Source organism: Crotalus tigris, unplaced genomic scaffold (assembly GCF_016545835.1).
Source record: "Crotalus tigris isolate CLP2741 ecotype Arizona unplaced genomic scaffold, ASM1654583v1 scf7180000017952.28453644438:3035480, whole genome shotgun sequence".
NCBI classification, from domain to species: Eukaryota; Metazoa; Chordata; class Lepidosauria; order Squamata; family Viperidae; genus Crotalus; species Crotalus tigris.
The window spans coordinates 2,308,428-2,452,606 of record NW_024096741.1 but is presented as its reverse complement, the minus strand read 5'-3'; the positions used below and the strand labels follow the sequence as shown (position 1 = coordinate 2,452,606).

Sequence of the window (144,179 nt, the reverse complement as noted above, 5' to 3'; positions counted from 1 at the left end):
CAAGAGAGTCTATTCTATTGGCTTTCAAAAGCCAATAGAATAAAAGGGAGTAGCACAGCTAAGGAAAAGGGGAAAAAGATGGCGGACTGCATTATTTGGCGACCCCCGTGAAATGGTTGTTCGACCCCAAATGGGGTCCCGACCCACAGGTTGAGAACCACTGGTCTAGAAGCAAGTACCATGCCCTGGAGAATAATAGGAAAGTTTGGATAATATTTTCTTTCTAGTTCCATTTATTTCATATTTTCTAATTGTAATGCATTGGGATCTTTAGAAAAAGTGTTGTCACATGGAGCTTTCTTAGTCCTGCCCAGAGTACTTACATCTCTACAAGCACAGCACTGCCATTGCAGTGGTTCAAAAGGGGGGGGGGGAAGCAAACTTATCTAATTCTAATCACTAAACAATGATTAGGTGGGTCAGCTAATGACAAATCATTGTATGTTGTTTCTTGCCAGGAGCTGGACACCTCCTCTTCCTGTTTCCTGTATTTATTTAGACAAGCAATATATTTTATTGATACATGGATACATATTAGGCCATTGTACAGAGGCTGGACTAAAATATGGATTGATAAGAAAGCTCAAACATCTCAAACAAGGTGTCAATAATCTTATATAGTAATAATGCAGTTTCCCACCTTTTTTTGATACATAACTATATTTTTGTTTCCTGCGCCCTGTTTGATTGAAAAAGAATTCTGGTGGGTAAAGGCTGCAGGAACATTTCCAGTGACACAACTGAAATTCTCAATTGGGGGGGGGAGGCGTTTAAATGACCTTTTTTACTGTTTGTTTCATCCCCCAAATCATTCTACAATCCTATAGATTATTCTGCTATTGGATGAAGACAAAAAACTTTGTTTGGGTTAATACCTCATGTTGAATCATAATAGAATTTATTTTGGGCTTGGTGGAATGCCTGAAGTGAGCCATTATAAACTATAGCTTAGCAAGATACATGATTGACATAATAGCTTGTTCAACAATAGCTTAAGGCAAAAAGAGCCTTTTTTGACAATAAAAGGGCTTTGAATTTTACATTCTGCTCAGTGACTGCTAAAGGGCAAACAAAGAAAAAAAAAACTTTTTATGTGAGATTGGAAGAGAGAAGTTTTTGACCTTTGTGCTATTGTCTCTATTCAAGAGAGATTTACCACTCCATATTTGTATTAACCAGAACATGTTTTTCCATAGTTAACTGTGGTAAACTGAGTTTACATGATTATACTGTGGCTATCAGATTTGTAGTCTGGGGTCATGCAGAAATACAAACCCACTCTCATATTTTTACTGGAATATTTTCTTTCTTGTTTGCTCAGCTAAAGCTCTCTATCTATTACTAACTCATTAGTTGCCTATCAAACAATCATGCATGGCTTAAGACTAGTTGAAAGACAAAAAAGTCTGAAATGTTACAATGTCTTATGTTGTCAGGCAACAGAAGAAGTGCATATGTTCCCTGGCCAAACAGCTTTTTGGCAATAATGAGATGCACTGTATTTCTACTTAAATAATAAAATCCATATTATGGCCCTGGGTACACTGTCTTAGAAGCCTAGAAGCAAGCAAGAAAAATAAAGGAGGCTAGGGAAGGCACAGTCTGATGATGATCTTGGCATCAAGGGCAAATTAAATGGAAAGATTCACTTTGTAGTTTCCATATTTAAAATACTTGCATAAGAGAGTGATAGGCTGCAGTGAAAACCTAATGGGAGCAGGAGGGAAGGCAAACTGCTCTATTTATCACATTCTAATCATTTCAAGGCTTAGCAAAACTAGCTGCCATCCAAATGAATGCCTAGTAACTTGTCAAAAGGATGAAGAATTTGAAGTAGTGCGGCATTATCCTATCTGTATTGAAATGTGGTTAGTTTTATCATGTCAAGTTCTTTGACATTCTGCTTTGTGTCTGTGTGCTGCCTGTCACTCAGAAAACCACCACATCAGGCGGGATCTTCATGATTCAGTGCATCAAAATGAGCGAACGTGAAAAAGATACAGACCAAAAAAAGCCTCTTCAAATGGACTGGATTTCATTACTGCACAGCCCTGTTTAAATGCAGATTGTGACAAGGGATATTTCTTTGTTGCAACCTCATCTGGAGAACATGTTCTTTGCATTTTCAGGCATGTAGTATTGAATAGGGAGGGGAATTATTAGAATCATCTTCATATATGTGCAGAAAACATGTCTTCTGCAGCCACTGATTTGGTCGTAACATAACCATGTTCAATCACAGCCTTCCTTGGGTCAAAGTGGGAATTTGAAATCTGATCCAGAATGATTTCTTGTTGACTTATGTTATAAATACTAATTTTATAACACAGCTTTGTCTTTTATTTTGCTGGTGTATTTGCAATGGCTGTATTCACAAAGGTGTGGCATATACTCAGGTTGCAAGTGTATTTTAGATGCATTTCAGGGACTGTATTTTACAAGTGAGTGAATACAAGTGGGTGGAGCCATTGTTTCTTATCACAGGGTAGATATTACCTCAGACACAGGATGCTGGAGGGATCCTCTCTTTCTAGTGCAAGACTTTTGGTGCAAGATTTTATGTTACCTCTCCTGCTAGCATTGCTCCATAAGTTTAATGATTTATAATACATTATTTATTTTTTCTGCATAGAGAAAACACAAACTGAGATTTATTCTTTACATAACATTCCTTTCAAGCTAGGTCAGTGGTGGCGAACCTATGGCACGGGTGCCAGAGGCGGCACTCAGAGCCCTCTCTGTGGGCATGCGCACTGTCACCACAGTCCTAGGCCTTCAGCTGGGTTTTAGGCTTTAGGCCTCCACCGCCTCATGCAAAAAAAAAAAAAAAGGTTCAATCAGTCAATTTCAACTTCTCACAGGGAAAAAAAAAGATCTTGCAAAGTTGGAATTGATTGATTGAACTTTTTAGTCCCACCCAGTCTGCTGATACCACTGCAGCCACACCCACCCAATGGGCCACGCCAACCCAATGGGCCATACCCACCCGGCTCCCGACGATGCATAAGTGGGTTTTGGGTTGCAGTTTGGGTACTCGGTCTCTAAAAGGTTCGCCATCACTGAACTAGATCCTTGAACCTCCAAAGGTTGCCATTCAATTCTTTTTGTTTCATATTGTGAAAATCCTTGATCTTCTGAATACCTGAATGTCTTCTGAATAATGTCTTCTTGATCATCCTATTCATCTTTCTAAGTTAAAAAAAATAATGAATGTTGGATGAAATGTAGTAGCATTCACCTTCCTCTTATTCTTCATCTTTTGGCATCTGTGAAATTGCAGTTTTGGAATATTTATTACTTGCAAATAATAAACAGAATGTTGCAATTGTATGAAAATGTGTTATTCAAAAGGATTATGGGTTACTGAATGGTTGTGGTAACTTATGGCACCTTGATACTAGTTGCAAATCAAGTTGAAGAACTATAATTGTAACTGCACATTTACTATTTCTGAAAGTTGTCCAGAATTTCTTTTCTTAGATATGTATCCATCATAGACTGTTCTGCTTGCTCATAGACACAAAATCAATATGTCTTTTACACCAGAATAAAAAAGTTACTCTCATTTCATTCTACAATCAAAAAGTAGCTGCCATATCAACTTTCATAACCAGTTACAGTGCATGCTTTATGGATAGAAAATAAAAAAAATTTGGCAGCTGATCACATCTGGAAGAGCAAAGGGACTTCCTGGAATAATCATCCTTAGAAAAATGACCAATTGCCTCCAAAATAGCTAAATTGCCACATTCCTTGAGAAAAAGTATGACAGAATATTAAGAATGTTTCATTTCTGGGCACATACATACTTTGTAGGTAACGTCTCATCAGATGTTAGTGCATATTCATTCTTGGTGATCTAGAAAGCTAAACAAGTTTATCTGGGGTTAGTACTAGGACAGGAAACTGTCTAGGAAAGGCAGATAAATACATAATGTACCCTGGGAAATGAAAAAAAACCCCATCATCATGAAAAAAGACAAAGGCAAAACACTTCCACATCACACTAAAAAAAACTTCATGAATTTGTTCATATAAGTCACCAAGAATCAAAGTTGATTTTTAGTGGCTTTAGTGACTAACTCAATGTGGACTGTGTAGAGTAGAGTAGAGCTCAGCTATAGTGTTTTATACAATGTTCTTTAAAGATTTTTGAGAAAAAAGTTACTAGAGCTGGTACTACTACTATTTCCAAGAATGCTTTCAACCTAGTCCTGTGTTGATATCCTACAAATATTTGTAACCCATGTATATGGAACTTTCAGTTTGCTGGAATGCAAAGTTACATTACATTCCTTAAAAAAACTTGTGTTGCTTTTTTATTAGATCATTGATGGGCCTTCCATTATTTCCCCAAACTAATTAGGTTTATGGGAAATTGGAATTTACAATATGGAAAGTAATGATAATTATTTTCTTGGCCATCTATGAAAAGTAAAAAAAAAAACAAATTGTCTGAATTTTGTACCAATGGCTTCTTATTTCAAGTAGGAGACAACATTATATATATATATATATATATATATATATATATATATATATATATATATATATATATATATATATATATATATAGTTAATAACACTAAAAATATGAACCCTGGGAATATTCATATCTAAAATAAAATGAACACCAAGGTATTGATTAAAACTATAAGAGTTTAATTTAAAAACGCCAAGCTTTCGCCGTCATCTGCCGGCATCATCAGGGCTGGACCGTCAGGGTGTGAGAGAGTCATTTTATAGGCAGGCCGGAGTCTGCACTCGGCTCCTCGATCTTGTCACCGGACCCAATTGGTTAAATTGTGCTCCGGTGGTTCGTTTCTTTCTGTCCTTCCTAGCTGCGTGTGTATCTCATAGAGAAAGTGACTGGGTGAAGCGTGATTGGAGAAAGGAAAAGGACAAATACAAACTACCACTCGAACCCGAAAGGGGGAATGGATTGAGGGATAGAGGCAATCGAAGAGACAAGGGGTTTACATAACCTGCCTCAGAATCCAAAGAAAAGAAGGTAGATGAAGATACACACGCAGCTAGGAAGGACAGAAAGAAACGAACCACCGGAGCACAATTTAACCAATTGGGTCCAGTGACAAGATTGAGGAGCCGAGTGCAGACTCCGGCCTGCCTATAAAATGACTCTCTCACACCCTGACAGTCCAGCCCTGATGATGCCGGCAGATGACGGCGAAAGCTTGGCGTTTTTAAATTAAACTCTTATAGTTTTAATCAATACCTTGGTGTTCATTTTATTATATATATATATATATATATATATATATATATATATATATATATATATATATATATATATATATATATGTTTTCTGAGGTTTTCGCGGGTATTTGTATATAGGTCTTTGGTTGTTCGGGTTTTCTCCCGCGTAAAATTGGAAGTGTCTTGGCAACGTTTCGACGAAGTCACATTCGTCATCTTCAGGCTGGTGTTTTTAGCTTCTGCTTTGAGCAGCAATGTGTGGTTTTAGCTGTTTCTTCCTTTTAACTGCCAGTGAGGGTATGAACTGATTGGATGGGAGCTTGGCTGTGTTCTGATTGGGTGGAGGTGTGTTCTGAATGGTTAGGGGCTTGGCTGTGCTCTGATTGGCTGGGGGAGTGTTCTGTTTGGTTGTGCTCAGGTTAGTCTGAGTTGCAGAGGGGTTTAAGATTTTGGGGTTAGGGAGTCGTTTGTCAATAAGGGCAGGTTTCCAAATGGCTGGTAGGCGGGAGGTATCATCTCGCTTGTTCATGCTGTGTGGGCGTTTTTCTATCTCGATGGCTTCTCTGATTATTCTGTTATTAAAATGTTCACTTTTGGCAATGGTTCTGGTATTTTTAAAGTCAATTTCATGTCCTGTGGCTTTAAGGTGTTGGACCAGGGAAGATGTTGGTTCCTCTTTTTTGACTGAGTTCTTATGTTCTTCAATGCGTGCACTTATTCTTCTGTTGGTTTGTCCGATGTATGTGGTGGGACAAGTGGTGCATGGGATTTCGTATACTCCTTGATTTTCTAATTCAATTTTATCTTTGGGGTTTCTAAGGATGGTGGATATTTTTCTGTTTGTGCAGAATGCTGTTTTGATGTTGTGTTTATGAAGGATCTTACTGATTCTGTCTGTGGTGCCTTTTATGTATGGGAGGAGGGCTTTGCCGTTTTCTTGTTCTTTGTCTTGGATTTTGGTGGGGGTTTCTTTTTGGATTAGGTTTGTAATCTTATTTCTATGGAATCCATTGGATGTTAGTACATTGGTGAGAGTGTGTAGTTCGGGTTTTAGGTGTTGTTCGTCAGCTAAGCGTTTTGTTCTGGAGATGAGTGTCTTGGCTACAGAGTTGATCTGTGCTGGGTGGTGGTGTGAGAGAGCGTGCAGATAGCGGTTTGTGTGTGTTTTCTTCTGGTAGATGGTGTGTCCTAGGGAGCCATTGGATTTCTTGTAGACTAAGACATCCAGGAAGGGAAGTTGGTTGTTAGCTTCTGTTTCCATGGTGAACTGTATTTTGGGGTGTAGGCTGTTGAGGTGTGTGAGGAAGTTGTCCAGTTTTTCTTTCCCATGTGGCCAGATTATGAAGGTGTCGTCTACGTATCTGAGCCAGAGTTTGGGTTTGTGATCCGATTTTTCTAGAGCTTGGGTTTCAAAGTGTTCCATGTAGAGGTTGGCAATGACAGGTGAGAGGGGTGATCCCATGGGTGCTCCTTCTGTTTGTTTGTATTTTTGTCCGTTATAGATGAAGTATGTGTTGGATAGGCAGTGGTTGGTCAGATCTAAGATGTGTTTGGGGGGGTTATATTTGTTTTGAATAGCTGTCAAGGCTTCTTTGATAGGCACTTGGGTGAAGAGGGATATGACATCGAAGCTCACTAGTAGGTCGCTGGGCTGTAAGCTTTGTTTCTTTATGATCTCTATAAACTGGAATGAGTTTTTTACGTGTGAGGTGATGGATTCTGCATAGGGCTGTAGTTGTTTGGCGAGAAATTTGGCTAGGTTTTGTAGAGGTGAGCCTATGGAGCTGACTATAGGTCTGAGTGGGGTTCCTTCTTTGTGTATCTTGGGGAGACCATAGAGTTTGGGGCATCTGGATGATTTCTCTCTGGGAATGATTCTTTGCTGGATCTCTTCGCTAATGGGGGAGGCTTTTATTTTGGATCTGGTGGTTTTTTCCAGGTAGGTGGTGGGATCTGTATTTAGGGGTTTGTATGTGGAGTCTTGGAGTAGGTTGGTTAATTTGGTTTGGTAGTCAGATGTGTTCATAACCACCGTGGCGTTGCCCTTGTCTGCTGGTAGGATTATTATGCTGGTGTCTTCTTTCAGGTTACGTAGTGCTGTCTGTTCCTCTTTGGGTAAGTTGCTTTTGGGTGGCTTGCTGGTGCAGAGGATGTTGGTGATTTCGAGTCTGATTTTGTTAGCGTCATCGGGGTTGATTTTGGTCAGGCTGGTTTCAACTCCACATATAATGGTTTCAGTGGGGATGTGTTTGGGAGCGACTGCAAAGTTGAATCCTTTGGAAAGGACATTGGTTTCGGCTTTGGTGAGGATCCTATCTGAGATGTTATGCACTGTTTGTTTCATGTGTGGCTGTGAGGGAGGAGGGGTTTGTTTCTGGCGTTCTTGTAGTCTTCGGAGTTTGTTGGTGTGTGTATCTGTCTTGAGGGTGGTCTGTGTTTCGGCTCTCCAGACGGCGAGTTGTTTGGATTTGTCCCAAAGTGCGGGGTGGATCTTGTTGCTGAGTTTGAGGTGGAGTGTGAGGAGATCTTTGTTAATTCGGTCTAGGAGGAATCTTTTTGTGTGAAGTTCATTTCTGATTAGGGCCAATTCTGTTCTTTTCAGGATCCGTTTGGTGGCTGCAGAGTTGGAGTGGAATTTAGAAAAACGCCCACACAGCATGAACAAGCGAGATGATACCTCCCGCCTACCAGCCATTTGGAAACCTGCCCTTATTGACAAACAACTCCCTAACCCCAAAATCTTAAACCCCTCTGCAACTCAGACTAACCTGAGCACAACCAAACAGAACACTCCCCCAGCCAATCAGAGCACAGCCAAACCCCTAACCATTCAGAACACACCTCCACCCAATCAGAACACAGCCAAGCTCCCATCCAATCAGTTCATACCCTCACTGGCAGTTAAAAGGAAGAAACAGCTAAAGCCACACATTGCTGCTCAAAGCAAGAAGCTAAAAACACCAGCCTGAAGATGACGAATGTGACTTCGTCGAAACGTTGCCAAGACACTTCCAATTTTACGCGGGAGAAAACCCGAACAACCAAAGACCTATATATATATATATATATATATATATATATATCCTGATTTTATGTATGTAGCCTGATTTTATGTTTACAAATTGCTTTGACTACTTGATTCTATGCATATTGTTTATTCTTAATTTAATTAATTTAATGGGAGATTTGATTTGATGGATTCATAGATTTGCAATTTATGAGGAAAAAACACTTGATATTTTTAGGAAATAGGAACATTTCAGGTGCTCTCATGTTCTGAAAGCAAAAATAGCTGCATGCTATTTACAAAAATTAAGAATTTGTTTTCCCCCCAGTTAGTATCCTTTCTTCTAAAATTTAGGCATATTATGTAATTGCGTTATAATTGAGCACAATTCACCAAATAGAATTAAAGATAAAGCTGGTAATCAGGGATCCTTCTCTCATCAGAGAAAAGTTAGTTGAGGTGCATTTTATAATTAGTTTACTGATATGCACTCAAGAACAAGTGAAACAAAATTAAAATGATATTTCCCTTTCATCACTTGGCAGGAGAACATTTGGAATTTATTTGCATCATGTAACAATAGTGATCATTACCATGATCATAGGGCAACTCTTGGAAAATTGAATGTTTATAAGGACATAAAAGAGAGGCGGATGAAAGAAAATGAAATAAATGTGACCCAATTTCAAGGTCAGCTTTGAAGCAAGCCGAAACCTATTGATTTTTGTTGTTGTTGTTGTTTATATACAGTGGATATAATTGAACTGTCAACAGCTACCATACAAGCTTGTTAAATTGGTTGCACTATTTTTAATTTGCAGACAAGGAGCAGAAATGTAAAATCAAATGACATGCAGTAAGCACTGGAAATTATTGAAGTGAAACCAAGGATATGTAGAAGTACTGATAGAGGCAATCCTGCTTTTTATTTTTCTAAAAACATACAGTTGTTATGATACGATTGATTAATATCATACTTATATAGTACTTTCTGAAATTATAAATTGGAAGGGGGCATATATTTATTTGTTAACCTTTTAGTGCCATGGATAAAAGACTATCTGGTGATACTTAATAGAACCCTTGTCTGTTAGAGGTTAATCCAAATTCACAGACCCCCCTGGAACCCACTGAGAGATCTATGGAACCCAACTCTAAGAGCTGTAGTAAGGGCTTTCCTTTGTGGACTAACTCCTGCTCTAAGGGCTAAGAGAATTATGACGATAATATATTAGCATTGGAAAAGTAAATGATACTGACATAAGTGTCTTTAGTCTAATGCCTATCTTGGATTATTTTATCAAGCTACCATGACTTAACACTACCAAAATGAGTTTCTATTGATTTTGAAAGTGTAACCTTGACAGCAGTAGTCCGAGGTCCACATGCACCATGTGAGAAGGTTGCCTGTTTCCTAAGCTACCTTTACCCAGCACAAGGCTGAGGCACTAATGTTTTCCTAAGATCACTTAAGCAAGATAATTTGAGCATGATATGAAGTGATGTAGGTAGGTTCACATGTAGGTAATCCTTGACTTACAATCACAATTAAACTCCAAATTTCAATTGCAAAGCAAGTCAGTTGTTAAATGAGTTTTGCCCCATTTTATGAATTTTTGCCACAGTTTTGTTAAGTGAATCACAGCAGTTGTTAAGTGAATCATGCAGTTCTTAGGGTTAAGATTAGGTTCACCCATTGACTTTGTTTGTTGGACACAGGCTGGGAAAGGTACAAATAGGGATCACATGAGCCAAGAACAATGCAGCTATTATAAATACATGCCAGTTGTCAAGCACCCAAATTTTGATCACGTGATCGTGGGGATGCTGCAACAGTTATAAGAGTGAAAACCGGTCATAAGTTACTTTTTTCAGTGCTTGTAACTTTGAATGATGATTCTATATGGACGGAAGTGTGTAGTGGGGTCCCCAAGGGCTCTGTTCTGGGCTCAGCACTCTTCAACATCTTCATCAACGATTTGGATGAAGGGATAGATGGGGAACTCATCAAATTTGCAGACGACACCAAGCTGGCAGGAATAGCCAACACTCCAGAAGACAGGCTTAAGATACAGAAGGATCTGGACAGACTTGAACACTGGGCACTAACTAACAAAATGAAATTCAATGGTGAAAAAAGCAAGGTTCTACATTTAGGCAAGAAAAACCAAATGCACAAGTATAGCATAGGTAGCACCATGCTCAATAGTAGTAACTGTGAGAGGGACCTCGGAGTCCTAGTAGACAATCACCTAAATATGAGCCAGCAGTGTGCTGCAGCTGCCAAAAGGCCAACACAGTGCTAGGCTGCATTAACAGAGGGATAGAATCAAGATCACGTGAAGTATTAATACCACTCTTCAATGCCTTGGTAAGGCCACACTTGGAATACTGCCTCCAGTTTTGGTCACCACGATGTAAAAAAGATGTTGAGACTCTAGAAAGAGTACAGAGAAGAGCAACAAAGATGATTAGGGGACTGGAGGCTAAAACATATAAGGAACGGTTGCGAGAATTGGGTATGTCTAGTTTAACGAAGAGAAGGACAAGGGGGGACATGATAGCAGTATTCCAATATCTCAGGTGCTGCCATAAAGAAGAGGGACTTAAGCTATTTTCCAAAGCACCTGAAGGCAGGACAAGAAGCAACGGGTGGAAACTAATCAAGGAGAGAAGCAACCTAGAACTAAGGAGAAACTTCCTGACAGTGAGAACAATTAATCAGTGGAACAGCTTGCCTCCAGAAGCAGTAAATGCTCCAACACTGGAAGTTTTTAAGAAGATACTGGACAGCCACTTGTCCGAAATGGTGTAGGGTTTCCTGCCCGAGCAGGGGGTTGGACTAGATGACCTCCAAGGTCCCTTCCAACTTTACTACTATTATTATTATTAAACAAAGTAGTGGTGGGATTCAGCCGGTTCACACCACTTCGGCAGAACTGGTAGCTAATTTTTTGTTGCCCAGGCCCAGAATGGTTTAGTGTGTTGTGTGAACACCAATACTCAATGAGCAATAAGCAGGAGAAGGATCACTGAGCAAGTAAACAGAGAAAACATATGTGAGTTTTGTGTATGACTTCAGCTGAGGGAAGAAGAAAATATAGAATGTAAAAGGGAGTAGAGGAATTACCACGGGAGACTGCTGAGTAATTGTTACTGCTGACTGCTTTCTGAGTACCATTGATTTTCAAATGTGCTGCTGATTTCTGCTGTTTATCCATTGTGAGTGATTGCAGCATTGTCAAGGGACATATAAGGAAGCCAGTTTGGAATAAATATGGAAAGATACAGACACTCTCAATTTGAACTTGATCCTTGGTACCCAGCTTATGATTGCTTCATTTCCTGATATTCTCCTGTCCAGGTATGACTTTTCTTAGCTTACATAAACTTCACAAGAATTTGATTTGCTTAAGAAAATAAAATAAAATCTCAATATGTAACAATTGAACAAGCATAACATTAAAAATATACATCTAAATTATTGCAAACAGTTGAGACTGACAATCCTTTGTGCAAAGATCTTGCTTTCAACATTCTAGTCTAGTCTATATAGTCTTTTAACATTATAGTCAAGTACTCCAATTCCTTAGAACACAGATAAGTTCCAGACAATAGGATGGCATGACATGATTAGTACCTTGATGTTTGAGCTCTGCAGACACGTTGGCTGAGGAATTCTGGGAGTTGAAGTTCACAAGTCACAAAAGGGCCAAGTTTGAAGACCCCTGGTGTATGGGGTTCTTGGTGGTCTCTCAGGTTGGTTGTTTTCTTGTAGACATTTCATTATCCAACAAGGTAATCATTATCAGTAATAGAAGGGAGTAGGCTTTGTTTATATATAAGTGGTAAGCCCTGTCATTGTTGTTGGGAATGTTCTTGGTGCTCCCTTGATTAGGCTGTCATTTACTGCTTGATGTTAGTAGAAACCAACAGAAAGTGATGGACTTTTAAGGTGGAATGGGTGCCTTATGCCTCTTGTTTCCTCTTTTAAACATTCTAATATTTCCTTTGCCTGAAAACCCACCACCACCACTCTGGAAGTCTCATAGAACTGTTCAGCTGGCCACAAAAATGCTGGGAGTTGCATAGTCTCAGTCTACCATAACTAGAAAATTTGGCAGGATTTATAGTACTATCATAGATGTCCATGTGTCCCTTTTTTTCTCCTATCTGGCATATTGGGAATTTTCAGCCAGAATGATAAAGGTCAGGCTTTGAGAACAAAGACAGAGAAACAGGGAATAATGGCATTGAGCACATAGTCACTTCAAGGAGGTTCAGACAGTAATTCTAAAAACTCAAGTGGTCCATCTATACATTGGCAACCTTGACTGAGAATGCTTAGTGAGTTGGCATTTAAATGCTGCTCCAGAAACGTGTTACTTGTAAACCAGAAAAGGAAAAAAATCAGATTCACACTGAATATGTGTCTATTCCCTAATTTATACGACAAACTCTAGATTCTTCTTCTGGAAGCTCCTACCCTATCCATGTGCTAGATTGGCTTGGAATAATGGAGTTGGTGTCCAAATCATTGGACAACATCAGATTAGGGAAGGCTGTTATAAAAAGCCTAAGCAACCCATTATCCAGGCACCTCTCAGAATTCTGGAGATGTCTAAATGCGTGCTATGATAAATTCCATTGAAAGTAGTTAATTATGTTTTCCTGAGTTTTCTTTTTATATATTGAAATGGATTTCTGATGCAGGGGAAAAATGCACTAAAATTTGGATTTTTCTATAATGCTGTCCTTACTTGATTTGCTGCCTATCAAGATTCTTGCTCATGCATGCAATCTTGTATCAGATGAAGTCAGTTAGAGCCTCCAAAGTTTTGGGAATATAAATTTGAGAGAATATGTTTATTCATTATACTTTCCTCTTTGTATCCTTCTGCCTTTTGTTCTTTATTTAAAGGACATTTTAAAAGACTGGAAAACTTGGAACATTCAGATTGTGATAAGATTAGTTCTAAGACTATTAGGTTTTTAAAATTCCTTGGCAGGTGGGAAATAAGGAAGTAAGTAATTTTCCTCTTGTTTATAATTTCACTTTCAATAAACACTAATGGATGTGTCAAAACTAGGCATGTTAAGAATAGGGAATTGGTGCTTATATTTTCACAAATAGATTCAGTTGTTTCTGAAAAAAGAAAATGCACAAATCCATTGAGTTTTCAGATGAATAATGTCAGATAGGAATGAAACACAGCACAAACATGATTATGCTTCTCAGGCTGGGAAATTCTTTTTATAAGAGCAGTGGGCAGATTTAGCAGAATCTTACCCTTCAGTGCTACTTTTGTGATCATTTTCTATAAGCATATCAAACTGGTAAAAGTAACAGTTTGATTTCCCCATTCAGTTTGTGCTTTGATTTACTGAATAGTAATTTTTTGAATTAAAAAATTACTGATTGAATTGTTTGAATTACTGATTGAATTGTTGCTAAATTTACAGAGTTGTCCCATGGCAAGTTGCCTGTGGCCAGTTGGAAACAGTCTGAACAGTTCATACTATAACTGCTATGACTATCTCTCAATTTGTGAATTTATCACTATGTATCTGTCAAACCTGAGAGCTAGCATGAGTAGATTACATATGTATTTATCCTCCGATTTTATATTGAAAAGAGGGTTAATGGTGACCATTAAATCCTATGAAAATGAACCCAGAGTGGAAAGCTTAATAAAGACTTTTTTGCTAGCTTTTCCAATCTAGTGGCCTCCACAGGTGTTGGGATATCTTGTCCAAAAATTCAGACTGGCAAAGACTGATGACATGCAATTACTGGACACCCCAAATAATGTATTTGAAAGGAGGGATATCTGATTTTCAGAGATGTAAACAAATTGAAGGTTTATTGATTGTATGATTTGGTCTTGTGAAACTGCCATCCTTTTGGAATAATATTTTAATGTAGATTATTTTGAGAAATTGGAGAAATTGTAATATTCCTCATACTAAAGCCTAATTCCAGAAATGTGTAACTCACATTTTTTAAAAATATAATTGTACTAATCAAAGATGACTTAATAAGCTTACATATGGCACTGAATTTAATAAATTTCATAATGTTAGACAATCATTTATTTTTATTTTTTTCTAAAATAGATTTAGAAATCTGTTGGACATTTGGTTAATGTGATAACTGATAATTGATAATTTCACCCTTATATATTTTAGCTTGTTTATTTTGTTTTTGTAGGTTTCTATGTATTTTCCCCCCTGTATTTTTATATATCTACACAATTTTGCCATTCCTTTCTGTAAAACATGTTAAGGAATAAATATTTTTTAAAAATAAATATAATTTATGAATATAAATTGTTTACCCAAAAATAGATCAGAGTTTGAAAACAAGATCAACTCATTATTGACTGATACCTTTTCCCTATGCTTTTTCCCTACAACAACAAATCCATGAGGCAGATAGGTCTGAGAGGGAATTTATTTAATTATTTATTCTTTACATTTACAATATGTCTGTCCCCCATCTTGGCAGTTTAATAGGTGTGCTACAATGTCCACACTCTAGGACCTAGAACAAAATAAGCCCAGAAATCCAAAGAACCAATGGATGACCCAAAGTTACCGAATAAACTTTCCTGACTGAAAGTGGATTCAAATCTTCGTCTTCTCAGTTAAAGACCAACATTTTAACCAACATCCCACACTAGCCTTTCACTAACTTTACTGCTGTCTTTAAAAGTTCTACTATGCTGTGTAGCTTATAAGGTATATAGTAAACAATTAACCCAGATCCTGAAGTTGAAACTCAAGTACTTTGGCCACCAAATGAGAAGGAAGGATTCACTGGAGAAGGGCCTAATGCTGGGAAAGATTGAGGGCAATAGAAGAAAGGGACGACAGAGAATGAGATGGCTGGATGGAGTCACTGAAGCAGTAGGTATGAATTTAAATGGACTCCAGAAGATGGTAGAGGACAGGAAGACCTGGAGGAATGTTGTCCATGGGGTCGCGATGGGTCGGACACGACTTCGCAATTAACAAAAAAACAATTAACCATACTGACCCAACCTAATTAGTGCCTACCTCTGATCAGTAAACCTCAGAGATTTAAATTTAATACACACAAAGATTCCACAAAAAATCTGAAATCTGCCAAGTTCTGGCTTAAATGTTAAAAATTTAAATATATCAGGATGGAATATTAAGTGGTGCAAAATATCATTGATGAAGCATGTCAAACTCTTTGAGGGGAGAAAAGAAGAAATTTTAGGTGTTAGATCTTAAGATTGGCTTGCTAAAAACTAACTGATGTCAGCAGGAAGCATTCTGTGTACTTCAATAAATGGCACAGATGGTCTTTAGTCTTTCTGGAGGCAAAATGCCTATGGAGCTTTGATGACAGCTCCAGCCTCACTTTGAAGGGTGATACTAGTGCTACAGGGGGAAAAAATCCGACTGAAGATTTTTGAAGATTGAAGTTATAATTAATTCCAGTATCCACAGAATATAGCAGTAAAGAAACTTTTTCCCTTCTCCCTTCAATTCCAGCTAAGCCTAACAGAATTTAGGAGACTGTTACAAACCTGGAGTATTTTCAAAAGCATTCTTTTAACCAAATATCCATGAATGGACTTTCTGTAATAATAACTTGAGCACATTCAGATATGTGGAAAGTTACATAAATTGGCCTTAGGGATCTCTTCTGATCTTATTTTTCTATGTTTCTGTAAGAATACTGCTTAGGTGTTGAATAAAACAAAATACTGGATATTTTGACTAGGACACAAAATATCTGATTTCTGGAGTTCCCTCTGTTTGAGACTTGCTGTTGTTTGGCCCATTTCAGTACTACCTGTAATCTAGAAAAATGTTTAAATGTCCTTAAAATAAGAGATTTTTAATGCCTAACAATTACAGTGGTACAGTTCAATGTTTTTCAGTTCAATTATATCAACCATTTTTCGAGTGTAAGAACTATACAAGACAAACTGTATCCCACAAACACAGTAGATGGTCATTTTCAGTTCACTGTCTGTCATCTGAATATTACTTCATAGGATTGTTTTAGGAATTACAAGTTTGTAACACATGTAATATGCAATTTGGGTATCTTTGTAGACTCACAGCTCCTGCTTTATGAGCCAATGACAATTATGACCAGGAAGGCCTTTGCACAGCTTTATCTAGTGTGCTAGTTGCACCTCCTAGATCTGGAGTCCTTCAAACCATCATCCTGCTCTGGTCACCTCATAGCTTGACTAGTACAACATATTTACACAAAGAAGACCACCTACAATTTCAACTGGTCCAGAATGCAGCAACCTGGCAATGTTGGACATGCCTCAGTATGCCTATATAATACCTGTGCTTTATGATCTGCCCTGGATTCTTTCTAATTTGCTTCCAGGTGTAATTCAAGATTACCTACAAAGCATGAGGTCTAATTATTTAAGGAACTACTTGTATTCTACAATTTGATTTGGCAAGGTTGGTGCACTTTGGTTTACTTTGATGAAATACTTCCGTCCATTGGGACTTTAGAAACACGCCCTCTCTGCCATTGCACCTGCCTTTAGAATGAGGTTTCCTGTGAGATCAGGATGCCCCCTCTCCCCTGCTGCTACTTTGGAGAGCCTTGAAGACCTGGCTGTTCGCCCAGTCCTTGGGTAAGGTTGATTGAAGCCCACTTCTGGGTAAAGTAGGTTTGCCTTGGCTGTTGTCTGGTTTTGTGCTGTCTATTGTTCTTTGTTTTTATCATTGTTTTATTTTAATTTGTATCTTTATCTGTGAACGGCCCAGAGTTGCTGGGAATTGGACCAGCATAAAAATAAAGTTTTTGTGTAATTTTAATTACATTATAATTAAGTGCTTTGATTAAGGCATTTGTGTATCATTTATAATGAAACTGTAATCCAGATTTGCCACTGGATTGTCTTCTTCGAGCTAATTTAAGTATGTGCCGACATTGTTTTAAGAGTTGTATTAAAGGGGATTTTGTTTTAAGCACTTTTTTCCTGTCTCATGCAGAAGTCTGAAAAAAAAAAAGCCAGCTGTGTTAATGAATAGCAGAGAAGTGCTTGCCTATGAGTGGTCCAAAGCACTTATTCCAAATCATTTTCAAAGAATACATGCACAGCACTATTATTTATAATTCATTTATGTGGTTATACTTTCAATGGTTATACAAAGTCACATGACAATTCCAAGAAGCTAAGAAACAACAATTTCTGCAAAGAGCCCCACACTGCTATGAATTAACAAAGAATTTTTTCTGTGAAAAGAAAGAAAAATGAACCAGTGAATTTATAGTCAGAATGTTTAATAAAAAAATGGACATAAAACTGACAGAAAAGAATCTGTCTTGGAAACAGATTTGTACTATCCTTATATCTGTAACTACCATCAACTTAATTAAGGGTCATATAATAGTGAAAAAAATCAAGGGGTACTGTCACCATGGAACTTGGAACTCAGGTCTTTATTTAAGAAATTATTTTATAGTTTCAGCAGGTTCTCCAGATCTTTTTGATGCCCAGAAATGGAGCTAGTATTAAAGTTTGTGTCTGATCAAAGAATAAAGTAAAACAATTAGTTCCTGTTTGAAAACTAAGCAGCTATTGATACACCCTAAAATTATATTTTGCCATTCCTCTGCTGACTCATACTCAGTTTGCAATCAACTCTATTCTAGGAACTTTTTCATAATTACTACTACTCATAACATCCATACCTGGATTTTATTTTTCCACTGTAATATATAAAGAACTTTGCCCTAGTCTTTGTTAATTTTTTCACATTAAATTTAAATCCATTTTTCTAACCTATCAATACTAGTTTGAATTTTATTGCTATCAGCAGGGTTATAAACTATTCTGTTCACTTTTGTCTCATCTGCTAATATGATAAGCATTCTCTTGATCACTTCATACAGATAATTTTGTATTGAAGTGTAGAGGACTAAGGATTCATCTTTATAGTACACTTTTTCCAATTTCCCAGTAACCATTGAGGAATACAATTTCAGACACAGCTATGTAGTCGTTAAATATGCTATCCAGACCACACTTAACTAACTTGCTAATCAGTATTTCAACTAGCATTTTGTCAAACACTTTGCAGAAGTACATTTTTCCTATTTCTAGGTCCACGTAGGAAGAATTAGAAAGACTGGCAAGTTGCAGGTTTAAGTCTTGCCATGGATCTACCGATTCAACCATGACAATGTTGTTATTATGTAGTGCTCAATACTCTTCATGATTTGAACAGCACTCTCTCCAGCTAACTAGTGGAGAGGCATTATATCTAGTTTTCGCCCAACTTCCCCATGTCTGCTCACATTGATTATTTTTGCAGAGAAGACTACTCCCGTCACTCAGATAAAAAAAACATAATGAAATCATGGCTAATTGCCATAGTATTCAGGTGTCAGCATGGAAAAGGGAGCCAGGAGATGAGATGAGATGAGTTTAGGGTTCTTGCCATTGGAAAACTGCCTAGTTCACAGCTTCAGCATTATGCTGCAGAGCTGTTCTTACAGCTCTTAGAGTCACAGCTGAGCTGGAAATCAATTGGTTCAGCTGCAGTAGAGCTCAGAAGGCCAGTAACATCATGGAAACAGAGAAAATGTAGTGTCAATCGTGGATCAATGCAAATGTTATTCTCAGTAATCTTAGAGAGAAGATTCAGAAATATTCCTGATGTCAGGAGTGGGTAATTTGAATAATCTGGTTTATTATATACCATAAAGTGATTTTTATAGAGAATTTCATAATAGGTTGATATTATCCCTGTTACATATTTTTCTATGTAAATGTTATACTTTGATTATTAAATATCATTTAAATGATTGATTAGTACATTTTCTTTGTTTAAAGCTACGCAATTCATGATTTACTTTCAGTGGCATAAAAATCAAAATTGTCAAAAATCAACAAAAATAATGTAACATCTGGAACATGTAGAATGCTGAAGTGGGACAGAACAGACATTCACTGTCCCAACAGAATGGTCTCAATTACCATCCTGACCCAGTGTCTGAGAGGAAAGCTGATAGGGTTGAAGACCAGTCAAAACACAGGGAGAAGTTTGTTCCCAAAGATCAAGGAGGATGTGGGAGCCAAGGTGGGGAAACATAGGGTTTGAGTCATGAATGCATGAATTTGGAGAACTCCAAATTGTGTACAGTCCTGATCCAGAACCAAATATATACATTTTTCATATAAGATTTTAAGCCCCCCCCCCCCGATACTATAGTCTTGCTAGAGTTAAATCAAAACTTTTAGGCATTGAAAAAGCAGTAAATCATTATATTTGATCAGGGGCAGGCTTACACGATTGAGTATCATCAACATACTGATGGTACTTAATTCTTTTTTATATAATTTATTAGTTTTCTATCTTTACAATTCATAAGGAGGCTAAAACATACAAGCAACGGTTGCTGGAATTGGGTGTGTCTAGTTTAATGAAGAGAAGGATGAGGGAGACAGGATAACAGTGTTCCAACATCTCAGGGGTTGCCACAAAGAAGAGGGAATCAAGCTATTCTCCAAAGCACCTGAAGGTAGGACAAGAAGCAACTGATGGAAACTAACCAAAGAGAGAAGCAACCTAGAACTAAGGAGAAATTTCATGACAGTTAGAACCTGCCTCCAGAAGCTGTGAATGCTCCAACACTAGAAGTTTTTAAGAAGAAACTGGACAGCCATTTGTCTGAAATGGTATATGGTTTCCTGCATGAGTAGGGGGTTGGACTAGATAACCTCCAAGGTCCCTTCCAACTTTATTATTATTATTATTATTATTATTATTATTATTATTATTATTATTATTATTATTATTATTATACAACTGTAACCCAACCCCTTTCTTAATACTTTTGTCTAAAAATAATGGCAATCAGACAAAAATGCTCAATTCTGCTGGATCCAGATTTCTTGAGGAAGGACCAGACCATGCTTTCAGAACTGGAGAATGATCTCTCTCAAGAATACCTTCACTATCATATGGACTCAACATTATGTTACCTCTTGAAGGCCATGATTACCCTGAAAGAATAGGAATCTAAAATGAAAATGACTGAGCTAATAGCCCCAAGGACACTTTCCACTTCCTGAAAAATAACAAACTCAAAGACATTCCAAAAAACAAAGCTAGCCTGTGCCTCAGTACTTCCATTAGACTTGTCTAGTTAAGAGCAAATCCAATGTTGTTTGCAAGTCCTCAGTGGCCTTGTGGGTACCACCCTGCTCCCTTCCTAACTAGGAGCAATTAGGTCACCTTAAATGAAACCATTGTTTAACAATATGTGAATGCATATTTCACCAGAGAAATCATCAAGCTCTTAGCCATGCTTGGTTAGATTTGCTATTCATTTTCTGTCAAAAGAAGGTGCTCTAGGTATGTTTTCTACTGTCTCAGAGCTTCTCTGAACATCAGAGGGATCTTTTGAATCTATCAACAGCAAGGATCTATGCAAGATGATCAGATCCAAGACCTGTGTTACCCATTCATTTCAAGCAGCAACTATTTGTACGGTTATTAAAAGTCCATACTGACTTAATGGCACAGTCTACCATATGCTAATACAGTACAGTTGGTACAATGATCCTCACCTTTTCTATTCTGTTACCTTCTGACACAAAATTCTGTGGCATTTCTTTGAAGATATCAGAGATCTACAGCCAAGACTATATCTGGTGCTTCTGAACCATGATATATTCCTAATGTGGTTCTAGTTTCTATCATATTATAAATCCTTCAATGAAAGCTTTACTGCAATTTTGACTACAATTAACCAGTAGCCTCAGTAATTTGTATGTAAGATAAGCATTGCTAGAAAGTATGGATAGAACAAAATGTAAAATCATGAAAGTATTGTTTGTAAGTTGTCTGTAACTAGTTGTAACTTATTTGCAACAATGACAGCAGTGAATTTAGTTCCTCATGAGCGGGAACCACAATTCAGTTTAATTTGATAAGGAAGTGATATATATGTGCCAAATTAAAAGAGAACATTGTTGCTGTTGATTTTAAAGCTCTGAAAATGGGCTTTCCATTCTTTAAAGGCGAAGTTAATTGCTTTTAGATTAACTATCACTTGTGCTTTCTTCTCTGATTATATCTCTCCTTTATATAGTTTCATGTTGTAAATGTATGATAATTTGCTGTGATTGTATCTGTAGTTCATGTTTTTAGTTGTAATCGTATGGTAATTTCTGATTGTACATTTAGCTGATAATGAAGTGCGATACCTGCTTTTTCCTGAATTTTTCTGCATAAATAATTTAACTTAAAGAGCTCACACCCTGTTTGAAAGAAGATTGTTCTTAAAGCCTTTGATTTGCATTAGTGGAAAACAGAATGTAGGATTAACCAATTTGGTATCCGCTAGATCAGAGGTGTCACACTGCTGGCCCGGAAGCCGGTTGCATCATATGGAGGCCACGCCCACCCCAGCTCCGGCAATGCAAAAAAAAAAAGTCATGATATATTGTGACACGTCACGTGATGTGGCGAGTTTGACACCCATGCGCTAGATTTTTGAGACTTGCCGGAATTGCCCCAATAAATAGAGGGATTGGAATACATTTTGCTTTTATTTTTATATTTCTACAAATGCTTGCATAATCATTTTCAGGGCAACATTCTAGTTAGAATGCAGTGGATTGTTGATTTCCTAATCCCATAACAAGTTGTGCAACAGATGGAAAATTGAATAAGGGAAAGGTTTTGGAGTCATTTGAATGCCAGATCAATACCTTTGGAAAAAACCTTCAGTTAAAAAGAGAAACAAAATGAAATCTGTAAAGAAATAGGTATGTTAACATCCACAGAAATGTATATTTGAGAACAAAAGCTATATTTTAATGCAAATTGTTGTTACAATGTTGAATAATGCATCATTCAATATATGGAATTTTTTAAAAAACTGCATATTGATACAGAAATAAAAGGTTACAGCTTAAGGCTTCTGGTTTGGGGTCATGATGAGGCGGGCAAAAGAAACCAGAGCTTCGGCTTCCTAGCCCGATTTTGTTCTGTCTGGAGACCTCAAGGGGTCGGAAGGTTTCCCTGGAGAGGTAAAGAAGAAGAAGGGAAGCCTTGGGAGCTTGGAGCCAATGGTGGTCGGCCCAAACAAACCAAGGAATCTCTTCAAACGTACGGAAGAAAGGCTGCCTGTAAATGCACAGGCAGCTCAAGTCATAGACAACCGGCCAAATAGCTGATTGTCAACAATTTGCTGAGAACTGGGTGAGATTGTTTCTTTTTATTCCTCTTCCTTGTGGACTTGGAAATAGAAATCCCCTCATTGGATAAAATTTCTAAAGCAAAGACCCCAGGAAGATTTGGGAAGAAGGGAGTTAAAAGTGGTGAAAAATTTTAAATGGGGAACAAAATTAAGGAATACAAAAGATATACAAAAATGGAATTGGGACTGATTTAAAGAAAATTTTGCTAATTCTTATGCCATGGAAAATTTTTTTTTATCTAATTTCTATGAGAAAGCAATTTAAAAAGAGCTTTTTAAAACCTGGATATAGACAATACAGTAAATAAAGAGGGAAAGGGAAAGTATCAAGGGGAAAAGCATACCACCAATAAAGGTGGCAGAACAAGTTCCATATAAACATGGAACAAACTCCACATTCACTTGCCTTGAGGTTGTCACCTACAGTAGTTGAGTAATGAATTATTTGAAACAACCTGGCTCAGAAAACATGATGATTCCACAATTCCAGCTGAATGCCAAGTAACTGATAAAAAATGGTTTCTGGTATTGACCATGGAAATTCATTATCTGGAATTTTATTTCCGAGAAAATAACAATTAAAACAACAACAGCTATCCATCAGATTTACTTTAGCCCCTTGCTTTTGATGTTTTGATATAATATTATAAAGCTTTGTAAATATCAACTTTAATATATTATTTATTCAAAGAATATTAGAAATGTCAGACACAAGTTATAGATATAACTTGTTTTCTTTTCTTTTTATAAATTTCAACTATCTATTGTGGTGATGGAGACAGAGGGGTTCCATTTGAATATAGTTAGACTGTGTTGCTTGTAATCTTTATGAAAATACCAGCACAATAAAATGCCCCAGTGATTTTAAATGAGTTGAGAAAATACAATATATTTTGAAATATAGAAAAGGACTTTCAGTTTAATAAAACATGGAGAGTACAATAATAAGAAGAATGCAAACTGTTAACAAATCCATTGTAACTTGCTTTATTCTGTAATCAGATTGTAGAAAGTAATTGTAGTAACCTTGACTTTATATTGAGTAGAATGAATGTTTAACAAACCTGTGTTTGGGTACAAGGCCATGAAAATATTAAACTTACAATAAAGCCTTCAAATGTTTAATGTAAAAATGTAATTATTCAAAGAGTATTTAATATTATGATGTCTAACAAATATTTATTTGCAATTCATAGAGTTTTAAAGCAGTTAAAATACACGAGAGAGCCAATTTGGTATATTTGGTACATCAGGAAACAGGAAATCCTTGAATTCTAGTCCCATCTTGGACACAAAGCCAATTGGATGACCTTGGGCCAGCTACTCTCTCTCAGCCCTAGGAAGGAGGAAATGGCAAACCACTTATGTAATATTTCTGAGAAAATTAAAGAGACTTTTCCAGGCAGTTGCTTGGAGTCAATGTTTACTTGAAGGCAAACATTAAAATAAAACTAAATAAAATAAAATGCATAAACCATGAACCATGATAACGTTCATTTAATTCTTTTAGGTTGTAAAATTTTAAAGGGAGATAAAGATTTGATAACTTCAGTAGTAACTTCAGCCAATCCAGGGCAGTAATTTCCATAAGGAACATGATCCTAATTGATGGTCTTAAGGTGTTATAGAAGGGGACAGTGATAAAAGGCTATGTTCTTCATGGGTTAGTCAGTGACAGAATGGAACATCAGATCTGGGCAGAATCAGATTGAATAACATCCCAAATGAGGTAAAACAGACTGTTTCCATTATTCTAGAATGAGTCCCTATATTAAACTAACAGGCAACTGGCTCTAACAGGATTATTCATTATTTCAAGGACTCACTGGAAACCAAACAAGGCCTTCCCATTCTGCATCAGGAGACTGAAGTCTCATTCAGAAAGGTTAACTCACATTTGATAATAACCTCTCAAATGTTGTTATGAGCAGAAAAGGAGGAGCAAGATTAAGTCCAGAAGATATATAACATGCCAAGGAATTGAGAGTAATATATAATGAGCCGAGGTGGCGCAGCAGTTAGAGTGCAGTACTGCAGGCCACTATAGCTGACTGTGTTCAGCAGGTCAGCAGTTCAAATCCACCGGCTCAAGGTTGACTCAGCCTTCCATCCTTCCGGGGTAGGTAAAATGAGGACCCAGATTGTTGGGGGCAATGTAAATATATATATATATATATATATATATATATATATATATATATATATATACATTGCTTACTGGTGTACACCGCTTAGAGAGTGCTTGCACTTAAAGCGGTATATAAGTCTCATAAATAAATAAAAGTTTAATAAATAAATATACAAAATACTCTCTGAAGATAATTAAGGAGAAATAATGATTGACTATGATTTGAAACTTAGAATGTCTAGACCAGTGTTTCTCAAAATTAGCAACTTTAAAATGACTTCATGGCTGACTGAGATTTCTGGGAATTGAAGTCTACACATCTAAAAGTTGCCAAGTTTGAAAAACATTAGTTAGACTGCAATATATTCAGTACTAGGCAAACTATTAAACAGGAATTCTAAATTCTAAAACTCAGAATGTTTAAACTTCCTTCTGATTTCCATGACTGAATGAAACATGTTGAAAATTATTCATGTCGTTTTGATTTGGGATAGGGAGTTAAAATACTAGCCATATCTTCTGCATATTAATATATCTACCTACAGAAGGAATTTGTATTGTGAAAATGAAAGTGGAAAACAAGCACAGGAAAACCAAGCCAACATACAAGGAAAAATATGCTATAATCTCTAATTGCTAAAATTGGTGTTCTTTTTACTAGCCATAGTAAATAATTTATCAAATTTATTTGCTTCCCGTCTCACGGTTTGGGGTACAATGTCATCAGCATAATTTTTCTTAGAGAGTAGTAATATATGTGGCATACTTGTGAAAACCATTAATCATGGAGATACTTGTAATACAAAAGGGCTTGCTTTAATTGGTTGTGGTGCACAGAACACATTCTGCTATCTGACCAGAAAAAAGAAAGGGAGGGGAGGGGGTAAGGAATTGTCCCAGTCAATCACAAATGTATATAAAAGAAAAGAACCCTTTTTTTTGTACATGTGTGCATGTTACTATTTATAAATTAGGGTTAATATATAACAGTGGCTGGGTTTTATTTATTTATTTATTTATTTATTTATTAATTACTAAAGCAGAGGATTGGGGAGGGGCAGGGGTTGACTATGTAAGTTGAGCTATTGTAGAGTTTGACCTGGTATCAATCCCACTGATACCTCTTTTCTTAATTTTGGCATACGGTGCTATATATACTGTCATGATTTGTAAACCACATTTTATTATTTAATGCATTGTTTTTAGTAAATCAAAGTTAACCATGCCTTGGATTAATGTGATGGTGCATGAATTCACTAATTATGTTTTGTAAATTAATATTATATTAGAACTGGGCTATGTCTGAAGAGTTCAACGTCACCATTAGTGATCTTTTTTGTCTATTTTGGATGGTATTAAGGGTGGGCAGAACGAGGTCCAGGCAGAAGAAGAAGATCGTGGCTTCAAAATCTAAGGGATTGGTTTGGACAAAACTCAACATCACTTTTTCGTGAGGCTGCTGATAAAAACAGGATCGCCAACATGATCGCCAACGTCCGATAACAGATATGGCACAAGAAAAAGAAGAAGAGTGGGCAAATCCATCCTATTTAAAACAGCTGAAATCTTGCCATATTGGTATTGGTGTTGTGATCCCAGGATGCCCACCCCTGCAAACCCTGGGATAAGAATAATGTATATTCCCAGGTAGATTAGCTAGATTAGCTTGATGTGTGCAGAACTGGAACTGCTGAGGCTGTAAAGTTTGAATCTGGTGAGACAGGAATATTTGATCCTCCTCCCAGAAAAAGCTCTTTGAAAAGATGGCACAGGCAGCAGAACCTTCAAGGCTGGGAAATAAGCCACCACCCAACTATAGACTTGAACAGTTGAGAGGAAGAACCCAACAATGTAAACCTGGGGATTAATATCATAGATGACAGGAAATCAGAAGGCAGTTAGAGTGAGAATGCTTTGTATATATGATTTCTTAATGCTCTGCAATAAATCTATTTAATATAAATCTTGAGAATGCAGAACAGGATAAGAACTTAATTGCAATATAAAACCTCAACATTAGTCAATTTTTTGGCCTCTTGCCATATTTGGTTTCTACAAAGCTTTATCCATAAGAAGAAAAAAGGAGAAAAAGTCCTGTTTCCTGGCTTGTAAATTTATGGGTGAAAAAGAGCATTGTCCTGGTCCTGGTTGGTTGTGACTGAGGGGAGGATAACACAGATTTTTTTGGAAGTGGGGGCGATATGTAATTTCTTTCCCTTTATTTGAACGTAGCCTGCTCAGGCAACCCTCACTGGCAAATAAATGTTACACTGACACTCTGAAAAAAAGACATACATCATCATTTTGTTCTGTAATATGCACATTGCTTTTGTTTAAATCCACACCAGCTAATTTATTAATTAATTACATAATCTTGTACAAAGCAGTCAGATCCTACGGATACATAGTTTCATAAGAAAAATATAAGGAATAAAAACTAAGGTGGTTGACAAACAGTTGTTAGGATTTGAAAATATAAATAGAACCCAATCATTTAAATCTTATTAATCAAGCCAAATTTATTAGAAAGACATCAGAATAATTTGCAAATCCATTTCCTACAGACTGAGCAGACTTAGCTTCTTAGTAGTCAATATAATACCTTATTTATTACAGGGAAAGCTTGTGCAAATGTTTATTTATTACAAATATTTTCTGACAGATATTTTTAAATCATTCTCGTGAAATATAAATACTGTATATTAGCATATATTTTAATCATTTTATTATGATTGCTATGCATCTATTCTTTATTTTTTCATTTTTTTCATTTTTTTCAGTTCAAAGGATTTTAGCGTTTTCTTATTTCCTTTCTGGTATTAAAGCTTGTTTTCTTTGATTTAAGTGCCAGTGTAATTTAACTTGCAGAATGCCTCAGAATATCAATAAGTAAATGACGTAGCCACTTGTTTATACCAGACAGAGAGGACAGCATTTGAAAGCTGATGGACTCTTAAAAGAAAATCTGCCAGACGTATCTAAAGTTGTGAAATATTTTGACTCTCATCTTCCCATCATACCCACAGATGTATTCATGCCCACACACCCATCTCTATCATTTACCTATCTAACAAAAGAAAGAGCAACACACTGATTAAGGAGTTGAGATTCATTTCTTTTCTTGTCCAGATCAAACTATGAACTGCCAAAATGAGGCCACCTTTTTGGCTTTATAATTGGCTAGAAATAAATCACTTTCAGTGCATTCTATTGATAGTAATTGACAGACCAAGAATGGGCCAAACTCTGCATCTCTCCACATTTGCACAGTGTCTTGTTTTTCACCATCAACCCCCACTTGAGCATATTGGTCTTACACTTAGGCGTTCCCACCCTCAACCTATTCAATGTCCTCCAAGTAACACAGGGAAGATCAGATCCCTCAGCCATATTCTCTTCTGGGATTATTCCTTATTCCATTAGTTCTCTCCTCATCTTCTAATTCAGGTTTGCTCCTGAAGCAAAAGGAGCATCCTAGAAGACTGTGAGCTTCTTGAACTTAATTTGTTCAATCACAATTGTGTGTGCTCTGGGCAATGGCAAGTTTCTTGCTGGCCAATTCTAGATCAAGAAACTGAGAGTGAGGTGCCAAGGAAGGAAAGGAGGGAGAGCCACTAAACCTACTACACTACCTCCTCATCTGCCGCATCAGCTATTCTCTTGCTCACAAGGACTGAGAAGGTGTGGGGAAACTCTCATGTGTCTGCAGTGATGGCAGGGAAGAAGTGGCCATCAGACTCTCTTCCTTTTCTCCTGGCCATTCCCAGTCATGATTGCCTGGAAAGGATGCTTACATGTAAATTCTTTCAGGATTGTCAGGCCCTGAAGCTGTTTCAAAGGAGAGGATAGTGCCAGGTACAGTTAGGCATAGGCCCCCAAACCGTCCCACCCCTCCCGCCCACCCCCACCTGCTCCACCCACCCCTGCCTGCCCACAGGGCCACCCACTGCCTCCACGACTTGCCACAGCAGATTACTCAGGAAGCCCTGCAGTGCCATGGTGGCCACGCCCTCCACCTGTGCCCTGCAGCATCATCTGTGTACAATGGGTGTGAGGGTGGAGTCTTGTCCCCGCTGCCCAGTTGCCATGTCCTTGGCTGCACTGCTATGTGCAGGCCATGCCCGGGGTGACTCTCCTCTAGGGGGGCTGCTGGTGAGGAGAGGCTGTGGGTGGAGGCGGGGCTGGGGTGAAGGCACGTGTGCCCACAGAGAAGACTCTGAGTGGCACCTCTGGCATGCGTGCCATAGGTTCGCCACCACTGGCATAGGCCTTCTTTCTGGTACTTTCCCAAACAGTTGGTTTGCAGGATAGGTAACTCTTATCAGAAGTTGAAACTTCTCTTGCATAGGCATTTTGAAATTAGCACAAATATTGCAGATTTTCTATTATACAATTGAAAATGAACATAGAGTGTGCTTTGCATAACTAGGTTAGGGTAAAAAAGATACTAGCATCTGCAGGTGGGGCTGAAGCTTTGCCCTGCTGCACTGCTAGTTAGTGGAGACCATATTTACCTAGCTGGGCCAAATCTAGTGTGTGATATCCGAATACAGTGTAAAGAATTATTGACTACATGTTGGATGCTTAGAATTTCAGTTTGGTGAGTCTTAAGAGTTTCTCTCCTACATAAGCCTAAAGACAGAAGAGTAGTAAGAACTGCTTTAGCTTTCTGCTTAATTTTATTTATGGTTAGTGTTGAGTCCGTGGCGGGAAAACAGACACGAGAAGCAGCTGGAGTTCTCAGTTTCATTTATTCAGCATTCAGCTTACAGGAAGATGGCTTCAGCCTCGCCCAAATGCCTCGCAGCCTCTTATATAGGCAACTCCCGGGTAAATGGGTTACTTTTCCCGCGCCAGCACCCGCGCATGCGCACGGCGCTGGCGACAGCCTGTCTGGTCCCGGGCAGCTTTGCACCTGCCCGGGACTGCCTGCAAACGCCCGAGCCGTTTGCAAAGGCTCGGGACATAACACCCCTTTCCCCCGGGCTAAAACTACTACCAACATACAACATTTATTTTATACGACATTTTGCTCCCCAATGTTCCCACTGTTTACTGGCTTTTGCTTTGCCAGCAATGTTATGTAGTCTTCTAGGTACTTGGGAGATTTCTTTGCTCTCTGTGACCTTCTTAGCTCTGGATTACTGGCATAAGTCCCCTGACTGGAGGGAGGCGTGAGCCTGTTCTCTCTATTGTGCCCTGGTGTCTTCCAAGGACTGTGCCCCGATGCCTGGCCTGCTTGCTTGCCCACCGGGCTCGTCAGGCCAGGGCTTCTGTTACTTTGTGACCTGGTTGACCTACCTAGCTGTAGACCCTCAGGCCCCTTGAAGTGATAGCCGCTGCTGGGCGTCTCTGTAGAACCTCCTAGGTCAGTCCAAGACCTGTCAGGAGGCTGTCCATTCCCTGAACCCCATTCTGTGTTCGGGCTCGTGTGGGTTTCTGTACTTTCCCAAAACTCAGGTGTTCCCTGATTTGTGCTAGGGTTGTTGTAGTCGGGACTTGGTTCCTCGACTAACTCTGTGTATGTTTGACCCCCTGTAGGATTTGGGGTAAGGTCAGGCCAACCTTGGGAATTGTGTGCCAGTTCTCTTGCGGGGAATGATTTGTTGGGATGCCCCTGGGTATCCTCCGTTGCTGGAGTGCTGTGTGATGTGTGTGGAAAGTGAGTATGCCCCCGGGGTGACTCCCTGGCTGGAGTAGGCGTGAGTGCCTGTTGTGTGGGTAAGCTCCATGACTTTCTTTTCGGAGCAATTGCAGAACCTTGGGATGAGCCGTTTGTGGCTCCCTCAGTGGAGATGGGCAGTAGCTCTTGCCCTTCCCTTTGCTCCAAAGGGTCCCCCTCCCCCCCTGGAAAAGACCCAGGAGTCTCAGCAGAAAGTCTCGCCTAGAGCGAAGTTGGTCGATGTGCCGACGCAGGACACGACCGTTGTCCAGGGCAACCTCGTAGGAGAGAGGACCTGTGATCCTGGACACAGAAGCGGGGACCCATGTATGACCAGGCCCGTAATTGCGAGCCCAAACCGGGGCACCCACAAGTAGTTGTCTAGGTGCCCTAGGATGTGAGGTAGATGAAGGCAGTCTGTCCGAATGCAACCGGTCAAGTCTAGTAGTAAGTTGGCGCCCCCAACGAAGTTCAGCTGGACTTCTCCCTGTAGAAGTGGACGGTGTGGTGCGATAAGAAAGGAGAAAGTCAGCCAACCTGTGATGCCAGTCCCCGTAGGTGAGTCTCTTCAAGGCGTCCTTTGCGATGCGCACCATACGTTCAGCCATACCGTTGGTGGACGGGTGAAAAGGTGCAGATGTGGCATGATGAATCAGGTTTGCCTGTACGAAAGCTTGGAATTCGGAGGAGGTGAATTGAGGGCCGTTGTCGGACACAATGACATCTGGCAGCCCGTGTGCAGCAAAAATCCCCCTCAGTACCTGAATAGTCTTTGCAGTGGTGGTGGATGAGACAGGCACAACCTCAAGCCATTTTGAATGGCTGTCAACAAGGACCAAGAAGAACTGGCCCTGAAAGGGCCCAGCGTAGTCAATGTGCACCCTAGACCATGGGGACTGTGTTTCCTCCCATCTATGCACAGGAGCTTGGGGCATCTCTGGGCGAGATCGTTGGCACAGGTGGCATGCGTGTACCTTAGCCTCAATATCTTTATCTAAACCAGGCCACCACAAGTGGCTTCGTGCAAGAGCCTTCATACGAACAATGCCAGGATGACCCTCGTGGAGGGATTCTAAGACCCTAGTCCTCATTGAGGTGGGAATGACAACTCTGTTTCCCCAAAGCAGACAACCCTGAGAAAGGGACAGTTCGTTCCTTTTGGACCAGAAACTCTGAAACTCAGGACTAGGGCAGTGCTCAGGCCACCCGGACAGGACCCAGGAGCGGACACGTGAAAGTGTGTGATCTGTACCTGTTTCAGCGGTAACATCCCTGGCACTAAGAGGGAGCTCGGGCAAGGCTTGGATTGATAGAATGTTGACAGCTGGCGCGGGGTCAGCTTCTACTACTGGCAGAGGCAACCTACTGAGGCCATCAGCATGGCCCATTTCTTTCCCAGGCTTGTGGAGTAATGAAAAATCATATGCAGACAAGAAAATAGACCACCTAAGCATTCTAGGGGAAATGATGTGGGGAGTCTGCTTACGTGTGGTAAACAGTCCCAGCAGAGGCTTATGGTCAGTGAAGACCGTGAAATGCCTGCCATATAGAAAATCGTGGAATTTTTTAATTCCAGCAACAACAGCCAGAGCCTCCCTGTCTATCTGAGCGTAGTTGCGCTCGGCAGAAGACAGTGTTCTGGAGTAGTATGCAATAGGAACCTGAGTTCCATCAGACCTGAGGTGACTCAGGACAGCTCCAACCCCGTAGGGGGACGCATCACAAGCGATGCACACAGGGAGAGACTCGTTGAAATGTGCAAGAACACTGTTAGAAGTGAGCAAGGCCTTGACTTCTTTAAAGCAAGCCTCATGCGCTTGTGACCACAGCCACACAGCCTGTTTGTCTAGTAGCCTGTGAAGAGGCTCAGCTACACTAGCTTTATGTGGAAGAAAAGAATTGTAGAAATTCAGGAGGCCTAGAAAGGCCTGAAGTTCGGCCTTAGACTTTGGCCTGGGTGCATCTAAAATAGCAGTTAGTTTGGATTCAGCAGGATGAATCCCAGCAGCATCAATTTTGAATCCCAGAAATTCAGTAGAAGGCACCCCAATCTGGCATTTGTCTTTTCTGAGCTTGAGGCCTGATTTCCTGAATCTTAACAGGACATCCCTAAGCCTTTCAGCTAGAATGTGTGTGGAGTCTCCTGCAATCAAGACATCGTCAAAGTAGGGGCAGACCCCTGGTATACCTCGTAGTGTGTTTTCCATTACGCTTTGGAAAATCCCAGGAGCGACATTTACTCCAAACTGTAGCCTTTTTACTTTAAAGGCTCCCCTGTGGGTCACAATGGTCTGAGCTATGGCAGCATCATCATCAACAGGCAGCTGTTGATATGCTTGAGCTAGGTCAAGCTTTGCAAAAACACGCCCCCCCTTGAGAGAGGCCAGGATGTGACTGACCACAGGAACAGGATAGGCATGTTGCTGCAATGCCTTATTGAGTGTGCATTTGTAATCAGCACAAATGCGAATGTCCCCATTTGCCTTTAGAGGCGTGACAATGGGGGTCTCCCACGGGCTGGAATCAACAGGTTCTAGGATTCCCTGTTGGATTAGTTTGTCTAGTTCAGTGTCAATCTTACTTTTTAAAGCAAAAGGGACCCTTCTTGCTTTAATCCTAATGGGAGTGACAGTGGGGTCTAGCTTTAAGGACACAGGTGGTCCTTTGAATGTGCCCAGCTGGGGGCTGAAAACATCTGCAAATTCTTTGCAGACTTCCTGTAGGTCGAGTGTTTGTAAGCTGTTGAGTCCTGTGACGTGTATCCCCAGGGCCTCAAACCAATCGAGTCCTATGAGACTCGTTCGTTCACCCCCTACTACTAATAAGTCTAGTGGACCTTCAAAACTCTTGTATTGCACGTTAAGGGTGGCCTCCCCCTTAACACACACTCTTGAGTTCTGAAAATCTGTTAATACAATATCAGAAGGCCTTAACTTGGCCTTAGACCCACTTCTGGAACAAATCTTCCTAAATGTATGCAATGAAATGATGGACAGGGCAGACCCTGTGTCTAGTTCCATAGATAATGGAACCCCTTGTAGCTTCACGTTGAGTGACAGCTTTTTCTTCATGGGCTTGTGTGTGCCTGTTCTACAGATGCTTCTTCGCGAAGCGCAAAAACCTACCCTATTCTGGCTGGGGAATCTGGTACCCTTCAGGCGTTCTTCTTGGGGTTGTGCCTTTCGTCGGCCCAGGCACACAGCTGTAATGTGCCCTTGTTTACCGCATGCCCGGCAGGTAGCGGAGCGGAACTTGCAGTCGGTTCTCCTGTGGCGACCTCCACAGCCGATGCACTTGAGCGGAGCCGAAGAGCTTCCCTTCTGGTTCTCTTCCTTCGCGGGGTGTAGACGGTCGACTTCCTCGTCCGGATCTTCCTCGGAGTTTCGTCGGACGTCTTCCTGGTGCACGGACGCACCCTCTGCACTGTTTCTGATCGGCCGCATGTTTTTGACGGCGCCGCCTGCTGCTTCTTCTGCGGTGACTTCCCTTAAGGCGTCTTGGAAGGATAATTCTTCCTTTGCGAAAAGTCTCTGTTGTAGCTCGCGATGCCTTAAACCGCACACGAATCGGTCCCTCAGTCGTTCCTCGAGGTCCTTGAACTCGCAGGGCTTGGCGGCCTTCCGTAACGCGGCGATGTATTCCTTGGCTGACTCACCGGACCGTTGATCCCTTTGTTCAAAGGTGTGGCGCCATGAGATAATGGACACCTTGGGGTGGAAGTGCTCCTTCAGCAGCTTCTTCAGGTCTGCGTAGCTTACAGACTCTACTGGGACAGGTGCTGCAAGGTTTTCTGCGATTTCGAATGCGTCTTGGCCGCAAACGCAAAGCAGGGTGGCCGCCTTCAAGCTATCTTCCCTCACTTGGTTTGCCTTGAAGTAGTTCTCCATTCTGGATACGTAGGACTCCCACCGCTCTGGATGTGAGACGGCGAATTCCGAAAGCCTTCCGATTTTCGCCATCTTCGGATCTTCAGGAGACGGGTCTATCAGCCAGCCTACCCCCGAATGCGCACCGGATGGGCGGGCAGCTGCCGAGTCGACGCCGTTCCTCTTCCGCCGCTCAGGACTCCTTGGGTAAGCTTACACTTTTTCCTTTCCAGGTAGTGCAAGGCATCCCACCTTCGTCGCCAGTGTTGCGTCCTTGGCGGGAAAGCAGACACGAGAAGCAGCTGGAGTTCTCAGTTTCTTTTATTCAGCGTTCAGCTTACAGGAAGATGGCTTCAGCCTCGCCCAAACGCCTCGCAGCTTCTTATATAGGCAACTCCCGGGTAAATGGGTTACTTTTCCCGCGCCAGCACCCGCGCATGCGCACGGCGCTGGCGACAGCCTGTCTGGTGCCGGGCAGCTTTGCACCTGCCCGGGACTGCCTGCAAACGCCCGAGCCATTTGCAAGGCTCGGGACATAACAGTTAGGGTTTAAATTATTTGATTTTCATCTTAATTTTACACATTCTTACCTGAAATCTTCCCTTTGATAGATATGCAATTGATTTATTTATTTTTTTTTAAAAAAATTGTTATAGGTGCCAAAGATGTAAGGTAATATCTAAACAAATGAATAAAGTGAATAAAATTTTTAAAACTCACTAATAGACCGTTTCACATTTGACAAATTCTTACATATATCTTATATGACACTTTCTTTTCAAATCGTAGAAATGTTAAGTATCAAGATTTTTTTGAATATGAAAAAAACAAGTAGGCTGAAGTCTTTTATTTAAAAATAGCCCAAAATGGGCTTGCAAGATGAATATTCCCATTTAAAGTTGACCTATTCCAGCTAGAGTTATAAGTGTGAGGAATGACATATCTGGGGAATTACATTTCCTTTTACATTTTACTTTCTCTGGCTTCAAGTAGAAAAAAAGATTGTTCTATAAGCTTCAGCCTGAGAAAGTAAAGATCTATGTCTGCTAAGGAAATAGAAGGCCTTTGGATATAGCAGATAAAAGTTTCTGTTGATGATTGCCTTCTAGTTGAAACTTCCTGCTATGGAAGCCTCCATAGTGGCACTGATCTTTTCTACTAGTAATAGAAAAGAAAACCTTCTACCAATTCTAATCTCAGTATTTTCATAGAATTTCATAGAATTCTAGGGCTGGAAGGGACCTCAGAGGACTTCTAGTCCAACCCCCCTGCCCAAGGAGGAGCTGAAAAACTACCAGCACAGAGGGACAGTTCTCTATGTGAAAATAAACCATGTTTATTAATTGTAACTCATTAGATGAGTTACAGTTAATCCTAATTAGAATTAGGTCCATTGTTTTCTGAAATCTCACAGGACTGCACTGCTAGTTTTCATTTGTGTGTGTTATCAATAAAACTAATCATTTTATAGCTTCCATGTACTGTAGAGCTTCAATATGGGCTGAAAAATTGGAGTTAATTTGAATCTCTTTACTGCCATTTAGTTTTTGTTTAGTTACTTTGACTTCACAATCCAGTAGAAAGTATATATCTGTAACTGCTTCTCTCTAAATTATAGAGTTCATCCATCTTGTGTTCTGCTGCTCTCTTTTTCTATTGCCATAAAGTTTTGTAAACATCATAGTTATCCACCTTGTATGTCCTAAACATTTAAGATTTAGGCATATTGGGCTTTAGGGTTTAGTGACAATGGTCTAGAGAATAAATGCCAGCCATAACTCCCAGTGAAAAATCAAGAAATAGATCTCTAGATCACAACCACTAAATCCCGAAGCCCAAAACTACTCAACCATCTATGAAAGCCTATCTCAGTATATTTAAGCTTTAGTTTCATTATTATTTAACTGTCTTCTGATTGTTCCCTAATGGTCTTCTGGATTTTGCAATCCACATATGGTAGACCACTATAAGGAGAAAAGTGGGACATAAATCATATAAATACATAAGAAAATGTTTGAATAAGGTCATAAGTCTGGAATGATTTCTTGAACTAGAGTTATAAATTATTTTATAAATAGGCTTTCTTATCTGTTGCTGACTTAATATAATTTAGATGTTAGCATGCCTTTGTAAAGAATGATAAATTTAGAAACATCAGTTAGCAATTATACATTCTCAATGATACTTAATGCATTTTTCTCTAGTTGGCTTAATGTTTATGAATTATATCCAATAATACATAAAGGAACTGACTGAAAAGCCAGCTTTTGTCCATTTCCTGCTATATTTGTTGTGTGGGAAGCATGAAGGAAAATGTCCTTTTATCAACTTTATAACTACAATGGTTGTTATTAATGTACAATATGTAAATTAGAGAAAACAAGTAAAGTTGTAACATTAAATATTAAGATTTTTTTAATGCAGAATTAACTTTGGCTATTCATTGACATTTTGGGTGGTGAAAAGTAACACATTTGGAAGGTACCAGTTTGGCATCAGCTGCAGAATATTGTAATAAATTTATTTATCTATATTTAATATGTTTGTTAACGATGCTCAATCCCATTTGCTTCTCAAGATTAATTATGCTATAAATACCATGCTATCCCTTATATTTAGACATCAAATTTAGAATAAGCCAGTTTCAGTGAAATCCTATCTGAGGCAAAACAATCCAATATTTCAGTGAGCCAAGTAATGGATCAGCATTTACAACCAAATCTGCAATTAAAGGCAAAGAAAGCAAATATTTTAAAGCCCTCTTAAAATGACATTAGATGAACCAGCCAGGAAATCCACAAAGGACTTTTTTTCTAAAAAGAAAAAAAAAAGGTGCCAGAACTCACACATGTCATACAACCTGCCTTGCCTACTTTACAAGGTTCCATCCCAAAAAGGTGGTGGAACTCCGTTCTGGGCGTTCTATGAGAAAAAAAGCCTTGACTGTGTCTACTAATCTGTCAAGTATTAAATAGTTTTGGTCCAGGGATTGCATGCTGCAATATGAACTTGTTCATGTCTTAAAATGGATGCCATTGAAAAGATCCCTGATAGTGCAGAATTCTCATTCAAGTAAAACCCTTGGACATTACACCTGCCCCTGAAAATGCTTTTTAGATGCATGGAATGCAATGTCATTATACAAGCAATGGTGTAGGAGAATTGCTTGCATTGCTTGGATACAGAGATAAGCTCTGTGATAGGTGAAAATGGCTACAGTAGAGGGACAAATTTTATTATTTTCTTTTTTATGTTTCCAATAGTGTTAGAAATGGAATGGAATAATAACAGAACGCCACTTTTGTAGTTAAATAAATCTGTACTCTATTAACTGCCTGGGTTTGGTGTCTGCTGGCCATTGTATGCATTGTAATGAGTTCTTGACAGAAAGAACAAGGCATGCGAAATAAGTAAATATTAAGAACACCAAGGGTTGTCACAGAGAGAAAATGAATACACATTTCTAAACTAATATGTTGTTATGAAAGTTAATTAATCAGGTAATTATTTTGAAAGCTGGCAGGTGTTTAGGATGAAAGAGAATGGAAGATTGGCTAATATTTGTCGAAGAACTTAACGTGGAGTTCAAGAGCTTGCATCATGAAAGCAATCTCTCTTTTTCCTGAGAACAGTAATTATTTTTCCCCATTTATTATTCTCTGCCCCATTTTATACTATAGTGTACAAATAAATAAAACATGACATGGTTATTTTGAGTTTGTTTCCTCACTCTTTCCTTTTTCTTATGACCGAATATCAGCAATAGTACTTAGACTTATTTAGTACTCCATAATGCTTTACAGCATTCTCTGAGCCATTACAATGTCAGCATATTGCCCCCAACAATCTAAATCTTCATTTTATCCAACTTGGAAGTACGGAAAGTTGAGTTCAGCCTTGAGCTAATCATGATCGAATGCACCACAGTGCTCCACCCAAGGTCTCTCCCCCCCCAAATAAAGAGCTTCTGGCCTTTAGGATTAACTATAAACAGTAAAGAAACAAGCAGTCAAGAAACATGCTTCAGACTAGCACTTGAAATATATTCAAATGCTATGATGTGTCTATGCTTGCAAAGATTATAATTGTGCAAGCAATGGTATTCCCTATGATACTCCATGGAAGCAAAAGTTGGACTTTGAAAAATCAGGAGAGAAAGAATATAGATGCTTTTGGACTTCTGAAAATGAACAAATATATCATCAAAAAATTAACCCGTATTTTCATTTAAGGCACAAATGATCAGGTTCAAATTATCCTATTTCAGACACATTATGAAAAGACCTATTTTTCTAGGGAATGCTCTAATGTCGGGATAGTAGGAAAGAGAAGAGGAAGGCCAGTAGCAAGATGGATGGATTCAGTTACAATGGCTATGAGTGCACCATTCGAAATTCTGAAAGACCATGTTACAGATAGATTGTCATGGAGAAAATCTATATATGTGGTTTCTGAGGGTTCACAATATTTTTTCTGTACTTGGACATTTGGAGGAGTTGTTACATCCTTTCCTATCAGTCTAGGCATAAACTTTGTAAAAGCTTCTGCAACTGAACCAGTAGCATGTCAACCTCAGGAGACTTTTTTTCTTTTTTGTTGTTGTTAGGATTGAATGTATGCTTTTGTTTTGTTTCATTTTGCTTGTTTTATTGCTTTGTATTTTATTCTTTATAATAAAAACAAGAAATCCTGAAACTCTGAAGGTTGGACTGGCTGACAAAACTCAGTGGTTCTGTGGACTGAATTTTGATTTCTCCTCCTATATTCCCATTTAAAGGAAAACTACCCAGAAAAACTTTTTTTCCCAGTGACTCTGCTCTAATTTATGTTCCTTTTCTTGTCTGCTAGTTATTTACTTAGCTTTCAGTAAATTGCCATTCTTATATAGCAATTGTGTGTGTGTGTGTATGTGTGTGTGTGAACTTGAAACCTGATACAGGACACTCCCCCTCTCCTCTACATTTGTATTACTTGGTGCTTAGATGAAACTTTTCTATCTTGCAGGACTGGAAAATATGAAATAGTCCTCTAGATGACTGGATGTGTGTATACAGTATATACAATTATATATACACACACTCACACTCCTGCAATCAAAAAAGTAGGTAGCTTAGGTAATTTCCTGAAAATATATTTCTGCTAGGAGATCTAATTGGGGCAAAGCTTGAAAAATTATTAAGTGAAATTCCTGCCGCCATGCAATAGATAGGCAAGGTGCAGAGGTTTTCTGAAAGAAAATGAGATCTAGTAAGCAAACTGGACAAGGACTCTTTAATTGGCACAAGTTGTAAAATATTACTTTCTATTTGGAGCAGGAAAGGAGGTTACATTTGCAGTGGGGTAGGGACAAGTAGAAGCCAATGATCCCCATTTTTGCCCTGTAGAAATGTTATTGTAGAAATGTTGTTTTGTTTTATTACTTAAAAATATGGATATGCTTTATCAGTAACATAACAATGCCTTTTCTGAGAATCCGAGCAAACAGATCTATTAATTGCAGAAGGGTCTGTGTATTCTGAACATTATAATAGATGTATCAATTGGGCACATACTCCATTGTCTTCTAAGGAGTGATATAGTTCTCTCTATACTTTGCTAATTTGCAATCTATATTCCTGTTCCCAGGATGCGGTCTTTCTGAACTTGATAGGAGTTGTTTGTGAATGTACATCTATAATATGCTATGTTCACATTTTAATTATGGGTTAAGTATTTTCTTCTGTAATTTCTATCCTACTTAAAAAAATAATTATACTAACTCTACATTCTTTATTCTTTCCTTAGTCTTTGGTGTATCCTGATAGTTCCAAATCAGTGCTGGAGTGGTTCCGAGGCCTTCTGAGAAAACAAAGTACAAAATAGCAAGAAGATTATCCTCTATATCTTCCATTAAATCAATAGCTACTCATATCAGACCAGAACTAATGCAAGCATAGTACTTGTGATTTTTTTAATAGGATCCAAAAACCATCAGAGTATTACAAATTGCCACATATTGAGGGAATATGTAATTTTTATATCTTTGTGGGGAAAATAGCCACTTCAGGGTAAAAAAAGAGGATACATAACCGTATGTCGAGATGAAGAAGAATTAGCATTTGCTGATATACCATGATCTCAGTCTGAATGTCTAATTAACCCCTCCAAGTGGGCATTGAGAAGCTCTGGCTCTTTGTAATTACAGAATTATAGGCATCAGAAAGAAAATCCTCTTGGGTCGTCTAGTTCATTTCCTTACTAGGGGCTAATTTCTCAGTTTTCTTACAATATTCCATTCCTTCCTTGGAAGTAAACAGACTTCTTGCTGTAGCAAGGGATGGTTCTGTGTTACCAGATCTTTTCCTCATTTGCCACTACTTCAGTGGCACAGTTTGAAAGAAGGTGAATCAGCCAAAGAATGGGAGCATTTGGAAATAACAGCTAATCAATAGTAAGAAATAGCCACATAATACTGGCTCAGCTTTCTTGCATGATATCTGCTTCCCCCATCTGGTCTTATTTAGCTTTGTATTGTGACCTGCCAATCTTCTGAGTTTGGTCTGGAAAGAACAAAGCAACTGCAGTTTTTTCAACCCACTGTACCCTTTATTAATAGACAATACTTTCCAGGATTGGAGATGGAATGTGCAAATAATAACTGGAAGATGAAGAGAAAGGAAGGCAGAAAAATAACTAAGATACATGCCTAGAGCAATCTGGGATCACAAGATCAGGCCCATTATTTTATCATTTTGTGGCAATCCACCATGAGCTGGATAAACACTAAAAGTTTTGTAAGTAAGAATCTATTAGACTATATTAAAAAATCATTTCAATGCTTCTGCTAACTCCCTTTTTTACGACCCTGTAATGCCTTAGTAGGTTAGAGTTGGGGTGACTGGACGGAGCTGAGTGTTTACTGGACAGATGCCCTTCCTGACACCCACATGAGTTCGCAGCAGATTTTTTTTTTCTTTTTGCCCTAGGAGAGAGAAACATCTGAACTCTGAAACTTCCAAGTGGGAGGTGAGCGTCTTCACTAGTAGGCCACCACACTGCTCATTTCAATGCTTCTGCTCTGGGTATAAATTGGGATATAATTTGATGGTTAAACATTCTTTAAAGAGTAGGTTTTCTCTTTGGTGACTAATTTTCAATCATGATTTGATTGAGAAAGACTATTTTTAAAACTTTTCAACCACCTGAACTACTGTTGTAGTTCAAATAATGGCCAAACTGAACTTTTGCAAATCTTTTAGTGGATTCTATTTGGTTTGGTGATTTAAAATGCAGCAACATTAGTTTCCGATTTATTTATGGTTATTGGCACTTCTCCTCATAGTCTCACTTAATTATTATTAGTGCTCCTAATTTCCAAATGATTGCATTCAGCTTAGAACTTATTTGGACAAAGATCTAAAGGGTTTTTATTTTTATTTTTTCTGGGTGGAATTGCTAATATGTTTTAAATTACATTCCAGAGTTGCAGAAGGTAAACAGGAAGGTGCAGTCTGCCATCTGCTTCACAACTTTCCATCAAAATTTTTGTTCATATAATAGTCATGCAATCTTAACAAGATCTTCCATGGCTCTTTTCTAATTGGCTGTCCATTAATCCAAGCAATAAAACTTCTGGCGAAGGTTTGATTGAACTTAGTGTCCTTTAAAAGATTGCACATTGCAAGTGAGAGCAAAATATCTTTCACATGGTCCCCAGCCACTTCACTCATGAGAAAACCTCAAGTTTCTCTCTCAAAGAACAGTTATCCAGGGCACAGACGGGCAATTTCTTGCTTTCTCCTTTATCCAGAAAGACTTCACCAGCAGAAATAACTGCTGGTCACTGTTTATATTGCAGAGCCATCACTTATCCTTTGGAGATGTCTAGTGCTCCATAGAACCTCACTTAGAAGCCATCTCTTTGTATTTTCCCTTTTCCTTATAAAGTACACATTGATCATTTAGGCTAATTTTATGAAGGGCTTTATTAGTGCTTTCCTTCTTCCAAACCTAGTTTACTGCAATAGTTTTCTATCAAGTGTCCTTGAGTTCTCTGTTGCTTTCCTGATTTAATCTAGAGTAGTGCTGCTGTTTTGGATCTTCCATGCTATTTTTATATCTCATTAAAACAGGGTGCTGCTCATTGGTTGCCTATTTAGAGCTGGAACTAAACTACTTGTGCTTGTGTTTAGAATGTCAGTCATTCCTTATTTCTCTGTATGGTCCTGATTGCTCTTTATTTTCCTAGGAGAAGTTCCTTATTTTTGTTCTTGACACCTGTGCTGAAGTCTCCAGGTTTCAGCTTGTCAAGAGTTGTGGACTCATGAATCTGGAATCAGTTCCAATAGTTCCTTCAACTCTGAAAAACTTTGATGGTATGTAAAATGGCTTTAAATACCTCTATTTGTCGAATGGCTTAGTATAGATAGACGTTGTGTTAATAGCTTTTTGCTGGCTTGGCTTCTCACATGTGAACTATTTTATTGTATGGAAGTTCATAATTATTGTGACTTGTACTGCACCTTGATGATGATGCTTCATTATATCTATTATAGATATATCTATATCTATTTGAAGAGTGGTTATGTATCGAAAGGGCTTCTGACAAATTTTTATTCTTATACTGATACTATCATCTCTAAATTCATAAGAGCTCATATATTTAGACCAGTGCTTCTCAACGTTTGTGTGACGGCGACCCCCGTCACACAAATGTGCCGCGCATGCGTAGCGCCCCCCCCCATGTGCGGCGCGGCGCTGCCCCCATGTGCGGCGCCACCCCCATGCGCGGTGCCACCCCCATGCGAGGCGCTGCCCCCATGCGCGGCACACATGCGCGGCGCCGGCCCCCCGAGGGGGGAAAATGGCGGATCGCCTTGTTTGGCGACCCCCAAGAAATGGTTGATCGACCCCAAATGGGGTCACGACCCATAGGTTGAGAACCGCTGATTTAGACTATTGTGTGCTTTATCACCCTGTGGTTGTGCAAAATATCTAATGATACAAAATAGAACAGAGGCATTCCAATGTAGTTATTGATACAGAATTCACCATGTTCAGGTCATACTATAGAAAGGTATATAAGCACAAATTAAACACTCAGTTGAAAATAGATGCTGCTAATGCTTATCCCTGTTTGAAACAAAATTCACTTGCATTACTTAATATTTCAAAGTATTGAATAACTTTCTGTGCATATAGTTTCCATGACACTGCTAGACATGAAATGACTAATCCTGACTCAGAAATTTCCACCTAGAGCAGTGGTTCTCAACCTGTGGGTCGGGACTCCATTTGGGGTCGAACGACCATTTCACGGGGGTCGCCAAACAACGCAGTCCGCCATTTTTTTCTCCTTTTCCTTAGCTGTGCTACTCCCTTTTATTCTATTGGCTTTTGAAAGCCAGTAGAATAGACTCTCTTGAATAGAGTCTAATTCTATTGGCTTTCAAAAGCCAATAGGAATTGTCCAGGCTGTCTCTGCCCTGCTGAGCCCGCCAAAAGTCCCATTCTGCAAATGGTACTGCACCAGTTGAGTAGTCCTTGACTTACGACCGGTTGAGTAGTCCTCGACTTACGACCGGTTGGGGGTCGCGCATTAAAAAGGTTGAGAACCACTGACCTAGAGGGAACTCTAGTGTTAGCTTCTAACACTAGAAGCTTTTGTATGTCCTTCCTTCCATACTAGTTAGCTCAATGCCTCTGAAAGTTGATTTCTTCTAAAGAATGAAAAGGATGCAGAGCTTTTCTGTTTTACCTCTTGGAACAGGGAAGGATAGGAAGTCAAAGATATATTTCATGCACAGAGAGGTTGATGGCATGGCCAGGGACACTATGAGGTAAGGTTATGTAAAGGGAAGCTGCATAAGATAAGATAAATAGGCAACAAAGACTACCAAGGCAGAGAAGCAAGGCAAACATAGGGATCAGGATAAATCCAGCTCTTGAACTATATGAATCAAAGAATGCATTATCTTTCTTTGAGAGGAGGAGCTCTGATGCAATAACCTGAAAAATGTTTTAGTTTAAAAGCATATTTGTCATTAATTTGGTATAATAAGACGTATTGTTAGCAAAGGATCAAAACTACCACATGCCTTTCTTCTTCTAAAAACTATATACATATTTTGGCATCAAAAGTTGAGAATTTTTATTTGAATGCTAAGTACCAAGAGAAAAATGGATTAGTCTTTAGTAAATGGGTGGGATGAAATTGCTGGTGCCAGGGGGTTAATGGAAAGCAGTATGTCATATATATGATGTTTTCCATTTACTATCTTGGTCAGAACACCTGGGAAATGTGTTCTGCATAAATTATAATTCCATCAATATGCTGAAAATCGAAACACTGATTCTTTGAAGGATGATGTCTGTTGTTAAAACTGGGCATTCAGTTAAGTATGCAGTTCTTGTTAGTCTTATCATTTATATTCCAGACGCAAAAAAAAGTATAATATCTGCATTTTTTTTATTTCTTTAGGCCTTTTGAATATAGTGACCAACTATCCATTTTCTCAATATGACATTTAGGACTCATCCCTGTGAGTTTCAAATTGTTTTTTTAACTAGTTTTACAATGCTGCTTTGCTAGAAATACAGAAACATTTTATCTTAGACTATAAACCGGAAAATTAAAAATATATTTCCTGCACCTATTTAAGTTCTTTTGGCTTGTCATTCAGTTTCAGTTGAAAAATGTAATATGCTATATTCTTACCAGATAGCCATTATGTATTTATATTTCTAGTGCATGGATGTTGCTTTATCAATGGAAGCCATGCATTTTTGAAACTTTGTACTGAAAACTTGGCAAGAAAAGCTAACTGACTGTTTTAGCTTCATACAGACCGAAAGAAATGATATCTGAATCCTGCTATTTCTTCATACCTTTCAATGTGTATGGTTAGATAGATATAGAAAACTGACTTGCGAGAAGTGGGAGAAGTGGGGTATAGGAATGAAGAATGTTACAGATACTACAGAATATTGTGGGATAAACATGAGTCCCAATGAGGCATTTTGATTGCTAGAGTCTCTGGATTTGGATTTTCTGAACGCCAATAGACTTCAGGTTCCCTATACTTTAATTAAAACATAGATTGTGCTGAGCACAATCTATGCTAAAGTGTGACAGGCATAATATAGTCTAATAATAATATCAGTCTAGTCAGGGTTCATTAATTGTCATCTCTTCACCTGACCCACATCAGCATATTATCAATTAGGATTGTTATCCAAAATTTGATAGCCAATTACATTCTTTATTGGATGGGGAAGGACAGCATATTGTTATATAAATCCTGACAATGAAATATTTTAGGATCACATTTATTTCTGAATATGCATAGAGCAGAGCTTTTGTTAAGTTGCTAACAGCCATTTGATGAGCAGGAAATTTAACTAACCACTGATTAGATAAAGGAATGATCTCCAGATGTTCTGAATTTGTGGTGTTTTCAAAAACCTTATCCTTTTTCTCAGGTTCAGAAAAGACCATTACAGCTATGCATTGCTTTGATTCAATGGCAATTCCCAATATATTGGTTCCAAATATATTTTTCCATGTGTATTTCCACATGGGGCCAAGAAAAGACATGGCTGCTTTAGGAATTTTCAGACAGGTGTTAAATGCATGTCTCATGTGTTCTGAAGCACTTTTTTGCCCCAGTGTAATGTAAAGTAATATTCAACCCTAGCATCTATAGCTATATTTGGGGGGGTGGGGAATCCTATTATTTTCATGCATGACATTATTTCTGACTTGTAACTCAGACTTTATTTCACATTTGTAACATAGATATTTTCATTAGAGTCTCCAATCTGTGTTCTAAACTCAAATGCTCTCCAAATAGTGAGAATCAGAGTAATTCAGCATATTTTAACACCATTCCTTTCTGTCTTTTCTTGCCAACCACTCAGAAAAATTTAAAAACCAACATAAATGAAAGAACATAGGGCAAGAGCAAGGGGAAAAGGAAAAAGTGAAATAGAACTACATTTGATTTTAGTACAACTTTAAACACCCATAGCTTGTTTTAACTGTAGATTTAATTATGAAAAATAGTATTTCTGCAGGAAAGAATAAAATGTTTTAACTGTACATTATTTTCCAGCAGTAAATTATAGAGGTCACTATAAATTTCCACTACTTTTCTGTAATTTTGTCAAATATTGAAATGAAATTGAACCCACTTTGAAATCTATTTAAATCTATAGTGGTGATTTTAAGTGTGTATTGTAAAAGTTACATTATTTGTTAGGAATGTTTAGTGTGAAGAAGTGTTTCTTTCTTAAACCTACCATTCATCATTACTGAACAATCCTTGATCCAGTTTAGGAGACACACTCTTTGAATAGATTGGATTGGTATTGGTATCAGAGCAATTTATTAGTTCTTGCCTACTATTGATCAAATGGGGCAGAGTTAGTGCAGAGCCACATGTCCCTTTCAGTTGTTCAGATTATTTGGGTTGGAGATGAATGAAAGAGAACTAACTGTATCTGAGGAGAATAGTGATATAGTTAGTGATGGAGGGGAGAAGAAAGAGGTGGAGGTGGCTTTCTTACATTTCTATTTTTATTCTGTGTACATACTCAGCAGGGATTCCTTATTCTAGTTTCTTCCATGAAGTAATAAAAAGAAATTTAAAAAGTAAAGGTTTTCCCTGTCAAATCATGTCTGACTCTAGTGGGCAGTGCTCTTCTCTGTTTCTTAGCTGAGGGAGATAGTGTTATCCAAACACATTTTCATAATCATGTGGCCAGCATGACTATATGCCGGGGCACACAAAATGCTGTAACTTTCCACTGAAGTGGTACCTGTTTATCTACTTACATTTGCATGCTTTAGAACTGCTAGGTGGGCAGGAGCTGGAGCAAACTCAACCTGTTGCACAGTTCTCTGGTTTTGAACCTGGGCTGTCAGCTTTCCAGCTGACAAGCTGAGATCCTTTAACCACTGAGCCAAGGTGCCCTTATAAAAATAAATTATTCCCTGCAAAATACCCCTTACCCTAAACCACTTTTCCCACAAGGAGTAGAAAAAGTTCAAAGATACAGAGTTCAGGTTTAAGGCAGTATTATGCTGAACTTATTTTAATGAACCACCAAGGTAGAGTACATTATGATAATTTAATAGGCTATTTGATTCAGCACATTTATAGCACCAGGGAAGCATTCAGTCATGGAGCTAGGGTCATTTAGTCCAATCTCCTGATCAGAGCAGGATCTCATAAAGCATCTCTGATAAATGAGCATCCAACCATTGTTTGAAAACCTCCAATGAAGAACTACAGCTTGTTCTACTGGCTAACAGTTCCTCTAATTAGTGCCAGTTCCACTAGGTAGACCAGACCAGGAAATCAACTCCATAGGAAGGCTAAACTACATTTATTGAAACTGGCTATAATAACAGAATCTTGCAAGTGTAATTATGCTGTACCTATTCCTTATCTTCATAGTTCAATGTCTGCCTGAGTTGCTTCTGAATGTTACCTTCCAGTTGTAGACTTAAAAACTACTTCAGCCCCTTTTTCCTTGGCAACAGCTCTTACATTCAGCTCTTACATATTTCCATGAAGACAGAAATAGAGCACAACAATGATGAAAACTGTCTTGAATGCATATAAAAGGGGAAAAATGATATTGCCGTAGCTATATGCTATAGGCCACCCAACCAAACTGAGGAAATAGATGAACTTTTTGCTAGTCACTTAACTAAGGTATGTAGGAAGCACATCACAATAGTAATGGGGGACTTTAATTACCCTGACATCAACTGGGAGACAAACTCTGCACCAAGTGGAAGATCAAACAGATTCCTGACAAACCTAGCAGACAGTTTTGTCTCCCCAAAAGTAGAGAAGGGAACTAAGGGATCAGCCATATTGGACTTAATTCTCACTAACAGAGATGAAAAGATAGAAGGTATTGAAGCCACAGGAATCTTGGGGGAATGATCATACAATATTGGAATTCAACAATATGCAAGCACAAGCAATAGAACACAGTCAAACTAGAGTCTTGGACTTTAAGAGAGCTAATTCCTCAAGGATTCTCAAGTGGGGTCAGGTTGTTCACCAGATCACCAGATGGAATGACGAGAAACAATGGTTGGAAGCTGATCAAAGACAGAAGCAACCTGGAATTAAGCAGAAAAATCCTGACAGTGAGGACAATCAACCAGTGGAACAGCTTACACCCCAAAATCGTGAGCACTCCATCGCTGGAAGTTTTTAAAAAGAGACTGGACAATCATCTGTCTGAGAGGGTATAGGTCCTCCTGCTTGAGCAGGGGGCTGGACTAGAAGACCTCCAAGATCCCTTCTAGCTCTATTTATTCTAAGGGGAAAATAAGTCAAAAAGCTTAGAAAATTTTGAAAAGTGAGATTATAAAAGCCCAGTCTAGCACTAACAACTCTCAAAAGAAACCAGCATGGCTGTCTAAAAAAAACCTCTGATAAATTGAAAGACAAAAAGGAAAAGTATAAAAAGTGGAAAGAGGGGTACATAACTAAGGCAGAATATCAGCAAATAGTGCTAGCCTGCAAAGATGAAGTGAGGAATGCTAAAACTAAAAATGAACTAAGGCTTGTGACAGAAGTCAAAAATAACAAAAAAGCTGCTTTCAACATGTAAAAAAAGAAGAAAAAAGTTAAAATGATTGGTCCGTTAGTGGGAGAAAGTGGCAAGAAGGTGACAAGCAACAGGGAGAAAGCAGAACTACTTAACTTGCTTTTTGCATCCGTCTTTACACAAAGGGAAAAACAGCCCAACCTATCAAAAACAGTACTTTAAAAAACAGATTAGAAACACAAGTTAAGATAGGCAAGAGAATGGTAAGTGAGCATCTGTCTACCCTAGATGAGTTCAAATCACCAGGACCAGATGGAGTACACCCCAAGGTTCTGAAGGAACTGGCAGATGTGATCTCAGAACCACTGAACTATATCTTTCAAAGATCCTGGAGCACCAGAGAACTACCAGAGAACTGGAACTACCAGAGGACCTGATGTAGTTCTTCAAAAAAGGAAAAAAAATGGATCCAGGAATCTATAGACCTATCAGCCTAACCTCAATCCTGGGAAGATTCTGAAAAAGATAATCAAACAACGAATCCGCGAACACCTAGAGACAAACAAAGTCATTGCCAAAAGCCAACATGTCAAAAACAGATCATACCAGACAAATCTTAGACATGAACTTCAGTCAACTGAACATTCAAATTGACTGGCGCTGTTGGTTGACACGGGTTGCTGCCACCATCCTAGGTATCAACTAGGCACATCCTTAAAATGTAATATGTTCCGAGTAGCACAGGTTTTTTGTAGCATTGCTGGAGTTATTGCAGGAAACTGCAGTTTCTTGAAATATTTTGCAAGGTTTTTGGACATAGTTCCCAGTGCCCCTATGACAATGGGTATCACTGTTACATGTTTCATCCATAATTGTGCAGTTTTGATGGCCAGGTCACAATATTTTGTAATTTTGTAATATTTTGTAATTTTTTCTTTTTCTTCGACTCTGGCATCTCCTGGTACAGTGATATCAATCAGCTATATGCTTCAGTTCTCTACAACTGCGATATCTGGTGTGTTGTGTTTCAAATGGCGATCTGTCTGTATTTTTTTTATTATTATTATTATCAATCATCGCACAGTCAGCCAGATGTTCAGACTGGATTTGGCATTTTGTCTACCTATCGAGTCCTTACCCAGGACCTGGGATAGGCAGATGTGGATGTTTGATGGTATTACAGATATCGTCGCAGGATGGAAGCAGTTCCTAATAAGGCCGCCTTTTGCAATTGACTAATAGCGAATTTGTCAATGCCAATGGTGTTCAAGTGGCGCTCCAGTTGTTTTGGGATTGCACCCAAGGAGCCTATGACTATTGGTACTACCCTTGCTTGCTTTTGCCACAGTCTTTCTATTTCTATTTGTAGGTCTTTGTATTTTGTTATCTTCTCCAGTTCTTTCTCGTCTATTCTGCTGTCTCCAGGCACTGCCACATCCACTATCCAGACTTTTTTGTCTTTCTTATCGACAATTGTTAAGTCTGGGGTGTTATGTTCAGGTGCTTGTCTGTTTGAATTCTGAAGTCCCAGAGCAGTTTAATTTTATCATTTTCTATGACTTTCTCTATTTTATGATCCCACCAGTTTTTGCTTACAGGCAAATGATATTTTTTGCAGATCTTCCAATGCACCATTGTTGCTACTTTGTCATGCCGCTGCTTGTAATCAGTTTGTGCAATCTTCTTGCAACAGCTTACCAAGTGTCCACTGTTTCTTCAGCTTCTTTGCATAGGCGGCACTTACTGTCTGTTGCTGTCTTCTCAATTTTGACTTTGTATGCATTTGTCCTTAAGGCTTGGTCTTGTGCAGCCAGAATAGTCCCTCGGTCTCTTTCTTCAATTTTCCTGCTCTTAGCCATTGCCAGGTTTTATTATTATCTGCTTTCCAGCTATTTTTTTCATGTATTGGCCATGTAGTGCTTTGTCTTCCCATGCCTCTATTCTGTTCTTCATTTGGTCTTTCTTGTAGGTCAGTTTGGTCTCTCCAGTGGTTAGTAAGCCTTCCTGATATACTAATTTCAGTGCATCTTCATCATTGTTCTTCAGATATTCTTCCAAAGCCATTTTTTCTTCTTCAACCATATGATGTAATTGTAGCATTCCACGCCCACCTATTTGCCTTGGTAGATAAAGTCTATCAATGTCACTGCGTGGATGAAGGGCATGATTCATTGTCATTATTTTTATGGTCTGCCTATCCATTGCTTTTAGTTCTGCTTGAGTCCAGTCCACTATTCCAGCTGTGTACCTAATGACTGGGATTGCCCAGGTGTTGATTGCCTTTATGGTATTTCCTCCATTGAGTTTGGATGTTAAGATCTTCTTCACTCTCTTGATGTATTCACCTCTAATCTTTTTCTTGACTTCAGTGTGCTTGATGTTGTCAGCTTGAAGGATACCCAAGTATTTGTAGTACTCTTCCTCATCCAGACTCTTAATGTTATTTTCGTGGGGCATCTTGATTCCTTCAGTTTTCACTATTTTTCCTTGTTTGATAGTAAGTGTGGCACATTTGTCCAAGCCAAACTCCATTACAATATCTTGGCTATATATACGGACAGTGTAGAGCAGCGATTCTATTTCAGATGATGTTTTTCCATACAGCTTCAGATCATCCATGTAAAGGAGGTGGGATAGTCCAGCAGATGTTTTTGATGTTTGATAACCATGTCCTGAGTTATTCAGTATTGTTGACAGAGGAAACAGTGCAATAACAAATAGTAATGGTGATAATGAATCTCCTTGAAATATTCCTCTCTTGATATTAACCTCTCCCAGCCTCTCACCATTGATCTGCAACTGTGTCTTCCATTGTGCCATCGATCTTTGCACAAATTTTCTGATGTTTCTACTGACTCCTGTTATTTCTAGGCACTTGATTATCCAATCATGTGGCAGAGAGTCAAATGCCTTTTTGTAGTCAATCCATGCCACATTCAGGTTGGTCTTCCTTCTCTTGCAGTTTTCCAAGATCATTTTGTCTATTAGGAGTTGATCTTTTGTTCCTCTGCTATTGGGGCGGTTTCCTTTCTGCTCAGGTGGAAAGAGATTGTTTTCAACTAGATGCTGTTGTACTGCATCAGCTACCACACCAGTTAGTAATTTGAAAGTTGTTGGTAAGCAGGTAATTGGCCTGTAGTTACCTGGTGTTGCCCCTTTTGCTGGATTTTTCATTATTAGGTAGGTTTTCCCAGTTGTTAGCCACTTTTCAATTTCTCCTCCTTGTAGTATATTGTTGAACTGCTTGGCAATGAGTGGGTGTATAACAGTTAGATGTTTCAACCAAAACCCATGCAGTTCATCTTCACCTGGTGCTGACCAATTTTTGATTTTCTTTGCTCTTTTTTCTACCATTTTTGTTGTTATTACTAGTTCTTTCATTTCAACTTCTGTTTTATTTGCATCCACCTCTTTTAACCAAGCTGCATCCTTGTTGTATTTCTTTGGGTTATCCCATATCTGCTTCCAGAATTGCACTGTTTCTTCCTTGTCAGGTACTGACTGATTCCTTGCAGTTTCTCCATTGATGGATTGGTAGAAACGTTTCTGATTGGATTGAAATTGGAGGTTCTGCCTATAGTTTGCAATTCGAGCTTCATATCTATGATTTTCCTGGCTATAGCTGTTATTTGTTGCTTTATTATTTCCAGTGCTTCCTTGATCTTCCTTGTTTCTAAGTGGTATTTCTTGATTAGGTATTCTTTGGTCTTCTTGTTCTTCAGCTTCTTTTCTTTCATCTGTTCTAGCTTGCTTGCATGTGATCTTAACTTGCTGATCTTATTTTCTAGTCTAACCTTCCATTTTTGTGGTGCACTGTTTGTTTGTTTTTCTTTTTTGTTGATTTTACATCCCAGGTATTCTGTTATAACTGCAGCTGTGCTGTACATTAGTTGGTTTGTTTCTTGCAGTGAATTGGTGCTTATACTTGCTATTGCAGTATTTGCATCTTTTAATGCTTGTGCTAGCTGTTTCTTTGGAACAAGCTTCAATGCAGGCAGCCTTATTCTGTTGTTTTTGTGCTGTTCTAGATGCTCAATTATTCTTTGTTTCAATTCTTTTATTTCTTTAGTTAGAGGGTTTTGTTCTTCCTGAGGAAGAGGTGTCTGGTTTCCAAATGAGAACAGTTATATATCTCTACTGGATTCTTTCACTGCCAACTCCCCCTGGTTTGCCTCTACATTCTGAATTACTTCTTGTAAGGCTTTGATTTCTTTGCCCTGGGTAAACCTTTGCAGTTCGTCCAATTCTGTTTCTGTGAATACTTTATTTCGTGTTATAAATCGGCGTTGATCTGCTAGTCTCTGTTCTGTTATTTCTGATTCTGGATGTTGTTCTTTCCAGAACTGGTGCATTCGTTTTAGATATCCTCTTCTTGTTGGACTTGATCTGTAGTAACAGATCATTATTTCTTTGTTTTCCATCACTGTGTATCTGCGACGGGTAAACACCTTTTCTTCCAGTAGTTCTGCAGCTGCTGGCCCTGGTTGCTCAGCCAACAGTCCTGAGTCCTGTAACCCATTTTTCACCAGATATCCAGGAACTCCAATATCTAGTGCGGACCTTGTTAACCCGGGTGACGTCCGAGCCGGTATGGCATTCTGAAATTTACGTCTCACCATATTTTTTATGGGAGAGACACTCTTTGTCTGACTCCTCTGATGAGACCTGTCCAGTATGGTTGAACCTCTGGCATAGCTCTCATCTTCCTCAGAGTACACAAGCCCCACAACCACGTCAAGGTAGTGCCTCACTGGGGGATTATTATTATTATTATTATTATTATTATTGATCATCGCACAGTCAGTCAGATGTTCAAACTGAATTTGGCATTTTGTCTACTTATTGAGTCCTTACCCAGGACCTGGGATAGGCAGATGTGGATGTTTGATGGTATTACAGATATCGTCGCAGGATGGAAGCAGTTCCTAGTAAGGCTGCCTTTTGCAACTGACTAATAGCGAATTTGTCAATGCTAATGGTGTTCAAGTGGTGCTCCAGTTGTTTTGGGATTGCACCCAAGGAGCCTATGACTATTGGTACCACCCTTGCTTGCTTTTGCCACAGTCTTTCTATTTCTATTTGTAGGTCTTTGTATTTTGTTATTTTCTCCAGTTCTTTCTCGTCTATTCTTCTGCCTCCAGGCACTGCCACATCCACTATCCAGACTTTTTTGTCTTTCTTATCGACAATTGTTAAGTCTGGGGTGTTATTTATTTATTTATTTATTTATGAGACTTATATACCGCTTTAAGTGCAAGCACTCTCTAAGCGGTGTACACCAGTAAGCAATGTATATATATATTTACATTGCCCCCAACAATCTGGGTCCTCATTTTACCTACCCCGGAAGGATGGAAGGCTGAGTCAACCTTGAGCCGGTGAGATTTGAACCGCTGACCTGCTGAACACAGTCAGCTAAAGTGGCCTGCAGTACTGCACTCTAACTGCTGCGCCACCTATTGCAGGTGCTTGTCTATTTGAATTCTGAAGTCCCAGAGCAGTTTAATTTTATCATTTTCTATGACTTTCTCTATTTTATGATCCCACCAGTTTTTGCTTACAGGCAAATGATATTTTTTGCAGATCTTCCAATGCACCATTGTTGCTACTTTGTCATGCCGCTGCTTGTAGTCAGTCTGTGCAATCTTCTTGCAACAGCTTACCAGGTGGTCCACTGTTTCTTCAGCTTCTTTGCATAGGCGGCACTTACTGTCTGTTGCTGTCTTCTCAATTTTGACTTTATATGCATTTGTCCTTAAGGCTTGATCTTGTGCAGCCAGAATTAGTCCCTTGGTCTCTTTCTTCAATTTTCCTGCTCTTAGCCATTGCCAGGTCTTGTTATTATCTGCTTTCCCAGCTATTTTTTTAATGTATTGGCCATGTAGTGCTTTGTCTTCCCATGCCTCTATTCTGTTCTTCACTTGGTCTTTCTTGTAGGCCAGTTTGGTCTCTCCAGTAGTCAGTAAGCCTTCCTGATATACTAATTTTAGTGCATCTTCATCATTGTTCTTCAGATATTCTTCCAAAGCCATTTTTTCTTCTTCAACCATCTGATCTACTTGTAGCATTCCACGCCCACCTATTTGCCTTGGTAGATAAAGTCTGTCATTATTATTATTATTGAAAGCATAATTGCAATGAGAATATTTTTCCATGTTTCCACTTATATTTTAATTCCTTTCTAACATGTCATTTACATACTTGTTTGAGATAGACTTTTTCATTGCAAGTGTTGAAATAGATTGATATGCCCTTTGGAAAGTACATGTGTCATAATGACACCATAGCAATAACAAAAATTAATTTATTTATATAATTTTTAATTTTATCTGCTTTGACAACTGTCTGCACTAAGATTTTTTGAGTAACATGAAATTGACAGAGACACATAATTAATCTCTTTCAATCTCCACAGAAATATTTTGGAGTGACAGCATGGAGGTAAAGTCTTGGTTATTGTTGCCAGCTTGAATAGATTGTCAATAGTTATTTTGATTTCTCATGGGCCTTAAAAATCCTTCACTGAGAAACTAGAATATATTCCAATAATAGGAAACAGCTGACTTTTTAGAAATAGACATATATAAAATGTAAGGTGAGATTTTTTTGTATAAATTAGGAAAGAGAGAACATAAATGCAACACTAATTATAAACAGAAACAGATTAGAAATTGGCTGTTCATTCTGATGTCATCTCTAGTGATTTTCTTATGCTAAAGTAGCAAAGGAAATAACAATGCAGTATTAAAATAACAATACCTTAATACTGCATTTGCTGAAATGGCAGCCTTGCACAGCCCATTATATTAACAGCTGAACATGAATCAAAATATTCTTTGAACAGTGTTAAGCAACAGTGCTAAAACAAATGTTAATCATTTAAGAAAATCATTAGCACTTCTATTTTGTATTCCTATTTTAAATCCATTTTTTTTGCTTTTTTAATGCAATATTTCTTTTTTTCCCCAAACAATTTTATTGATTTTTCCCTTTTTACACCAGAAAGCTTAAGAAACAACGTAGAGATAGGGTAATCAGTTAGGTACAATAATATCATACATTTATAGCTCAAATAATGCTCCTTAAAATTTCCCACTCTAACAATTAGAATAGTATAGTCAAACTAATACATTTCTAGATAAGATTAATTCATTAAATAAGAATTCAATTAATCAATAGAAATTATCAACAACTTTTCATCGATGTAAATCAAACCCTGTTTTTAGGTTTATTAATTTCCAAATACCATATACCATATCTAACTTAGCCTTAAACAAAAATATTATTTACAATTTGGGTGTCCATAATTTCTCTTATTTAAGCATATTATTTCCATAATTACATTCTTACATTTCTCAACTATATTCTATTTCTTATTCAGTAATTCTTCATTTATTAATTTCATCTCTTCCATCATTACAATCTTTTTATCATTATAGCTCCACAAATTAACTATCATATCTAATAATAAGAAAGCATAGAAAAAATAGAAAAAAATAATAGAAAGAAACAAAAAAAGACCAAGAAAAAGAAAGAGAAAAGAAGGAAGATCTATTATTCCAAAAGATATATTCTTACTATATTTCAATATTAAATTCTAAATCTTATCCTAAAAACACCTTTTAAAAATCTAAATCCAAATCAATCCATATCTCTATAAAGCCATTGCAATCCATAAATGTAATCTTAAATTCCATATTTATATCTTATTCTAGCTTTCTTTCTGTTCCAAACGGGTTTCCATAGTAAGGTCTCTAAGTCCACAAATAAAACTCCCTCTTTTTCTTGCCATAACGCATAAATCAGAGGAGAATCTCCCATTGTCCATTTGGATAGGCTAGTGAAAAAGTTGTAGCGATTCTCAATAGTTCGTGGTTCATCTTTTTAGAAGTTGCATCTAGTTTAATTACAGTCATTTTTGAATCACCCAAAGTACATCTTTTCCTTTTTTCCTTCTTTTCTTTAGTTATAAAAATAGTAAATAAATAATAAAAATAAAATAAAAATAAAATAAAAAAAAATCTTCCAAATTGCTAGCATATTAAGTTTCTATAACAAGGATTTTAGGACTACCAAATATTCAAAAATAAAATCAACCATTGAAAAAGTTAAAATTAATTTTTCTTTTGTTCCAAGGCTTTCCTTCCCCCATCAATAAAGCCGCTTTAAAAAGATAGGGAAATGATTCCAAAGGCTTTTGACAGGAATAAATAGGAAAGGGAGAGGCAAGGAAAGGTCTCACTGAATCTTCTACGGTGGTTCTATTTCAGTTAGATGCCTTGTAGCTTACAGTTGGTGCAGCTAAGTGATCGGCCATTTTATTGACCGATCTTTACTCCGTCGGCCCAAAGGAGCTTACTTGGACAGCAGAGGGTGCCGCCACCCCTCTGCAGTCAAACAGGCAGCCTCTTCAACAGTGGTCACCCCTCCAGGGCGACTTTCGACCCAATCAAGGGTCTACCGGTGGGGGAATCTTGGCCGGCAAAGAGAGAAGCCTCTCTGCACGACGGCAGCACTGTGACCCGGAACCGGAAGCCTTTAATGCAATATTTCTTATCTTCTATGTCACTTGTCTCACCTTGATAGATGTGGCTTGCAACAAAGCATTCATCTGTTGGATATCATCCTCACCTACAAATTGTTCTTTTATGGTGCAGAATAGAGAAGGGATCACCAATGTTCTATTTTCCACCTGTCTCCATTATTTATAGAAAACGGTTAAAGCTGGAATGACTAAAAGCCACTCTCTTTGAGACTATCTATGCAATGTCCCTACAATATTGTTTCTTGTCTAGCTCTTGAAGGTTCTGTATACTTTGATAAATAGATATACTGTAGATAATATAGCCTGTTACTATACTATAATATCTGCTGTGCTCTGTCTCTTTCCCTCTTTGGCAGTCTTTCCCCCTACTTTTTCATTTTACACTTTTTGATATTTGTTGATAATTAATCATCAAGTTATATTTTTTGCTAACTGATGTGAGTGATATGTGTACTTGCTTTGATCTGGATATAGGCATTGCCTGAGAACAAATAAAACTGGAAATTACCCACATTAATTTTTGAGCACCATCTCCCACAGACTGGTTCTCATTTCTGCCAACCCTTCCAAGAAGTGCAGATTCTACTTTATGGACCATATAAAGTTCAGGTTTATGAAAGAGCTTTCCTGTACAAAGATGCCTCAGCCCTGGCTAGTCTTGATGTTGTTATCTTGTTCTTCGATCCATAGCATGCTTTTCTTCATGAATATGAATCAGATGTTTGAATGCTGCCAAGTTGGTTTTTCACCAGCAGCCCTGGCCTCCATCAAATGCTGCTTTAATGACAAGGTCCTGGAGGATCATTTTTGACACTTATACTGGTGAGTCATAATTTTCTTACTTTCCCCCCATGGTTTTGATAGTGTTAAATGAGGCATATTGTAGTCTCAGTTAGGGATATCAACCCCCCCTTGTACTTAGCTTCCAGAACTGGGCCAGTGAGAAAATCCTCCTTAGAAGTTCCATTTAGTTCCAGTGCAATTATTCCTCAGAATGCTCACTGAGTTCTTAAGTACATTTTATCAAAGCTGAAAGATGGTTTGGGTTTTTATCTCCTTATGTGACAACAAAAGCTATTTCCTTCCTCTGCTTAGAGCTTTCTTTTCCTCCTTACACAACTCCACTCGTAAGGATTTTCAGGTCAATAAAATATGATAGCTCTGCCCCCATTTGCACTCAACCTTGTCCACCAATCTATCAATTTCTCATAAAGCCTCTCCATAGCCATTCAAAGTATTTTCTCTAAAGATTACCTGAAGTATGTTAGATTGCCTCAATGACTTCTTGACCATCTTTAACCACTGCTGCATCTGACCTGAAATGGAGAGCTAGTAACATATTACAATTTTTTCAGTATCTCCATCATTTGCTTTGGTTCAAAGGAGTCCTTGCCCTTTTTAATAAAGATACAAACTTGTAACCCAAAGAGCAGAAACTAAAATATCAGAATTACAGTATCTGTTACATTTCTTCTCTTATTTTTCCTAATGCTATAGAAGGGTGAATCTCTGTTTCTTTTCTTTAACGTGCAAGTGGATGACCTTTACAAATCACTTGTGTCTCTTTGACATTAGCTTACCAATTGTTTGGTTGTCTTTTTCCTTGATTCATGTCAATGAAAATGAGAGGGAGGGAAGCCAGGCCACCATTTCATAGATGTTTATATATGGCTAATTTATTCAGACCTATCATCTCCTAGAATATATAATTAATATGCTCAACCCATTACATAAATCTATTTGCAGTGAATTTAATGTGTCAGATCTGAAGAGATCTTTGGTCCACTCCATACTTTACAAGATGAAATCATCTCTAAAGCAGGGCTGCCTTTATGCTGTATGTAATCTCCAGACTCCTTGACCTTGGGGTTCACAGAGCCAAATTTTCAGCTTTTTCTTTCTGTCTTTTGGGGATTTTTTTGAACCTTAAGGATTTTAGGGGTTTCTTACCTAGAAATTTCCTTCTCTAAAGACCGAGTCATTTTTTTTTCAGCATATGTTTCACCTTCAAATACTCCAAAACCCCAATAAAATCCCTAAATATTACAACATATGGGTCTCATATGAAATAGCATTATCATTATGTCCAGCCATAAGCTGATTTATTTAGTGTCTGGCATATCATACATAGATTAGCAATATATAATAACATTTCATCTAGATTAGTAAAACACAATAAAATAGAAATGTTAAAAGATCTATATTCAAATAAATGTCTAGGCCATCTAACCATTGAAGCGCATTATATTTTAACCATTGTATTTTAAAAAAATCAGATACTGACTGTTATGTGCCATCAGCTTACAAGTGTTGATGATATGATCTATAGTTTGATGTGGGACCCCATAGTAACACTGAAATCAGTGCCCCATTTATACAGAGAGTCTTGGCAAATGCTACTTTCTTCTGTGCCTTCTTAATATGTGTTGTGCAAAGTATACACTTTGCAAGATTAGCTGTTTATAGAAAGCAGTACATCTTTCCTTCTTCAACTGAGTCTATCAACGGGTAATTTGGAGAAGAATTTTCCAGTCATGCAGAAGCATTATGCTCAAAGGAATATCAAGGAGCGGGGGGGGGGGGAAGTGGAATACTATAATGCAAATGAAGCACAATGTGAAGAAATACTGTCCTGAAACATGGCTTTCATTCTCCCTCACCCCCTAGAAAACATTAGTTTTTTAAAAAAGTCTTTTGTTTCTTACTTCATCCACAGCTGTTTTAGGTCTTCTTTGATCATTTACTGTAGCAGTGCAGAAGTGGGGGTGATAGTGTTGTGGTTGCAGTTTTCAGTTACATGTGTTCTCATAATTCTTCTGCTTCTGCTTCTGGTGTGAAATTAAAAAAGAGCTTTTATGACTTCCATTACAGCTAATCCTAATTTAGTGATCCTAATTTAGCACCTGGTCATTAAATGAAGCAGTCGCTAAATGAAACCACCTCTATGTTTATGATCTTATTTCAGCTTTCTTTTGCTTTACAGACCTGCTGAGGTCATACATTTGAGGATTGGTTGCAAAGTTAGTTTCCTCATGATGGTCATAACTGTGAATGATAGTAAATGAGGCAGTTGCTAAACAAGAACTACAGGGAGTCCTCAGTTTAGGACACAACTGAGCCCAAAATTTAGGTTGCTAAGGGAGACGTTTGTTAAGTGAGTTTTGCCCCATTTTACGACTTTTCCTGCCACAGTTGTTAAGTGAATCTGGCTTCCCCATTGACTTTGCTTGTCAGAAGTTTGCAAAAGGTGATCACAAGATCCCAGGACACTGCAACTGTCGTAAATTTGAGTCAGTTGCCAAGCATCTGAATTTTGATCATGTGATCATGGGGATGGCACAAAAGTCATAAGCGCGAAAAACTGTCATAAGTCACCTTTTTCAGTGCCGTTGTAACTTTGAACGGTCACTAAATGAACTGTTGTAAGTTGAGGACAACCTGTACCTGTAAATGAAATACAAAAAGCCCAAGAAGTAGTAGGATGCTAAGGAAATAATAATGTGAAAAACAGGATACTTACACATGCATCTTGGCTGCTTAGTAATTTGGGCAGGTAAAAGAACCACTCAGTTTAGTAGTACTGGAATCAGGAAATGCCAAGGACCCTTGATTTATACTTACCGTACAACTGGCCAGGATGAGAGTACTTCACCAATGCAGGGGAGCACCTCTCACAAAAAATGCCCTGAGGGAAAATTTGTACTAACTACAGACAAAGACTTGAAGAATTTAGCATGCAAAGGCTGATACAGATTGAGCTGATTCTCTGCTCCTAAAGTAAGTAGCATAATTACACTTTTTATTTTGTGACAAAGTTCTTAACTTAAAAATTATTTTAGTAGCATTAGTGCCTCTGAATCTGGAAATTACACCAAAGTCATTTAAATAGATTCAGGCCTGTGGTGACTCATTTTGTATAGCTTGGAGATGAAGGTTAATGGGAACCTTATGTGCTTGTAGGATTACTTCCTTGTTTACCACTCTGAATTTCTATGAGGTTTCAATGTACGCAGTAAAAGAAAAGAATAATCTAGTATTCTTCAATCTATTAAAAAAGCTGTTTCTTGAGAGATGCATTACATACAGTTATGTAAAAAGTGAATTCATCTCAAATTCCCTCAATATGGCAGTTTTTCAAAAAAGCATTGTTCAGCCTAATCCGAACTTGTGAAGATATAATCATGGCTTTCTGAACTGCAATGAGAGAGTTTCTGGAAGATAGCTGAGTTCCCCATTTGCATTTCTGCATTCTTTCTATGTCTATTAAAAAGCATTTCTGAGGGCACAAAGAAAGAAGCTGGAGAGATGTAAACTATTGTATGGCCAGCTATGCAATTTAAACAGTGAAATTTTGAATCGGGAAATTTCTGATTCATAGCTTCTTCACTATATTTCTTCTTACAAGATTTCAAAATGCAGTCAAATAAAGTTGCATTGAGAAAAAATAATGCAGGAATTATTGCTGAACTGAGCCTTGTGAATACGGACTGTAAAATTCTAAGGGAATTAAAAATATTGGTTGAAATTTTAAAATTTCTCCTCCTGTACAAATAGAAATAGCAATAGCACTTAGACTTATATACCGCTTCTTAGTTCTTTTCAGCCCTCTCTAAGTAGTTTACAGAGTCAGCATATTGGCCCCAACAATCTGGGCCCTCATTTTATCAACCTTGGAGGGATGGAAGCACTGGTAGGATTCAGCCGGTTCGCACCACTTCTGCAGAACTAGTAGCTAATTTTTTGTTGCCCAGGCTCTGAATGGACTTCCAGAAGCAGTGTCCATACAGAGAACCGGTTGTTCACATATTTGAATCCCACCATTGGATGGAAAGCTGAGTCCACCTTGAGCAGGTGAGGATCAAACTCCTGGTAGTGGACAGTTAGCCTGCAATGCTGCATTCTAACTACTGCACCACCACGGCTCTAAAAATAGCAAAAATAACAGCTTTGTTGTGTTTTGTCAAGCAACACAGAATCATAGGAAGGATTAAATGCTATATATTGGCTCTCATGGATGCATATTAGTTTTGGTTTTGGCCTGGTTGGACAACTATTTAAGTAAGGTTGCTTTTGACTTTTGCAGAATGTAATGCATTTTAATTGTAAAAATATAAAACATCATTTTGTGACTTCCATGTTGTGCCCTATTTAACTAGAGTATAGCATCTTTAGGAATTTTGTTCCCATTAGTGAGTTAAATTTGCCAATGCCTCTGGGGAAATGTGTGCATATGTGTGTGGGTATACACATTTACATATACAACATAGAAATAATGGCATGATCTATCTCCACTCAGTTGCTCTGCCTAAAAAATTGGTGGAGAATTTTGAAAGGCCATTTGGCTCAGCTATAAAACTGTAAGTCAAAAATAAATTAACTGCCATATAGCTTTGCTTTATAGTTACAGTATGTAATGGCTAAATGCTTTGGCTCCAAGATTTTAGTAAACACTAGTTATCTATCAGTTATTTAAAATGTCTAATGATATAGTTTGTATACTATTACAATCAATCTTTTTTTTACAATTTACTTTCTGATTAAGCTTTTCAATGTTCTATGTCTCTCCCAGCACCCCATCAACCAATCATTCATTGTCCACCAATATTACTGAAAGACAAAATTATATCCTGGGATGACATCCAAGTATTTGACTAAATTGCCTGGATTAGACTCTGGCATGTGCAATTCAATTCATTTGTATAAAGATAACTATTTATTGTTGATCACATTGTTTAAATGACACAAATCATTGTGCTATATTTTCTATAATTAATGTTATAGTCATGTAAACTACTAACATGATGAATACCATGAAAAATGCATGATAAAGAACAGCAAAGTTAGTACAGCGCAAGAGCAGAAAAAAACTTGTATTCAGTTACTATGGAGAAGAGAGAAAATGCCAAAAAGCTGGATGGAAAATATCACCATTACCAAAACAATTTAACACTTAGAATTGTACACATCCATATGACTTTAGAATTCAAACAGTCAAGCACCTGCCACATAACGCCCTGGACTTAACAATTGTTAATAAGAAAAACAAAAAGCCTGGATAGTGAATGTTGGAGATAGCAAGAGAAGAGAAAGAAATGGAGAAAATCACAACAGGAAAATATGTGTCTATTGCTCTTAGGATTTATGTTCTCAAACACAAATAGTTAGGAATTATTCTGATTTCTATCTGATGAGTCATCTAGCCTCAAGCTGTACAAACTTCATACGGTATTGTGTTAATGCATAAGTGATATGATTTAACTGTGGATCTGATTAGGAAACTGCTGAAGAATTTGCTTTATTGAGCCAAGCAATTAAAAAGTCCTAGATTTAATCTGTATTACTTTGATAATAAACAACACTGAATAGCAACAGCAGTACATTTATACTAAGATTAAATTATCTTTTGTCTTTTCTACTGTAGATTAAAGCATTGTATTTAAAATCAAATTGCAGAAGTATATTTTGGTGGATAAAAGTGTTTTAATTACAAATATTAAAATCAAGGAAAAAAGCCTCAAATACAGGTTTCAATTTCAGGACAATATAAAAATTATGTTTCTACAGAAATTAAATTTGTAATATTACAACAGACTTAACATATGATATTACTAATAATCTACTGAAAACAATATTTTCAGGATTATATGATATGACTACACAAATGATCTAATACTGTTATATTATTAGCTCATGAGTCTTAGAAGTGAACTCAGAGTTGTGAACCTTGCATATTGGGAGGGATCATTTGACCTGTCACTGCATCTTTATTATTTCAAAAATATAAATGGACCAATGACCAGAACAAAATGCCGTTGTGATAGGTCTACCTGTTCATTCCTTTGTCAGATTGGGGTCATATTTTAACACCCAAGGTAATGTTTTGGGTTAAGACAAAAAGAATGTCATCATCTTTTTAACTATTAAAGAACCTGTAGTTTTTCATACCACATATATCTCTGCATATTTTAATTACAGATTAATTAATTCTCAGAAAAATTAACATGCTGAGAAACATACTTTTGAGAAACCAATTTTCAAAATAAGTAAATTTGCCAGGCACCTAAATTTTTTGTTCTAGGAGAGTTCCACCATCATCCACATGAATATATCTTAAGTTGAGTATGGGCAGTTCAGCAAGCCTGTGTGAATCAGCTTTAATTTGAATTGAATTGAAGAATCAAGATTCATATATGGAAAGATTAGCTTCAATTTTATGATTCAGAATTCAGAGCAATTTAACTCAGTATAAGACACTTTGAATTAAAGATTTGCTTCCAGAAACAATTTTTATATGACTATAGTACATAATTTCAAAACACATGAAATTGTTTCACTTTCTGGCAAGCTTCAGATTAAAAATAGCAGAAATGGCAGACCTTTTAGAAAATGTTGTTTTTTGCCTGGTTTCAGATAGATATCTTCAAAGATATTATAATAAATTTTGAAATATCCTCTTCCCCACACACACACTCCAACATCCTCTTTTAGGGATAGCAGAGATAAGGAAAAGTCAGCACAGAAGACCCTGAATAGCTTAGTGAAGAAGCCATGAGGAAGTTGGTTGAATCAATGAAGAAAACTGCCTAGTCAAAATTAAAAATACAGTCTTGCAAAAATGGTATTAAAAAAAATAAGCGCTTACTTTTCCACTTATTTTCTTGAATTGTCACAGGTTTGTATCTTGCTCTTACTGATCACTAGGTTTTCAGGGGTACTAAGAGAGGAAGAGACCCATTTGGATCTGCTTTGTGGCCATACTCGTAATGTTAATTAGGAGACGAAGCAGGCACAATGAGATGCAATTGGCACAGAAATAGATTAGTTCAGAGAAAGTGGCATTTGTAATCTTTGCCCTTTATCGTATAAAGCAGAAAAGCAATGGGCCAATCGCCCTGGCCTGGTGTTCATTCACGTCTTGTCAAAAGATTTCACTCTTTCCCTTCAGGCAGAACTCAAAAGTAAAGGCAGCCTAGAGCCCATATGTAGAATACTGAGTGCTCCAGTGAGCTGCCTGCTGAGTTTGCAGAAAGTGAAATGTTCCACAAATACAGGAAAAAGTTAGGACTTGTGATTACCACATTAAAGAAGCTAAGAGATGAAAAAGTGAATGACGCCTTGCCACATCAAAAGAGTTCTGATTGGCAGAAAGTTCAGTGAGGTGATCAGTCTTATTGCTTATCACTTCTGTCAACGTCAAAGAGCTTGTCAGAATATTTGGCCCCTGGCCCTGAGTTTTCTGTATATGAAACAGAAATTGCAAAATTGTATATTGACTGCTAAGTATACAAGCAGAAGCAACAGAAAAGCCATGAAGGTCCAACATACTTCAAAATGAATTGTTTTGTTTTTTCAAAGCAAGTCTGCTTTATTTCATAAATCTGTTTGATGAAGGTAATTCAATTAAAATATTGTCAAATTAAATGGTTCAAAACTTTAGATGTTTACAGGGCCCTATTTGCAGAGCATGCAAAACACAAATTAGCATGAAAACTAAGTTACTAATTTTATGACCAAAGCTAACAAGACAACTAAATAAACGTATTCTTAAGAAGGGTTAAATCAAAACAGGCTGAAAACAGAGTTGGGGAGAGAAAATCAGAGACTCCACTGTATGAAAAGGTTTAGGTTTGATTCTCAGGCTGGGTTCAAAGATAAACTTTAGAGCAGAGTATCAAGCAAACAGTCTGAAGCCCACAAGTTAAGAATTTGGCAAACTCACCTTAGTTCAGAAGAACAACACATTCATCATATTCCAAAGGAATAATAATAATTAGAAAAACAACGAGAAAGACCCAGGGGGCAAGTATTGTATACATTCAGACTAGATAAAGTATGCTATTGTGTATTGAAGCTCTTCTCATAAGTCTTTTTGTTCTGTACATTTCCATGAGTTCTTTCTTATTTCCCTCCCTCCCTCCCTCCCTCTCTCCCTTTCTCTCTCTCTCTCTCTCCACACATACACACACACAGGATTGATTGATTGATTGATTTAACTTCATTCAGCATTTAAGGTGGTTTACGAGTGTTAAAAAAGGTACAAAATATAAAGTGAAACAATGCTGTTTAAAATTGATAAATCAAACACTGAAAAAAATAGGTAGGCACACATTGTTTTCCTTATCAATGGTCGCTTTTTTTGGTTGTTCATTTTAGCTTTTGTTTCATGCAGTCCATTAATTACAGTAGACAATGTGCAAGGGCATTGTTGGAGTTGGAAGGTAAGGAACAATAAAGCTAAGTATATTCATGACATCCACCTCCAAGGTTCTGAATAACTTCCTCCAGTGGTTGGAAAAATGCCCAAGATTTTGAACTATAAAGTTGCCAATAAAGTTGCACCACATAGGAACTTAGACATCTTTTTCAAATGGATATTTCACATACACAGTATTGCTGCTTGTACTACATTCTTTTCATTTGCTACCATGTTACCATGTTTTATGTGTTAAATAGGTGCTTTAAAAAAAAAGAAAGAAATGTGATGTTGTGAATTGATACACAGATCATCCACAAACGGAAAAAACAGACCAACCTATCAAAAATAGTGCCATAAAAAACAAAATAGAAACACAAGTTAAGATAGGCAAGAAAATGGTACGTGAGCACCTGTCCAGCCTAGATGAGTTCAAATCACCAGGACCAGATGGATTACACCCCAAGTTTCACAAGGAACTGGCAGATGTGATATCGGAACCACTGAACTATATTTTTCAAAGATCCTGGAACACAGGGGAACTACCAGAGGACTGGAAAAGAGCTGATGTAGTTCCCATCCTCAAAAAAGGAAAAAAAATGGATCCAGGAAATTACAGACCTATCAGCCTGACCTCAATACCTGGGAAGATCCTGGAAAAGATAATCAAACAACGAATCAACGAACACCTAGAGGCAAACAAAGTCATTACTAAAAGCCAACATGGGTTTGTCAAAAATAGATCATGCCAAACAAATCTTATTGCATTCTTTGACCAAGTGACAAAATTAGTGGATCAGAGGAATGCTATGGACATAATTTACTTGGACTTCAGTAAGGCATTTGATAAAGTGGATCACAACCTACTACTTGATAAGATAGAAAAATGTGGGGTAGACAGAATCACCACCAGATGGATCCGTAGCTGGCTGACGGCCGTACTCAGCAAGTGGTCCTCAATGGAACTGCATCTATATGGAGGGAAGTGTGTAGTGGGGTGCCCCAGGGCTCTGTTCTGGGCCCAGTGCTCTTCAACATCTTCATCAATGATTTGGACGAAGGGATAGATGGGGAACTCATCAAATTTGCAGACGACACCAAGCTGGCAGGAATAGCCAACACTCCAGAAGACAGGCTTTAAGATACAGAAGGATCTGGACAGACTTGAACACTGGGCATTAACTAACAAAATGAAATTCAATGGTGAAAAAAGCAAGGTTCTACATTTAGGCAAGAAAAACCAAATGCACATGTACAGCATAGGTGGCACCATACTCAATAGTAGTAACTGTGAGAGGGACCTCGGAGTCCTAGTAGACAATCACCTAAATATGAGCCAGCAGTGTGCTGCAGCTGCCAAAAAAGGCCAACATTAGGCTGCATTAACAGAGGGATAGAATCAAGATCACGTGAAGTATTAATACCACTCTACAATGCAATGGTGTAGGATTTCCTGCCTGAGCAGGGGGTTGGACTAGATGACCTCCAAGGTCCCTTCCAACTTCACTACTACTACTACTATTATTATTATTACAAAGTGTTGCCCTGAAGCTCAAAAATTTGGTTTCTTATATTGCATATATGTTCATATAAACCTCAATACATCTATGAATAGAGATCAAAAAGAGCATTGGAATGTACATAAATTTAGAATGCTGACAGGCATGGTTATGTATTCCAATACAAATTCTCATTTGATTCCTCTTCATCTTTGTCTCCATCTTCTGCCCTGGTTTGTACAGAATTTCACATATTCAGCTAGTTTCTCCCATTTTCCAGGAAATAAGTCTGTCTCAATGGAGCAAATATATTGATTTTAGAAATCATGCAGTGATATATCACAAAATTGAAGGATATATAACTATTGCCTCTGAAGAAAACTGTTGTTAAAAATGTGCCGGTTTGTTCAATTAATAAAATTGCTGCCCCACATAAAATTTCTATTAATAATTTTATTGGAAATTTTCTGTAACAATAAACAAACATTTACAATAAAGCCTTTACACCTTTGTCTTTTAAACAGTAAGGGATAATAAATAGACTCAGGTAGCCCATGTGTCAAATTTTCTTTATGCCCCGCTATTTTGCCAACTATTGGTGGTGCAACGAGAAAAATCATTGAAAAATATTGCTGAGATTTTCATTTCAGTTTCAGAAATTGAAAGTGGCTTCAGGTATGATGGGCAGTTGGCCAATCAGAAAAATAATAGCATTTCCATGATGTGTTTTCAGAGAGTCATGCTTCCAAAGCTTGTAAAAAAAGTTTACCTGAATGAAACTGTTATGAGTTTGCCTTATTTTTAAAATGGTTTGTAGCTAATGTTCCTTGCTGGGGCTTTGTGTCTAATCAAAAGGTTGACTATACACCAAAAAACCCACTCTTTTTATGGCTACCAGCTGGTTTAGACATTTAAGACCTGGCGATAAGGACAAGCAGGAAGGTTTGATTCAAAATCTACATTAGTAGATTTCTTAGGAAGATTTTGAACTAGTCTACAGTACACTATATCATTTTTATTTCCTGTATAGCTTTATTTCAAGGATGAAAAATCCAGGGGACTCTGACCCTAATAAAAAAATGAGACAAATTTAATCTGGCAAGACATTTCTTTGATAAATCCATGCTGACTTGTGTATTATTGCATTTTGTGCTCAAGTACTTATATATCATATATTTCTATGTTTCAATTTCATTCTTCCTATGTTCTAACACTAGTTTTGGTCCTTGGGTCCTTTTTTTTAAATTTTGAAGAAAGAGGTATTCTCTCCCTCCATTCATTTGGCACTTCAGCTGTTCTCTAAGATTTTTCAAAAATAATATATAACAGATTGCCCAGGCCATTGGCAAAATGTTTCAGGATCCTGGGATATAAGTCATATGGCCCATGAGATTTTAAATCAATTAAATATTTATCTGAACATATTTTTTATCAGTCTCAGGCGATAAAAGTTGTGCCTCTGCCTCTTCCCTTCACAGTTCCCTTGTGAGACATGTATCCCCTTTTCAGAGAAGACTGAACCAAAATAGGAATTCAAGTTCTCTTTCTCTGTTATCTGTTAGCACTTTGCTACCTTCTTCATGCAGTTGTGTACTGTTTCTGAAGCCTTTTATATTTTCCTTCAAATTCTTCATCAACCTCAGTTCATTCTGAGCTTAATTTTCTTAGTGGCATGGCTCTCTTTTTATCTCTTCTATATGCCCTTTTTATTTTCATATCTTCTAATCTTTTTATATAGCAACATGCAATAGTTTATTTTCTTTATTGAGCTGTTAGCAAACATGATGGTATGTGGGAATAACCCTGGGGAATACAGGTAAGAGCCACAGCCTAGACCAGGGGTAGGCAACTTTGCCTCTTTTATGACTCGTGAACTTCAACTCCCAGAATTCCTGGGAGTTGAAGTCCACGAGTCATAAAAGAGCCAAGGTTGCCTATCCCTGACTCGTGAACTTCAACTAGAATTCCTGGGAGTTGAAGTCCACGAGTCATAAAAGAGCCAATCTGAGCAAAAAGGAAGAACAGGGTGAAGAAAGCATCTCAGAAAAGAATCTCCCTAGTTTTCAGAACAGTAAAAGTAAGGGAAGGGAGAGGTATTTTCAGATGTTACCTTCTGTATTAGATATCAATTAGCAAGGTTCTGCTACTGTAACCTTACAGAAAAGTTAATATTAGTATTCAGGTTGAGATTTCTTTTCTGGATTACCTCGAGGACTGACAACTATCCTTTTATTATCTCTTCTTTTAAGGCATACAACCCATTTTGATTTTTTCCCATTAATTCCTTCTGCCTTGGAATTACAAGTATCATTCCACTGTGCTTATTACATTTCTCGAATACAGATTCAATATTAAAACCATTTGACTGCACTAAATGTTAACTTCCCTTTAAACCAAGAACTTCAGCATTAGACACTTTCCCCTGATATTCTTGATTTTCTCTGACCTGAATTTTTGAGAATTATTTCAAAAATTCAACTTAAACTCCTTGTTTCTTTTGCTTTTTCCTGATAAAATTGCATTCTTCAATTGCTTGTTAATTTATCAAATCGTCCCACCAGATCTCTGTCATGTTTCTTAAATCATATTTGCCTTCTAGTAATTGTTGATTTCCATTAGCATTAATAGTTAGATAACAAGGGCACAAATTTTATGACCCGAGTTTTTATTAAGTTTAATAAGTCCATATAATTACTCCCACTTTCTTTTACTAAACACTTTGATGCCTCCTTAAGGTTGTTTCAACTGCCATATAATTAAGTTGAAAGTCTTTCTGATTAAGCTCACCAGGTTCAGCCAAACTCTTTTTAACCCAATACCTCACATTGTGCCAATAGCCGATCTAGCCATGATCCCATAAACCTTTCTTCTGCTAACACCATCTGTATAACTAGTAATTCACTCTCAGGACCCTTTTTTTTGTAATTTTTTTTATTTTCAATTTTACATTACATCATAAAAATACTTCAGATAAAGAGTAAAATAAATTTATACACATAACTTTCGGTATTGCTCACCCATTCTCACCCAAACCGCATCCACCCTCTAACCTCTTCTCTCACTTCCCTCTTTCCCTCTTCTTCTTCACTCTCCCCTTCTCCTTCTTCTCCTCAACCTTCCTATTTACTTCTCCCCTTCCTCCTATCTTCTCACTCTGGATGCAGTCTAGGAGAAATACCCGAGCAATTCCTCTCTCCAAAATAAAACATAATATTATATACAATGAAACTATTTCTACTTATCTGAGCTATTTAACCTTCAACCCATCCCCCCCATCCCCCTCCCCCCACCCCATCCCCCCCGACTTCCCAGAGCCAAGTACAGGGTTATACAAACATATTAAACATAATCTATTTAAGTTTACTAATTATACAATAACCAAAATCATACTAACCCTTAACTCTCTTCAAACTTTAACATCATAATTTTATAAACAAATCTATTACTCATAAAATAAATGAAACTTCGTAGTTCCATATTTCTTCTGAACATATTCTATCCATCTTCTCCATACAATAACATATCTCTCTTGTGAATGGTCTTTTAAATAAGCAGAAACTTTAGCCATTTCTGCTAAATTAGAAACCTTAAATACCCATTCTTCTAAAGAAGACAGAGAGTCCTTCTTCCAATATTGACCCACCAATAATCTTGCTGCTGTTATTAAATTCAACATTAAAATAGTTTCTTTAGCATCAAAATCCACAAAAATACCCAAAAGAAATAACTGGGGAGTAAACTTAATCTTTCTTTTAAAAACCTTTTGAATGTTCCACCAAATCATAATCCAAAAGGCTTTAATATTTTTACAAGTCCACCAAACATGAAAATAGGTTGCATCCAAGCAACCATATCTCCAACATTTAGGTTGCAGGTTCAGGTACATACAAGAGAACTTTTTAGGATCCAGATGCCATCTGTAAAACATTTTATAAAAATTTTTCCTCAAATTTTGAGCCTGCGTAAATTTAACATTTCTAATCCAAATTACCTCCCATAAATCCAATAAAATCGGTTCCTGAATATTCTGGGCCCATTTAATCATACAATCTTTTACTAACTCTGTTTCCGAATCCAATTTTATCAACTCATTGTAAATTCTTTTAATATGAGCACATTTCTGATCTTTAATCTGAATTACCAAATTTTCATCTGCTAAAGTAATTCCCATTTTCTTATCTAAGGTCCACCTCTCCACTATTTGCAAATATTGAAACCATGATTGTAAAATATTTTCTTGCCTTAACACATCTGAAGACTTTAGTTGCCAATCAGTACCCGACCAAATAAGTAACTCTTTATAGGAAGTATTATCAAACTTCACCCCCTGAGAAACCCCCTGAATTGCTTGTCCAGGAATCCCCCAAATAGGTATTTTATAATTTAACTTGCAATAATACTTCTTCCAAACTTGAAGTAAAGCATTTCTTAAAATATGTGACTTAAAAACCCAATCTACTTTCTTATCAAAAATTAAATATGCATGCCAACCATATAATAAATCCCAACCTTCAAGAGCAAGAATATTTTTATTTGTTAAATTAAGCCATTCACTTACTAAAGTTAAAGTGGCCGCATCATAATATAATTTCAAATTAGGTGCTTTAAGTCCACCTCTTTCTCAAGCATCTTGTAAAATCTTAAACTTACCCTTGATTTCTTCCCACCCCAAATAAATGTATTGATACCCTTCTGCCACTCATCCAAATTAGCATCCTTTTTTAAAATATGTATCATCTGAAACAAAAAGAGAAACTTTGGTAGAACATTCATCTTTACTACTGAGATTCTCCCCAGTAACGATAGTTGTAATTTTTGCCAATCATTTAAATCTTTTTGTACTTTTACCCATAAGCGTTCATAATTATTCTTATACAATTTTCCATTAAATGTTGTGATATATATTCCCAAATACTTAACCTTATTAACTACTTCATAACCTGTTGCTTCAACTATAATATCTTTTCCCTTCGTAGACATATTTTTCAATAATATTTTATTTTATTCTTAAAACCAGAGACCTGTCCATACTGTGCTAAAATTTCAACCAAATCTCTGACCGAATCTGTTGGATAGGATAACCAAATCATCAGCAAAAGCTCTCAGCCTATAATCAATCTTACTTATTTTTATTCCTTTTAATCTAGATGAATCTTGAATTTTAATAAGTAGAATCTCCATTGTTAATACAAATAGCAAGGGGGATAAGGGACAACCCTGTCTCATACCTTTTTCTATTTTAAATACATCTGTTAATCCCCCATTAATTATAATTTGTGCCGATTGTTGCTGATATATGGCCTTGAGAGCACACAAAAATTTATCTCCAAAGTTCATTTCCTCTATGACTTTCAATAAAAAATTCCAATCCAATTGATCAAAAGCTTTCTCAGCATCTATAAATATTAAAGCAGCAGGGATTTGGTTGTTCTTATCCAAATACTCTATTAAATTAACAATTTGTCTTACATTATTTTTCATATATCTTCCCATTATAAATCCAGATTGGTCAGTATGAATCAATTGTTTCAAAACCTGCATTAATCTATTTCCCAGTATCTTTTCAAAAATCTTATAATCTGTATTTAAAAGAGATATAGGCCTATAATTTCTAGGTTGGGACAGATCCTGGTCTTCCTTTGGAATCAATGATATGAAGGCCCTTTTCCAAGATGGAGGTAGCTCTGCTCCCTTAATGGTTCTATCATTTCTTCAGATAGCATCTTATAATAAATTGCTGTTAGTCCATCAGTACCTGGAGTCTTGCCAACCTTCAATTGTTTAATTGCAGAAATAATCTCTTCAGAAGTAATTAAACCATTGTACTCTTCTATGAACTGGAAGGGTGGGTGAGAGCACCAGCTGAGCCCTGATGTTCTTGAGCTGTTCTTTGAGCTATTATTTATCCCACAAAGATTAGATAACCCTGGGTCCCTGTACTTTCTAAAGTATGCATTTAATTCTCTTCTAAATAAATAAAATATTCAGGTTAGTTCAGGCAAAGTCACTAGTCAAGTCAGTATTGTGAACTGTAGCTAAACAACATGACAGCAGAGATAAAAATGAATGTTCAACATAACTGATTGGCACAACATTGCCATATACTTTGTTAAGAGCAGAACCTTGCTTTAATCTTCCTTTCTTCATGTTATTCATCTGGATAGTTTTTTTGTCAGTGTGAGCTGCTCTGGAAAAGGTCACTAAACATTCCTCTGATGAAAAATTACTATTCTTTTGAGGCATTGCATATCCAGGAGGATTGGCTTTCAAAGCTAATTTGCTATAGCCAAGGATGAATGAAAAGAGTTGTAATCTTTTAACATAGGGCCACATATAATTTTGTCTGAAGAATAGCTCTTGATGGGTTCAGAAATGCAAGCTTGTCTTGTCAAGCTTTCATATCAGCTGTCACAACATTATGCATATACAGGAGCAAAACTCAATTGGCCTCAAAGGGCCAATGCTTATATAATTGGAAGAATGATGTCAGAACTTTGATGCTAGTACGAAGAAACATAGAAAAATAAAACTGTCCTAGTGCCAATGGGAATTGAGACATTTAATTTAGAACTTAGTCAATTTCAGTTAAAGGCCTTTAATAATGCTAATTATTATTAATATTTAGTTACAAAAGCCCATCTGAGTGTAATTTGACATGTAGATATAAATATTTACAAGATGCTTTCCAATTTTAAGATTTAGAATCAGCCCTTAAAAACAAATTTGCTGGTAGATATATGTGAAAGTTTTTTAAGTTGCAGTAAACTGTAAGGAGGTTATTAGATTATTGATAACTGAGGCAAAACCATCTTTGCCACAATTGTTTCAAATAACTTTTAAATTCCTATTTTACTAACATAACTTCCTTTATCCATCAAAAATTTTGCTAAATGAGCCAGACCACAGATTCATTGTGACATTACATGACCAAATCCATTGTGCAACATTTGACTAGATCCTTTGAGATACTGGTGTCAGGTTCAAAAAACTAAGATAGACGTGCTAAATTATTTCAATTTTCTTTATTGTTTGTCACCTATAGATATAAATCTTGCCAAACTAAAGCAAACTACTTGCATCATTAAAGATTGGATCCTTCTGTCTATATCAATAATCTACAATAATCTGTCTCTTGTTCTGCTCGAATGAAGTTCCTTTCTGTTGGGAATTCCACCACATCTGGATAGCCTGAAGGGATATTGCTGATTGAGGAGCTATTGGCATGTTGTCCTGATCATGAAACAATAGGAAATGCAACTAAAAATAGATTTGGTCTGAGTTATCAAGTTTCCCTCCCTCATATGAAATTATTTCAGAGCAAATGAGTATAGCTTATGACAAGCATAAAGAAAGAGGTTTACTGCAGTAAAGAAGAGAATCAGAGACTCTTCTATTCAGGTAAGAATCTTATTATAGGACTAAATAAATAAATACACAATTTATCTGGTCTTGAAAATTAAAGCTCATTAAAAGCAATCAACTGTAGATTATTGATATAGACAGAAGGATCCAATCTGTTTCAAGATTCATTCCTGCCCATTCTTCTGCTCTTCACAGTTACTTATCAGAACACACATTGTCTTCTGAGACAAGATTAATGTAAAATAGGAGTTGAGTGACTTCATTCTTTTCTTTACCATTTGTAATCATTTTTTGCTGCCTTCATGTTTGATATATTTATATTTCTATCTTGTTTTTTTCTAGTTTGGATATATCTAAAGAAGCATTTTTGTTGTTCTTAGCATTCTTTGTGTATCCAAACTAATTCTGACTTTTAGCTTTTCCATACAATTCAGATTTCCTGTATGTACTGTGTTATGATGACACATCAACTCCCAGGAGTTATCCAGTTCGTGGACAATTATTCCTTTCTGCCAATCTGTGTGAAAACAATCCTGCCAACTGCAGCTACAAACACATCACCTTGGAGATCAAGGAGGGAAGGTCAGGAGCCTAGAAACAAAGCAAAGACTCTTTTATATCCATCTTTCTGAAAATCATTACTTTTCTTGCAAGAGAAGGTTTGAAAAAGATCAGTTATATTTGACTTCCTATTAACCAGGAGTGAAGACATAATTGAAGGATTGGAAGTAATAAGAATACTGACAGAAAGTGATTATTCAGGCTGAAAATCTTGATGTTAAGAGAATATAAAGCTGAATATAGCCAAACACATATACTAGATTTCAAAAAAGCAGAGCTTAACAAAGCAATAATGAACTAGAACTGTTTCATGGCAGGAGAAGACAGGGCATGTATCAATCAAATAAATAATTAAAAAGAGCTCAGAGTAAGTGTAAGTTTCTTTAAAAAGGAGATAAGAAAAGCTCAGTTGTAAACAATTTTAATAGGCTTAGATTTTTTTAAATAATAAAAAAAGAATAGCTGAAAAAGCCAATGACACTCCAAAAAAGCCTAACAATTGTCTGAAACCAGTGAGACTCCTTATCCCTCTTTCTGTTAATGAGATCAGTAAATTCTACAACAAATTAACATTTTGCATAAGCTCGTATGAAAGAATGGTATGTAGAAAAGTATTTAGAAAAGAAAAAAAGAAAAAAATGCAATTCATTGAGCATTGTGCATGCCGTTGGAAGAGGTTTTTCATTCACTGAGTAACAGTGAATTCTCCAGGGAATCCCAGCCACAGCCTTGCAATATGGACTGTAATTCTGCACAAACCCATTTTGGTGCACAGTAAGGGATACTGTGGGATTATCAAGATTTAGGGCATCATGATTTATTGCCAGTTTCAGGACTGAAAGGAAATGTGGCATAATATTTTTGAAAAATAAACATGAATTTGATTTATTCGGTATGTTTATCTATTTTGTGTGTGTATGTGTGTGTGTGTGTGTGTGTGTTGTGTGCCTTTGAGTCATCCCGATGACTGCCTGGAAACTGCCTGCAGTTTTTTTGACAAGATTTCAGAAATGGCTGAAAGATGAGAGAGAGTGACTGGCCCAAGGGATGAGAGAGAGTGACTGGCCCAAGGTCACCCAGTTGGTTTTGTGCCTAACGTAAGTCTAGAACAGGGGTAGGCAACCTTGGCTCTTTTATGACTTGTGAACTTAACTGGGTCAGGAATTCTGGGAGTTAAAGTCCACGAGTCATAAAAGGGCCCAGGTTGCCTACCCCTGGTCTAGATCTTACGGTCTCCCAGTTTCTTTGATGCTATAATTTTTTTTTTTTACCAAAAATCATTTTAACTACTATGCAAAACAGGCTCTTCAGTATAAAATTGGACAATTTTAAAAAGGAACTGTTGGAGTATATTTATGTTGTTTATCAGCACATGTTGAAATTCACTTAGTGCATAATTTGGTGAATATCCATGGATACTCTAATATTTACCTAAAGTTGTAAGAAAAGGGTAGGAAAACAGCTAGGAAAGTACCTGTCTACTTTCTCTTAAAGTCTATTGGATTTATGGCTGAGTGGAAAGCTTATCGATGTAGCCATTCTACTAATTGCCCAGAAAATGCCCTTCCCTATGTGCAGGGTTGTTACTATAACCCATTTTCTTAAATAGGAAATACTGTACATATTCTCAATATGTTTTGAATGTTTGCCATTATTTTGAATTGCAGTAGAATTTTATTTGCATAACTAGGCTTATGACTCAGATCTTTTGTTAGTCTTGTAGATTTAATCTGTCTTATTAGTGAATGAATAGAATAGAGTTGGAAGGGACCTTGGAGGTCTTCTAGTCAAGCCCCCTGCTCAAGCAGGACAAACTATACCAACTCAGAAAGGTGATTGTCTAGTCTCTTCTTAAAAATCTCCAGTGATGGAACCCCCACGATTTTTGAAGGCAAGCTGTTCCACTGGTTGATTGTCCTCATTGCCAGGAAGTTTCTCCTTAATTCCAGGTTGCTTCTCTCTTTGATCAGTTTCCAACCATTGTTTCTCATCCTTCCCTCTGGTGCTCTGGTGAACAACATGACCCCCTCTTCCTTGTGGCAGCCCAAGTCCTGCAGGGGTTCTTCATTTGTTTTGGTCTCCAGGCCTTTGATCATCTTAGTTGCTCTTCTCTGAATTTTTTTTCAAACTCTCAACCTCTTTTTTGTGATATGGTGACCAAAATTGGCTGCAGTATTCCAGGTATGGTCTTACTAGGGTTTTATAAAGCGGTACTAATACTTCGTGTGATCTTGATTCTATGCCTCTGTTTATACAACCCAGGATTGTATTAGCTTTTTTGGCTGCTGCTGCACACTGCTGGCTCATAGTCAAATGATCGTCCACTGTCCCTCTCACAGTTACTGTTTTTAAGCCAGGTCTTGCCCAATCTGTACTTGTACATTTGACTTTTCCTGACTAAATGTAAAACTTTGCTTTTCTCCACATTGAAACTCATTTTGTTGCATAGGGCCCATTGTTCAAGTTTGTCTAGATCTTTTTGAATCCTGAGTTTGTCTTCTGGGATGTTGGCTACTCCTGTCAGTTTGGTGTCATCTGCAAATTTGATATTAAATTCAAATATGTTACATTATTACAACCCAAAGACAATAAAAAGAAGCATTCAGAGTAAGCTATGGAAGGCAATTAAACAGCATTTCCCTAGCATGCTTCATCTTATTTTTTCCCCGTCAGGAAGGAAAGGTAACAAAGTAAAGTACAAAAACCATGACAATTTCAAGTAAATGTTCCAATGTTATTTTTGATAATGCCAAAGGAAATGTTTACAAATTGGATTTAAAAAACCACAGGTATAACTGTTCGCTACATATGATTCATATTTCAGGACGGAATCAAGAAGACAAGATACTTATACCATAAACAATTGGGAACAAATATAAAAAGACATAAACATACCACTCTGTACTAAATGGTGGAAAGGATAGACTGATGGACTGACTTCATCTTTTTATGCAGGATGTTTGTATAGATTTACTTAATTATTTTGACATCGTTTGGTTCAAAAGGAACACAATATATAATTTAAAACATTAAAAAATATGGAATATTAAAATTTTAAAAAAAATCACTGATCTTTAAAGGATAATGCTATGACTTTATAAATATTTTTATATCATGAGACAAGTGAGCCAAACACAACTCCTGATGAAGTGTCTGTTGTAGTTAAAGAAGAACACTTTCTCCCACAGCTGATATGCCACTGAAAAGTATATAAGTGGTTGAGAATGAGTGATAACTGCTGCTCTTGCATTCATGAATTACAGTATTCTTACTTTTTTAAAAGTTATGCTTAAAGCAAAACAATTCAGATCCAGTTTTAAACTATTTTAAACCAGCTGTTTTTCCAAAATAAATAAATGTCTAACTAAAACATTTTGTATGTATAAAATGAGTCATAGAGCTTGGCCCTGAGTCCACCCTAAATCAGATAGTGAGACTACACAATTTCACATGGATTAGTCTATACAGGTCTTGCAATGAAGGCAACAGGGAAAATTTGTGCAACAGTTTTTCTCCTCCCCACACATACTATCATGCCTGCAAACATACTTGCAAGATGAAAAGGAGCACATGAGAAATTTGCCTTAATAAATGGTTCACAATGAATACATGTTGATGTCATCACAATTTCATATTTTTTGACTCGACTATTAAGTTAGGAAACATCATGACATTTCTTGATTTCATATTCTAAGATGCTTCTACAAAGACCATTCCATTTCCATATAACTGGAATAGCTGAAACAGCAAAAGACAATCCATTAATACCACATGCACTCCCTCTTCCCTTTATTTGGAAATTGCACTGATCTTTAATGTTTGCATAAAGTGTACCATGTCTGAGCCTTCCAATAGACAAGGGTTAATTGTTCTCCTTGTCCATAGATACATTTAAAAACGTGTTTCATTAAAGTGATAGGTGCTGAAATGGCTTTACAATTGATCATCATTTGCAGCAGGTATCATCTGTCACAGAGTTAAACAATGATGAATGATGCAAGCTGAATTGTCCCCATCTAAATGGTGAACCAGCACAAAGTAAAGAATGCTTTCCAGTTGTAGCGAAGAAGGAGAACTGATCAAAACTCTGAACTCTTCTCACCTTCCCCAAATTGTCTGGGAGCAGGACTCAAGTGATCAAACTCCAGATCTATAGGAGATTTGTAAAGGATGGTCCTCCTTATAGGTAAGCCAGTCCTCTATGAATTTCCAGACTTAAATCTTTATTGATTTAAGCCAGGTATATCTTTGATTCTTCTAATTGTGAAAATTTAAATACAGAGGCACAAAGAGGTTTCAGATCAGCCTCAGGAATTATGGGAAGAATGCTGAAGATCTGCTCTGAATCAATTTACACAGTCTTGAAAGACCTCATTAGGAATAAACAAGTTGTGTTTATTTTGTAGATACAATTAGTTTTTTTGTCAGAAGCATGGCAGGACAAGCAGACCGTATCTCTCCATATGCTAAGATGTCAGGGCAATTAGTAACACATTTAATTTGGCACATTTATTTATTTATTTTGTTCGCTTGTTTATGGGGTTATTTTTTCATTCTCCTCAGGTCAACAACCCTATGAGGTGTGTTCAGCTAAGGGAGAGAGACTGACCCAAGTCGTTCATTATTCCCACCATTCTCACATATCTTGAGAAAAAGGAATTTTCTTTTTCCTCACAGGATAAGCAAATCTGTGGCATGTGCTTTGCCTGGATGCTGTGTTCTTGGACATTCCTTAATTATGAAGTGGCTGAGAGGTTTGTATCAGCATGTTTCTTTAATTGCTCCAGGAATTGGCAGCCTTTCTGATTTCTCAGACTTCCGTTCTGAGAAATTCTAGTGAAAGATGATAGAAAAATGGAGACATAGATAAATTATAGGTGATAGAAGATAGATAGATAAATAGATAGATAGATAGATGCATACATACATACTAGATATAATAATAATAATAATAATAATAATAATAATAATAATAATAATCCCCCAGTGAGGCACTACCTTGACGTGGTTGTGGGGCTTGTGTACTCTGAGGAAGATGAGAGCTATGCCAGAGGTTCAACCATACTGGACAGGTCTCATCAGAGGAGTCAGACAAAGAGTGTCTCTCCCATAAAAAATATGGTGAGACGTAAATTTCAGAATGCCATACCGGCTCGGACGTCGCCCGGGTTAACAAGGTCCGCACTAGATATTGGAGTTCCTGGATATCTGGTGAAAAATGGGTTACAGGACTCAGGACTGTTGGCTGAGCAACCAGGGCCAGCAGCTGCAGAACTACTGGAAGAAAAGGTGTTTACCCGTCGCAGATACACAGTGATGGAAAACAAAGAAATAATGATCTGTTACTACAGATCAAGTCCAACAAGACGAGGATATCTAAAACGAATGCACCAATTCTGGAAAGAACAACATCCAGAATCAGAAATAACAGAACAGAGACTAGCAGATCAACGCCGATTTATAACACGAAATAAAGTATTTACAGAAACAGAATTGGACGAACTGCAAAGGTTTACCCAGGGCAAAGAAATCAAAGCCTTACAAGAAGTAATTCAGAATGTAGAGGCAAACCAGGGGGAGTTGGCAGTGAAAGAATCCAGTAGAGATATACAACTGTTCTCATTTGGAAACCAGGCACCTCTTCCTCAGGAAGAACAAAACCCTCTAACTAAAGAAATAAAAGAATTGAAACAAAGAATAACTGAGCATCTAGAACAGCACAAAAACAACAGAATAAGGCTGCCTGCATTGAAGCTTGTTCCAAAGAAACAGCTAGCACAAGCATTAAAAGATGCAAATACTGCAATAGCAAGTATAAGCACCAATTCACTGCAAGAAACAAACCAACTAATGTACAGCACAGCTGCAGTTATAACAGAATACCTGGGATGTAAAATCAACAAAAAAGAAAAACAAACAAACAGTGCACCACAAAAATGGAAGGTTAGACTAGAAAATAAGATCAGCAAGTTAAGATCACATGCAAGCAAGCTAGAACAGATGAAAGAAAAGAAGCTGAAGAACAAGAAGACCAAAGAATACCTAATCAAGAAATACCACTTAGAAACAAGGAAGATCAAGGAAGCACTGGAAATAATAAAGCAACAAATAACAGCTATAGCCAGGAAAATCAGTAGATATGAAGCTCGAATTGCAAACTATAGGCAGAACCTCCAATTTCAATCCAATCAGAAACGTTTCTACCAATCCATCAATGGAGAAACTGCAAGGAATCAGTCAGTACCTGACAAGGAAGAAACAGTGCAGTTCTGGAAGCAGATATGGGATAACCCAAAGAAATACAACAAGGATGCGGCTTGGTTAAAAGAGGTGGATGCAAATAAAACAGAAGTTGAAATGAAAGAACTAGTAATAACAACAAAAATGGTAGAAAAAAGAGCAAAGAAAATCAAAAATTGGTCAGCACCAGGTGAAGATGAACTGCATGGGTTTTGGTTGAAACATCTAACTGTTATACACCCACTCATTGCCAAGCAGTTCAACAATATACTACAAGGAGGAGAAATTGAAAAGTGGCTAACAACTGGGAAAACCTACCTAATAATGAAAAATCCAGCAAAAGGGGCAACACCAGGTAACTACAGGCCAATTACCTGCTTACCAACAACTTTCAAATTACTAACTGGTGTGGTAGCTGATGCAGTACAACAGCATCTAGTTGAAAACAATCTCTTTCCACCTGAGCAGAAAGGAAACCGCCCCAATAGCAGAGGAACAAAAGATCAACTCCTAATAGACAAAATGATCTTGGAAAACTGCAAGAGAAGGAAGACCAACCTGAATGTGGCATGGATTGACTACAAAAAGGCATTTGACTCTCTGCCACATGATTGGATAATAAAGTGCCTAGAAATAACAGGAGTCAGTAGAAACATCAGAAAATTTGTGCAAAGATCGATGGCACAATGGAAGACACAGTTGCAGATCAATGGTGAGAAGCTGGGAGAGGTTAATATCAAGAGAGGAATATTTCAAGGAGATTCATTATCACCATTACTATTTGTTATTGCACTGTTTCCTCTGTCAACAATACTGAATAACTCAGGACATGGCTATCAAACATCAAAAACATCTGCTAGACTATCCCACCTCCTTTACATGGATGATCTGAAGCTGTATGGAAAAACATCATCTGAAATAGAATCGCTGCTCAACACTGTCCGTATATATAGCCAAGATATTGTAATGGAGTTTGGCTTGGACAAATGTGCCACACTTACTATCAAACAAGGAAAAATAGTGAAAACTGAAGGAATCAAGATGCCCCACGAAAATAACATTAAGAGTCTGGACGAGGAAGAATACTACAAATACTTGGGTATCCTTCAAGCTGACAACATCAAGCACACTGAAGTCAAGAAAAAGATTAGAGGTGAATACATCAAGAGAGTGAAGAAGATCTTAAAATCCAAACTCAATGGAGGAAATACCATAAAGGCAATCAACACCTGGGCAATCCCAGTCATTAGGTACACAGCTGGAATAGTGGACTGGACTCAAGCAGAACTAAAAGCAATGGATAGGCAGACCAGAAAAATAATGACAATGAATCATGCCCTTCATCCACGCAGTGACATTGATAGACTTTATCTACCAAGGCAAATAGGTGGGCGTGGAATGCTACAAGTACATCAGATGGTTGAAGAAGAAAAAATGGCTTTGGAAGAATATCTGAAGAACAATGATGAAGATGCACTGAAATTAGTATATCAGGAAGGCTTACTAACTACTGGAGAGACCAAACTGGCCTACAAGAAAGACCAAATGAAGAACAGAATAGAGGCATGGGAAGACAAAGCACTACATGGCCAATACATGAAAAAAATAGCTGGGAAAGCAGATAATAATAAAACCTGGCAATGGCTAAGAGCAGGAAAATTGAAGAAAGAGACCGAGGGACTAATTCTGGCTGCACAAGACCAAGCCTTAAGGACAAATGCATACAAAGTCAAAATTGAGAAGACAGCAACAGACAGTAAGTGCCGCCTATGCAAAGAAGCTGAAGAAACAGTGGACCACTTGGTAAGCTGTTGCAAGAAGATTGCACAGACTGATTACAAGCAGCAGGCATGACAAAGTAGCAACAATGGTGCATTGGAAGATCTGCAAAAAATATCATTTGCCTGTAAGCAAAAACTGGTGGGATCATAAAATAGAGAAAGTCATAGAAAATGATAAAATTAAACTGCTCTGGGACTTCAGAATTCAAACAGACAAGCACCTGCAACATAACACCCCAGACTTAACAATTGTCGATAAGAAAGACAAAAAAGTCTGGATAGTGGACGTGGCAGTGCCTGGAGACAGCAGAATAGAAGAGAAAGAACTGGAGAAGATAACAAAATACAAAGACCTACAAATAGAAATAGAAAGACTGTGGCAAAAGCAAGCAAGGGTAGTACCAATAGTCATAGGCTCCTTGGGTGCAATCCCAAAACAACTGGAGCACCACTTGAACACCATTGGCATTGACAAATTCGCTATTAGTCAATTGCAAAAGGCGGCCTTATTAGGAACTGCTTCCATCCTGCGACGATACCTGTAATACCATCAAACATCCACATCTGCCTATCCCAGGTCCTGGGTAAGGACTCGATAGGTAGACAAAATGCCAAATCCAGGCTGAACATCTGGCTGACTGTGCGATGAATGATAATAATAATAATAATAATAAAGTTGAAAGGGACCTTGGAGGTCATCTAGTCCAACCCCCTGCTCAGGCAGGAAACCCTATACCATTTCAGACAAATGGCTGTCCAGTCACTTCTTAAAAACTTCCAATGTTGGAGCATTCACCACTTCTGGAGGCAGGTTGTTCCACTGGTTAATTGTTCTCACTGTCAGGAAATTTCTCCTTAGCTCTAGGTTGCTTCTCTCCTTGATTAGTTTCCATCCGTTTCCATCCGCTTCTTGTCCTGCTTCCCTGTGCTTTGGAGAATAGCTTGACTCCCTCTTCTTTGTGGCAGCCCCTGAGGTATTGGAACATTGCTATCATGCCCTCCCTCGTCCTTCTCTTCATTAAACTAGACATACCCAATTCCAGCAACCGTTCCTTATATGTTTTAGAGTCTTTTTTACATCATGGTGACCAAAACTGAATGCAGTATTCCAAGTGTGGCCTTACCAAGGCATTGTAAAGTGGTATTAATACTTCATGTGATCTTGATTCTATCCCTCTGTTAATGCAGCCTAGATAGATAGATAGATAGATAGATAGATAGATAGATAGATAGATAGATAGATAGATAGATAGATAGATAGACAGAAGAATTAAAAAAAGAATAACTCCATCTGGTAATGGTAGCAGCTATTGAGTTTTAAAGAATGAGTGATCAGCCCTAGAAGTCTCAGAGTATTATGAATAACAATAATAATTGTCAAAAACAGATATAGCACCATTCTACTGAAAAGAAAATACCATAGAAAGAAATTCCAAATAAATTTTCAAACATAAAATATGGGAAAAAGCAGAAGCCTTTTATGTTGGAAAGAAAAAAAGAAACTGCAAGGTACATTTTATCATCATACCAAGTATGAGGTGTTTTTGTATGTGAACCCTTAGTGCATTTTTCTTTAATATACACTATGTATTTTATTGTGTGCAATGACTCAATGTGCCTATGAGTACATTCTCATGGGAGAGCTGCTTTTAAAGTAGCCATGCAAGACTTGAAAAAGACAACTGCTTTAATCATTTTGGCACTTTGTCCTATATCCACCATACACCTGTTTGAACGATGTACACAGTCCTAGTGTGGACGCATACCAATTTATGCACAGCTCAGGAGCTGTGAATTGGGTTGCTTATGCTCAGAATAAATTGCCCATCCACTTCTAGTTTCCTACCCTTCTTTTTTGCTAATGATATCTGCTTTGCAAGATAATTCCTTGACTTGTATTTCAAAATCTTTTCTCCATTTTACAAAATGGATACTATTGCAATCCTTTCCCATCCCCGCTCAGTGTTGCTGTGAGAATATTTATTTATTTATTTATTTATGAGACTTATATACTGCTTTAAGTGCAAGCACTCTCTAAGTGGTGTACACCAGTAAGCAATGTATATATATATTTACATTGCCCCCAACAATCTGGGTCCTGAATAAAGGAAATCTGCATTTTAAATAAATTTTTCTATAATAGCTCAACATTCTATTGAGGATTATGACTGCCACAGATCTATATTAGTTTGACCAATGATGAAATAGGGATTTCAGAGTGTTTGAAAACCTCTGAGGAAACCTTGTGATAATTTCAATTCTCCAAAGGGAATTGACATCAGTAGTAGAAGCTGGCATTTTTATCAGGAGGATGGAGTATTATTATTTTTGAATTTATTACAAAAATATTGCCTTAGGAAGACATACTGACCTTGGGAAACCAGTATGCGTGCTTCTGATATTTATATTCTCAGAGAAATAGTAATTCTTGTTAGGTTCAGGATAGCTGTTTTCTTTTCTGAAGCAGAAAGCTTAAATTGTAGCAGATGCCTTTCACCTTAAGGCCACCTCATTCTTATCAATTCTGCGGTTTTTTTCTTCTCAGCAACCCAAAGGTATTTGGGGGAAGGTGTCACCGAAAATGTATTCATATTGAAGATATTTCATTTTGCTATGACATGTTACTGATGCAAAGTGTGTTTTACCCAAAATGAGGAAGAACAAACAACTCAGTCATCTTATGACTATCTTCTCAGCACTTAGTGTGCCTACATGTGTGATCTTGTTTTATATTGGAAGTAGAAAATTGTGTTGAGTCTCTTTTCACTGTTGTTGCAACTGAAATTGGTTTACACACTACTAATAATGATTTCCTATATTCATCCTTTTTACTCTCACACATTGTGAGGAAACCCCTACCAAGGCAGTTTTGGAATGTGGACTGGCAGTTGAGCCACGGAAGGAAATCTCACCTCCTTTCTCCTTCTGATTCTGGCTTAGTCCACTCCTCCTCCAGCCAAAATGCTATGGCACTTTGTCACCATCCTCCCCAGTTATTCTGGTTGCAGTTTTAAATCATACTTTTCCTTTTCCATAAAATAACTAAGACAGCAGCTACAGTATCTCCCATGTTTTCAATTTTCCTACTGGTTAATTGATCCATAGGAAGGTGGACCATCAACAGTAGGTCATTTTGTTATTTTTGCTTTCCAAGGTTACCTAAACATTTGTCTACATAGAATATAAATCTAATCAGCCACATAGACTTTTTACTCATGAATTTCAACTTCTTAGATTTTGAAAAAATAAATGTTCATTTATGTATTACAATTATTTATATCCCTACTTTTAGCAGAAAAATTCAAAATGCATTTCCTGAAAGCCTGTTTGCTTTTCTTTACATATTAGAAAGCATGCACAACTAACATGAGCATAGCCATATAAATTCTTTATGATGATGGTGTTATGTATTGTATCCAACTGTTGGTGATTCTGTGGGCCAGATCTCTCCATGTCTTCTGATCTTACACTGCTTCTTTGAGTTGTTCTGTGCTCTGGTGGGTGTCAGCTTTTATGGTCTCCAGCCACCATGTGTTTTTTGCGCTGGCCTTGTTTCCTTTTACCACTAACTCTTCAAACCATAATTACTTTCTCCAGGAATTCTGCAGCATGACATGGCCCAAATAAGTGAGATACAGTTTTTTGGTTTTGCCTTCCAGTGACATGTCTATTGTTATGCACTCCAGTACTTAAATATCTATGCATATATATTACTGTCTGTGGGAAATGAAAAATAATTTGACTTTTCCTACCTTTTGGTTTTGTAGGGAAAAGTTGTACATTGTAGATGTACATTCGATATTTACATCACACTTAATCTGAGCTGTTTGTGCAAAAACACATTAAAATGAGACATTCAAAACTACCATAAAAATCACAGCTGAGTATTTTTCTCTGTAGAGTATATTCCTCTATTGTCATCTGAAGGAGAAAGCAGGCTGATTAAAACCAAAACCTTCCTGAAAATGGGTATACAAAAGATGCTGAGGACGGTAATTTGAAGCAAATAATTTACTACATAACTCTTGATCTCTTTTTTCCCCTGCTTTCAGCTTTGCCCACAATAACACCTGGTTTCCACAAATATATTGGTTAAAATTGCCAACTATATTTGTTGGAATGTTTATGGGGTTTCTCAGCCTGGCCAAAAATAATTTGTTATATGTATTTGGTGTGCTAAAATAGGAATGAGATCTTTGGCCTTTGGTTCACAGTGGTGTTATAAATCATGTAGGTTCCTTTCCTATTTTCAGAATAAAGTTCATACTTACAAGCAAGAACAAAAATGCACAGTCTAAAATGGGAATTTAAACAGGATCAGTAAGAAGTTAATATGGTAAATATAGAGTAAAAAAGTTGCACCTGGAAATCCACTAGCTTTAATGGGTTCATTATTAATAATTTCACATTTGCATTAATTTAGCAATGCATGATTTAACTAGTTTAAAATTACTCTGCTTTCTGAATGTACAACAATGATCAATAAAACCAGCTGCAGAAACAGAGATCTTTATCATATCATTTATTTTTCTAACAGGGATACATACAAACTGAGAGTTTTCCAATATAACAACAGAATTGCCAATTAACCAATAAAAGACATTGATTGGGTCGCATTTGTTCAGTGCTCAAAAAATGTAGGCTAAAAACTTGGCTTGAAAAATGGTTTATTGGAGAACTGAAAAGCCTTGTTATTTTGCACTTCTGTCTCTCTAAATAGTATAATGGCACAGACATTTGGAGGAAGCTCAAGGGCTGGGTTTGCTCAGGCGGTAGTTCATCTGGCACCTCACTGGTCATTGTCAGTCTTATCATCAGAGTCCAAGCTGGTCGGGACAATAGTTGTAGTCTATATTTGGTTGCATCCTGCCTGGGATTCCAATATAAATTTATTTATTAATCATATTTATATAGCTCACTGAGCCAAAAGCAACTTTGGGCAATGCACAACAAGAATTAGATAAAAACCACAGATATAAACAGAAGATATAAAATAGATACAAAAGATATAAATATACATATAAATATATATATATATATAAATAAATATATAGCCTTCTAGGATAAAAATGGTCACTGTCAACAATGAGTCATCCATGCGTATCTCTGGTTCCCTGGGAGCCCCAGGCCAGATAACATAATCAGGTCTTGAGAGACTTGAAATGTCTAAAAGGATGGAGTACTTGGCTGACCTTTAGGATCAGAAATAATTATTGGCCTGTACTAATGACATTGCTAATCTAATTTCAGAGGGAAGAGACCATCTTGGATTTTTATAATCTATGCCTTTTATTGAGTTTTTCAAACATTAGGCAGGATGGGGTTGTCACTCAAATACATTTGTCCAAACACTATGTTAAACATTTTTTTTCCTAGTTTGAGAAGGAAAGCTGGCAGGCAATTTTGGAAAAATGATTGACAAATGCCTTTGGCTCTGTGTATACCTAGCAAAATTCAGAACTGAGAATGTTGTACAGTCTTGTCATAAATCAATGGAATTCAGTTTGCAGGCCCTGGGCTGTGATATCTATATTGTATATACTGTATATATACTATATATTCCTTTTCATACCCATTTCTTTGTCCTATTCATGAATAGGCTCCCATTACAACCTTTATTAAATACTGTTTCAGTTATAAGATATTACTGTTACCTTATTGTTTAGTAGTTGTAGATCTGGAGAATGCTGAATTATGAAAACACACAATGATTTTATAAATAATCTTTTGTGAATTGTGAATTTGAGGGTCAGAAATAATACAACTAAAGCAAAGAAATATTTTTTTTTAAGTTGTTGAAAAGTTCAGAGTATTGGTATATAAGGGTCAAGAGCAAATTATCCAAGCAAAAAATCTGTTTTGTCATGGGACAGAAGAATACAGTATGTGAATTGTGGCTGAATCTGATGTCTGAAGTCTGTTAAAGTGGAATTCATGTATTAACTTAAATGAATGTTTCAGTAAGATACAGCTATAAAAATTGAATATCTTTTGTGCAAGAACAAATGCAAAGTTGTCTGTTTGAGCTGTCTAGTGAAATAACATTTTTATTCCAGCAAGCCTTGTATAATTTGGGTTGCAGGTGCTTGTTGTCATCCAAGTCAATTATTTTATTGCATTATAAAATATAAATAATACACTATAAAATCCAATGGTATTTATGCAATAGAAACTGGAAATTGTTAACACTGTGCAGTCCTGGTTTTGATACAAAGTTGGGATACAAATAAAACAAACCCATTATGTTTCTGGACATCATGCTGGCAAAAGGCCATGATAGAAAAAGGAAACCATTTTGACTAATATCTTTAAAAGAATTCCTTGATCTGGAGGGAGAGGTCTCTAGGGAGTTTCTATTACTAATAAATCCAAACTAGTACATTGGCATTTGGAAGGGGAAAATCTATCCAACACCTCTCTAGGTAAGTTCTAGCTACTGAACCAGCTGTGATGGAACTGTGGAATCCTTATTTCTTTTGGCCATGGTTTGCACTCCAAGCTTACTTTCTGAATGTTTTTTTTAACCAGGTAACATCATCAACAGGATTTTCTTGTCCTATTCCTCTTTAGCTTAGATATGTCTTGTCTGTTACGTTTAAATTCTGAGCAGCTGATTGGTTCTCTTGTGGATTGGACATTTGAATGGTCTGGTTTCTTATGTATTCATATGCTGTATCTAAATCAATATTTAGGATCCAGATTGTTGGGGGCAATGTAAATATATATATACATTGCTTACTGGTGTACACCGCTTAGAGAGTGCTTGCACTTAAAGCGGTATATAAGTCTCATAAATAAATAAATAAATAAATATGTTTGTTAATTGCTCCTTTAGTAGAATACGAGGCTTCAATAAATTCACGTGTGTGGTGGGTGTTGGCATGACCAATGATTTTTGTTCCTTCCCACTTGAAGTGCTAGTTAATGTTCATGAACCCTTGTTTTCAATCGCCTTCCTGTTTTTCCCCACATAGAGTTGGTTACAATTGTTGCAATTGATTTTATATACTATGTTGCTGTTGTCTGCCTTTTGTATTTTGTCTTTGATTTTAGATAAATCAAAATTATTTCAAAATCCTTATTGCTCTCTGAGTTCAGTTGTTTTATTGCAGACATTACCCAACTAAATAACATCTTCACTGCTAGAAGGAGAGGGGTTTATTCTCAGTTTATATACAATAGCTTGCCCTGCAGTTTTGGTGAGATTGTCATTTTCTTATTGGTAGTTCCTTGATTAGGCTGTTGTTTATTGTTTGATTTTTTTTGTCTATGTTGGTAGTTCCTTGATTGAGGTATTGTTTACTGCTTTATTGTTGATCTGGTACTAATCCTGCTTATCTGGGTGTTGATTTCTGGTAAGGTGGTGTTTTGGTGGTTTTTTTTTCTTTTTTTGTTTTTTGATTGCCTCTTTTGAATGATATGTAAATATTGTTTGTCTTTATATGGCTGTTGATGGCTGATTTATCTGAATTATCTGAATGCCAGGCTTCCAGGAATTCTCTATTTTTTTTTTTTAATTTAGCTTGGTCTAGGATGCTCACAGTTTCTCACTTAACTATGGTTAAGTTTGTCCATGTGTTGTTAAAGAGTTTTCATCATATCTTCTGACTGCTCATTGGTGTTTATGGATGAGGTCCACTAATCTTATGTCGGTCTCTATTATATAGTGACTGTTATAGTCCTTATGCTATGCTGTATGTTGTAGATGGCTGCTGTTTTTTTTCTTCTAGGGTTATGAAGTCATTTACTTTATTTAACAAGTTTTTGAGGGCTTTAGTTGGTTCGTGTGCCATGTGATGCTGTCCTAATTGTAATAGTCTTGGAGGTTGTTTCTGAGATGTTTTTGATATATGGCATCTTTTCATAGTTTGTGTTGGTTGTGTTGTAGAGAATTAAGTGGTCAAGGATTTTTTCATCAAGTTGTATGGGTATCCATTTTGCTGAAAGATGTTATTTGGAAGATGTTGTAAGGTGATTTTTATTGTAAATGTTGTATGTGATGGAACTAGTGATACTTATATTGATACTTATTTTTTCCTTCTATTTGTTGTTCTTTAAATCTAAATTTATTGTTTCATCACTAAGACAGAGCAGTCAATATTGATGTTGCAAAATATGTCTCAAACTTTGTCAAAGGTGCATCAAAGGTGCAATTTTTTATAAAGCAACAGTGAAGATACGGAAGAAAAGAATGAATCAGTACTTCTGAAGGTGAATTAAGGACATGCATATAAATATCTGCAGATGATTAGGGTTTTGTTCCTGGAATCCAATATATGGATTTGTAAAGAGCCTCATTGCATTGAGTACATGTCACTTAAGAAAGGATCACTAATGAAGAGTGAAGGATTGAAAGTTGTTTTGAACAGAAGAGAACAAATCTGGAATTAAAGCAATGGAGCAGGATCTTGGAAAGTAAACAATCCTTTAAAAAAAGCCACAGAGACTTTTGCAGTTGAGAAGTAGGGACTGATATAAACCTAGCATTCTGCTGCCTTAATAGAATGGTGAATTGTTGGCTGTGTCATCTGCTGGCTGAAGAAACTTCTTTCCATCTAAGTTGGTGCCAAATTACTGATGTTAATGTTAATCTTAATACATTACTGAGTTAGTGTGGCTAGAAGAACAAAGGCATAAATACAATATCTGACAAAAACAGAAGTGAAGGAGATGGCATACTTTATGACTCTTTAAAGAAACAGGCTAGTAAATTAAGTTTTAGATGGACTAGGTGAGTTTCAGTAAAAAGGCTACTCAACTGAGGGGAAAGACATCAGAAAAATTTCATTACTACCGTCACCAAAAAGTATACTCTTTCTTCCTTTAATCTGAGTGTCCATTTAAGTAATTCCTTTGACAATTGTTATTATGGATAAGTCTGCAGTAGGGTTATTTTTAAAGATCTGCCAAGAAATTATACATACATTAATAGGTTACATGGCTAGGCCAATAGGATCAGAGACAATTGAAATGTAAATTCAGTTCAATAGATTGCTTCAGTTTGACTTGGGTGCTAAAGGTCCGTAGATATTCAATTCAATTTGACTATTTAAACTCAGTCATCACTTTGATTTAGAAAACTAATTAATTTTGAACATTTGATCAAATCATCATTGAGTTAAATCTCTGATATGATGACATCACCCATCATTTGGAATCTGATTAAGTAAACTACGGTCAGTACATAACAAGGCTGGACAATTCTTCAACATTTTGTGACATGTCTTCCTATAGACATTTGAATTGTAAAAAATATATGTTTAAAATTTCGAAGACTGGAGGGTAGCTATTTGATTCTGCCTGTGTGTGCATCATTCTCATTTTTTAAGCTGATTTGAAGAAAGTGGGAGCAGATTTTCATTCTCAGTGGAATAATAAATCCCTTATTTTCTCTCTAAGGTCATAACTGACATTTTGATTAGAATTGCAGAATATCTTAACCATCCCCCGAGCCCCTGCATTACTTTGGTGCAGCTCCATCTATATTTAAAAGCAAGCACACAAGGATACATACATTTCTTCAAACAGACTGGAGTCATTTGGCATTATCTGATTTATCCTATGCAATTAATTAAAACTTAATGCCCACTCACATTCATCATTTATCAGACACTCATTTGAATAACAAAGGAGATCAAATGAAAGACTGTACAATGAAACCGCATTTGCATTCACTTCTAAAAAGGGCCATGCGAGTTCAGGGCTGCATAAAAGGCATTGAGAAATGCAGAGGAATAGGACCACCCAGTAGTCCGAGTTGTTGTAAGCAGCTCATTATATCTATTTTTTTTGGGGGGGGGGCAAAGAATGCCTTTGAAAGATGAAGTCATTTGAACAAAGAGAAAAGAATGTGGGCATGCATTTTTATTTATTTATGCAAGCTATTTTTGATTCATTTCTGAAGTGTTCTCTGAGTACACTGAGTGGATATTTTCATTGCTGTGCTTCATGCTATGAAAATATTCTTCAGGATTTGTCATTGATGGGTCTTGCTAAAGAGAAAGCTTTACTCGCATATCTTTGAAAGATGGATGTGGGTGGTAAGCTAATTAATAAACCTCCTAGTAAACTACAGTTTACTTCAATAAGGTAGACCTCAATTTATGATTATAACTGGGACCAAAATTTCCATTGCTAAGCAAAATGACTGTTAAGTGAGTCGTGCCTGATTTAATGACCTTTTTTGCTATGGTTGTTAAGCAAATCACTGCAGTTGCTAAGTGAATCATGTGGTCAGTAAGCAAATCCAGCTTTCCCATTTTATTTTGCTTGTTGCAAGCTGGCTGGGAAGAGAACAAATGGTGATCACATGACCCCAGGATGCTGCATCTGTCATAAATACATGCCAGTTGCCAAACATCTGAATGCTGATCATGCAGCCATGGGGATGCTACAGCAGTTACAAATGTGGGGACTGGTTGTAAGTCACTTTTTTCAGTGCCGTTGTAACTTTGAACAGTCGCTAAATGAATGGCTGTAAATCAGGGACTACCTGTAGCATGATTATTTAGCAAGCCAGTCTTAATCATAAGCTGCTGAATAAGCCATAATGAACTTACTTGTACATTATGATTTATAAATTACAATGATTATGCTTGCATGTTCATATTAAGCCAAAATAAAATATGTTACGGCCTATACTGTGATTGATAACACTGAGGGAGAATACTCTGTTTTTTGAGCAATGCTTTTTCCTACTCACCTCTTCATGACTTAAGCCGTCTGGAAGATGAATGAAAATGTCTTGTTTCTCCTCGTTTGCTGATATGAAATGAGAAGGACAGCAGCATTGCCTACATAGATTTTGTCTTCAATATTGACTTATATGGAAAGAGTTAGGAATCCGGGCTGTTTCCACAGTATATTCAGAGGATAAAAGCAGCAGAAGAGAATGGAAGATTGGCTCAATAAAAGTTCCTAAACACCTTTCATAATTCAATTGGACATTTATGTAAAAATGAGTAGGGAAATATTTTGTTTATTTTTAGATTATTTGTAGATTACAGAATTTGATAAATCTAAGATTTAAAAGGTATACATATTAAAGTTTGTAAAAAGTTACAGGTTCACAAGAAAAGGGGCCAGCTAGAAGCTAATTATTATTTTGAAGAGTTGTACCTATCTGACTTGCAATAGACATTTTTTCCAAAATGTTTAGAAATCTTAAGAAAAGAGCCCCACATTAAGATAAGTCAACATAAATCAATGCATACAATGCATACAATTCTTGGATGTGCTACTCAGGAAGCTAATACATATTCTAAGACTTCTTGAATCTGAGATGGTATCTTCAGTGCAGCTAAATCCCTGATGCTTGAAAAATTCAGCATTCCAGGATGGAATAAAAATATTATAGGCATATTTCTTAGTCACATCTTTATATCTAAAGTACCTTCTCCATGCCCTGTATTGCTATGTTTTGTATTGTCGTCTGAACTTGAGTGTGTCTGGTAGCAGATTTACAGATCTCTCTTCTATTAAGGAATAGAAACCTCATTTCTTGCAGCCTGAGCTCATAGAATCTTACCAAAGGTCCCTGGTCTTTTCTGCCTAAGAGGAAATTTCTGCTGACCTACTCCAACATTTTTTGGAAGTATCGTATAGGGGTCATACTGGCCATTCTGAATTCAGAATTAAGTTAAATCCTATGGGTTTGCCCATCACCTGTAAAATTAAAAGCTAATTTTGTTTCTCAGGTCATATTAGTAATTAGTAAAGCACTGTTTCCTATTTTTCAGGGTATCTAGAAAATGTTGGTGATAAGATTTACAACTTAGTTACCAACATAAGCTTAGACCTGTAAGAAAAATGTGCAAATGAAAAAAATGGGACAACCCATTCCGAATGCTGAAGTCTTTGTGAAAAGTCAACAGATTATCCCTTGAAAATAATGTTGACAGCTGATTCTGTGTAACGATTTTTGGCTAGTATTTCTCAAAGTCAGCATGATAAGCTTTTTTCCTTATGATGAATTATTTTTGGTTTATGAATAAGAGAGTTATTCATTCTCAATGAGTAGGTTAATCTTTTCCCTTCTTTTCAACTCTATGCATAGCTCCTCTTGTTGATAGATTGAGAGTGAGTGTTTATTCCTCTCACTTTCAAACAGATCTAAACATTTAAGTCTTCCTATCCAATAAACAAATCAATAAAACATCATCTTTTTAGTCCTGGTATAAGCAGAAAGTCTATTAAGGATTTCCAGATGCAGCATCATACCTTGTTTTAAATCAAATCAACTTTATCAAATAAGCCAGTGGTTCTCAACATTTTCTTCACCATGGACCCCCTTTATATATCTTTTGTGGCCATAGATCATGACCACGGACCACCAAGATTTAACTCAAGATTTCAATCATAACATTTCTTCAAGCCTTCACGGATCTCCTGTGATGACATTGTGGCCTCCCAGGGGTCTGCAGACTACTGAAATAAACCAATTTTGTATTCCTTTCTTAATCTTTAGTTCATTCAAATATTGTCACAGAATTTTATTTCACTTCATTTTTTCTTCATCCCATCACACAGAGTTCATTAAGGCTTTAACAAGACTTTTTTATGAATAGGAACACAATTATCCAAGAAATTTTTCGATTTGTCATTTGTATTTTTTTTGTAATTTTAAAACATCAGCCAATTTCTTTTGTAAATCCAGGATAATATCCTTTTCTAAGTCATTGGCCTGTCAGTTGTAAATCTACTTTTGATAGCATATCTAATGGCTAGTTCCATTACCCCTGGCTCTCAAACCCATCAAAAACTGCCATCCTGAGGTTTCCTCACAAGGAACTGCTGTCCAAAGCGCATGTCTCCTTATCTGGAAAGTTCTGAAGAACTGGTCTACTCACTAGTTCTTTGGTCATCAGGTTCACTTTTGTAGAGCTGTCTTCAATTCTTCCAGAACTCTTTAACCATTTTACTGTCAAAAACTTTATTTAAGGTGTTGAAGGCAGTGGTGTTGCTCCCTTTTATTTTGCAGACTACCTGGTTGCCTCTCCTTTTGATCTAAAGAACTATCTTAACTAGACATTCTGTAGACAGCATGGGAAGACAGGAAAATCACACATAGTTCTTAAGATTAATCATAGCATCCAGTTGAACTTATTGGATTGTGAAAAAAACTAAGCTAGGTTATATCATGTTAATTTTGGATGAGAACTAATATAAGAACTGCAGAAGGTGGAAAATCCCAGAAGAAGGTAAAGAGAAATCATTTATTCATTGCTATCAAGAAAATTATATGGCATGTGCTGTGTGCTGCAGCTGCCAAAAAAGCCAACACAGTCCTAGGCTGCATTAACAGTGGGATAGAATCAATATCATGTGAAGTGTTAATGCCACTTTATAATGCCTTGGTAAGGCCACACTTGGAATACTACATCCAGTTTTGGTCACCGCGCTGTAAAAAAGATGTTGAGAAAAGCAACAAAGATGATTAGGGGACCGGAGGCTAAAATATATAAAGAATGGTTGGTGGAATTGGGTATGTCTAGTTTAATGAAAAGAAGAACTAGGGGTGACTTCCAATATCTAAAGGGTTGCCACAAAGAAGAGGGAGTCAACCTATTCTCCAAAGTACCTGAAGGCAGGACAAGAAGCAACAGATGGAAACTAATCAAGGAGAGAAGCAATCTAGAATTAAGGAGAAATTTCTTATCAGTTAGAACAATTAATCAGTAGAACAACGTGCCTCCAGACATTGTGGGTGCTCCAACACTGGAAGTTTTTAAGAAGAGATTGGACAACCATTTGTCTGAAATGGTATAGGATTTCCAGCCTGATGGGGGTTGGAGTAGAAGACCTCCAGGATCCCTTCCAACTTGATTATTCTGTTATGTAGATATTTGGAGATGAGCTTGATATATATGGTACTTGTCACCTTATAATGAAGTGAGGCATATTCCACTCAGTTCTTCCCTTATTTCAGATCATTTCAAAAACAGTTTCTTTGCCATCAAGCTAAATAAGAAGTTTTAAAATGCAGTATTATATATGATGCACTTTAGTTCTTAGTACATTTATCAAAGTCAACAAATAGTGGAATTGTGAACAGCTAGTAATTGTGTGGTTTTTTTAAAAAAAATTGCAGCATAGGAAAACATGGCTTAAAATCACTTTGGCATACATGCCAAGGTCGAGATTCAGATGGGACATGGGTAAAATTTTCCATGAAAATGGATTAATGAAATATCTAATGGCTTGGAAATATTCCATCAGGTTTTGTATTAATATTCTGTGGCAGCATAAAAGCTCAATTAATGGTGCTGCTTATCATCCTCTATATCTGAAATATCACTATTTCAGGTATCTTTTACTTACAGATAAATATTATATAAACACCACCACTGTCGTGCACGTATATTCATCTAGATTAGTGTTTCTCATACTTGGGACCTTTAAAATGTACGGACGTTAACTCCAAGAATTCTTCAGCTGGGAATCACTGCTCTAGACAGAAACCAATAACTTGGAACTCCAAGGCTACCTGTGCTCCTTCCTTGGCATTTTGCTCTAATGCCAGTATGGATGTATTGTAATTTCTAACGTAGAGTGAAGAATTATTAAACATATGGGAAGTAATCATATTAGTAGTATTTAATTAATTAAATTTAACTTTAGTTAAGTTTACATTTAAACTAAATCATAATTAATTCAATCAAGTTTGAATTAAATTCATTTAAATTAGCTTTGTGTCAGTCCCTTTTTCCTTATTTGGAAAGAAAGGAAAGCGATAGTGAAGCCCTGGCTTGCCACTTATATTGATCAAGTGCAACCCTATCCACAAAAGAATCTAGATTCAGGGTTTTTTTTAAGTTTATTTATAATATTGTATGCAAGCTTCTTAAAAGGAATAGTCTGGCTGCTCAAGACCTTGAATAAAAATGGCAAAAAAAAGTTATCATAAGGAATGAAATATTTTGGTTCGTTAGCTATTCTCTGTATAGCGAGCATAATAAGAAATGGGAGAAGTCTATAAATATAGTGCCACTTATCTGTGTTAAAAAGTATATGCAGCATGACGATTAATATCCTGCATGATGCTGAGATCCGATAGAGAAAAGTTTATGAATGACATAGATTCTTTCCAAGAGAGTTCTGACTAATTTTTATGCTGCAATAAAAAACCCTCATAGCTATTTCATATTTGCATCCGAACTATGGCCAATCACTCACACCAAAAGGCCTGCAAGGGATATATTTGGAATTTAGATGGTATTTGGCATGGGCTCAATGCAAATGAATCAAACAATATGCAGTAAATTTCATGGATAGTTAAGTTTTAGTTTTGGTGGCATAAATCATAGGTGAGATTATATTATAGCAGCTATACAAGGAAACTGATGAAACAATAAAGCAAAGTCAGATCTTGTTGTGAACAACCAGGCTTCAGTAGTATGAGAAGCACAGGAGTGAGATAAAGAATGGCAAGACAAAAAATGAGGTTTAACAATTTTCTGAAAATAAAGGCATGTCTAACAACAATAAAACCACCTTTCTGACCCACCAGCATGTCAGAGAATGAAATTAATCTATCAGAGTTCCACAGCTGTAATCAAGCATGTTGCAGTATTAAAGCCATACATACACACAGACAAAGAGAGAGAAAAAATGAATTGGGAAAATTAGAGTTTGCTGTTTTGAATAAATCTTAGGGTATTATGCATTGAAAAAAAATACATGTTTAACTCTTTTTATTGTAAAACATTTGGAGATGTAGACTTTATACTGTAGATCAGTGGTGGGATTCAAATATGTGAATAACCGGTTCTCAATGTTTTGTTTTGTTTTGTTTGTTGAAAGAAGAAAATGTCAGTGAAATTCTTTCATTTCACTTCTGGAGCTCATAGGGTGGGTAGGAGTTTCAAGATGGCCACATGTTCTCTTTTTCAAAGATCCTGGAGCACAGGGGAACTACCAGAGGACTGGAAAAGAGCTTATGTAGTTCCCATCTTCAAAAAAGGAAGAAAAATGGACCCAGGAAATTACAGACCTATGAGCCTGACCTCAATACCTGGGAAGATCCTGGAAAAGATAATCAAACAACGAATCAGCGAACACCTAGAGGCAAACAAAGTCATCACTAAAAGCCAACATGGTTTGTCAAAAATAGATCATGCCAGACAAATCTTATTGCATTCTTTGACCAAGTGACAAAAATAGTGGATCAGAGGAATGCTGTGGACATAATTTACTTGGACTTCAGTAAGGCATTTGATAAAGTAGATCACAACCTACTGCTTGACAAGATAGAAAAATGTGGGGTAGACAGCATCACCACAAGATGGATCCATAGCTGGCTGACTGGCCGTACTCAGTGAGTGGTCCTCAATGGAACCACATCTACATGGAGGGAAGTGTGTAGTGGGGTGCCCCAGGGCTCTGTTCTGGGCCCAGTGCTCTTCAACATCTTCATTAACTATTTGGACAAGGGGATAGATGGGGAACTCATCAAATTTGCAGACGACACCAAGCTGGCAGGAATAGCCAACACTCCAGAAGACAGGCTTAAGATACAGAAGAATCTGGACAGACTTGAACACTGGGCACTAACTAACAAAATGAAATTCAATGGTGAAAAAAGCAAGGTTCTACATTTAGGCAAGAAAAACCAAATGCACAAGTACAGCATAGGTGGCACCATGCTCAATAGTAGTAACTGTGAGAGGAACCTCGGAGTCCTAGTAGACAATCACCTAAATATGAGCCAGCAGTGTGCTGCAGCTGCCAAAAAGGCCAACACAGTGCTAGGCTGCATTAACAGAGGGATAGAATCAAGACCACGTGAAGTGTTAATACCACTTTACAATGCCTTGGTAAGACCACACTTGGAATACTGCATCCAGTTTTGATCACCGCGCTGTAAAAAAGATGTTGAGATTCTAGAAAGAGTACAGAGAAGAGCAACAAAGATGATTAGGGGACTGGAGGCTAAAGCATATAAGGAACGGCTGCTGGAATTGGGTATGTCTAGTTTAATGAAGAGAAGGACAAGGGGGGACATGATAGCAGTGTTCCAATATCTCAGGGGCTGCCACAAAGAAGAGGGAGTCAAGCTATTTTCCAAAGCACCTGAAGGCAGGACAAGAAGCAACGGGTGGAAACTAATCAAGGAGAGAAGCAACCTAGAACTAAGGAGAAACTTCCTGACAGTTAGAACAATTAACCAGTGGAACAACCTGCCTCAGAAGTGGTGAATGCTCCAACACTGGAAGTTTTTAAGAAGAGACTGGACAGCCATTTGTCTGAAATGGTATAGGGTTTCCTGCCTGAGCAGGGGGTTGGACTAGATGACCTCCAAGGTCCCTTCCAACTTTACTACTACTACTACTACTACTACTACTACTACTACTACTACTACTACTACTACTGTTGTTGTTGTTGTTGTTGTTATTATTATTATTATTATTATTATCATCATCTCTTTCTTGCTTTCCAATGGTCTCTTCTTGATTCCATGGTTCAGTTAAATCTCCAGAGAAGATGTCAAGGACAACATTCGTACAGAACAAATTTCCAGATAAAGAAGAATGGTAACTCTTCATGATCAGTGACAGGGACATGTCTGTGTCCCACATGATCTGTGTCCTTCAAAGTCACTATTAAAATAAATAGTTATGGCTGTCTTTAATAACCTGAAAAAGATGTAGAAAAAGTTATTTTACTGGGAAGGTATCCTGAAGGAAAATGGACAGATTTTGGAATAGTATTCAGTACAATAGATTAGCCCCCTTCCTTCTTTGACTATGACTTACTACTGTTTATATTTGCAGTCAGATGAGAAATTGGTGAAGAGCTGTAATGTTTAACCATGAGTAGGAAATTCAGCTTTTTTACACAGGGGATACTCCTTTTATGAAAATGTGTCTATCCTAATATGGGTGGCATCAACTTTCCAAGATTGATGCCGGAGGATTTGGGACTTTTGATATGCAGTACAACATCTCTACAACTGAGCTGGGACTCCCACCCTGCATCTACAGCGGTGGTGGGATTCAGCCGGTTTGCACCACTTCAGCCAAACTGGTAGCTAATTTTTTGGACTTTCGGAAGCAGCATCCACACAGAGAACACTTCTCACTGTTCTAAAATTGAATGAGAATGGTAAAAAATGCAGAAGAAATGTCTGTTGTAGCACTATTGATACCATTCAAGCTGTTGAACCTGATCAGACCTTTCTCTATCAAGCCTTAGATAATCTGTTGAGAACTTTTGATTTTACCTAGTTTTCATATGGGTGTAAATTGTTCAACCTATTTTTGAACAAGCTGGTAAAATAAACAGGTGTTTGGTGTAGAAAGTGATTCCTTCTGTTTAGAGATCTGGACTTTCTATCTGTGGCTGATAGCTTGACCTCTTAATGCAGTGTTTCTCAACCTTGACAATTTTAAGGCATGTGGAGTTGAAGTCCACATGCCTTAAAATTGTCAAGGTTGAGAAACACTGTCTTAATGATTCAGGTCTCTGCTTATGAAAGACAAGATGGAAGAATATGTGTGAATATGCTTGTAAAAACATTAACTATGTAAATGACCAAATTTACATTAATTTCAAAATATCATTAAAGGAAATAAGTGTCAATTATTTTACTTATTATTATATTTTGATATCACTACATTCCGTGACATTAGAAAAACAAATAGATTTCAGTTTTCTGCCCAATGTTTTGAGCTGTTGTCACTAAGTTAATTTAATTTGATAGCATTATATTAAAGAACTCATATATAGGTTTTTCATGCAATGGAGTGTGGAAGAGAGCCCAATCAACAGTGATTATTCATTTATTGCCTATATATATATTAGTCTTTCCTAAGGCTTACAATAGGTTATACATTTATTTTTCCTATCCTGGCTCTTCAATCCATTAAAGCGTTCAGACTGCAATAACAAAATTGTATTGTGAATTTCTAATTTACCAGTTCACCAGTGCAGACTTCATGAACTCAACATCTTCTGAACTAATGGACTGAAATTCAGGGAAGATTCTATGTCTTCTATTCTCTCTTAAAGTACTTCTGAGTATTTTTCTGTTGCTCTTTTGCAGACACATAAAGAATCTTGGAAAGTCAGGCTGAACAAAATAGAAAGTGAATCATTTTGAGTTCTGTAGGTTCCTGTATAAATTATGTGCATATTCTAAACCATTATACTTACTTAAACTTTTACTTAACTTGGAGTTTTTTAAATTGGAATACTGCAACTCTCCAAAGTAATAACATTGGGCAAGAAGTAAATATATAGTTTGTGTGTATTTGTGTGTATATAGCATTTTTTATAAATACAGTATGTACTCTTTTTAGATTTAAAAATCCTGATTTACATATATAAGATGTTTGAACTTTTACGAATGCTATCAGCAGATTAGTTATGTTTAGATTATTTCTTACTATCTGACAAAACGTTTCAGAGGCAGGAAATTTAAAATAATGATTAAAATACTAACTTTCATTAACACATACACCTCCAAATATTTCAGAGATGATGATAAAACACAACAGCAGAGATATGTAATTCCAGGAAAAGTCAAACAAAATTATGTTTCATAATGAAAATTATCAAGTAAATGATGCAGTATTGAAAGTTTGCCTATGCTAAGAAAAAGAAGCAGGTGGAAAACAGATTTGTAAGCTTGAAAAATGCCCCTGAACTATAAATTCAACTGCTATCCCTAAGGCTTTTTTAAAAAAAAAAAAAAAAATCTGATGCCGCCTCTAAATTATTTGTAACTCCCCAGGAAGACCATGACCCAGAGTTTGAGAATCTCTATCATAGATTCCATAAGAAACATGAATAATACAGACCTGAGGCTACTTTCTGATATTGAGGAAAGGCTTTTGTGATTTTCTGTTCTTTTACTATTAACAAAGATTACAGAGACCTCAGAAGCAAATTATCATATTTCTATAAATGGTTTGACTGAATAATCCTGATGTATGTAATATTTCTTCTAACAACTACTTGCTATCTCAATGCCTACTGCTCTTCCTTTGTAGAAGGTTGGTAGTAATTACAATATTTACATATATACAGTAATTATATATATGTATGTAATGTATGTATGTATGTATGTAACTATAGGAGGGCAACACATTTTCATCTGTTCAATTATTTGCTTTTTTATAGAAGTATCAGTTTTCTTTAGTTACTTTGCTCAGGATTCAGATTAACCCAGTTTATGAAGTTATTCATTGTTAAGGTCATTACCTGGATCCTCTGTAAGGTGGACTTCTTTACCTTAACATAGCAGAGTTGCTTGCAGCTCAACCCTTTGTCTCTTATGTACCTTGGGTAGTTATCCTTCAGTGCTTCCCTTCATAATATCATTTTTAGCAATGTGTGCTAAATATCGCTTCAGGCTTTTATATGGTCCCCAGAACTTATTTTCTGGCTCCATATATTTCTCCAACTACAACGGTTGAAAATGAATAAGATGATCTGCCCACACATCTCTCAAATCCAAGGAAACAAATAGAAAATCCAGCTCCGTTTCTTTCTCTTATTATGATTTAGCCCCAATTCCTTTGGATTAATGTTCTGCCTGGAACAATTCTTGCCTTGCCAAAACATTTTCCTTGGCTGACTTTTTAGCTAACTTGCAATCCTGTTATTATTATATTGTGGTTTATGTTGTAAGCCACCCAGAGTCATTAGATATAAGATGGGTGACAAATAACTTTCATAATAAATAAAAATAATTTTTGGGAAATAATTTTTTTTTTAAAAAAATCAGTCCCCTTTGGAGAAGGAACTCAAATTTTATAGATTACAAGAGAATCCTGTTATAATGCAGAAGACCATTAAAACAAAACAGCTTCTCCCCCCCCCATCAAATTGGGTGAGTCAAACTATAGATTTCAACACACAAACAATCCAGAAAAAATATATCCTATTTTTTTAAAATTTAGTCCTGAGAGGATTCATTTCATACAGAAGCTTAACACATTTACTTTAAATCTTACCCTGAACTTTAAAGAATGGGTATCAATAACCTCAAGTGCCAGAGTAATGAAATAATAATAGCAGTCTACTCCTCTGCTGTTATCCAATCCATTCAAAGTTTGGCCTTCAACCTCATCATTTATCCACTTGGATACAACATTATAAGCCCACATGCCCATCAAGGGGGCTCTTACTTGTACTAAATAAGCACACCTTATTAGCAATGCATTCTGGAATATTATATCAAGAGATCTTTGGTGCTAAGTTTAAAAATTGCTAGAGTAAATGAGATGGTTGCACCTTTATAATTAAAGCCAAGGGGATCTATAACAGTATGTCATTTTCAGTTTCCTGCCGATTTATTGCACTATTACATTCATTAATATATAATTACTGTTACCTGGTTTTATTAATGTGAATTACCCGATGAACTTCTTGAGCTGTGAGTGAGAGGGGTGTGGAAAATTCAACATGGAAAATGTCCAAGACTCTAATATGAAGGTGAGGTGAGGGACTTTTATAGCTTTTATTTCTGTTTGATGGCAAGTTCATTGAATAAAAGTTTCCATTTGAAAAGATATATGGTGTAGAGAGCAAGGGAGATGACCTTGGAAAAACTATGCAGGAAGAATTACAAACACAAAAGTATACTTTAAGCAGAGGGACACAAGAAGAATTAGAAAAAAGCTCAGTCTGACTTGAGCGAAATACAATGGAGTATGAGAAAAAAGGCAGGCAAGATACGGTCAGGCTTTTATGATTGTGTTGATCTGTTTATGTGCTGTCAAGTCTATTTCGACTCTTAGCAACCACATAGATTGACTTTTTCTGTGACAATCTATCCCTAACTGGGTCTTTAAGATCTTCCAATAATGTACTCATCACTACTGTAACTGAATCCATCCGCCTTATTCCTGATCATCCTGTTCTTCTCTTTCTTCCCAGATTTCCCAGCATTAGAACCCTCTCAAAAAATTTAATATTTGTAAGATATCCAAAATAGATAAATTTGAGCTGGTGAGAACTCTGGTTTGATTTGTTTGAAGATCCATTAGTTTATTTTCTTGGTTGCCCATGGCTTTCTCAGGAGTCTTCTCCAACGCCATAGTTCAAAAACATTTAAGACTATATAGTTATAGCCCATATGTTTCATACAGGCTTGCAATTTTGGGAGTTGAAGTCCCATATTTTGAAGTTGCCAAATTTGAAAATCATTTCAATAAAACATAGTTCTAGTGGAACTGATCTGGCATCTCTCCAGGGGTTGACAAATATAAATATGATAGTTCTTGACCTACAACTATTCAGTCATTGACTGTTCCCAGTTATCACAATGCTGAATGAAGGTGATTATATCTGGTTCTCAGAGTTCTGGCCATGGTTATGTGATAGTGATTTGGGTGATTGGCAACTTATTCACACTTAACAATTGGTTGCCAAGTGCTCCATGATTAAGTTATCTCCATTTGCAACCTTGCAGCAGTCAAAGTGCACATATATTATTATTTTTTTAAATCCTCAACATCAAATGGACTGAAAAATTATTATAGCACTTACAATAGGAGTTCACAAGTTTGTAGGGAGGTGAGGATGGGCATAGCTGGAAAAAAAAACAAATTTGATTTCATTTATATTTAATATTGTTAAGGCATTAGTCTAGAAACTGGGAGACTGTAAGTTCTAATTTCATCTAAGGCACAAAGCTAGCTGGGTGACCTTGGGCCAGTTACTTTCTCTCTGCTTTAGGAAGAAGTTAATGGCAAACCACTTCCAAAATCTTCCCCAAAATATTGCAGGAGTCGACACTGACTTAAAAGCACCTCAAAAATTGTATGTATAGGTTGTTCACTTATATATTTAATACTTTCCCCCTTGTATTGCACAAAAAATTACAAATTAGTAATATTTTTGGTGGTCCCTGCGGAGCACAACTACATTCTGGAACCACTGGGTGGGCACTTCTTATCAAATGGTAAGGCTGTCAGTTGCAGATTGTAGTGAAGATGACTCAACCTTGTGAAACAGGTCTGCTAGACATCTTGAATGTCAGAATGCATATAAACTTTTAAAGTAAAACAGTTTATACATAAACCCAGATAGATGTCTGAATTCCTCCAAGGAGGGAAAGATATGATTATCATTCATAAATATATTAAAATGAATGAGTTGAATTTTCTGTATAAATGGTCAATTATTCTTGATGTAATGTTTTGATGAATCTTCTCATCCATGAGAAGATTATTTTTATTAATGAAAGATTTAATAATAGATAGGGTGATATTGATATTTAATGGAGTTTTTAAGACCTAATGAGACAAAATGGGCATCGGCATGAAATCAGAAAATAAAATTGCAGTGACAAAACATCAAATTATGATTTTTAAAATAACAGTTCTAGTTTTGTTTTGTTTTTCAGAAGAAGCATCTGTAGGATTTTAATACTTTAATAAATAGACCTGCACCAACACTTGTTACAAAGAGTTTTTAACTTATTAAAGAGTATTGAAAGAAGCACAATATTTATATATTGTATTATTTAGCCCTGGCAAAATAAGAAATATCTAATTATATTTCTGCAAACATGGATCTTATAAAAGTAAAAATATAAAAACTAAATAAAATAAAGATAACACAGACACTTAAGAAATTGGCCAGACAAGTAGCAGTAAGCATGGCTTGTACCTGTAGCCAACAGGTGCTTGGGAGATGTGTTCTGTGTTTAGTACGGTATACGATTTTGAAAATTGCTCCACATATGATTAGTCTTCAGAAGGGGATGTTACTTTAATCAAAGACTATTTCAGGCAGTGGTGGGATTCAAATTTGTGAACAACTGGTTCTCTGTGTGGATACAGCTTCCAGAAGTCCATTCTGGACCTGGGCAACAAAAAATTAGCTACCGGTTCTGCCGAAGTAGTGCGAACCAGCTGAATCCCACCACTGATTTCAGGGCTATATTGAATTTAAAGATATCTTTCCCAACTGTGGTTGTTTATATTTTATGCTAAACCTATCAGTATTGCAATTAAGCACATTCAGTGACTTTCCCTATGAATAGACATCTCCCTGGAGGGTAAGAAAAGTGAACTCAGCTTCAACATTAAACTGACTATGTAGATAGAGGACCTCATTTGCTTTTGGCAATGATTTTGTTCATCAAAATTGGCTTAGAATTCTTTTAAAGAGGCATTGCGGTTAGTGGTTAAGTGTAAGACTGGAACTAGAAAGACCTAGGTTCAAATACTTATCTGATAATGGAATTCATTGGGTGACCTTGAATAAGTCATTATCCTTTAGCCCACAACTTAGCTAACCATAAGAATAAAACAATTAGTCCTTGAGCAACCAGAAAAAACACAGGATTTAAATGTATTAATAAAATATACATATAATATGATGTAATCTATAAGTAGTATGTAATAAGCTAAATAGTACTTGTGATATGATTTTTAGCTTGATAACCTTATTCTAATTTATATTTTGCACTGAACTTTGATTTAGATATTGAGAATAATCCTCAGGAAGATCTGCATATTGAGAATAATCCTCAGGAAGATCTGCATATTGAGAATAATCCTCAGGAAGAGGGCTGCAATATAAAGAGAACAAATGAAGACTAATGAAGCCTTTTCCTGACACACCTGTACAACAACAAAGAAGGGATTGATCCTAGACACAAAATATCCAAAATGAATTTGAAGGCACTATTGGCAAACATGGGAGAAAAATAGGTCATAATTAGTCCCAGTGCTATACAAGTTATAGGGGTGTCAAACTCAATTTCATTGAGGGCCACTTTAGCATTGTGGTTGTCCTCAGGGGGCCGGGTAGGTGTGGCCAGGGTGGGCATGGCCTACTGAATGGGTGTGGCCTATTCAGTGGGCATGGCCAGCTCTACATCGTTCGCATCAAGGGTGCCTGTGGGGACCTGAGCAGGAGTGGGACAGATCTGAGGGTCTCTGGCAGAAGGGGGTAGGACCAGGGCAAGCGCCAAGACATTCCTCACAAAGAGTGACACCTCTCCAGTGCGCGGCAGGGGCCGGTCCCTTGCTATTTCCAGACAGCCTTGTGGAGCTAAGACTGAATGCATTTCAGCATAGATAGCCACCACAAAATTGTACATTGGCTCCTGGGCGGCCTGAGCCAGGGCCAAGGCAGCGGGGGCCATTCTCTCACTGTTTCCAGAATGGCTTCATGGGCCACATGAAACCACATTGCGGGCTGCATCTGGCCCCCAGGCCTTGTGTTTGACATGTCTGAGTTACACAAATAGGTATGAAAGAATCTATAAAATATAGTGTAAACTCTAATTTATTGCTTGTCTTAAAAATATGTTATATTCTCTTCAAAGCTTTCTGTGATTTCTGTTCTTGCTTTCTTTGACTTTCATTTTATGGCCAAACATACTGTATTTTCCTCTAATTCATAAGTGCTTTGTTGTTTTTTATTGATTTCCTATTTTCTATTTTGCTCCTCTACTTCCTAAGTTTTCCTGCCAACTGTAAAATAGATACTATGTTTTCAAAGGAATTAATAATTTGGATTCTTAGTGTACCAAACTTATAAAAGATTACTGCTGATAATTCAGAATGATTCAGAATAGTTTGTGACAACACAGAATATAAACCAAGAAATAAGAATCACAAATTCTTTATCAAGTTCAGTGAGTGGACAACAAACCACGATATACTTGTATTTTATGTGCTTCAAATTATTTTCAGTGTGTTCTATATTTACATTTACTTTCTCTAACTTGATTATTAATATTACAAATACAGTAAAGTCTTGATTTTCCAGACCTTGCTGAAAAATATTTTTATTTCAATAACTAAAATGTAGTTACATCATCTGTATAATAATATTCTTACATACATGAAATAAGGATACATATGATTTCACTATATATTGGTTGTTACTGTCATCTATTTGGAATGAAATATATATTTGTTCTACTAATTGAGTAGATTAGCACAGTTCTGTAGAATTCTGTTTTGAACATAGAATAAATGGCCTGTGATGTTTAGCACTGTTGGTTAAAATACCATTTTTAAGGTTCAAGAGAAGTGCTATGACCTATTGCTAAAGTGACTAATTTATCTAAATATCTAAAGTTCGGTTACTACCTGAGTTTTAAAAACTTGAATAGGGAAAAAAGGTAAATATTTTATGGATTCCAAATAAACAACACAAATTAAATCACATTACTAAGTGCATTATGTTGCCGAATCAGGCTTATGATTTTACAACACCTGAACTAGCTGTAGATCACAATAATTTGGCATATACCTCAAATGACTTTTGTTGACTTTAATAGAGATTATCCAAGATGCAGTATTCTCATGAGGTTAAAGTTTTCATAAATATTTAATATTCATAGTATGAAATTAGAAATCAAAACTGAGAAGTCCATTCTGTTTGTGGAGACTTTCTGAAATAGTCTGAAACTTTTCAATATATGTGAATTAAGCATTTTCTTGCTTAATTTTGTGGTTAACTTTTTCTAAAATAGCTACTTTGCTCATGCTTTTTTAATGGATTGAATGACTACTTTTACAATTTTATTTTTATACTTAAGAATCATATACAGACATGTTTTCATAGTTTAGTGTGGATAACTATGGCCTACAATTTTCATGAACCCACTTGCATCAAGCATCACTGATCTTTGCAATCAAACCACTAATAACAATAGCAATATAACTTAGACTTATATACTGCTTCACAGTGGTTTACAGAGTCAGCATATTGTTCCCAACAATCTGGGTCCTCATTTTACTGACCTTGGAAGGATGGAAGTCTAAATCAACCTTGAGCCATTCAGGATCAAACTCCTGGCAGTATTGCATTCTAGCCACAGCATTACCATGGCTCCTATTAAGTGCAGGATAGGATTATTTGTAGGGAATGGTCAATGAGCATTACCTTGAAATTTAGGCTTCCTAGATCCTTATGTTTTGAACACTTATCATCCATCTATAAATACATTTTTTCTGTTCTGGATGAGCAAATACAATTTTCAAAGGAACAAGTGTGTGGGTTGGGGTCTCTCTGTGATTGCAGGCTATTCTAGGGCACAGGTTATTTTGTTGGCAAAGGAGAATGTATGTCCAACTTTCTGTAGGAGAGCCATCTATAAACATACTTGGGCTAAGATAGCTGAACCTCAATGATTCATGTTCTAATAAGCTCACACCTGGTTTACTGCAAAGAACTGTACATGTTATTGAAGATGCCAGATTAAACTTGTGGAGAGCACAGCTGTCCAGTTTGGGTAACTAAATGGGGCCATTTTTTTCTGAAAAAAACTCTACTGGGAGTTTGCAGGGTATCAAGCCCAATTTCAGAAATTAATATTATTTTATAAAGCTACAAGCAGCTTAGGAGTCAACTCCTTAAATTATTGCCTGTCCCAGTATCTTCCAATTCAGGCACTAAGATCATCTGGTGAAGACATTCTGTTCATGGTCCCAGAGGGTGATTCACAATGCAGGGATTAAGAGTGGACCTTTTCAATGGTAACATGTGAATCATGGAATTTACTTCTTGAGAACATTCAGTTGGCCTCAGAACCATCTTCTTTGCAACAACCTCTGAAGACATTATTTTTACTCAAGTATTTTTGGCTATCCAGGACTAATCTATTTTTCAGATAACGGATGGTGTTACTTTTTATATTTTTTATTAGGAAGCATTTATTTAAATTATTTATTATAACCTGTTTTCGGTACCTCCAAGAGAAAGAATAGTTTTTTTAAAAAAGAAAACCCAATATATATATATATATTCTTCCCCACCCAAGATCCTTATGGAGGATATTGCCTGGTTAGACCCATATAGAGAAGAATTTTGTTCCTTTTATAAAAGTATAAAATATAGATGATTTTGAATAGTTTACAGCTGCAACCCTTGTATTTAGTAAGTAAAATTGGTAGTGTCAGCTACTGTGTCAGCCTGCCCTGAAAGGTATTATGATAATCGTTAACTCTGTTGCTACAAATCTATACTTCACATATCATTTATTTGAGATCATCTTGATCTGATGAAGATCTGAGACTATTCCATGAAACCATTGTTGAACAACAAATGATAAGCGCAAATGAAGCATAAAAGAAATGAGATGATTCACTGGATAAAAAAAATAGAAATCCTGCTAGGGGCTAAATACTATGCTAGTCTTCCAGAAACCTATCCTTAGCTTCCAACAGATGACCTATGCGAAAAGATGGCACAAATCCAGAAATTAGTATGTCTGTTGTTTTTACAATATCTTTTCAAATTCTGTTATTTTGCTTTTCAACTATGAAAGTAGGGAGCTAAATTTATCTCCCCATTTTTTTCCAATTCATTAGCATAAAATCAATATGTTTTTCTCAGTCCCAGATTGTTTCTTTAATTTTGATATATGTATCAGTTGTCTGCTAATGGGATTCCGTAGAGCCACACTGGAAAAATATAAATTGGAACACCTGGTGAAATATCTCTTTTTGGAAGAGTTTTTCTAAAGTGGAATGCTTGCTGTGTTATTGGAAATGTAGCTTTATTGTTGCAATTCAAGATCTCGCTCTTAAACATCCTAATATAATTTTCCTTTCATGAGATGATTCTTCCAGAATCTTTAACAATCAAAGAGGTGAAACTTTTAGTATTTCTTATAAGTTCAGGTCCATTTCAAGGCAAGGCAAGCAGTATGTCTAAAATGCAAGACATTTTAGCTTTCCCAAGAGACAACTGTCATGTGAGATTGCTTGGGAAAAGCTTTAAACAGTCAGTGTTGCTGATCTTTCAATGTAGGGATAAGGGCAATGCCTTCACAAAAGTGACCTACTAATCCTTACAGCAACTTTGTATTGACAGGGACCAAAGCAAAGTGCACCCATCTGCTGAAAAAAAAGGATAAAGGTGGCTTCTGATTATCCAGTCCCCGAAGCAAAATCCAATCCAATTGTTATTGGTTTTTTGCAGTAATAATATAGAGCTGGGGTGAAACACTTTACATACAGGCTACCAACCCGTGCATGCAATGAATTGGGGAACACGGCACTTACAGTTCACTTTAGTTCTGTGCTTGTATCTTATCATTAGTGTTAATGTCATTGTCAGCTAATATAATGTCTCATACAGGTATTATTTGGCTTAAAATCATTTGTTTAGTGACTGTTCAAAATTACAGTGGCACTAAAAAAAAGTGACTTAGGACTATTTTTTTACACTTAAGACCATTGCAATATTCCCATGGTCATGTGATCAAAATTCAGGCACTTGGCAACTAGCATGTCTTTATGATAGTTGCACTGATTCTGGGGGTTATGTGATCCAATTTGTAACCTTCTCAGCTGGTCTCTGACAAGCAAAAACAATGAGAGAAGTCAGATTTGCTTGACAACCGCATGATTCACTTAACAGTTGGAGTGATTTGCTTAACAATTGTGACTGAAAGGTCATAAAATGGGACAAAATTCATTTAACAACTGCCTTACTTAGCAATGGAAATTTTGGGCTCGGTTGTAGTTGTAAGTCAAGGACTAACCTGTATTTGCTATTGATTCCCTGATTGTATTAGGGAAAGGCAAATGACAAATGTAATTGCAGAGTTTGTTTGAAAGAAACTCATATTTAGGCTAGCAATTGACCAAAAGAATATATTTCTCATTTGACAACAATATTAATCTCTACCCCTGAAACAAATGTTTCTGAGAACATTTATGTCAAAGAAGACATTTTCTTTTCATTGAGGTCTATTAGCCTCTCTCTTCAAATCAAATACCTATCAGAAAAGTTATGTCAAAAAACTTATTTCATATTTTAGCTGAAGATTTTCTTTAATTGCCACTCCGATCTCTGTTCATATATCCACTCTTAATATATTTCTCATCCCTAGCATGTTAATGCTTTCATGCCTCTCCACTTTCTCTCTGCTTCTATCCTTAAGTACATAGTTCTGATTTTCAAGACGAATTGAGTTTATATGCATATCTGTTCATTTATTCAATCAAGTTTTCTTTATTGACTTTATTTATCAAACATGAGTCTCTGCAAATAACCACAATGATTAAGAAGCAATGATATGCCCAAAATAATGTCACAATGCAAATCCTGCCCTTTTGAATGCCAGAATGGAAGTCCAGAGATTTCAATCATGATGTCATGACAGTCACTTTGTCAGTTGACTGCTATGCTATCAAGCCTCTTTGTTTTATTTAAATGCCATAGGATTCTTGATCAATCTAATCCAGCACAGTCTCTCTGACTGTATGTAGACTCTCTCCAGTTAAGTATGATTCCTGGGGTTTACCCAGATATGTTCATGTACTCCTTGGCAGCAATGTACAAATTCTGGGCAATTGTCTTCTTCTAGAATGTTGTTTCAAGTTTCCATCTGAATTCCAGTCAGCTAGATTCTGCCAATACCTGTATCAGACTCAGAGTAGTGGTTGCATTTTATTATGTATTATTACATTATTATAATTTAATGTAAAGTTGTTGTTGTTATTATTGTTATTATTCCTTTATTATTACAAGATAAACATTTTTCACATTACTTCATACCTAGTCCTTTTCTTGATATGCCAGAGTGGGATTTTTTGCATGCAAGTAGGAACTTCTATCAGATGCAGTTTTGTTCTCTGATAGGCAGAATAAGATCAAAGACACATTTCCCTTTTTATTCTTTGAGTATGTTTACTAAAATGAAACTATTGTGACTCTACTTCAGGCTCAAAATTCAAGTTATATGCAGCTGCAATATATCAGAATTTAAACATGTATTCCTGAGCATGAGGGGGATGATTATGGGGACCAGGCCCCTTTTACAAATTTAGTTAGGAGGGAAAAAGCCCTTCATGCCACAGTTAGGGCTTTAAAAATGCACCCATTTGTATGAAACAAAGCTGTTTTCTAGGAGTATGTGCCACACAATGTGGCAGGGTCTCTATAAAATAAAGTAGTTAATTTATTTCCTCTCAATGACCAGGGTTATGTGATTGAATGCTATTCCATTAAATGCAATGTTTAGTTTGACCCATAGGATAATTGTACTGTGGGTCTTGTTAGTTGAGATACTTTGTCTGTATGAATAATTCATATCTGCATTATCTATTCAGACAAATATTGTTATAGCAGGGCAGTATTATAAAAATCATATAATCAAATTCTGAAAGTTAAATTGATTTTTATATATGATCAGCAGTTTCAATTCACATTCAGATCATTTTCCTCTTTTCTATGTGCATAATGCATATCTTTATGATCTATTGTAACACTGTATCTTTTTCACAATGTTTGAAACTAGGAATTTTATTCCTGGTAATGAAGATCAGTTCAATATTCCCATTAACTTGTTAGTGTGAATGTCAATGCGGGTTGTTTGCTTGCAGACATTTCATTACCATGTTGTGTTGCCTACTTGGGTAATGAAATGTTTGCAGGCAAACAACTCTGTTCAAAGAGCACTACAGACTTTGAATTCAATCCTGAGCTAGATACATTCTCTTCTATTATAACTGTTAACTATTTGGCAATTTCTCAGAGTTGCTAATCCATAGCATTGCTCTTTTGAAGAAGTCCTTTGAAAATCAATTCCCTTATCACTGCTTTTACAGTCATAATTTCTTTTCATTGCAGTATTTCTCCCCCATATTGGATCTGTGATTTCTTTCTCTATCTAACACTGATCTTTTTCTTTTATTCTAGCTTTCATGTCTCATTAAAGCTGGATTTCATTCGGTTCCCTTGATGAGATTATGATTATAGTTTATGATTACATTATGATTGCAGATAACAATCATTACAGTTCTTGCTTCCATATACATTGCTATAACTATCCAGTCCTAAGTTAAGAATATCATCTAAGCTTTCGTATTTCATGAGAAGGTGGAAGAAGGAAGATTAGACATCCTGGGTACTGTCTGCAAATTACATATATTTGGTTTTATTTTCAGATATTGACAGGTACAACAAAGAAACAAGAAAAAGGAGGAAAAGAAAGAAAAAGGGATTTACAAGCTGCATAAAATTTACAGTTTTTGAAGTATTATTGGAATAGTACTATGTATAAAAGTGAAGTTATAGCCAACTAACACTTTAAAGCTTTTTTTAAAAAAATAATTAATTAAAAAGAATCAAATAAGAATTCTTAATTAGAATAAATCATTGATCAGGCTAAGACTAAAAATGCCTATTTCATCATAGAAGTTTGTCTTTATTATAACTAATAGGTAAAATCTAATTTTTGGCTTCAAATTTCGGATGTGGTACAAATCTTCGTGTAGAATTATAGTCCATGAATAGTTTCCAGGTTAAATTAAAAAGTCTGCCATTCCTCTAAAAAAAGAAATTGTTGTCATTTCCAGGAGAAAGTATGAATTATCTTGTATTGTTTATTATATATTTTAGTGCTTTTAAAGTCTGTTACTAGGGACAGTAAACACTGTGGCTCTTGAAGGAAAACAACAAAGAATTTTCCTCCAAAGAACAATTCAGTATTTAAAATGATGAAGCAGATCAATTCTTTTCATTCAAAGTAATTTCAGATAGAATCTCAAGAATTATTGAGTATTATGGGTTTTCCACAACAGGCCGTTGACTTAAAGAGGGAACCCCCTTCACACCAAAAAATAACTAAACTTAAAAGACTGGAGCAGCAAAATAATATTTTTTTACTTTAATAATCAAAAGCAAAATTTTGTACTGGTTTGGGGGGGGGTGCGGGGAATGAAAGAACAAGAAAGAGGCTGACTACTTCTCAGGCTCTTCCCATTCCATTCCAACTCAAACCCCTCCCCTAAATGCTTGAAAAAAATAGATTGGACTCTTTTGGTGACTTTATCAGGTGGCAGAACTGTCTGTTCCCCACAATGAGAGTCTTCTGGTTTCTTCAGACATTGCCCAGGCCTATTGCAGGTCAGGGTCTTGATCCCAATGCATGTCTGAAGGTCTGGCCTGGCTCTTTTCCTCCATTATAGCAACATGTCACCCTGGCTAGAAGCATTTAGTTTCAAAAATGTCAACAGTATTATTTTTCTTCTCTTTTTATTATCAACAAAATGAGGAATTAACTTTGAACTGATACCATTTTATGCACTTGAAATATGATTATTATGTACTTGCAAATCAGTTCCAAACTCTCCCAGAAGCTCCTACTCTACTTTTGGCAGGACTGTTCTTCAACACTGAAAACACAGTTGCTTTCACCATTGCATCTGTGAAAACTCAGGAAAACACCCAGTTATATATTCTATATTTATGTTGATTAATTTGTCCTTATGCTGTCATCCAACATAAGGTGTTTTGAACAATTTTAACTGAATATTTAGTTCAAAAATTTACATGCAGACCTATATATATATATATATATATATATATATATATATATATATATATATATATATATATATATATATATATATAAGCATCACTGCCTTCAGCAGGGCTAATTTCCAGCTAAGTGCGAATAAAATTGCTTTCTTACTGTATATTTTTAAACTACAAGTGTCTATTCTGTTTTTCACAAGTAGCATAAATATCTTAGCATTTGAACTGTTCAGATTCTGAATACAGTGTGGATGAAAGAAGATGAGAAATAAGAGCACAGTTAGTCAGAAAAAGAAGAGAGATGAATAAATCACAATGATGGATAACCCTATTATACCTGACAATTGTTGCTCAGCTTAACAAAAACAGCCTGCTAAAGGAAATTATCTCTTTTTTTTCCAGTTACTCCTCATATAGTGAAACATTTCTACTGAGTGTACAATTGTAAATCATTTTATTAGTGGACAAACATTTCTTTCAGTCTCAGAGAAAATCTATTTCTTTCCATTAAATCATCTGAGAATATAAACATTTGTAAAAAAAAAAGTTGTTTGTAAAATGTTGCATATTATTTTACAAAATTAGTGGTGGAAGTAAGCTAACTGCATTTCTTAAGCATATGCAATGTAATGTTTCTTTAATGGTAGATTAATGGGAATAAGAGTGAGACTATTCCCTACTTGGGACCTAGAAAAATGTAAAGAATTGTTTAATTGACTCTGATGTTTGGTTGAGTGAGAAAGGCTAATAATCATGGCTGTGGTCTAAGATGAAAAACAAAGTAAAAACCCAACCTTTCAGTTCCTCTATATTGCTGAAAGTTATGGGGATTAACAGAGTGATGCTATACACCTAATTCAAAAATAAGTTCACCTAATTCCTTATTTAAGGCATAAGTTTTCATATCCAAATTGTGGGCTTCCTTCATAGTTCCCCTCTTATCTCTTAAAACTATGCAGGGATAAGAGTTGCATACATATGTGCTTGCCTTTTCAGAGGCAGCTGATATCTCTTGCATCATAACATCATTATACAAATAATATCATGGTGCAGAATGTATCCCTTGAGATCTATTTGGTCCCTCAGAGAATGTCCACATTCCTAGTTCCTGCCAATTTTTAAGTGTATTTTTTGAATTAAAAAAATAAACAGAGGAAACTGAACCCAAAATTTCTGTTGCTGAGACATTTTTTAAGTGAATTTTGTCCCGTTTTACAATCTTTCTTGCCATATTTGTTAAGTGAATCAATTCAGATGTTAAGTTGGTAACACGGTTCTTAAGTGAATCTGGCTTCCCCATTGTCTTTGCTTGTCAGAAGGTAACAAAAGAGGATCACATGACTCCGGGACCCTGCAACTGTCATAAAGTTGGCAAGCATCTGAATTTTGATCATGTGACCATGGGGATGCTGCAATGGTTGTAAGTCTGAAAAATAGTTATAAGTCACTCTTTTCAGTGCCATTGTAACTCTGAATGATCACTAAATGAACTTTGAGGACTATGTAGTAAGCTCCAACTTCCAACATCATTCTTATTTCCAACCCACTTGTGTCAAATAAGGTACGTAAACTTTTTTGGAATGATGAGTACCTGTGATAATACTTTGTTTGAAATTGGAACTCCCTTCGAGCCAATTGGAAATGAAATATATTGACTGATTAATTTACAGAAACATACTGTATTTATATGCACTGTAGTCCACATGTGTATTTTCATCCCTTGGAGAAGAGATGTAAAAAGGAGTAACACCAGAAGAAGGAATATTATTCCCACTTTCTTTGCAGTCCATTCTACCACCTTAGAAAATCAGTGGATTGAGTACCTTTGATACTGTGGAGAAGCAAGAATTGTACAATAGTGCTTCTGCTTCTTTCCACTGACAAGATCCTGCATGAGATTGAAAAGTTTCTGCAGATGGAAGAAGCTTGTTCATTCATGATTGGCCAAGTGACAGTCCAAGTTATTATCAGGAAGCAAGCAAGGCATTTTATTTTCATAATAGACAAGGGAAAAATGTTATGTGTCTGAAAATACAATCTAATTATCTGATTGAAAGCTATAGGAACAGGTCTGTGAGAACAGTGTGAAATAACACAACAAACTATATTCTGATAAATTGCTTCAATTTAGAAAGAACTTTAATAATTAGCAGGAGTCATGGAAACAGGTTGTTTATATTATTTATAATAATAACTTAAGAAGAGGCTTTTTAGATCAGCTATTTAGCTTGGAATTCAGTGCACAATCACTGCATCCAGGAAGGTCATTAAAAGCAATCTTCCTTTTCTGTTTCATAGCAACTAATATTTAGGTTGCCTGCAGTTCAGGAGATATTATATTGTTGTAAGAACTAGTAAATACTGATAGTTCTTAGCACCATAAATTGGCTGTATAAAACCATCTGAATGAATGGCCATAATCACATCTCATAGTCATCTATGATTTAGCCATGAGTAATATAAAGAAGTACTTCTTTTTATTTTTATACATTTAGTTCCAGCTAGATGACATTGAAATCTAATACTGTAGGAGAAGGGGGAACAACTTTTTATTGTCCACAGTTTTTATATAATGCATAACAATTAACTATATTAGTTATGTACTGGAATATGTAATACCTTCTCCAAACCGAACCAAACTGGCTCTTTGGGGATGGTGTGTCAGTTCTTTGAAAGCTCATCTTCTTTGTGATGCTCTGAAAAGGACGCTGTGGATGAAACATGTAGAAAAAAATATGTCCAGAACACCATGAATTATACTATGAATACATTCCTGTTATGCAGAGGAATTCCAGAAGTTTCTTGAATGTTCCACTTCCAGATCAGTAGTTTTTGTATATATCTTTAGAATATATCTCCAGTTATGTGTCTTTTTTGTAAGCTTAAAAAAAACCATCCAAAGCTATAGAGTCTCCATCCAGTGATGCCATACAACCCATAATGATTTTGGTTTCCTCTCCCTGGTACCTATTCTATCTCTGAATAGCATTATCAGTGGTGTGAAAATCAGAACTGTAAATAATAATAATAATAATAATAATAATAACAATAATGTTGTTATAAGGGACCTTGGAGGTCATCTAGTCCAACCCCCTGCCTAGGCAGGAAACCCTAGACCAGAACAATATAAATAACTTTGATACAACAAACACAAGAAGGAATAAACAAAGAATGATTATTTAAATATGTTATCTATGAAGATTCTCAGTTATCCAGGTCATGGTGGTCCCATTGGTACTTTTTTCAAGAGGAACTGGACTTTCTTGTTTTTCTTTTAAGACTTTTTGCTTCTCATCCAAGAAGCTTCTTCAGTCAGAACTGAAGGAAAAATGGAAAAAAGGAAAAACCAAGTCCAGTTGCCTTTTGGAAAAAAAGCACCTTTGGATCATTTAAATAAGTTATGTGATTAAAAAAAGAATTAAATATACATGGCTGAACATACATGACTAAACAAGTATTATATTGTCTGCCTGTCTGTCTGTCTGCCTGCCAGTTTATTATTTATCTAACCAAGAAAAGAAAAGCTTAAGATTAGTTGTTTGAATATATATTAGTCTAGAAATTAGTCTAGCAAAAGAGCATTATGAAGACAAATGAAGAAGCTACTCATATTATCCAATCATGAGGGAAATAGATTGATATGCAATAACTTCTTTCTCGTCTCTTCATAAGGCTAAAACAAAGTAATATTTTCTTAAAAAGTCCGTGTGGAATATGAGTTCTAGTTTCCTATAATATACTATGAAAAGTATGAAATATTACATTAAAATAAATATTTATAATCGCTTCACATTCATAGAGTTAAAATTTATAGAATGAGAGAACAGATGGATTGTTTTCCAGATCTGAAGAAGAAAGAATGTGGCCCAACTCATCAGAGCCCCGTAATTTGGGATTCTAGGGCATGTGAGACCTATAAAAAGATCCTACAATGGGCAAGGAAAACAATGATGAAATAAATGACTGGAGATTAATTATTGGTAAAGTCAGCTAAAGATAATATTGGCAAACTGTGGACTGATTCTATACAAGGCTGTTTCCTACACTGAAGAGCATGATCAGGAGAGACTCCAGAATGAAGGTTTGTGCTCAAAACTGATAATGAGGAACTTTCTGACCTTGTTGCTCTTGGAAAGATTTCTGTAAGTCCTACACATACTTGTATCATTGTTTCAGGGATGGTGATAGTACTCCCTGTTCTTGTCTAAGCTTAGAAACTATATAGAGTCATATGTGATTATTTGGATGGGAGACTACTTGAAAATGTTAGAGCTATAGGCTAACCTTGAAGGTACAAACAAAACAAAACAAAACAAAACCCTGGAGATGTATTTCCATTACTGAAGTTAAGAAAACTGTTGGGTTATATCCATATCATGATCAGTTACCAAGCTTGACTTGAAAATTATTTTACTTTTTCTTATTTTAGAGTTAAATCTCATTTTCATATATGGACTGCTTTTTGTTTTTGTTTGCATTGGGTTAATGGCCAAATGTACTATGCTTCTCCATATCTTAATTACTCAACAATGCATATGTTTCTCTATGACACCATGAGCTTTTCCACAATTTGAATCTCTCTTCTCACAAGAAAGCATGGTTTTGCTCTTTTCACAGTACTGTGGGCAGCTCTATCTAGAACAGGTTTAGATGCTTTCTCCAAAGTAATGGAGATCAGAAAATTGAAATACAAATGGCTCAGACCCTTTTGGTGTTTGAAAAAAAATATGAAGACCTGATTTCCCCCCACAGGAATGGGGCCAGGAAGTTGATAAAATTGGCATGGTGTGCTTAGTGAAGAGATACAAATTTTTATCAGGGCCTCGATGTAGTTCAGTGTTTTAAATAGTAGTTTTGTTGTATTGTATTTTTACTTTTTATACCACCCAGAATTCATTTTGATGGCTATATAAATTTGCTAAATAAATAAACAATACAATAAATAAAATAATTTGCAGTGTATCATGAAATTCAGAAAGAGAGAAAGAGAGAGAGAGAGAGAGAGAGAGAGAGAGAGAGAAATAGTTATAAATCCAAAAAGTATCACATAATTTGTAATACAGTCTGTCATGCTTATCACAAACCATTTGAAACTTAAGTATTTCATTCTATATCTTTCTATTTGCATTGTGAAATGGCCAACTTCAAGAATAGTTTTTTATTTTAAAGTTGAATAGAGAAAGTAATGATGAGGCCATTTTACAGTGTTCTTTGAATGACAGGCCTTGAGATTTTTTTGTGTGCTTATTAAAATCTAGTTGCCTGTATTTATAGTGTGTCTGTGGGTTGCTCAGTCCTCTGTGTGCCTGCAGTGGAAATGAATGGAACATTCTGCATTTGCTGAGAGGCTGACAAAAGAACCAGGCACTGAACATGTTATCAGTGTCTCCTTGAATAATATATTTATTTCTCAAAAAAGAATAAATAGCTCATGTCATTTTACAGCAGAGATGGTTTTGATGCTCAGACTTGTCAGCATTAATGGAACCTTTTGATAGAACCATTGAAAGTCAAGCCTCCTTAACATTACTTTTAAAACCTTGCTTACTTCATGCTCCAGTGCACCATTGTTTTATTAGTTCAACCTGTCAGATAACCAATCTTTTGTTTCATAAAAGAACTCAGTCATAGTTTTGTAAAAAAAAATTTTTTGTTGTGGCTCAGACAATATCCTCCATAAGGCTATCTTCCTGTTTAAATTGCAGAGGTGAATCAATATTATTTTTAAGGATTAGTGGCTTATATCTGTTCTGTTCTTTAATTAATAGAGAGTTTGTTACATACAAAGTTCTGCCCCCAGTATAAATTTCTATGAAATATTTTTTAAAAAAGCTTTCATCAAAAAGGAAAGTATGTACATGTTATTTTATAGAAAAAAAATGACTACAAATACTACACACATACACATACCTCCCATATCAATTTCAGACCTATGGCTGATTTATATAGCATGCAGTGAGTAGCTTATTGTGGGTTCATATCCAGTTCTTTTGCTTACCTATAGTTCAGTCTAAGTCTCTAAGAGAACAGCCAGCTTAGTCTACTGTAGCCAAAAATCAATCAGTCTGATAGCACCTTTGAAAACTAACACATATTATAAAACATAAGCTTTTGTGTGGTACGGCTCATGAAAGCCTCTGCTTTAAAATAAAATTTGTTAGTTTTAAAATATGATTCCAGACTCTTTCTAACTTACAGGTCCATGTATTATGCAAATGGTAACCCAGTAACAGGTGCATTGTGCAATGCAGCTGTAGAGCCAGTATATCATTTTAAGATTTACTGTGAATAACGTAACTAAACTGGAATACCAGATTTAAATTATATTTGTCCCTTAGACGAAATAAAAAATTATGGATATCCAGCATCCATAAAGCAATCCACATCATTTTTTTTTTATTATGGGTATGAATGTATTTCTACTGATTTGCTGATTAAAAACAAAGCAAATGTTGATTCTTCTGTTGGAATAATGTTTCTACTCTTGACAAATTGGGAAAAAGATACAGTTTGTACATGAGGTCTTAGAATTCTTACTCCAAAATATTCCCTATGTAATCTCACACATGACAATTCAGAAATAGGTTTCACTGATTTTAATGGGGCTTATACTGAGGCTATAATATGGCAACCTTAACTTGTAGTACAAAACTACAGTATTCATTTTTCATAATTTTTCGCAATCTTTCCCCCAGAATCCGATAATTACATTACATTAGCATGGTACAATCACATGAAACTACATATCTATCTTTGTTTATATACATCTATTGGATTATCTTTATTTGTCTAATATGCACCAAATTTCTCTTCTCATAGTGTATTGTTGTGCTGCTTAAATTAATAGAATATGCTTGATGACACTAATGGAAATGTTCTGGAAAACAAAAATTAGCAAAGTACTCTACAAACTTCAAACAACAAACAAACAATGAAAACAAAATCCTTACTCCTTACAAATGTAATAGGAAAATTCTATTGAATTGCACCAGGAAGAATACATTTTAATGAATATTCATAAATCAGCAAGATAGTATCAATGGAGACTTCTGTCATAACCTGACATTGTACATAAATGATTGTAAAAGAGCGGTGGCTCAGTGCTTAATGACAGTAGAGATGATTTCTGCTTCAGTGATTCTAGTCCTAGTACTGCATGGCGGGGTGAGCTCCCATCACACACCTCAGCTTCTGACCACCTAACAGTTCAAAAGCATATTCTATGCAAGTAGGTAAATAGGTTCGGTGGGGAGACACATTGGTGCTCCATGCAGGCAAATCAAAACCTTCCTGGTTGTGGTGCACATTTACGAGGTGGCTCTGGGGAAGGAAGGGAGCTTACGATGCTGCTGCAGGAAGAGCTGCTCATCTTTCTTTCTAGTGCAAAGCCAGGTCACCTTCCTGTGGTGCTGGTAAATTGGCAGCCAAACTACTACTCTGCAATTTGATTGTATTCTTCTGACTAATGTAACAATGCCACATACTACTACTACTAATACTACTCATATGATACTATATGAAAATGAATATATAGATAAAGATAAAGGCACCCTATAGGCCTGCTTGACTCCTATTGGCTATTTAGATATATCTGCAGTATATAGATTCTTGTTTTTGTTTTTACTGGCCAGTTTACCCTAGCCGTTGGTGGGTGATTCATTCAAAAATACTCTTGGCCTTGCTCAGCTTAGGTGCTGCTACCTGCCAAGCCAATGAATCTATATTTGCATCGAAAGCATCATAAGAAAATACCAAAAAGGGAAAGGGAAACATCAGCTGAATTTATCATCATTTGACATTTACTAGAAATGCCTGATATATTCATTTATGACATCCCTCAATTCCCTTTCCCTCCAAGATAGAAAAATAAATCACCCACACTGTGTAGCAATTATGGTGCTGAACCCAGGTTGAAAATTATCTGACAAGATTCTTGCTGTGGATTAAATTAGAAGAGGAGAATATGATGTCTTCTAAACAAAGTGAAAGATAGATATTTCAGAGAAATAGATGGATGGATAGGTGGATGGAAGGAAGGAAGGAAGGAAGGAAGGAAGGAAGGAAGGAAGGAAGGAAGGAAGGAAGGAAGGAATTTTCAGCACATATCCATTTAGTTTGCCTTTCCAGTGGACTTTGATGCAGTATAGATACTAAACACCCTCCATAGAATTCCCTTCCTTCCTTCCTTCCTTCCTTCCTTCCTTCCTTCCTTCCTTCCTTCCTTCCTTCCTTCCTTCCTTCCTTCCTTATCAAAATAGCAAATTGGAAGAGAATTTGGGATCACAAGTAACGAAAAAGATTAAATATTTAGGAATTTGGATAACTTCAAGGTGTTCCTCAATAAAAGAAGACAACTATACAAAATTTATATTAAAAATGAAACAAGATCTTGAGACTTGGGGGAATCTCCAATTATCATTATTAGACAGAATCGCATTGACTAAAATGAATATTCTACCAAGATTATTGTATTTATTTCAAACAATTCCAATAAAATTAGAGAAAACTTTTTTTAAAGAATTGGATAAAATAATAAATAAATTTATTTGGGCGGGCAAAAAACCTAGGATAAATATAAAAACATTACAAGACAATAAGAGTAGAGGTGGTCTTGGACTCCCTAAATGGGAAATCTGTTATTATGCGGCAGGATTATTATGGATTAAAGACTGGATAAACTTGGATAATGAAAGGATATTAATGATACAAGGACATGATCTACAGGTGGGTTGGCATGCATTTCTATGAAAACAAGAAAACATCAACATATTTCCAGCAACATCAGATAAGAGGAGCATTGATCGGGATGTGGGAAAAAAAAAAAGACACTATGGGAAAATTCCAAATCTCGCTGATGAGGCAGTGATTCATCCTAATACATTAGAAAAAAAAAGATGATTAGGTATAAAGAATTACTGGATAACCGAGGAAATCTCAAGTCAACAGAAGAGTTGGAGGAACAAAGAATACCCATAGATTGGTGGCCGTATTTACAAATTCAATCTAGATATAATAGGGATAGGCAAGAACATGGAATTAATCAGACCCCACACCAACTTGATAAAATTCTAATAAGTAAGGAAAGAAAACTATTATCAAAAATTTATAAATACCTATTAGAGATAAAGTTAAAGGAAGAAATAGTGAAGGGGCCAATGATAGTGTGGGCACGAAATGTGGGGCAAAATATAAATTTAGAGGAATGGGAAAGATTATGGAACATAAATTGCAAATTGACGCTATCAACTGCATACAGAGAGAATCAATATAAAATGATTTACAGATGGCATTTAACACCGGCGAGATTGGCTAAAATGTATAAAAATATAGACCCAAAGTGTTGGAAATGTAAAATCAGAGAAGGAACATTTTATCACATATGGTGGCTGTGCCCCAAAGCAAAAAATTATTGGGAACGAATAAGAGATTGGATACAGGAGATAATGGAGATACAAATGGATTTTAAACCAGAATTATTTCTTTTGGGCATAATAAATTTAAAGATGGAAAAACAACTCCAACATATAATTATACACATATTGACTGCAGCTCGTATAGCATATGTTCAACGCTGGAGGAGTGAAAATATTCCCACAAATGATATGATTATGTACAAAATCTTGGAATGCGCAGAAATGAATAAACTTACGTTAGAATTAAAAGACAAGGAGGCGACAGAATTATTGATGTACATAAAATGTAAATAAGATGTAAAGAATGCTTAAAATGTATAGTTCTGTTCTGTTAAAAGAAAAGATTTATGTTTATGTATGTTAAGTTTGTTTGGGTGTATGGTGTAAAATAATAATAATAATAATAATAATAATAATAATAATAATAATAATAATAACCACCTTGACGTGGTTGTGGGGCTTGTGTACTCTGAGGAAACCCCCAGTGAGGCACTACCTTGACGTGGTTGTGGGGCTTGTGTACTCTGAGGAAGATGAGAGCTATGCCAGAGGTTCAACCATACTGGACAGGTCTCATCAGAGGAGTCAGACAAAGAGTGTCTCTCCCATAAAAAATATGGTGAGACGTAAATTGCAGAATGCCATACCGGCTTGGACGTCGCCCGGGTTAACAAGGTCCGCGCTAGATATCGGAGTTCCTGGATATCTGGTGAAAAATGGGTTACAGGACTCAGGACTGTTGGCTGAGCAACCAGGGCCAGCAGCTGCAGAACTACTGGAAGAAAAGATGTTTACCCGTCGCAGATACACAGTGATTGAAAACAAAGAAATAATGATCTGTTACTACAGATCAAGTCCAACAAGAAGAGGATATCTAAAACGAATGCACCAGTTCTGGAAAGAACGACATCCAGAATCAGAAATAACAGAACAGAGACTAGCAGATCAACGCCGATTTATAACACGAAATAAAGTATTCACAGAAACAGAATTGGACGAACTGCAAAGGTTTACCCAGGGCAAAGAAATCAAAGCCTTACCAGAAGTAATTCAGAATGTAGAGGCAAACCAGGGGGAGTTGGCAGTGAAGGAATCCAGCAGAGATATACAACTGTTCTCATTTGGAAACCAGGCACCTCTTCCTCAGGAAGAACAAAACCCTCTAACTAAAGAAATAAAAGAATTGAAACAAAGAATAACTGAGCATCTAGAACAGCACAAAAACAACAGAATAAGGCTACCTGCATTGAAGCTTGTTCCAAAGAAACAGCTAGCACAAGCATTAAAAGATGCAAATACTGCAATATCAAGTATAAGCACCAATTCACTGCAAGAAACAAACCAACTAATGTACAGCACAGCTGCAGTTATAACAGAATACCTGGGATGCAAAATCAACAAAAAAGAAAAACAAACAAACAGTGCACCAGAAAAATGGAAGGTTAGACTAGAAAATAAGATCAGCAAGTTAAGATCACATGCAAGCAAGCTAGAACAGATGAAAGAAAAGAAGCTGAAGAACAAGAAGACCAAAGAATACCTAATCAAGAAATACCACTTAGAAACAAGGAAGATCAAGGAAGCACTGGAAATAATAAAGCAACAAATAACAGCTATAGCCAGGAAAATCAGTAGATATGAAGCTCGAATTGCAAACTATAGGCAGAACCTCCAATTTCAATCCAATCAGAAACGTTTCTACCAATCCATCAATGGAGAAACTGCAAGGAATCAGTCAGTACCTGACAAGGAAGAAACAGTGCAGTTCTGGAAGCAGATATGGGATAACCCAAAGAAATACAACAAGGATGCGGCTTGGTTAAAAGAGGTGGATGCAAATAAAACAGAAGTTGAAATGAAAGAACTAGTAATAACAACAAAAATGGTAGAAAAAAGAGCAAAGAAAATCAAAAATTGGTCAGCACCAGGTGAAGATGAACTGCATGGGTTTTGGTTGAAACATCTAACTGTTATACACCCACTCATTGCCAAACAGTTCAACAATATACTACAAGGAGGAGAAATTGAAAAGTGGCTAACAACTGGGAAAACCTACCTAATAATTTGCAAAGATCGATGGCACAATGGAAGACACAGTTGCAGATCAATGGTGAGAGGCTGGGAGAGGTTAATATCAAGAGAGGAATATTTCAAGGAGATTCATTATCACCATTACTATTTGTTATTGCACTGTTTCCTCTGTCAACAATACTGAATAACTCAGGACATGGTTATCAAACATCAAAAACATCTGCCAGACTATCCCACCTCCTTTATATGGATGATCTGAAGCTGTATGGAAAAACATCATCTGAAATAGAATCGCTGCTCAACACAGTCCGTATATATAGCCAAGATATTGTAATGGAGTTTGGCTTGGACAAATGTGCCACACTTACTATCAAACAAGGAAAAATAATGAAAACTGAAGGAATCAAGATGCCCCACGAAAATAACATTAAGAGTCTGGATGAGGAAGAGTACTACAAATACTTGGTATCCTTCAAGCTGACAACATCAAGCACACTGAAGTCAAGAAAAAGATTAGAGGGGAATACATCAAGAGAGTGAAGAAGATCTTAAAATCCAAACTCAATGGAGGAAATACCATAAAGGCAATCAACACCTGGGCAATCCCAGTCATTAGGTACACAGCCGGAATAGTGGACTGGACTCAAGCAGAACTAAAAGCAATGGATAGGCAGACCAGAAAAATAATGACAATGAATCATGCCCTTCATCCACGCAGTGACATTGATAGACTTTATCTACCAAGGCAAATAGGTGGGCGTGGAATGCTACAAGTACATCAGATGGTTGAAGAAGAAAAAATGGCTGAAGAACAATGATGAAGATGTACTGAAATTAGTATATCAGGAAGGCTTACTAACTATTGGAGAGACCAAACTGGCCTTCAAGAAAGACCAAATGAAGAACAGAATAGAGGCATGGGAAGACAAAGCACTACATGGCCAATACATGAAAAAAATAGCTGGGAAAGCAGATAACAATAAAACCTGGCAATGGCTAAGAGCAGGAAAATTGAAGAAAGAGACCGAGGGACTAATTCTGGCTGCACAAGACTAAGCCTTAAGGACAAATGCATACAAAGTCAAAATTGAGAAGTCAGCAACAGACAGTAAGTGCCGCCTATGCAAAGAAGCTGAAGAAACAGTGGACCACTTGGTAAGCTGTTGCAAGAAGATTGCACAAACTGATTACAAGCAGGGGCATGACAAAGTAGCAACAATGGTACATTGGAAGATCTGCAAAAAATATCATTTGCCTGTATGCAAAAACTGGTGGGATCACAAAATAGAGAAAGTCATAGAAAATGATAAAATTAAACTGCTCTGGGACTTCAGAATTCAAACAGACAAGCACCTGCAACATAACACCCCAGACTTAACAATTGTCGATAAGAAAGACAAAAAAGTCTGGATAGTGGACGTGGCAGTGCCTGGAGATAGCAGAATAGAAGAGAAAGAACTGGAGAAGATAACAAAATACAAAGACCTACAAATAGAAATAGAAAGACTGTGGCAAAAGCAAGCAAGGGTAGTACCAATAGTAATAGGCTCCTTGGGTGTAATCCCAAAACAACTGGAGCACCACTTGAACACCATTGGCATTGACAAATTCGCTATTAGTCAATTGCAAAGGCGGCCTTACTAGGAACTGCTTCCATCCTGCAACGATATCTGTAATACCATCAAACATCCACATCTGCCTATCCCAGGTCCTGGGTAAGGACTCGATAGGTAGACAAAATGCCAAATCCAGTCTGAACATCTGGCTGACTATGCGATGATCGATAATAATAATAATAATAAAAAACAAAATAGAAATTCCAAAAAAGGTACATCACAGAACAGAAATTTACATTAAGCAAACCTGCACTGAAGAAACATATGCATTTAAATGTTTTGAAATATTTCTTGATGTCTGTAACTACCTGTACTCAATCTATATCAAGTGCCAGTTTAAAAAGGAAAGATTTACAAGCAATTATTAATTATAACTGTAGATTAAATTTCTCCTAGATTCATTCATCTCTGCTAACTATTGCATATTTTATGATTATTAAATTGATTTCAAGTGCTCATGAAAAAAATGCTAGTTGGTTGTATAAGTATGAAGTAAACTAAACACTCTCAAGTCGAATTTTATTTTTTGTGACCACATGGATGGTTACCTTTCCTAATGCCTTCATTTCTCTAGTAAGAGTCTAAGTTACATTCATGGAATCTCAGGCCATGGGATCTTAGAAGATGTCCTAGAGATTGAACCTTGGGAGGACCATTGCCTGCTCTTCCCTCTTTTGTTCAGGAAGGCTTCTATTATATGCCTCCAGAAGTTGTGAATGCTTCAACACTGGAAATTTTTAATTTGTTTGAAATGGCATAGGGTTTCCTGCCTGAGCAGGGGGTTGGACTAGAAGACCTCCACAGTCCCTTCCAACTCTGCTATTCTATTCTATTCTATTCTATTCTATTCTATTCTATTCTATTCTATTCTATTCTATTCTATTCTATTCTATTCAAGTCCATTTTGTCAAGGGGAAAGCATGAATGGAAATAGCCAATGGTTTTGAATAATTTGGAGCTAAATCCATGGGAGTAGTTCTAAAAAATATTCTAAAATGAAGAAAGTAACTGTAGAAACAGAATAGCAGAGAACATGAAAAAGAATACATTTTAAGGCTTAACTCTTAACCATGAATAGGAAAATCAATAGTGAGGAATCAGTCCAGGGTAAAGTTCTGTTTTTTCTGTGCCAAGAAAAACTGGTACATTAAAAAATTGAAAGAGAGGCAGAAAAAAAAAGGATATTCTAGGGAATATATCCATAAAGAAAACTCTCTTTTCTATCTCAGAATATATAATGAGAAACTTTGGTGAAGTTTTAGAAAGACAATTTCAATGCTTTTCATTTACCCAGAAAGGGAGAGACAAACAGAATGACAAAATATTTAAGAAATACAGACCAAGGAAAATTAAATTGTATTGAGCTTGTTCCTCCAGTTACTTTTTAAAAATAACAAAAAAGTTACTTTTTTGATAAATGTCACTAAAAAAATTGTTACAAATCCCAACCATTTTTGACTCCTGATATCAATAGTGATACATTGTTCTTATGAAAGAGCTAGCAAGTTTTAGACAGTAGTAAATTGCATTTTAAAATATTTCTCTCTGTGTGTGTTTGTCTTTTTCTCTCTGTCTCTTCCTTTCATATAGGATTCTTGCACATAGTCTGTGGAATAATTTGAAATCATTCCAGAATACTTTCTGTTAGCCTTATTAATAAGAAAAAGAAATATTGACAGAAACAATAATATACAAAAAAGGTGTTGGGCAGAAAAGTGGTTCAAAAAGCTTCTATATTCTGCTGGGGAATATTTCCTTATTTCTTTAATTTCTATGATCCAATCTATTTTTCCCTTTAAAAAAATCCTCAAGATGTATATAAATTAGAAGATGTATATAAGACATTTTGGTTTATAAGTATTATTTATATCATCATGCAACATTATTCAAACTAAGCCAAAAGGCATTTGTGAGAAACAGTCATGATGCCATTAATCAAACAGACTCTTTTTCTCTATCTATGGTTAGCACTGGTTGTCAACTGCTGCTGAGGGCAGTTGGGAAATGTGCAGAAATCAATATTTCTACCAGTCAATGAAACCTTGTAAACGGTACAGTAAGCATGGCAAGTTATTAGGGCTAATGGATGTGACTATGATCCAATTGATTAATTAATTAATCCAAATTTAGTACCTACAATAGCCTTTACACACATATATGCACCTATTTGTTTGTGTATTGTGTGACCAGCAGTAACAATTTCCCACTTCTATTATGACAACTCCAAAGAATCAATCCCCTAGCAGAAGATAATATAGTTAGTCAAGAAACAATACAGAATTTAATCCACTGCTATAGAAACTCTTACATTGATCAAACTCTTATACATCTAATGACTAATGGTTCACATCAAATTCAATCATTCTTTAAAACAGGCATTCATATAAAAATACAGCACTTTTTTAGAACTGATTCACAGATTAAACTTAACCATGGATGTTCAGGCAGATGCTTAATGAACAGTGGACGATGGGGGTTGATATCTAGCTTACAGGAGTACAGGAGCAATCTAAACACACCACTGTGGAAACTAATTGAGTCTTACAAATGAAGGCAAATATATGTGTCCCAAGATAATATTGCAGGATCCAATCTATGCCAGTCACCGGGACCAGAGTTTTAGTCTTCTGAGCTTTCAGACTTGTATTGGAGCCCATCCTCAGGAAAATTCTTTCTCACCAGAATGTGTTAGAGAAAAGTTCCTTGAGGATGGGCTCCAGCATGAGTCTGACAGCTTGGAAGATTAAACCTCTGGTCCCAGTGATCGACCCAGATTGGATTTTAATGGAATCTTGTCTGCTGTTAAGATGTTTTGAATGGGTTATTAATTCCCTTTAGACTAGTATGCATAGTCTAAGTTCTGTGGTAATGTAGGAAAAGAGCAGAGTTGGAAGATGGAGTTAAATGTGGCATCAGTTTAGAGTTCTTGTGTTGCCACAAGAGACCGAATCCAGCCCCCTATCTTTGACATTAATTGACTAGATTCTTGTGTATGTGTAGCAATAATAAACTCTACTATGCTTTGAATTCAATGAATGCCCTGGTTTTTTGGGCCTGACCTACAGTTCTAGACATTAAATGGAGATGCTTAAGATTAGTAGTACTTTTACAATAATTATTCCTCAGAGTTGTTTAACATCATCTTCTCTCATTCTCTATTGTCAACTCTCATTCTCTATAATCTTTCAGTATTTCCACAGTATAAAGTGCTGCTGTGAAGTTGCTGTATCTGTCAGTAATTTTCATTTACAGAAAATTTCAGAAAATCTATCAGTTGTGCTTTTATTGAACAGTTTGTACATTCTAGAAAAACTCAGTTTAAATATGTTTTTGATGTTTTTTCATTCCAAGCATAATATATCTGCAAGCCTTTTCAAAGAATATATACTTTTGGAAGTACTAGATATTCTATGTGGTATCAGAATTCTGTCATTATGAAAACATGGATAAAATAGAATTACTATAATTCATATATTTGCATGCCACTCTCCATGGGTTTTATAATTTGGTTTTATACAAATGAATAATGTGTCCCTTTTTAAAAAAAACCCTAAGGAGAAAAACAAATCCCTGTGGATTGTCACCTAACATAAGTAATAAACTACAGGCAATTGCTAATAATTTATAAACAAACAAAACCTATAATATTGAGTGGCTGAAGTGCAGATCATATGAAAATGCAAGATAGAGAGGACTGGAGTTGTACACCCTAGAATTACTTCTTTTGTTCTGATATTCTTGTAGGGAAAAATGTCCAAAGAATTCCATTAGTCTTGGAAGTAAATTTACATGCATAATACTGATCAGGCTACTCTCTTTTGGGTAAGCACATTATTCAAAATTCTGAGAAAGAGTAAGAAACTGCAAGACAAAGAACTAAGGCATGAGATTAAAAAAAGAAGAGGAAATAGAACTAAATTTAGTCTTAGTATCACCACTCACTGTTCTTCTCCATACCTTTTAAACTTTTAAATTGACATTTGCTGCCCATCTATGTGTTGCTTAATTTGGTCTTCATATTGAACTTTTCAGTAAAATAGAGACAATATTGATTACCTTATCCATCTTAGCTATATCTATTCCATGGAAACATTTCATTGTAACTGCAAAGACAGCACTAATCAGTTTGAGCATATTTAGGGCAGAATGTTATAAATATAAACATCTAGCATACATGGTGGCGAGGTGGCCACCATGTATGCCGAGGTGGCGCAGCAGTTAGAGTGCAGTACTGCAGGCCACTTTAGCTGACTGTGTTCAGCAGGTCAGCGGTTCAAATCTCATTGGCTCAAGGTTGACTCAGCCTTCCATCCTTCCGGGGTAGGTAAAATGAGGACCCAGATTGTTGGGGCAATGTAAATATATATATATACATTGCTTACTGGTGTACACCGCTTAGAGAGTGCTTGCACTTAAAGCAATATATAAGTCTCATAAATAAATAAATGTTTACACTATTCTATGTAAGATACTAATCTAGAGACTATAATGCAAGCAAAATACTATTGGCTGCATTCCATAAACTAGGAGGAACATGCATTTTACTGACATACATTCAAAGTGCAGAATTAAATTTGGTTATTCTATTCCCATGTCACCTAGCTGAGACATGGGAATAGAATACCCAAATTTAATTCACTCTTTCCCAACCCAACACACCTCACAGGGTTGTTGTTGTGGACAAATTAGAAGATGTGGATATGCTTGCAGCCTTGAGTTATCTGTAAAAATAATAAAGGCAGAAAATAGATAGATAGATAGATAGATAGATAGATAGATAGATAGATAGATAGATAGATAGATAATCCTGCATTGCTAAAGTCCCAATAGAAGAAAATATATGTAGTTTAGGATTCAACGATTGAGCCCTTGGTGCTCTCTGATGTTGGTTATTTGCTTGCAGACATTTCATTACCAGTTTAGATACTATCATCAGTGTTACTGAGTGTGGGGTTTGCTCCATGTTTATATACAGTAGCTTGTTCTCCTAATGATGGGGATGTGGTTTTTCCTTTTACAAGTCATACTAATTCTAATTCAACATAAAACATCACTGCTTTTAACTATGTTCAGGTACCTTTTGTTTGTAAGACAATTTGAATCTAGAATGCAGAGCTGTGGCTGGATATAATGCATACAATGAAAAAAATGTTTTCTCAAGAAGACATTAATCTACATTTTTATATCAAGAAATATATTATTTAATATACTGAAATAAAAAATTTAAACTGTTATGGCCAATTTATATATGCCTTAATCAACATTTTAAAATCTGTAAAATACACGTTTCTCTCTTTCTCCCACTTTTGTATTTATTTTTTTTACTAGTCATCTGATTCAAGAAGCTTTAAAGGCTATTATTTGAATGTGATAGTGTGGCTTTTTATATTTTAAAATACAACGTTACATTTTCTTGTAACAGAATTTTTGTTTGGTTTTGGTTTTGGTGCAAGTCAGTATTGACTCCAGGCAACTGCCCAGAAAAGCTTTTCAATAAGTGGCTGGCCATTCCTTTCTTACTAAGGCTGAGAGAGAACAACTGTCTGAAGATTACCCAGCTGACTTTGTGCCTCACATACAACTAGAACTCAAGTCTTTGGGTTTCTAACCTTAACCAGACTGGCTTTCCATTTACATAATAAACACAAGAATCCTTTTATATATAATATTCTAAAATGTTCTCTAATATAATAGAAAACTCAAAAGCAGGTGAGACTGAAAAATCCTTAAAAACCTACTTCCATCAGTTAATAAAAAACAAAGAAACATGTTTATCAACCAAAACAGTAATTATCTGACAAAGAAAGATAACCTTTGACATATCAGTTGTTCAAATTTTTAAGTTTGAAGGTTGAAGATGACAGCATCCCTGATAGGCTGTCAACCTGCAGTTAACCATAAATGATTTGTCTATAATAAATTGATGGGCTGTTTACAAGTTTCAACTCTATACAAGATTAAGGCAAATTAGAACCTTGTACCAATTATGTATCCTGTTTATCTAATCATAGTCTTTCACCATTATGCTGAAAGATAAGCATAAGGTACATATGCTACAATTCACAATATCTAAATAGTTCTCAATTGGTTGTGAATAGCTGCTGTGCATACTGATGCTGAACAGCAGATCTGTGCTGTAAAATCCTATCCGTATATGAATATCCACCCATCTGTCTGTGCATCTATCTTCTCTTTATTAAGACCCTTAATACAAAATACCCAGGTCTTGGAATTCAGAGTGCATAATCCCAGAAAAGACAATGAATATTTCATACTTCTATTTATGCATAGACATCCGAATAAATTTGTCTTTGATTTCTAGGTCAATCCTCTCCTAGCCTGTTTTACAAACATATGGGAGAAAGGATTGTGTCTGTTCTACTTAGGTTTATAATTCATGCTATCACTTATCATCCAGGAAACACCTCACCTAGTGTCCTTTTCTTATTTATTTGTTTGTTTGTTTATTACCATGTATATGCCACCAATACCCAAACAGTTTTTTCTAGAACAGGCAAATCTTATTGGTTTTTCTGAATGCCAGCAGGAGGGGCATGCCCCAAATGTCTTATTTGGTTCTTTTTTGTATTTTAATATGACACTTGAGCCACAGTTTTTTACAACTTACTCTTATTTCTTTTTTAAGTGGCTTCTGTTTCCTTCCTACAATTTAGACTGTAAGTCTCCAGGCATAACCCCTTTTATGTAGCACTTATTGGCTTCTGTGCCTTCTTAGTAATTATGGTAGCACGAAAAGGATTGATACCAACTACCTTTTAGCTCAGCACATAATTGTGTGTCTTCATCTCAATGTCAATGTCCCATGTATAACACCAACAATAGGTAATATGATTAGAAAATTATAAATTATATCTAACAATTTCTAAAATGTTTTAACTTGAATAAGAGAGAATCAAATAGAAATGTTTGATAGCATGAATACTGATTGCTAATTTAGGCATGTTACTTTCAATACTTGGTCTGCATTACTGCTAACAACTTTGAGGATAAAATACAATTATTAACACCCATTTTCTCCATAACTATGCCATTATCCATACATATTGCAAACAGCAAGAAAGTGTTGATTGTGTACTGTCTTTTATACCAAAAAAGTCCACAAATTTGCAATTGTCCAAAAATACCTTCAGATTAAATAAAGATATTTTTATTCTAAAATACCCCTTTTGACCACTTTAGTGTGGACAACAGGGAGGGAAATGACAATTTCCTGCAGAAAAGTTTATCTGACAGATCAAATATTTTCTTCATAGATATTTGTTCCATTGTGAAGTATCTTTGGAGCTCCTTGATAGCATTTGTTATAAATCATTTTCAGACCCATCAAGGTTTCTGCTTGCTTGTAAGAAAATTAATGTGCAGAATGGAAAGCGGTAGCTGGAAACCTCTCCAAATAATATCCTTCAGATATGGGATAGATTCAGGAAGTGAATTTGCATCTCCATATACATTGGACTTTCCTTAAATGAATCTGGAATTGCTTATGTGAATGGAGAAGGCACATATAGACTGGAGTCATAGGAAGGCAAAGAGTTTTCTTCTAGATTAGGATTTCTTAGTTTGCTTATTTATTTATTTTTTATTTATCTGCTTGTTCGATTTTTATCTTGTCTTTATGACTTTATGAGTAAGTCAAGGTGGTGAACGTACAGAATACTCCTTACTCTTCCTATTTTCCCACAACAACAATCCTGTGCTGGGTTTTGCTGAAAAAGAGTGTCTGGTTCATGATCACCTAGTTGGTTTTCATGCCTAAGGTGGGACTCCAGTCTCCTGGTTTCTAGGCCAGCACCTTAATCAATTTATTAGTTGCGAAGTCATTTCCGATCCATTGCGACTCCATGAACAACGTTCCTCCAGGCCTTCCTGTCCTCTGCCATCTTCTGGAGTCCATTTAAGTTCACGCCTACTGCTTCAGTGACTCCATCCAGCCATCTCATTCTCTGTCGTCTCCTTCTTCTGTTGCTCTCAATCTTTCCCAGCATTATGCTCTTCTCCAGTGAGTCCTTCCTTCTCATTAGGTGGCCAAAGTATTTGAGTTTCAGTTTCAGGATCTTGTCTTCTAAAGAGCGGTCAGGGTTGATCTCCTCTAGGACTGACCAGTTTAATTGCCTTGCAGTCCAGGGGACTTGCAGGAGTCTTCTCCAGCACCATAGTTCAAAGGCATCAATTCTTTTGTGCTCAGCCTTTTGTATGGTCCAACTTTCACAGCCATACATTGCAACTGAGAAAACCATGGCTTTGACTATATGTACTTTTGTTGGCAGGGTGATGTCTCTGCTTTTTAGTATGCTACCTTAATCTCTACACCCATATTATTGTACAAGCAGATGTGGGAAGATGCATTTGATATTTATGTCTTCAAAGATTTAGTGGTTCTAATTATCTGGTTTACTGATAAAGTAAAGTACATAGGAGACGAGAGTCCAAAGATACAAAAAGGAAATTGTTAGAACAAGCATAACATAAAGAGGAAAAATAAAAATGTAACATTTGTATTAAAAAGCCTTCCTTGCTAAAAGTCATACATGTGTCCTAGCATAATGACAAAGGTAAGGACCACAGAAGGCAATCTTTGTGGTCACATATCATTAATCATAAATAATAATAATAATAATAATAATAATAATAATAATAATACAATATACTTTCCTTTTATAATGAACTCCTATGTTGGGAATGTACAGATAGGTTTTTTTAAAAGTAAAAATATATTTTAAAATTATTATTTTTCATACGTTAGTCATTTTTACTTGTTTATTTGGGTTTATAGAAGAGTTTCTTCATCTTATCTTGACCCTTTCTTTTCTTTTCCCTTCCTTTCCTTTCTTTTCCTTTCCTTTCCTTTCCTTTCTTCTTTCCTTTCCTATAATTATATAGCTGGCTATCTTACAGCCAGCTCTAGATGGCTCCCAATATAACTTGCAAAACCTTGAAGGAATATTTTGCTTCAACTGAACCCTCAGCAACGTACTCCTTCACTATGGCTCCCTGTTTCTAGATGCTGCAGTAGAAATGTTGCTCCGTGTTATTTTAAATGTTAACCTTACAATATGTTAACTATTAATAAGTGTAGTCATTATAATTGATTGAAGCAATTTTAATAATTTAATAAATGAGAGAAATGTGATTTTTGTTAAGTCTTTGTGGAAAGGAAATGTTTATAGAACAAAATGCTCTGCTAGGTAAATATTTGTCGGGCTCTACTTAAAATGCTTCACACACATTGTTAGTTCTGTATTATTCCACATATCAGGATCATCCACTCAATTTCACATTTTTAACCTATTTATAATTTCTCAATCCAGATATTCTTGATTTTATGACCACTATATATAATGTCATATATTTTTTCTGAGCAAAATATTCCTTTTTTTTATTTCTGAAACAAATAAAATATGCTCTGATCATACATCAGAAATGGCAGGAAAAAAGTATTTCTTACATTAAGCAGCAATAGGAATGGGAGACACCCCCCCATTCCCGTTGCAGTGTTGTCTTCCTCCAGCTTATAGATAAAACAATTTCAGTAATTAATTTTGTTTGACGCATAAAGGTCTTGCATTCTATCTAATTTGTACAATGACTCTGCTAAAGATGCAGCTATGTGTTCATCTTTTGTGTATGTGGTTTTAAAAGCAAAATATCTCTTGTAGTTGATTATTTTGAACTGTATTAATCACTAGAAGAAATAAAATATGATGATATTCAGAATAAGTTTATAATTAAATAGTAGATGTGTAATTTGTACCCAATATTTCCAAGTTTAAGGGATACCCCATGGCAAGAAGGAATAAGTAAGTCAAATTATTTAAAACTGATGGCAATAGATTTAATCAGACTAGACTTAATCTATATACCACACTTTTTCTTGTCAGCCTTTTGAAGTAGTCCAGACAAAAAGCACCAATCAACAGTACTAATACTGCCATTGTAAGGTTACAGTAACAGACTCTACGAAGCCTGAAAGTACCTCTCCCCTTCCTTCTTTTTATTGTCCTGAAAACTATGAGAGTAAGATGCTTTCTCCATACCTGCTCCTTCTTCTGACTCATATTTTCTTTTTAATTAAGCTGTTGTCTAGGCCAGGGGTCCCCAACCTCTTGGCCACGGCCAATTAGTGGGCTGTGAGTTATTTGCAACCAGGCTGCAGAAACAATGGGCGAGCGACTGTGTGTGCACGCGCATCCCCATTTGCATGAGCAGTGGGTGAGCACATGCATGCGTGCTCCATTTGCTTGAGCGGCGGGTGCACATTCATGCTGCTTGCATAAATGGAGCTGGTCACGCACGCGCTTGTTGGCAACTTGCACGGAACCATCCCCTCTTCCCCCCCCCCTGCTGATATGAAAAGCCAGAAAAGTGGGAGAACTCTGGTCTAGACTATGACTCTTTTTCCTGTTTCCCAAAGTCATAACCATATAACCATTAGACTTTTGCTCAGAAACACCTCTATGCTGCCTGTTTGTTATTTTATCTGTTTGCTGATCCAGAGCACCAAAACTGTTTTTGGAAAGTGAAAGGGAAAAATAAAGTTGCTTAGAGGTAGCCACACACTTGGCAGGACCATCTCTCTTGGTGGATATCTTTCCATCTTATTATGATAAAGTGGGTATGTTCCAGGCCCCTTCTCTTAAATGTTGCCATCTGATAGGATCTTGGAAGCATAGCTTTTCAGTGGCCACCCCAGGTGATATGTTTGAAGGGGAACTCACCAAGCTAGAGGCAACAGCTAACAATAATAATAATAATAATAAAGTTGGAAGGGACCTTGGAGGTCATCGAATTCAACCCCCTGCTCAGGCAGGAAACCCTACACCTACAGATGGCTGTCCAGTCTCTTCTTACAAACTTCCAATGTTGGAGCATTCACTGCTTCTGGAGGCAGGTTGTTCCACTGGAAATTTATTTGGAAAATAAATTCAAGACTCTTGAAGGATCTTGATAGACTTGAACAATGGACCCTATTAAAAGAAAAACAATTTAGTGATGAAAAAAGTAAGGCTCTACACTTAGGCAAGAAAAGCCAAATGGGTATGGCTATATTTGAATAGGTGGTACCTGGCTCAATAGTAACTGATCTAGGTGTTGTAGGGGACTTTCCACTTAAGCATGGGCTATTCAAGAAAAAAATTCATCATTCTTTACTGTAAATAAAAGTAGCAAACAGTGGAAGGCAGCAAGACATGATCTGGAATGAAAGCAATATTTTCCCCCTTTGCGTTTTCTTTTTGATTGATTTTAGAGATGTTCTTTTAAAAAAAGTTTTTTGTCTCATTCCTCAGAAATTTTAAAACTAAAATACAAATATAGATCCAATAGCTATTAACTTCATATTTAGAGAAAAAACAATTTGTAAACTCTAAACCTTTTTAAAGAACTTATTAATATGATTTGTAACAATTGGCTCAGTTATCAAAATGCCACAACAGATTAAGAAACAAAGTCATATAACTCCATTTGGCCAGATTTAAGCTGCAGATGTCCCCTAGCTATTATTAATGAAATGAAATACATGTTAGTTGAATGCTTGGATAGTCTGTACTACTAAAAATATTGTTTCTAATACAGTATAATATTTGCTTGACAAACATGGGAAAAATATTCAGAGCTAATAAGCATGGATATGTAAAATACTTGGACAGTTTAAAATGTTTACATCATGAACATCTATAGGGAATAAGATAGTATTAAATTTAAGCTATGTTATATGTGACCTATTTTACTGACCATATGCATAGTATAGAACATGAGCAGATTGAACAAAAATATGCATTAATCATTTCACAATGAAAGATTCAGACATTTTTTGATGTACTTTTGATAAATCATTGCAGCATATGAAAGCAATATATTATAATAAAATAAATGTACAGGTACAGGTATGATGCATGCAGTTTTCTTTTTCCATCTATCCATCTTATGGCAGGAGATCCCTTTTGGGGAGACACACGAAGCCCTCACTATGCATATTTTGCAACTTCATGGTTTAGGATGATAATATATTTGTTATCTGAAACCCCCAAATATCAATGTTTAATTGGATCAACCATTTCTCTGAGCATAAAGGGATGAGAGAAAAAAGTAGGTACTTTGGAAATATCTGGATATCAAAATATTGCTATAACAAGACTTAAAACATATTGTGCCACAACTCTTGCTGGTCCAGTGGAGACACCTGGGGCAGATTCTTGCCCAGTTATCTGGGATCAGTTTGACCCAGCTGCTCTTCAAGAAGCAGGTGGCAGTTGTGGCCAGGAAGACATTTGTGCAACTATAGGTTGTGTGCCAGTTATGCCCTTTCCTGGACCAAAATCCCTGCTCAAGGTCACTCAAGCCCTAGTCACCATCTGTCTTGACAATTGCAACATGCTCAACACGGGGCTGTCCTTGAAAAGCATCTGGAAGCTCCAATTGGTTCAAAAGTAGCAATGTGCTGATCTATGTGTCACTTCTCCTGCGGGAGCTGCATTGGCTGTCAATTTGCTTCTGGGTACAATTCAAGGTGCTTTAAAGACTTAAATGGCTTAGGAGCATGTTATCTGAAGGATCATCTCTTCCAGGTCACATCCAGCTGACCCACTAGAGCAAGGAGGCAGGGAATGTTAGAGGTCCTTTCTTTTAAGGAGGTACATCTGGCAGGACCCAGAAGAAGGCCTTCTCTGTGGTGTCCATTTGGGACATCATACCTGTGGAGATTAGATTGACTCCATGACACACATGTCTTAAGACAGTCAGAGTTTAGTTGCTGAGATCTTTTTCTTATTATTGCTTCAGAACACTGTGAGAAGGAGAAGAAGTAATCTGAAGGGCTACTCAAATTCAGAGGAGATATTGAACAAATATCTTCAAAGACCAAAATCATGGCAAGTGTGACAAAGTAATTACGCAAATGCTTCAATTTCATTAAAACATCTGAAGTAGTGACCTAAAATCACGGCATTTGTATGCCTCCTCACATTCATGATGTCATATATGCCTTCTCCTGTGGATGTCCACATTCATAGGCATCTATGGCGGAAGGAAAGGAGAGGAAATGATGACATATATATTACAACATTATGATTCTCTGATCTAGATACTGATGCAAGTAGAAAAAACAGGGTTTGTATCAGGGCATTATAAAACATGTTTTTTTTAGAAATAGTTCATTGAGTTTATACTATGTAAATATTTTATAATCTTTTAAATTACTCATATCTAAAGTATCATACTGCAAAATATTTTCCCCACAGAAGATATTAAATTCCTCTAATTTAATTTGGGTTATTATAATGTGCTTTTTTCGGAACTTTCAATGTTCAAATGCAGTTACCTGCATATTAATGCATGACAGCTGATTTAGGAGGATAGCACTTCTATTGTGGGCCAGATATCATTCAAAGTCTTGCCATGATTGTGAGACATTGTGAGGAAGCTGAGAAAGAAACAGGAAGAACTCTAGACATATACAACCAACAGAGGTTTGTTAGCAACTTATCTCCTAAATACAGCTAAGTCTAGACTGTAGAAGGCTCTGAAGAAGATATTCAAAACATTTAAAAAGATTCTACCTTAATAATCTCACTGATTTCAAAGACTCTATAGCTTACCACAAATTACAACTACTTATTACATTCTACCTTAGTCTTGATTCCTTGCTTATGTCCTTCCTTATGGGGCTTGAAAATTGTCTATAAAGTTACTTACAGCTCAGGTCCTTGCTATCTGTGGAGCCTCTTTTCCACATGAATCTGCTCATTAATATTAATATGTATGTGTACAGCATGTGTATATGTGTGTTATGTATGGATTTATACATAATTTCTTTTGAGAGTGGGCAACATAATTTCATTTTAATGTGTGCCAGTGTGCTCACAGTAAAAAAATGACAATAAAGATTATATCTAATCTCATCTCATCTTATGTCATCTCATCTTATCCTAACTAGCAACTGTGTGCAAGGTAAGATTGTGATCCCTCCATCTGGAAAGTCAGGAGAGTAAGTATGTGGAAGCAGACCTTTTCTGT

At 36.6% G+C, this 144,179-nt stretch overlaps 1 long non-coding RNA gene across 1 annotated transcript; it reads left to right on the top strand.

Annotated features, from left to right (window-relative positions):
- The first annotated feature begins 41,073 nt into the window (after nucleotides 1-41,073).
- Nucleotides 41,074-108,592, top strand: LOC120308872. The gene is made up of 5 exons (XR_005556946.1): nucleotides 41,074-41,113; nucleotides 42,336-42,462; nucleotides 44,568-44,628; nucleotides 57,897-58,028; nucleotides 108,281-108,592. It is a non-coding gene; the product is annotated as an uncharacterized LOC120308872 (long non-coding RNA).
- Nucleotides 108,593-144,179: the final 35,587 nt, after the last annotated feature.